Source organism: Canis lupus, chromosome 8 (genome assembly GCF_011100685.1).
Source record: "Canis lupus familiaris isolate Mischka breed German Shepherd chromosome 8, alternate assembly UU_Cfam_GSD_1.0, whole genome shotgun sequence".
NCBI lineage: Eukaryota > Metazoa > Chordata > Mammalia > Carnivora > Canidae > Canis > Canis lupus.
The window spans coordinates 26,170,267-26,314,445 of NC_049229.1; the positions used below are offsets into that span (position 1 = coordinate 26,170,267).

The 144,179-nt window shown below is 38.4% G+C and overlaps 1 long non-coding RNA gene across 1 annotated transcript; it reads right to left on the reverse strand.

Annotated features, from left to right (window-relative positions):
- Positions 1 to 23,995: 23,995 nt before the first annotated feature.
- Positions 23,996 to 109,749, reverse strand: LOC111097022. Its single transcript, XR_005363222.1, has 3 exons — positions 109,538 to 109,749; positions 25,643 to 25,779; positions 23,996 to 24,681 (listed from the first exon to the last, which is right to left on the reverse strand). It is a non-coding gene; the product is annotated as an uncharacterized LOC111097022 (long non-coding RNA).
- Between the last annotated feature and the right edge of the window lie 34,430 nt (positions 109,750 to 144,179).

Sequence of the window (144,179 nt, forward strand, 5' to 3'; positions counted from 1 at the left end):
TGAGCATTCAACAGCACTCTAGGGAAATCAAAAGGGAGGCTGTCAGCACCTAGCCTGGCTGGGTGTAGAATCAAGAGAAGATATATAAACTGAAGAATTTTGCCACAAGAAATAATAGGAAGTATGGAGCACAAATAGCCATAGAATAAGTCTGAGAAAGCCTCAAATTCCCTAGCAAGGCTAATGGAAGGTAATTATCTTGTGAAGCCAATCAGTGAAGACTAGAGGAAGTGATTGTTCAAACATAAAGACAGCAACACGAAAAATGAAACCTGAAAAATCAAGGAAACATTGCACCACCAAAGGAACATCATAATTTTTAGTAACTGAGTGCAAAGAAATGAAGATCTGCAATTTGCCCAATAAATAATTCAAAACAGTTGTTTCAGGGAAGCTCAGAGAGCTAGAAAAAAACACAGAAAGACAATTCAATGAAATCAGGAAAATAGTATACAAACAAGATGAGAAATTTAACAGGGAGATAGATCTCATTTTAAAAAAAAAATAGAAATTCCGAAGCTGAAGAATACAATGAATTAAGTGAATAATGCAATAGACAGCATTAATGTGGCTGGATCAAACAGAAGAAAGAATCCAAGAAGTGGAAGACAGATCCTCTGAAATACTCAGAGGAGAAGAAAAAAGAATGGAAAAGAGAAGAAAAGCCTCTGCAAACTATAGCGTTCCATTAAAACAGTCTACACATTACTGGAGTACCAGTAGGGAAGGGGAAGTAGAAGGGCAGAAAGCTTAGCTAAAAGTTTAACGTCTGATAACATTCCCCTGATCCCAAAATCATATAAAAACACCACCAGAAGAGAGAGAAAGAGAGAGAGAACTACAGGCCAATATCTCTGAAGAACACAGGTGCAAAAATCCTCAACAAAATACTAGCAAACAGAACCCAACAACACATTTAAAAAATCATTCACCATGATCAAGTGGGATTTATTCTCAGGATGCAAAAAGTGGTTCAATATTGCAAATCAATCAACATAATACAGCACATCAATAAGAGAAAGGATAAAAACCGTATTACCATTTCAATACATGCAGAAAAGCACTTCACTAAGTACAACATCCGTTCATGGAAAAAAAAATTCAACAAAGTGGGTTAGAGAAAACATACTGCAACATAACAAAGGCCTAGTAAGAAAATCCCACAGCTAACATCATACTCAATGGGGGAATACTGAGAGATTTTTCCCTAAGGTCAGGAAGACAAGGATGTCCACTCTCATCCCCTTTACTCAACACAGTACTGGAAGTCCTAGCCACAGAAATTAGACCAAAAAGAAATAAAAGGCATCCAAATTGGTAAAGAAGTATTTCATTATATGCAGATGACATGATACTATATATATAGAAAACCCCAAAGACTCCATCAAAATACTAGACCTGATAAATGAATTCAGTAAAGTCACAGGATACAAAATCAACATACAGAGATCTGTTGCATTTCTATGTACTGATAATGAAGCAACAGAAAGAAAAATTAAGAAAATAATGCCATTTACAATTACACCAAAAATAATAAAATACCTAAGAATAAACTTAACCAAAGAGGTGAAAGATCTATATTCTGAAAAAAAAATTGATGAAATAAATGGAAGATGACACAAAGAAATGGAAAGACATTCCATGTTCATGGATTGGAAAAACAAAAACTGTTAAAATGCCTACATTACCCAAAGCAATCTAGAGGTTTAATCCAATCCCTATCAAAATGCCAACAGCATTTTTCACAGAGCTAAAACAATCTTTTTCAAGTTTTTAAAAATTTATTTATTTGAGAGATTGAGAGAGAGAGAGAGAGACAGAGAGAGAGAGAAGCAGACTCCCCACTGAGCAGGGAGCCTGACAAGAGGGTTAATCCCAGGACTCTGAAATCTTAACCTGAGCTGAAGGCACATGCTTACCCGCTTAATTAACTGAGTCACTCAGGTACCCTAGAACAGTCTTAAAATTAGTATGGAACCACAAAAGGCCCCGAATAGCCAATGTAATTCTGAAAAAGAAAAATAAAACTGGATGCATCACAACTCCAGACTTCAAGTTATATTATTCAGAGGTAGTGATCAAAACAGTACAGTACTGGCACAAAAATAGGTATATAGATCAATAGAAGATAATAGAGGGCCCAGAAATAAACCCACAGTTATATGGTCAATTAACCTTTGGAAAAGGAGAAGAAAGTATGCAATGGAAAAAAAGACAGTCTCTTCAACAAATGGTATTGGGAAAGCTGGACAGCTATATGCAAAAAAAAAAAAAAGACACTGGACCACTTTCTTACATAATACATAAAAATAACCTCAAAATAGATGAAAGATCTAAGTATGAAACCTGAAACCATAAAAATCCTAGAAGAGAACACAGGCAGTAATTTCTCTGACATTGGCCATAGCAACATTTTTCTAGATATGTCTCCCGAGGCAAGGGAAATAAAAGCAAAAATAGGCTATTGGGACAACCTCAAAATAAAAGCTTCTGTACAGCAAGGGAAACAATTAACAAAACCAAAAGGCAACCTACTGAATAGGAGAAGATCTTTACAAATTACATATCTGACAAAGGGTTAGTATCCAAAATATTTGAACTTATACAACTCAACACCCAAAAAACAAATAATCCAATTTAAAAATGGGCAGAAGACACAAACAGCTATTTCTTCAAAGAAGATATACAGACACATGAAAAGATGTTCAATATCATTCATCATCAGGAAAATGCAAATGAAAACTACATATCACCTTATACCTGTCAGAATGGCCAAAATCATAAACACAACAAACAAGTACTGGCAAAAATGTGGAGAAAAAGGAACCCTTGTGCATTGTTGGTGGGAATGCAAACTAGTCCAGCCACTGTGGAAAACAGAATGGAGGTTCCTCAAGAAGTTAAAAATAGAACTATCCTACAATTCAGTAATTGCACTACTGGGTATTCACCCAAAAAAGACAAAAACACTAATTCAAAGGAATATATGCACCCCATGTTTATTGTAGCATCATTTACAATAACCATTTTATAAAAGCAGCTCAAGCGTCTATCAATAGATGAATGGATAAAGAAGTGGTAGTCTATATGTATGTGTATACATATATGCACACACACATACATACACATATATAATGGAATGCTATTCAGCCTAACAGAGAATGAAATCTTATTATTTGCAACAACATGGATGGAGCTAGAGAATATAATGCTAAGCAAAATAAGTCAGTCAGAGGAAGACAAATATCCTATGATTTCACTCATATGTGTAATTTAAGAAACAAAAGTGAGTAAAGGGGAAGAGAGAGCAAATCAAGAAACAGACTCTCAACTATAGAGAACAAACTAATGGTTACCAGAGTGGAGAAAGGTGGATGGGAGGAAGGGTGAAATAGGTGATGGTGATTAAAGACTACACTTAACCATGATGAGCATTGACCAATGTATAGAATTTTTGAATCTCTCAATTGCATACTTGAAACTAATATAACACTGTATGTTAACTGTACTGGAGTTAAAAACTTAATACAGAAAACAAAAACAAAAGAATATATATAAAAAAAGAATTTTGAGATCTGGACATCTAAGTTCAGAAGCTAATAGACCACCTCAAAATTCCAACCCCAAATGATCTTCTCCAAGACATATTATAATAAAACTGTTTAAAACCAAAGGCAAAGAGAATTTTAAAAGCAGCAAGAGAAACAAGGTCACAGACAAGGGAATCCATAAGGCTATCTGTGGCTTGCTCTGCAGGACCTTACAAATTAGAAGAGAATGCGATTACAAATTCAAAGGACTGAAAGACAAAAACTGCCTGCCAGAAATATTTTACCCAGAAAAGTTGTCCCTCAGAAACAAAGGAGATATAAGGATTTTCCCAAGCAAACAAAAGCTGAAAGAGTTCGTCACCCATAGATCTTCCTTACAAGAAATGCTGAAAGGAGTTCTTCAGGTTGAAATGAAAGGACATTAATTAGTGACATAATAGTATAAAACATAATGGAAAGATAAGTATATAGTCATTCAGATATGCTGTTGAATCTAAAGATGTTTCATGAAAGCATCATGGTAACTACAAAGCAAATGCTTACAGTACATATACAAAGAATAAAGAAAAAAGAAATCATACCACTACAGAAAATCATCAATTCACAAAGGAAACTACATACAGTCAGAAAACAACTAATAAAATGGCATTGGTAAGTCCTTGTCAGTGAATAATTATTTTAAATATGTAAATGGATTAAGTTATCAAATCAAAAGTCAGAGAGTGGCTGAATTTTTAAAAAGACCCACCTATATGCTCCCTACAAGTGAAAAACACTATAGATCACATGGAATTAACAGACATTATAGGTCACATGGGATTAACAGACAATAGAACATTCTACATCCAATGGCAGCAGAATACATATACTTCTCAAATGAATATAGACCATTCTTCAGAATAGATCATATATTAGGTCATAAATTAATCTTGGCAAACTTAAGATTAGAATCATAGCAAGCAGGGCACCTGGGTGGCTCAGTGGTTGAGCATCTGCCTTTGGCTCAGGTCCCCAATCCCAGGATCCTGGAATCAAATCTTGCATCAGACTTCCCAGAGGGAAATTGCTTCTCCCTCTGCCTATGTCTCTGCCTCTATGTGTCTCTCACGAATAAATAAATAAAATATTTACCAAAAAATCATAGCAAGTATTTTTCAGACCACTTTGGCATGATACTAGAAATCAGGAACAAGAGGAAAACTAATGTAGGAATTAAACAGCACACTTCTGAACAACCCCATTGGGTCAAAGAAGAAATTAAAAGAGAAATTGGAAAGTTGAGACAAATGAAAACAAAGCATACTAAAACGTATAGGACACTCCAAAGCAGTGCCAGAGGGAAAGTTTATAATGATAAACACCTAAATTAAGAAAAAAAGAAAAACATTGAATAAACAATTTAATTTTGTACCTCAAATATTAGAAAAAGATGAATAAATTAATCCCAAAGTTATCAGAAAAAAAAGAAATAACAAAGATCAGAGAGAAATAAATAACATAGAGACCAGAAAAACAATGGAAAATATCAATGAAACTAAGCTCGCTTTTCAAAAAAGATAAACAGAACTTTAGCTAGAGAAACAAAGAAAGAAGGCTCCAATAAATGAAATCACTAATGAAAGATGAGACATTATAATTGATACCACAAAAATACAATTATTAAGACATAGTATGACCAATTATATACCAATAAATTAGATAACCTAGAAAAACATGGACAAATTTCTAGAAACATACAATCTACCAAGACTGAATCATAAAAATACAGAAAATTTGTTAAGACCATTACAAAATAAGGGAATTGATTTAGTAATCAAAACTCTCCCAACAAATGGTTTCAGTAGTAAATTCTATCAAATGTTTGAAGAAAATTAATGTCAATCCCTCTCAAACTCCAAAAAATAGAGACAGAATTTGTTTTATAAGGCCAACATTATCCTAAAGCCAGATAAGGACACTACAAGAAGAGAAAACTATAGGCCAATATCCCTGATGAATATAGATGTAAAAATCCTAAAAAAAAAAAAAAAAAAAAAAAAAAAAAAAAAAAACCACTAGCAAACTGAATAGCACAATAAAAAGTTTACATACCATGGTCAAGTAGAATTGATCCCAGAGATGCAAGATTAGTTCAACATACATAAATAAATAAATGGATATGAATGTATGAATAAAATCCACACATAAAAAGCCCACAGCTAATATACTCAATGGTGAAAACTTGAAAGTTTTAACTCTAAGATCAGGAACAAGGCAAAGGTACTCACACTTTCACCACATCACTGATGAATGGATAAAGAAAATGTGAGATAGATATAGATATATGTGAGATATATAAATGAGACATATATATGATATATATATATATTTAGATAGACATATGTGAATATTATTCAGGACATTATTCAGGACATTAAGTGAAATAATTCAGAAAAAGAAAGATAATTACCGTATGATCATTTACATGTGGAATCTAAAAATGTCAGAATCATATTAACAGAGTGGTTGGCGGGGTGGTTCTGTGGGGAAGATAGGGAAATGTTAGTCAAGTACAGACTTCCAGTTATCAGATGAATAAGTCTGGGAACCTAATGAGCAGCATGGTGACTGTAGTTAACAATACTACATCATATATTTAAAAGTTGCTAAGAGAGTAGATCTTTAATGTTTGTTCTCACCACTCACCACAAAAACAAAAACAAAAAGGCAATTATCTGAGGTGATGATGTGCTAACTTACCTTATTGTGGTAAATATTTTGCACTATATACATATATCATCACATTGCACACCTTAAATTTACACAATCTTAAATATCAATTATATCTCAATGAAGCTGGGGAGAAATTTAATTAAAGACAAGTAATAATGACACCATTAATTTAGTTATACCTAAATTTTCCACATTTCCAGATTATTGCTAATGTGATCCTCATTTATAGGACCTTACCTCTTTATAAGGTAAGTAAATTTACTTAATAAGTAAATTTATCATTATCCCAACTGAATGGATTAGAAAACTAAAACACAAATAAATTAGGTAATTTTCTTTAATCAAGGCAACTAATATGTAATAGAATCAGGACCAGAATCAATGACTTATGACTCCCAGAATCACATTATATAATTTATAGTTAATTCTTTGGTTAAAAAAAGTACCTAGTTTGTGAATTCATACTTTTAAATCATAATTTCTTGATCAAAATCATAATCATAAATCAGGACATATTTTCCAAACTTCAAACAATAGTACAAAAAGAACAGATATGTATCAAGAGAGAAAGGTACATGCCCTTTCACACACCCTGAATGCTGTGGAAATACATAAGTTTCCTTGTATAATATTAAATATTCTTCATAGTACATGAATCTTTAAAATGTTCTGTGATTTCAAATATGTTTCAATAAAATAAAAAACTATTAATCTTGATATGACAAACTAGGGATGGTAGAAAGGGAGGAGGGCGGGGGGTGGGAGTGAATGGGTGACGGGCACTGGGGGTTATTCTGTATGTTGGTAAATTGAACACCAATAAAAAATAAATTTTAAAAAAAATCTTGATATGTTTCAGGTGTATGACATTTAAAATGATTTTGCTGATGTAGTCATGATCTGTAGAGAGTACCTTTACTGGGAAATCAATGAAATACCATTAACATTATAATGAAAAGTGTTTGATATAGACAGGTAAAGTAAATTTTAAGCCTTTGTAGAGGGAACACTGGTTCTGTATATACTTTCAGGTAAATGTGATTTATTAACCATTAAAGCACATTAAATGCTTTAGGAATAAGTACCCAATAAAGATCTTTCAAAATGTCTCCGAAACAGCTCAAATTGTGTATTACAAGATTCTTTATTTCCCTGATGGGAAACGAACTAGGGGTGGTAGAAGGGGAGGAGGGCGGGGGGTGGGAGTGAATGGGTGACGGGCACTGGGGGTTATTCTGTATGTTAGTAAATTGAACACCAATAAAAAATAAATTTAAAAAAAATAAAATAAATAAATAAATAAATAAAAACAAGATTCTTTAGCTGTATTTAGCAATTACTCTTTAGAATGAAGGGAAAGCAAATACTTCCAACAATCTACTAGGCTGGAGAGAAAAATAAAGAAAATTAGTCATTAACATCAGAGCTTTCTACAAACAAAACACATGCATTGAAAGTCATCTCATAGGATGTCATCTGGGTAGCCATCTCTTATTCACATCCCCTTGCATTTTTGTGAGAACAGAAATAGTATCTTTACAATTTTGTTTCACTCATTTATGTGCAAATTAGCTGGCAGCATTTTTACTCACAATTTAATTCCATGTCTCCAAATTTAAAAGTTACCAAAACAATAATTATGCCATGTTATTTGTAATTGGCTTGTGTATTTCATGTAAAATGCTATTCATAATTGTGATGGGCCATAAAGATTACCTAAATTAACTGGACTATGTCTAGGGAAGAAAAGAAATCTAAACTACCCATATTACAAATTATTTATATTCTTGAATATTTCCAGGGGAATGTTCTCTAGAACTAGTGATAATAGTTATCGTTTTCTGACCAGTATAAGGTGACATGCATAATGCTAGGCACTAAACTGGGTGTTTTATTTTTATCATCTCAACCTTATAATAATCCTGCAGGATAGATATTCCTCCGTGTTACAGATGAGAAAGCTGAGAAACAAAAATCCAAGACTGTAGAGAAAGCAAATAGCAGATCAGAATTCCAACCAACATTATTCCAACCAACAAAGGCTTGCTACTCAACCAGTCCTTCCCTACATTTACTTCATTCAGTATATCCTCAGTCTCTGAGTATCAGTTTTAAAGTTCCCATATGACTTGGAAGTTTTTAATCCACCCTTTCTAAGATTACAAGTTAATTACTCACCAGTTACATTATCTTTCTTCACTTGTTATGTCAAACATTGTGTCTGGACAAGCAATTTATCTATTCATTCAACAAATGTTTATTTTTTGTCCACTGGGACCTTCTCTGATCAATCAGCAATACACCAAGTCATTAATTCCATCCACATTCAGATAATTTTACTATAAACAAAATTAAACGGGGTTTCACAACTACAATTTTAGAAAGGAAAAGAATTAGCTAAGTGCACATCAAGTTTAGCCCAGAGTCTATTTGTTGCAACCAGCCCCCCAAATTATATAGATCTCCCCTCTCACCTGTTACTTAAGGAGTTAAATATATGTATCCTCCAAAACCTCCCTTTCCCATTCTTATTAAGATAGATTCTGGAGAAGAATATGAATATGAAGGTGAAGTTGTAACTTACATTACTCCTCATAACTATGGAGTTAATAATAATCAGTTAGCCTTTGGACTACATTTGTCAAAATCCCTTTCCTGGGAATGACAACTGTTTACCATCAAGGGTAGCTACAAGTTTCATAACTGGTCCATGCATGAAGCTCTTGATCCACAGAAGTGTGAGTGGAGACTAATGAGGACAGTGATAGAAAAAGTAAATTTGGGGCTAATGATCAGCTAAGGGGGATAGACTAATTTTCCACCCCATAGGACTGTCTTGGGATGCTTTCCTTAAAAAAAAGAAAGAAAAGAAAAAAAGAAAAGAAAGAAAAAAAAGAAAAGAAAAGGAAAAGAAAAGAAAAGGAAAAAAAAGAAAAGAAAAGAAAGGAAAAAAGAAAAGAAAAGAAAAGAAAAAAAAGAAAAGAAAAAGAAAAGAAAAGAAGAAAAGAAAAGAAAAGAAAAGAAAAGAAAAGAAAAGAAAAGAAAAGAAAAGAAAAGAAAAGAAAAGGAGGGGAGGGGCACCTGGGTGGCTCAGATGGTTAAGCATCTGGCTTTGGCTCAAGCTGTGATCTCAGGGTCCTGGGATTGAGCCCCAAGTCAGGCTCCCTACTAGGGCGGAAGTCTGTTGCTCCTTCTCCATCTGCCCCTTCCTTCTATTCATGCTCTCTCTCTCTCCTACTGTCCCTCACTCTCTCTCAAATAAATAAAAAAATTTTAAATAAACAAATAATTTTTTAAAAAATTTTTAAAAGGAGGGGAATTCTAGGAGTTATCCATAGCAGGGATAGTTCAGGAAGAGGTAAAGGAGCAGAGACAACTTAGGATGCTGTTGCAAAAATCTCAGCAATGAATAACAAGAACTGAACTAAATTTGTGGGGCTGGCAACTCAAGAGAATTGTGGAATTGGAGACATCCCAGGGAAATAATCAACAAGATTCATTCACAAATTCATTCATAGATATTCATTAAGAACTACTAAATGCCAGGCATTACACTAGAAGCTGGAGATGTTGAGTAAGGTAGATATTGTCCTTCAACACAAAATTCACATTCCAGCAAGGGAATACATAGGTGTATCAATAAGCAAATAAATAAGATATTTACAAATTGTGAAGAAAACAAACAAGATACTGCAAGAACATTGGGGAGGGGCAGTAAGACGGCCAGGGCAATGAATAGTTTGGGGAGAGAAACACAAAGAGGGGCAGCTGGGTGGCTCAGTGGTTGAGCATCTGTCTTTGGCCTAGGTCGTGATCCCAGGGTCCTGGAATGGAGTTCTCATCAGAATCCCTGCGGGGAGCCTGCTTCTCCCTCTGCCTATGTCTCTGCCTCTCTCTGTGTGTCTCTCGTGAACAAATAAATAAAATCTTAAAAAAATAAAAAAAAAGGAAAGAATCAAAAATTCCACTGAGGATTCAAAACCTGGATGACTGAAAAAAGGGCAGCATCATTAAGAGAAACTAGTGTGAGCTGATTTGATGGAGGACACAACCAAGGAGAATGCTTTAACATTAGATGTGTTAAGTTGAAGATACTTAATTGTACAAATGTTCAATTAGAAATGTTGGCCTGAGTTTAGAGAAGAGTCAGGGCTTTGGATACAAATTTGAAAGCTGTGGATGCAAATATGGGTGTCAAACAAGTATTTAAAAAAACATTAAGCAGGATCCCTGGGTGGCGCAGCAGTTTAGCGCCTGCCTTTGGCCCAGGGCGCGATCCTGGAGACCCGGGATCGAATCCCACGTCGGGCTCCCGGTGCATGGAGCCTGCTTCTCCCTCTGCCTGTGTCTCTGCCTCTCTCTCTCTCTCTCTGTGACTAACATAAATTAAAAAAAAAAAAAAACATTAAAGCTAGATTTTTTTCATCAAGCAGGAAAGTAGACAGGGAGAAAGAGTCCATGAATAGAACATTAAAGAATGTGCATTTTTGTGTCATAAGAGTAAAAGGAAGCCAGTGAAAGATGAAGAAGCCATAAGTAAGAGGAAGAGGGGGATAATTGAGATAGTTCTCTGCCACATACTGAGAGAAAGGGTATCAGAACATCAACAGTTGTATATTTCCGCAGAGTTCAAGGGCAATGAGATAGGAAAATTATTTTGGATTTGATGTTAGAAGCCTTTCAAGGACTATTAAGAAAGCATTTTCAGTGTAATTATCGGTGGTCTTAGTTCAAAGATGGGAATCATGCAGTAAACCCAAACTCTAGATTTTCTGGAACAGTCCCAATTTCAAGTTATTCTGTCTTGTTGTAAACCAGGCATTTTCATTTTCAATTTGAAATTATGGTAACATTGTGGTAAAGAAATGGCAACAATGCAGTTAAAGTTTTCAAGATGCTGGTCAATGAAAGGAAGGTGAATAGTAAGTACTGACAATCAGAAAGAATCAGGAGAAGGTGTTTTAGGAGTAGGGAAGCCCCCGACACATTTGTAAGCAGGAGGAAAGTGAGTAGCTAGTGAAGCAGGAAACTAAGATTTGACAAACAAAATGACGATTATTGACAGCACTAAATTTCAGAAGAAGCCAGAAGTTGGAATCAATAGCACAGATGCATGGAAAAAGGTGATTTAATTCTTTTAAGTAGTAGCAGGTAAAAGAATAAAGTATTAGGTGATAGATGTGTTAATTAACTTGGAGTAACATTTTCACAATGCATATGTATATCATATCATCACATTGTACACTTTTAACATCTTACCATTTTATTAATCCATTATACCTCAATAAATCAGGGTGGAGGGGAAGAATAGATAAAGATGAAGTAATTTTCAAGAAAAAAGGAGTGAGGAAGAGTTAATGATGCTGGAATATAAGGCCACTAAAATATAAGCTCCAGGAGATCAGGATTATTTGATCATTCTGTTTAACTGGCTTTCAATAAATATCAGCAGAATAAATTCTGAGCTCTCATACCTACATGGTAAAGAAGGAGGCATCTTGAACTCCTAAAGGTAAGGACTTGGCAGAAGCTTAGAGGGATTTGGAAAAATTCTGTAGTATGACACACTAAGTCAGAATGAGATGGATAAAATAATGGCCACTAATGGCACCCAACTGAAGTCATAGCAACAATAATCTGCTCTTCACCTCTTCTACAATTTATTCAAGAGTCAGTAAGGTCTTCTCTGGACAGAAACCAAGTGGGGAAAAATTAGAGAGGAAGATAAACCATGAGAGACTCCTAACTCTGGGAAACAAAGAGTTGCAGAAGGGGAAGGTAGGAGGATGGGGTAACTGGGTGAGAGGCACTAAGGAGGGCACTTGATGGGATGAGCACTGGGTATTATACTATATGTTGGCAAATTGAATTTAAATAAAGTATTTTTATTTATTTTTTTAATAATAAATTTTGTATTGGTGTTCAATTTGCCAACATACAGAATAACACCCAGTGCTCATCCCATCAAGTGCCCCCCTCAGTGCCCATCACCCAGTCACTCCCACTCCCCGCCCTCCTCCCCTTCCACCACCCCTAGTTCATTTCCCAGAGTTAGGAGTCTTTATGTTCTGTCTCCCTTTCTGATATTTCTTACCCATTTCTTCTCCCTTCCCTTCTATTCCCTTTCACTATTATTTATATTACCCAAATGAATGAGAACATATAATGTTTGAACAATCTATCTAAAGCAGCAGGTCCTTCTTTTTTTTAAATTTTGTTTATTTATTCATGAGACACAGAGAGAGAGAGAGAGGTAGAGACATAGGCAGAGGGAGGAGCCATGCAGGAGCCCGAAGTGGGACTCGATCCCAGGACCCTGGGATTATGCCCTGCGTCAAAGGCAGACACTCAACCACTGAGCCACCCAGGCGTCCTTCTTCACCCATCTCTACCTGTTATACTAGTTCCCTGCTTTATTCTTCTCCTTAGTATTTATACTCCCTGTTGTGTTATATTTTACTTTACAGTCTTATTTATCATATATCTCCTTCCACCAAAATGTAAGCGAGGGCAGGGATTTTTGTCTGTTTACTCATACTCTCTCTCTCTAGCACCTAGAACAAAACATATTGAATGAATGACTGCCCATGTATGAGATAGAGCCATTGGAATTGAATGACTTTCTTCACTGACAGTGAGTTGTTGGGGGCGTGAGAGGAAGCAGAAAAAGAAATAAATGATGGAAATATTCCAGAATGAATTGTGATGGAAATTCAAAGGGAAGAGGGGTTCTAGAATGCTAACAATTAGTGAAAAGTGAGGTAATTGGGATCAGGGAGGTAAAATGATGAACCACAAGGTAATCACCATCATGCTGATGGTAGCTCCAGATACCCTCCCTTTTAAGATGACCTCAAAGACAGCTTAGAGAGAAGTAGGGCATCAAGCTACATGATCCATGTTAAAAAACAAACAAACAAAAACGATGCTGCTTGGCACAGAGTTAAGTAACAAGTAATGGTTAGTGCTATTTTTTATATTTTCACAATGCTTTGGTCCAGAGCCACCAAAGGCTAATACAAATTCATCATTCCAGAGTCCACATCACACAACCATCTAGTTAGAGGGATGAGCCTTCAGATGATAGGAAAATTCTCATCTCCTCACTACTTAGGACATCTCAAGCAAAAAATACACTTCCACTTGAAAAATCCGGATTTCCCAGGCTTGTCAAGATATAACTGTCACCCACCTAACTTCTCCAGAGCTACATCATCCTAGTCCACACATACATACAGGTATCCCTTTACAGGATCATTCACATTTATCCACAGCTTCAAAATTATTTAATAAACCTAGACTGGGTTCACACCTTACATCAGGCCTGAGACATGCAGAGTCCTGTAAGGAACACTGCTGTGCCCTTCTATACCACACCACTGTCGACACGTTCAGATAACAGCCAACTCCAACCCAAAGACACAGTTGGCCCATTTAGCCTTTCTCCATATTATGTTTGTATTATTGAATTATTAGCCTATAATGAAACCATGCTCTTTTGCCTCTATAGATTACCTCACAGCAGGGAGGGGGAGTTAGGAATAGATCATTTTTCCAGTTTGAAGGTCATTTTAAGTACCAAGCTAACAACCTATCTCTGTGTGAATGGATTTCAGACACATTTCAGTGCATATATCGTCACTATCATCCTAGTCCTCTGGAATGTTAGAGTGGATGTATGGGAGAGTTTCTGCAGCTGGGAATGCCAAGCATCAGGAAAGCTAAATCATTTGCCCAAGGTCATATAACTTATAAATGCTGAGACTCTACTCTGACCCCAAAGCCAATATCACTACCCAGGTTTAAAACAGATGAATTCATCAGTGTTTTCCATTTCTGAATGTGAGGAAAGTGATGACAGCAAAACAAGCTCTCAAAAAGAAATTATATACTTTTCCTTTAAAACTCCAAGAGAAACCTGGATTAAATATTTGATATTCCTCATTCAAATTTAGAAATGCCTTATTTGTTAGTTAAAAGAAAAGATATTTCTGTACCAAATACTTTTGGCCAGGAGTTCATTAAATCTCCTTAATGGAAGGACCATGTTTTCAACAAATTTTTAAGAAAAAATATTAATTGATCATGCAGAAGTTTAAATCTGCTCTTGTACATGTTTTCAAGCTCTGCTGTGTGTTAGAAAGGAAGCTACAAAATGGTTATTAAAGGTTGTTTTCTGTCACACAGACACATGGCCATGTTTCTTCATTCCCCAGATATGACAAATCTGGATCTATACAAATGGAAATGACAATAGAGAAAGGGAAGGACATCTTGATGTAGAAACTGCCCTCTATTCTATCTGAGAACTTTGTCATAAAAATGTAAAACTTGTCATCATCATTTATTAGCCGTTGATAATGCGCAGGATAGTAGGTATTGCAAAGATGTTGTAAAAATGTGAAAATACGTTCTTCTCAAAAAAAAAAAAAAGAGAGACCAAAAGGAAACAGAAATAAAAATATATAGGAATAGATGTATACAATTCCATTCATGCAGGATTTCTCTAATCTCATAGGTAACAATTTTATGAACTATTGTTGAGTGGCAGATTTCTCCCTGTGTACCTATCCGTTGCTGCATAACAGATTACCCCCAAACGTAGTGACTTAAAGCAACAAACATTTATTTTCTCAGGTTTGTGGATCAGGAATTCAGATGCACCTTAGTTGGATGGCTCTGACTTGGGGTCTTTCACAAAGATGCAAAAAAAGACACCAGCAAGGGCTGCAGTCAGCAGAAGGCTTGAGTGGAGCCAGAGGACTTGCCCCTAAGCTCATCCACGTGCTAGCTGGCAGGAGCCTGAGTTCACAAGGGCTGTGAACTCCACAGAGCTGCCTGCCTATTCAAGACTTGGCAGCTGCCTTTTTCCAGGATGAGCAAACAGGGCCAGTGAGCCAGAGAAAGAGAAAGGAAAAAGCCACAATGTCTTTAATGGTATCGCCTCACAAGTTACACCCAACAGTTCTGTAGGGTTGATTTATTAGAAGTGAGTCACTGAGTGCAGCCCACACTCCGGGGGAGAGAATTTGGCTCCACATTCTGAAGAGAAGAATATCAAATAATCTGTGGGCATCTTTTGAAACCACACCCCTAACGCTCACGTTTTTCCTGCCCCTCCCCCCGTCCTTCCCAGACTCTTGCGAATGTTGCACTTCTAGGACCAGTATTAACCACAATTATATATAAATGCATTTATTTCAGGGGCGCCCAGGTGGCTCAGATGGTTAAGCATCTACCTTCGGCTCAGATCATGATCCCAGGGTCCTGTGATTGAGCCCCGCCTTGGGCTCCCTGCTCAGCAGGAAGCCTGCTTTTCCCTCTCCTTCTGCCCCCCACTCTGGCTTGTGCTCACTCTCTCTTGCTCTCTCTCTCTCAAATAATTAAATAAAATCTTAATAGGTAAATAAATGCATTTATTTCAGTATTCACTTGTGCCAGGTGCCATCCTACATACATAAATAAATGAAACCAAAAACGTCCCCACCCCTTAAGAACCTAGTAGAAGGAGTCCAACAGTAAACTGATAGATGCATGATATGGTGGTGATATAAATGCCACATTTAAAAGATATAATAAAGCAGGCCAGGAATTAGAGAGTTATGAGTACTTAAATAGTGAAAATGCTCTATATCAACATATCGTACATTTAGTGCATATACTGTTTCTCAACCTTGAGAATCGAGTGACCTCAATCTGCAAAAACCATTTTCTTTGTCCTTGACCACAGCTTTTGTTTCCCCCTAACATTTATGCAAGATTTGCTTCTGTGTTCTTTCTCCCAGCTTTGCCAAGACTCTACGGTATATGCCAAGTCAAAAAATAGCCAGAAATTCTCTCTCAGCTCCTCCTCAAAGAGTCATTTCTTCTTTCCTTTGTTGCTGGCTCTCCTCCATGAAAACTTGGCCTGTAATGCCTCCCCTTCTGGAAAACCATAGGCCGTACAGGAACTAGTGTCTGCTCTCCACCTGAGCTTCATCAATAACCAAACCCTCTCGACTACCAGGAATGGGGAAACCGTTCTTTCTGTTGGGAGAAGCCATCCTGGCTGTCATTGTCTCACTATCAGTTTATCCATCTTGGCCCAGGATCCACCTTCTCGTTGCTAGATCTTCAAAGTTTCTCCTTTGGAGGCAGGATTCCAACACCTCTCTAAACAATGTACAATAACAGGTTTCTCTACACAGAAATCTCCCTAGACACCAAATAACACAGAAGAATTTTAAATCACATAACTTTGAGGTATTATGTTATTACCGATTTCTTGTACTTACCACCATTTGGACTTCTAACAACTCTTGTATTTGGTAAACTATAAGCTTAGAAAAGATTCAAATTGGGAGGAGACTAGTTATTTGCAATTAGAAATTTTAAACATTATGCTACAACTGAAAATTTAGTTAAAAAAATAAAGACCTAAAAGACCAAACCCTCTTGCCTATGTTTTATTTATTCATTTATTTATTTTCCCCCATCCCATCTGTGCCCTTGGCATTTATTTCTATTTAATATATCCAAGTGGTGGGATACCGATATGATATATTTAGAAAACCAACAAGGTCTCTTTTTTATCTGCCATATTACTCCAGATGGAAATACCCATTGGCATATCACATAAGCCTTCTTGGTTACCTTCTGTTCATAGTTGCTGTGCCAGTGAGGAATATGAAAATTGGAACTTTTCACCAAGGGCAGACAATATAATTGAATTAGAGTGTTCCAAATTTTCTGAGTGGCACTGGGTTGTGTTTTGCTTCTTTCTTTCTATCTTGCTTGCTTGCTTGCTTTCCCTCTTCCTTCCTTCTTTTTCTTCCTTCTCTCTCTCTCTCTCTCTCTCTCATTCTTCCTTTCTTTTTCTTTCTTGTTACTCTGGCCTGAATCTGCCATACTAATGTCTCCACAATTAAAAAGTACTTGATATAGGGATCCCTGGGTGGCGCAGCGGTTTGGCGCCTGCCTTTGGCCCAGGGCGCGATCCTGGAGACCCGGGATCGAATCCCACGTCGGGCTCCCGGTGCATGGAAGCCTGCTTCTCCCTCTGCCTGTGTCTCTGCCTCTCTCTCTCTCTCTCTCTCTGTGTGACTATCATAAATTAAAAAAAAAAAAAGTACTTGATATACATCTTGTGGTATAAAAAAAAAAAGAGGTTCATTTTCTAGAATCTTCATCAGTTTCTTCTTTTGCCATCTCTTTTCTCATTAAGTATATCCTAATCTTATAACCTGTTGTACTAGACTAGTTATAAAGGCTATTACTTTGCTTAAAATAACACAGTATCCAGTAGATGCTAGGAATAAAACCATAAATTTATAGGGACACCATGTCCTAGTTTAACCCCTGACCAAGGAAATAGAGTAATGGAACCATCACAGGGATTCCCAAACACCCCTACCCACAGCTCTCTCACAAGCCTGTCCAATGGCACCTAACCACACAATACACAAAAAGGAAAATTCAAGAATGGCTCAGTCAAGCTCTCATTTTGAAGAGTATGCCTTAGTCAGTTCAGACTGCTACAATAAGTTACCACAGATTGGGAACTTAAACAACAAAAAAAACTTGTTTCTCCTAGTTCTAGAGACAGGGAAGTCTGAGATCAGACACCAGCCTGGTCAGGTTCTGATGAGAGCTCTCTGCCTGGCTTGCAGCTGGCTGCCATCCTGCTATGTCCTCTTTTGGCAGACAGAGTGTCAGAAAACAAGCTCTCTAATGTCTCTTCTTATGAGGATACTAATCCCATGAGGGGGTGCTCCACCCTCATAACCTTTCACCTCCTAAAAGCTTATCTATAAATACTATCACATTTGTAATTAGGGTTTCAACATATGAATGTGGGGAGCACACAAAATTTCAGTCCATAAAAACATCCCTGAAATGAATTAAAAATATTGTACCAACTATCTTCATTTCCACATATAATTCCTTGTGTTAACAATGAAATGGAAATTGGCCTTACTTCCATCAAAATAATGACCTTACATGAAATTTTTTCATAAAATTAATTTTTAAAAAAGACACTTGTCAGCAGTACCAGCTGACCTCTATTGAGTATTTTTGCAGCATACGTATACATCCCCAGTACAACTACATGCTATACCAGCAACTATCAACTGAGAGTTACTTAGGATCATTGCTCTCAATCAGCTGAAACTTTGAGCAAACACTCAATGGCATAGCACAGTTTCCTGGAAACACATCACTCGTTTTATTTTCGAAGTTCTAAACATTTTAATATGTCTCCCAAAACATTGTCTTGTTCGAAAAATTACCAAAAATATCTGCAAAGTAAAAAAAAAAAAAAAAAAAAGAATTACAGAAAAAAAAACACTTTTTAACACCAAATCCAGAAAAAGTATTCATTTTTAAACATTTTCAATTATCGTAATATTTTTAAAATTATTAATGTGGTTTTTCTTCTGCCTTTTTGAGTACGTGACCATCACTTTAATGGACATTTGACTAAGGACAGAGAAGGGTTTTATTTTTCATTGAAAAAATGCAAAGAGAAAGAATAAAATAATATCTAGCTTCTCATGCAAAATAAGACTATACAGCTGATTAAATCAGGCCTACCCAGGATAATCTTTTGATTTACTCAAAATCAACTGATTTGAGACTTTGATTCTATCTATAAAATCCTATCACCTTTGCCATATAATGTAACGTTAGCCATGGATGTGACATCCCATCACCTTTGCTATATTCTGTTGATTTTAGGCAATTTATAGGTCTCACCCCAACAAAAGGGGATCGCATAAAGATGTGAACACTGGATTTAATGGGGTCACCCTAGGGTGTGTTCTTCACACCAGGAAAACTAATGTGGAACTCCCTCTACCCAGCAGAGGGAAAAAGCAAACTGTGAGTCATGTGAGGCAGACAGCAAGCAGGGTAATGATGGTGGCCATCACCCCAGAGACCATGGGAGCCACTGAAACCCCCACCAGACTTTGTCACTCCTTCCTCTCCCCTGATACCCAGAAACAATCAAAAAAAGAGATAAAGAATGGAAAAGGGACTCAAAATCTGAGATATTGACCATTTCACCTCTAATAATTGAGCTTGAACTAAATAAATTATGTAAATCATGAGGGCAAAGACAGCTGAAAATCAGTTAGTTAATTTCTTCATTGTTAAGGACTAGATGACTAAGAGACAAAATAAAGGCACACACTTTAGTCAGAGAGATGTGTAATGAAACTGGTTGCACACATTTTTATAAAAATTTTGCTAAGCCCATGTAAGTCATCTCTGTCCTGGTGAATATGGATAATGCTATCCACTTATAAATGTTGGAACACTGCAAAATAAGACCATTTTAAATAAATTTAAATGTCGTGTAATGCTCAGTACAAACAACCCTTTTATTTTGAACTGAAAGAGCAAGGTATAAAATTTTTGCTAAGAGGAAGTCAGCTTCTGCTAAAAGTCAGTTTTTCCCATCACCACTAAAAACATGTTGAATAATAAAAATGTCCATTTAAATTGTTGTCAAAGGATAAGCCAGGCCAGCACCTACACGTGTCTCAAGCTGGCCTTTCACCACTGCACATGGGTGCATCTTACAACAGAAGTACTTATCAGTCGTTTATTGGAATTTAGAATACATTTTACATTAACTACCATTTTAACTGTTTGTTATATGCTAGACACAATGCATAGTGTTTTGTATATATAATCTCAGCAAATCATTAAAACACTATGAGGAACATATAATTATACCCATTTTAGATGTAAGAAAATGGAGTCATTGAAAGGTTAAGTAATTTGTCCAAGGTCACACAAAGAGCAAGTGGTCCTACAGGAATTGAAACTCAGAACCACAAGATTCCAAAGGCCATTCTTTAAATCTTCGTACTCTAGCTGTCAGACTGGTCTACAAAAGCCTAGTCAACTCAGAATGTGGCTGAATACAATCTTGTCATTGTACCTATTGCTTTCTTTCAGAAATGGTACGATAGGAAAATGTATTCCAAGTTTCATCTTGGGGCAGGAACCCTCCACGCCCTTCTGCAGCCCTGGAGAGGGTAAGGGCAGAGTCTCTCCCAGCCCATCATGGTTTCCTACCTCCAGGACAGGAAGAGGACTCCATCAGCTCCAAGTCTGTGCTGGCTGCTTTCATGAGCTGAGGCAGAGTTAGTGATGGACACTTTCAGGGCTCTGAGTGGGCAAGCCTGGGAGCCCACAGACTCCTGCCACATTCAAGCCCCGGGTTACTCCTCAGTCTGGGACAGTCCCCTGTCGCCCTCTTACTTTCCTTCTCAGACCCCAGGCCTCTCTCCTCCCTTCCCGCTGCCACTACTTGTCGCTTCCAATCAAGACTTTCCTTTCCTCTAACCTTCTGGAAAACAGAAGCTGTTCTCACACCCTCCCAATTTTAGCCCTCTTATCAGAGAAGAAGCAAATCAGAAGCCCCCCATTCATCCTGCCCTTCCCATAAGATGTGGGAGCTCACATTTGCATGCAATTTTCAGTGACCAGACTGAGAGATTCAGGTGAAAAGGAGGTGACTATAATCAGTTGCTATGACAACAGAAAGATATAGAATGGCACAGCAATTCATAGGACAAGCTTTTAAAATTACATAAATTTGAAGTATTACAAGAAACCATTGAAAACTACATGTATAAAAATGACTGGCCAATTGAAAGAATTAAGTATGTCACACAAATAAACCACCTTGAATTAATCAGGCAATTAAAGGTACACATACAATTTTCATCCTCAAGAGACTATAAGAAAGAGGGAGAATTACAATTCTGGTGCCTCTGTAAAGTTACCTGTCAATCAGACTGATCCAGCTGCTTTCATGTTAAAATTTTCCACGTCTATCACAACTCTAAGAATTAAGTCACAGCGAAATTACAAGGCTAACATCACGAAACAGAAGTGCTTGCCTTCAGCGTTTAACACTTGACGATTCTCCCCCTTAAAACTTTCTCTCCCTTGATTTCCTAACACTGCACTCATTTACAACCTTCTCTGCTCTCAGATTGACCCTCTCCTTCTCCTGGTTTCTCCTAGGTTTTGTAGCCAGGTCTTATCCCTCTGAATCTATCATGTATCCTCAATTATTATCTTTTATCTGATGACTCCCAAATCCACACTTCCACTCCCAAAATCTGTCCAGAGATACAGACCCAAATGCATGAAGAAGTCTCCTAATGGCATCTCAAAATCAGCACTTTTATTATTCAGCCTTAAAGATTGTTTCCCTAGTGAGACTAATGGCACCAGTATCTTCCAGAAATTCAGGCAAAACATCTTTTTAGTCACTGTCTCCTCCTTCTCTCTTCTATCCAGGCACTAAGCCGTACTAACTCTACCTCTGTAGTAGCTACTAAGCCTCTCTGTTCCAGTAGAATCAATCTGAACACCACCCAGTCTGTACACTACTTCTCATCCAAACTGTAGGCTTTCCTTATTTCAGTGTTTCCCAAATACTCCTGATTGTGAGAATCATGAGGGCTTGGGGTTGTTTTGCTTTGCAGGGATTTGTTTGTTTGTTTGTTTGTTTGTTTGTTTTGTAAATAACAGTTTCTAGGCCTTGCCCATGACCTACTAAGTCAGAATCTACCACAGAGGGGCTTGAGAACTTATACTTTCCTAAGTATTCCAAGATGATTCCTCTAATCACACAAATCCAGTTTACTCATTACTACTGACTGAATTCACTGAATTCACAGCCCCTGACCAAAACTTCCTATGGCTCCCATCGCTGGTAAAAGTAAGTCCAAATTCCTGCCTTAACACTTACGGCTTTCCTCGATCTAGTCCACACACATCCTTCCACTCATCTTTCCCATTATGGCTTCTCACGTACTTCATGCCCAATCCACACTCTGTCATGGCAGAACTTTTTCTGCATTTTTCCATCATAGTGTGTTTTGTCACATAGTTCACTCACTTTGAACTACCCTATACCCATCTGTCTTGGTGTTCAAATCCCAGCCATTCTTCAAAGCTCATCTTGGTTTTGTTTCTGCCCTTTTTCTGTAGCCTCCCCATAGCAAGCAGATACATTCACCACTGTGCTGTTGTACGGCCTGTGTGTGTGTGTGTGCGCGTGCGTGTGTGTGTGTGTGTGTGTGTGTGTGTGTGTGCTGGCCCCTCTATAAGATGAACTTCCTGAGAAAGAGGACTATGCTATTATTCATCCTTGTATTCCCAGAGTGCTAGCAGTAAGCAGCACTCAATTCGTGCTCAAATGTTTGGAAAAGTAAATAAATGAAACAACAACCATCAGAACTGACTACTTGGGGCAAATTGGTCTGGCCATTATTGTCCCTATTCACCTACATGGATCACATTATTATCACATCACTGCCTGAATGCCCTACTTTTTCTTCCTTTTTACTCACTAAGTCCCACAATCTTTAAGACACCAGCTCTCAAGCACTTGGGTGGCTCAGTGGTTGAGTGTCTGCCTTTGGCCCAGGTTGTGATCCTGGAGTCCTGGGATCGAGTCCTATATCAGGTTCCCCATGGGGATCCTGCTTCTCCCTCTGCCTATGCCTCTGCCTCTCTCTCTCTGCATGTATCTCTCATGAATAAAGAAATAAAATCTTAAAAAAAAAAAAAAAAAAAAAAAAACCACTGGCTCGCAAATTATGGGCTAGTGGCCAGTGGCCCATAATTTGCATCAGAATGAACTGGGTTGTTTTTAAAAGGCAAATTCCCAAGTTACTACCCCCAGACCTGAATTACAATCTTTGGGAGAAGGAGCCAAAAGATCCGCATTTCTGACTAATACCACCAAGTAATTCTTTTGCACAGAAATATTGAGAACATGTTTTTAAACCTGACTCAAGCCCCACTCCTCCCAGAAAACCCAACAATTTGATATTTTATTATGGGCTCGATGCTATGCTGCTCCTTATGACTTTGTTTACTATGGCTTATGATTTTATTTCATTTTGTTGGCAATCAAGTGATTACAATCTGTGTGAGTTGTGGATACTAAACAACAGTATAGAGAAAATGTCATATAAAACATATACTGATTAATAGTAAAGAATGGGTCCTTGGAACCTGTGCAACCTCCTCCGTTCATATCCTAAGTGTATACTTACTAGTTACATGACCTTGGGCGAGTTTAGGGATCTACTTCCCATCTCTGAAATGGAATCATGATGCTACCTATATCATAGGGCTATTGTAAGGATTACATGGGACACTTCATGGAAGCTATGAATACCCCAAGAAGTGTTAGTCATTATTACTACTGCATGATCAACACTGTCTAAAAAGCCCTTTAATTCTACCTGGGCAAATAGGGCACAAAACTAAAAAAGACTAACCATCAATTCTTTTAGGACTCTTTGTCTTTTCTGTCTTCCTCTCAGTCTACAGCTATCTTATACATGGAATAATGGACAAAACAACTGTTAGACACAGAAGAAAGAGCCCCAAATTTAGAAGGATCCACGACTGAAACATCATACACAACTCTGATATTCAAAGCCTTATTCCATCCAGGAAGCACAATCCATCCGATGATTCTAGATCAAAACAATACAGAGTAATTCCTATCTAACCCATGACAAATGTCAAGAACTAACACCCTTCTTCCATATAGAGATTTCACCAGCCAATCTCATAGTGGGCCTAATCATTCTCCCAGTGGAGGAATGGAAACTTCTCAGCTTGTGATTTCTGTACTGTTACCGAGGAGTAGCTTTTTTTCCTACTCAACGCCATTTGTCAAACAACTAACCAGTATTTTATGGCAAGTAGGTAATTTATTGAGTGGCCAAAGAACGGACAAGGTCAGCTTATGCTGTAAAGGCACATTTCTCCCCATTAGGTCTCATGGTCATGGTTTTATGACATTAGGGTAATTAAGGGCGCTGGTAAGCAAGCTGACCTCCGGGTTTTTCCTGGAAAGGGCAGGAGGCTCCTCAGAATCAAAGCGTCATCACCTCTTTTCTTCTCTCGAATGGGCACAGTCCAATCTGTCCATGGGTTGGCTGGTGTGTTTTTGGTTATTACAATTGGATAGTAATGATCCCAAGGTCATCTGGAGCTTTAGCACAGTATCAGAACTGCATCAAACCGGTGAAAACTGAATCGGGAAAGCTTTCTTGGAGCTTGCAGCTTCTGGCACCCAGCCTTTATTTCTGGTGTAAGCAGAACTAGAAACTGGGTTATTGCAGCTGGTTTGGAAGTTGGTAGTGAGTCCCTGGTAATGAAACAAAGGCATTTTGACTGATGCTTCTTTTCAGGGGTCTAGACAACCTCACCTCCCACCCAACTTCATTGTTTCTTTCTTCTCTCATCCTCTCAGCTATTCTTCTGTAGAAAATGTTCAAGAAGATATATTCTCTGAAAGATTTAACAGGTCCTTTCATGAGCTTTCATGAAACAGTCCAATGGGAGTTACCTTTCCCAGTACACTTTTTTATCTTCTTGTGGAAAGCTGAAAGAGGTAAAATAAATTCCATTACTCTCTTACGTAGGCCATAAGTCTCTAAGATTTTCTATAATCATTTGTCAAGTGTTTTTTGTCCAAAACACGATTTCTAGATTCAATTTCTTTGTCTAGTCCATACTCTAGGTCACAGCTTACACAATGGCAAACATTCTCTGGGGACCTGTGTTTGCTGTGTGTAACTCCCACAATGCTCTGTATTAAAGTCAACCAAAAACCAAGGTAGTATATTGCCTTGTAATTCATTCTCAGAAGTGAAATATTTGTTTTTCTGTACATTTTTAAAGCAAGCTTTCTTAGACTATGGATAAAGACAATGGGCAAGCTTTCTTTTCTGTGAGGTATTTTAAAAATTGTTCCAATTCTAACAGTCTTCTTGATAACAGCTTTACTGAGATTTAATTCACATATAATAAAACTCACTTTAGAAAGGTGAGTCTAGAGAAAAAAGAAGAGTGAAGTCCAATTTATCTGTTTTTTTCTTTTGTCATTTGTCATATCTAGGTAATCATTGCCAAACTCATGGTCACAAAGATTTGCTCCAGGCTTTCTTCTAAGAGATTTATATTTTTATCTCTTACATTTAGCTTTATGATTGATTTTGAGTTAATTTTTGTCTCTGGCTGTTAGTTAGGGGTCTAACCTCATTATTGTGCTAGGGAATACACAGTTGTTCAGCATCATATCTTCAAATGACTATTCTTTACTCCTTAAATTGTTTTGACATACTTGTCAAAAATCAACTCACCATGGGATCCCTGAGTGGCTCAGTGGGTTTAGCGTCTGCCTTTAGCCCGGGGTGTGATCCTGGAGTCTCAGGATTGAGTCCCATGTTGGGCTCCCTGCATAGAGCCTGTTTCTCCCTCTGCCTGTGTCTCTGCCTCTCTTGCTCTCTCTCTGTGTCTCTCATGAATAAATAAATAAAATCTTAAAAAAAAAATCAACTCACCATAAAAGTAAAGGTTATTTCTGGCCTATGAGTCCTCCAAATTTGTTCTTCTTTTTCAAGATTAGTTTGGCTATTCCAAGTCGCTTGCATTTCAATGGCTTTTCAGATCAGCCTATCAATCTCTGCTGTAAAAGCATCTGGGTTTAAAAATAAATAAATAAATAAATAAATAAATAAATAAATAAATAAATAGGCAGTGGGTTTGTTAAGAATTGTATTGAATCTGTAGGTAACGTTGAAGAGTATTTCTATTTTTATAATACTCTTCTAATCAATGAACACAGGATATCATCCCATTTATTGAGGTTTTCTTTAATTTCTTTTAATGACATTTTATGATTTTATGTGTACAATTTTCACACTTATTTTAATTTATTACTAATCATATTTATTCTTTTTGATGCTACTGCAAATGGAATTGCTTTCTCAATTTCATTTTTGAGTTGTTTGTTGCTAGTGAATATATGGAAAAACAACTCATTTGTGTATATTGGTCTTATATTCTGCAGTCTTGCTGAACTCACTATTAGTGCTGAATTATATGTGTGTATGTGTGGCATAATGTTTTCTGGGTCCATTCTGTTATTGCAAATGGTAATATTTCATTTTTAAGGCTGAATAACATTCCATTATGTATTTTACATATCTTTACTTTTTTAGAGACCTCCCTGCCATTTTCTGTAGAGGCCCCATGATTTTACATTTCCATCAACAGTGTATGAGGGCTTCAATTTCACCACAATCTTGCCAAGACTTGTTCTCTTCAGGTGTTTTTGTTTTGTTTTGTTTTGTTTTAATAATAGCCATCTTAACAGGTGTGAGGTGGTATCTCATAGTTTTGATTTCCATTTCCTTGATGATCAGTGATGTTGAGCACCTTTTCATACCTGTTGGCCATTCATATATCTTCTCTGGAGAAGTATCTATTCAAGTCCTTTGCCTTTGAGCTTTTGATTTTGTTTTTGTTTTTTTGCTATTGACGTATAAGAATTCCTTACTTATTTTAGAAATTAACACCTCATGAGATATATGGTTTGTAAATGTCTTTCTCATTTCATAGGTTGCTTCTTCACTCTATTGTTTCCTTTGATTCATTCTCATATGTTAAACAACTTTGCAATCCCGGGATAAGTCCCAGTTGGTCATGGTATAGTATCCTGTTTTATGTTATTGGATTTGGTTTGCTAGTATTTTATTGATTTTTTATGTTTTATTCATAAGGAATATTGATCTGTTTTCTTTTCTTTTGATGCCTTTGTCTGATTTTGGTAACAAGGTAATACTGACCTCATAGCATGAGTTGGGAGGCAATCCTCTTCCATTTCTTTTTTTCTTTTCTTTTTCTTTTTTTTTTTTTTTTTGGAAGATATTGTGAAGAATTTGTATTAATTCTTCTTTAACATTCATAGACTTCACCAGTGAAAACTTCTGGATCTTATTAAGACATGTTTTATGGCCTAACATATGGTCGATCTAAAAATGTTCCCATGCACTTGAGAAGAATTTGTATTCTGCTATTTTGGGGTGGAGACATTCCTTAGATGTCTATTAGGTCTAGTTGGTTTATATATAGTATTGCTGAAATCTTCCTCAGCAACAGTTTCCAATGGCTCCTTTTTTCCTATGAATGGGCCAGAGTATCCTGTTTCTTGTATGTCTCATAGTGTTTTGTTGAAAATTGGCCATTTTAAATAATATAATGTGGCAACTCTGAAAATAAGGTCCTCCTCCCCACAACACACATACACACACACACACACACACACACACACAGAGTTTTGGTTTTGCTGCTTGTTGTTGTTATTGCTGCTACTTGTTTGTTTAGTGACTTCCCTTAACTATAAATTCTGTAAAGCCTGTATTCTTTGTGATGTGAAGCTACTGAAGTCTCTGTTCATTTAGCTAAGGATTGAACAGAAATTTCATTGAATGCTTTGAACCAGTAAGTCTCCCAGGCTTTGAAGAGGGTCTTGAGTGGGTGTTGAGGCATGACTTCAATACCCTGGCAGTCTGAAATCTACTTCATTCTTTACTTCCTGCTTGTGCAGAGGGTAAAGGTCAGCCAGAGATGAGAAATTAGGATGTTCCCACATCTTTTCTGGGCACTGCACAGCCCTACACATATGCATAGGCTTCTATAATCCCAGAAATATGTCAGAGCTATCCCAAGCCCCTCTATACATCTCATTCCCCATATTTTACTATTTTTTGTCCAGCCCCTTGTTTGCCCCAACTGGTATTATTATCTCATGCAGCTGAGCGTTAAACAATTGAAGCTGATTATTCTGTTTTTGACAAGCATCCTAGAGAAAGGCTTTTTTTCCACTAAGTGAGCTCAAAGCTAAATCAAATAGAGACAACCTCTGTGAAGGGGTCTTTTATAAGAAGCTGCCAGACAGGTCAAATACTGACAGTTCTCTGGGGATGGGCTTTTATTTTTCCTGTTCAGTGCACTAGGCTGCATTTCCCTAACTGCCATGCTTGTGAGGCTGCTGGTTTTCAAGGCTACAGCAGAACTTGGAAAGAGGATAGGAATAGAGTAAGTCGAAATGCCATAGAGCTTGCTGTTCTTACAGAGATCCAGCCATTTTTCTTGAATAAATGGCCCTCATAATGTGGCAAGCCTTTGGTTCATTTTCAGAGTTCTAAGAAGGTTAATTTTCACAATTGTTGCTAGTGTTTTTGCTGCTTCTGTGGAAGAGAAGACTTTTAGAGGTCTTAACTACACCATTCCCAGAGTGCTTCTCTCTAACAGCCTTTTCAAAGAGTGGTGTTTGAGATGACATATCTTGAATAACTCTCAAAACTCAATAATTTAAAAAATCTCATTTTTAAAAATGGGAAAAAATTGAACACTCCATCAGGAAAGATATATATATAAATATATATATTTATATATTTATATATTTATTTATATATATGGAGGGGGGAAAGGATAAAAAGATGCTCAACATCTTTAGTCACTAGGAAGATGCAGATTCAAACCATAGTGATATATGACTACCTACCTGTTACAATACATAAAATTTTAAAAGAAAGGAAGAAAAGACTGACAATGCTAAGTGCTGGTGAGGATGCAGAGCACCTGGAAAACTTATACATTGCTGGTGGTCGTGCAGAATGGTAAAGTCACTGTTGAAAAGTTTGGCAGTTTCTTATAAAGCTAAAAATACTCTTAGCATACAATCCAGCAATCCTGCTCCTAAGTTTTATCCAAAGAAAATAAAACATATATCCATATGAAAACTTGTATGTACATGTTTTTAACAGCTTTATTCATGACCACCAAAAAAACTAGAAACAGCCCAATGTCTATCAACTGGTAAGTAAAAAGGAACAAGCTATACTAATACATAGCATGATATAGATGAATGTCAAATGCATTGTGCTATGAGAAGAAGCCAGACTGAGAAACTTACATGCTGTACAATCTCCTTTATATGACATTTCAGAAAAGACAAAAACCATACGACAAGAAAATTAGTGGTTGCCAGGGGCTAGGGTTGCAAGAGAGGAGTGGCTACAAAAAGGCATGAGGAAATATTTTGGGGTAAGGAAAAGGTTCAATAAGGAAGTTACCTGACTATGCATACTTACTGATATTCATAGAACTACACATCTAAAAGAGGTAAATATTTCTGTACTTGATCTGTACTTAATATGTACTTGACCTTGAAGACAAAAAGAATCCTCCCTGCTCTAAACATCATTTTTCTTGGTTAAATTAGCTTTAATTTAGACTACCCTCTACCTGTAGCCAGTATCTAAACATTAGTTGTACAACAGACTATCTAGAGTTACAATTTATCCTTCATGAAGCATTTAACAATGTCATTACATCTTGAGTTGTTTGTTCACACCAAATGTGAGAGAATTTGATAGAAGAAAAGAAAGAAATTAAAATGACAAAAGCTAAAGGTGTAACTATACACCTTTACACTAAAGGTGTAGCTAAAAGGTGTAACTATAAGGAGATTCAACGTAGCATATTTATAATAGCAAAAAGATAAAAACAACATAAATGCTAATCAACAGCTGATTGGCAAAATGGTAATAAAAACTAAATGGTATATAAAAAATATTACATAGTGATTAAAATAATTATATAATTACAGCTCAATATTTATTAATATGAAAAGGTATCTATAATATTTTGTTAGGGTAAAAACAAATTACTAAATAGTATCCTAGTATGATTTGTTAGGAAATGCCTGGAAAAAATACCTCCCAAAATGTTAATGCTGCGTATCTCTTAGTGGAGTGACTATAGGTAGTTTGAATTTTCATTTTCGTTTATGATGGACAGGTGCATGATAATCCTACTACTTGTCTCAAGAGCTATTAGCCTAAGTCTGCAATTGTCTGGGTAACTGACCCCATCCTTGTTTTGCAGCTCTCAGTTCAGGAAAACCAGAAGTTCAAACTGTATGGGCCTAGGGAGCCCAAGAATGATAAATGAGATTGTATTTCAAGCCTAAGTGTGCTTTACTGAACCACACACAGGAGACCTTCTGTATATATATTTTTCTTCCTTCTGTATATTTTTTAATACCAGCACAGGTGAGACATATTTGGCTCAGATGAGTGGTCTCAATTCACACCCAAAATATGCAAGCAGAATTTCTCCATCTTCAAGTATAAAAGGCTAGGCATGGAAGGAATTACTAAGCTTCCAGAAGTTTTTGTGTATCCAAGAGTTATTTGGATTTCTCATCCACAATAGTGTGCCTGCTGGGGAGGTCCTTTTTAGGTGACCTGGAAAATGTTGCTATGCCCTCTTTCTATAACCTCTAGATAAATAAACCTTATTGTATTTATCCAAATATGATCTGTGCCTGGTCAATCTGAACCTACTACAATTGACATTTATTAATTCAGTTAGTTTCTATTTGTAAAAAATAAAAGGAAATCTATTTAGTGAATCCATAACATCATTCAAAACAAATAAAATGAAAAAGACAGCCTGCTGGTTATGTCAGAAAGTCTTCAATGAAATTATAATTGACAACTTCTCTTTGAATGATGGATTCTGAGTTCTTTCAAAGATATGCCTCAGGCTTATTACCTGTCTGGTATAATTCATTATATTTTTCTACTATAGAGCTGCTTAAGTTATACAAAACTTGTTTAGCAAAGAAACTTCCACTATATAAAACAATCTCTGGAGAAAATATTTTTTAAAGTAATATTCTTCTAAGACATCCTAAAAGCTAAATATGATCTAAAAAGCAGATGTGAAAGACTGGTCATAAAATAAATGACCAAAAACCCTCAAAAGGACTACAATAAATCAGCTGGGAAGGGCAGGAATCTGAGTCAGAGAAACTACTTATATCCACACCCAGAGCCATCATGGTAGGGTGGAAGTCATCTTCCTTTTTAGCATCTGCTTACACAGTGAGTATTGGGAAGAAAACTGAAAACACACAAACATCCACATAAAAACACATGCACCAAAACAAACACACAAAACCAAATTACAGATGCCTACCCAATTACATTTCCTAGTGGAACTGAAGAGTAATCAACTCTAATCAAATAATTAAGAACATAGGATGTAAAACATGCCAAATTTGTCTCGATCTCAGATCCAGCACCTTTTAAAGTGCAGACACGATTACTGCCTCATTTACATATTGTGAGTCATATTCCAACTGAACACAAGCCTGGAAAACTGGGTGGTTACCGCACAGAAGTTTGGTTTTTTTGTTTGTTTGTTTGTTTGTTTGTTTTCCGTACAGAAGTTTAAGTGCATGCAGTGTTTAAAGAGGCAACACAGAGAGCCCATCCTTCCACATAACCTAGTACTTGAGAAGAGTCTTGTCTCAAACAGTCAACAGAATAACCTGGAGCTTCTCATTGTCTGGTATTCATTTATACCAAACACTTTTAGCCATGGCAATCATACATCCCAGATTTTCAAGACATGTCTGTTTTTCCATGTTCCACTCTTACAGGTTTGTCCTGCTTTTTAGATGGAAAAAGGCAGTCTTCCTAATGATAGCAGTAAAGAAAGGGCTGTTGCTGGCAAGGAAGCCTCTTGGGATGACCAAAACTGTATAAGCTGCCAGAAAAGTAAAATGGGAGTGATTCAAGTGCCTAGGAGCTCATAGGAGCAAAATCACATTGCCTCATCGTAGTCAAGGCTTCAGAATATATGTGGAACTTTCTCTAACAGAACTGAACGTTGTAGATCTAAGTATCTTAGTGACTTTAGATAAGGTATTAGAAGATTGAAAAGCATGCTTGCAGTATTCATACTGCAGAAATCATCAAGAGCATCAGTGTCTAAATTCTTTGATCACATATTCATCCCCTTGGGGAAAAATTTTGAGTACTCACTTCCAATACATGTATATTTATTTACTTATAAATATATACATGAACTACTGTTCTCTGCTACTATTATTTGACTTAATATGTACTTTGGATGAGATTGATCATTAACAGTGGTTTGTTTTTTAAACTATTCTTGATAGTCTCAAATTGTGATTGTTTTGTGATGTGATAAAGAGTTAAAATTAAGAGTATCCACTGCAATTTCTTGGTGGTTCTCTAGTATCACTAGTTTATCTTCAATCCAAATTCTTTGCTTAGAATCTTTTTTAAGCCACTTGTTCATTTTGTGAGGTTCTTATTTACATCTAATTAATCCATTTAATCCAGAGATCTACTTAACGAGGTACATCTGAACTGCAAAATACCACAAAAGGTCATGGGAGTGAGGGCACCAAACTGTAGAACCCCGACACCTTCCATCTCATCCATTTGTGACATATGATGTGTGATACATACACTAAGGAAAGGAGCCAGGGTCAATCTGCATATTAAATATTAGTAAAGCTTATCATCTCTCTCACATATGTAATACATAACAAATTTAAATTGAAGTTCTAGTATTTTCAATATGAATCCTAACAGATTGTCTTGTTTAACTACCGCTTTCTCTCACAATGCACACAAGAGTAATTCTCAACATAAGACTCAAAATAACCAAAATACTAATAATCAATATTAATTGTTTAATATTGAGTTCCATGTAAGAGAACCCATATAAGTATTATAAGGAAAGGGCAGGTCACTAGGTTACCTCATAGTAAATAAGACAAAAACACTCAAGTGCTGAAGAACCAGCCTCTATAGGGGGTCCGTCCAATGGACCCATCATCCTGGTATCTAATCTTTACACTTTCCAGAACCATTCTATAGGAAACATAGTAATGACCCTCCATGGCATTATCCTCAATTACATCTCAATGTTTCTTATTAGCTTCATTACTTTCTATCCTCCCCATTGGTCCCATGTTCTTCCTCAACAATGAATATTTAAAAAATCCATTTCTCAACTAACAGAATCCCAATGTAGTACACTTTGGGACACTCTTCAAGATCACTCTAACAGACTATCCATCTGAACTCCTCATCAACTTACCCACAAAGTTCTTGGTCATCTGCTCTCATACAAGGACACTGTCCAAAGTGGTCACCTATTACCATCTAATTTAGGTCCATCACACTGCTCTGAATTTTCCCATTTCCCTCAGTCCTCCATCTGTCATACTCTTCAGTCTACAAGACATCTCCAACAGGCAATTGTATTGCTTAACCAAATTCAAAGACACAGAAAGCCACTCAGGCTTACTTTTACATCCCTTTCCAGTGCCCTAAGGGCATCACCACATGTCACTGGCCTCAGAAGGATCATTTATCCCACATCACTATCTGTACACATCAAGTAGTTAAGAGTGCTGCCAGTGCCTGCTGTTGCTAACTTTGGAACACCTGAACCTGCAGTGTAATCACTATGTTTGGGGTTTTCTTTTTTCTAGCCTTATCCAAGTATGATGGACAAATAAAAATTATATATGTTTAAGGTATACAATGTGATTATTTGATTTATGTATATATTATGAAATGATTACCACAATCAAGTTGATGAACACATCCATCACCTCACATAATTACCATTTTTTCTATGTGGTAAGAACACTTAAGATCCACTACTCTGTTAGTAGATTTCAAGTATAGGATACATTATTGTTAACTATAGTCACCATGCTGTATATTAGATCACCTGAATTTATTTATCTTATAACTGCAAATTTATCACATATGACCAACCCCAACGTGCCCAACTCTGGGCAACCACCATTCTACACTCTGCTTTCATGAGCTCAATATTTTTAGATTCTACATATAAGTGAGATCATATATCAAGAATTTGTCTTGCTGTTTCTGGCTTTTTTCATTTAGCATAATGCCTTCTGGGTTCATCCATCTTGTCACAAACTATCAGATTTCCTTCTATTTTTAATAACTGAATAATAGTCATATATATATGACTATTATATATATTTATATATATATAAATTGTGGTAGGGGCACCTTGTTGGCTCATTTGGTTAAGTGTCTGACTTTGGCTCAGATCATGATCTCAGGATCCTGGGATACAGTCCTGCATTGGGCTCTGCACTCAGTGGGGTGCCTGCTTCTCCCTCTCCCTCTCTCCCTCTCTCTCTGCCCCTCTCCCTGGCTCATGCTCGCTCTCTCTCTCTCTCTCAAATAAATAAATAAATAAATAATAAAATATTTTTTAAAAATGTCTTTATTCACTCATCTATCATTGGACATTCAGGTTGTTTTCATATCCTAGCTGTTATGAATAATGCTGCAATGAACATAAGAGTACAGATATCTCTTCAAAGTATTGATTTAATTTCCTTTGGATATATCCTCAGAGTGGAATTTCTGGATCATATGGTTGTGGCATTTTTAACTTTCTGACAAAACTCCATACTGTTTTCCATAATGGCTGCATCAATTAATGCACAGTCTTTCCATAATGGCTGCACAGTCTTGCATGTGCTATGAAACCTCCTTGACTACTGTCATGACTGCTACAATTCAGTCAAGCCTTCTGAAAGCTTCCTGAGGTACTCCCCCCACCCCAAAAAAAATTATGGATAAATAAAGCAAAACTCTATCAAAAGGCATATTAAAAAAAATTTTTTAAAGGCATATTTGGCTCCTAATGAGTAAGAAATAAACTTTAATTTTCCTTAAATACCTGAAAATCACCATTGTAAACCAAATGTCATTGTATACTATATAGGAAAAATGCTGGGTACTGCTTTTTTCCATAGGGAGGGAAAAAAATTGATCTTTAAAAGCCCACATGATATAGAGCATGAAGTAATTAAGCAATGATTTTGAGGTATTGTTGTTTGAAGAAGGCGTTCTGGGCTTTATAAAAAAATATCAGAGTGCAAAATGGGACAAATCTGTTTCTGGCCAGGACTCAAGAAAGAAAATGACTCTTCTCACCAATGAAGATTTTTAATTGTCTGCCTCGGTCCCTCAGCACAGGAAATTCTTATTACCCACAAAGAGAACAAAGATCTCAGAAAGAATACAGTCACAACATTCTGAGTCTCACTGAGGCATTGTCAATAACAAGTAAAGCAGTCGTTTTTTCCATAGCCTGTTTAAGGGAAATAAAGTCTTCTACAGGGATCACTTGATAAATAAGTGATTCACTAGTATTTAAGGAAAGCCCAGGATATAGTAATAAGGGCCCTGAAGCAAGACATAGATTGTGAGGCAGACAGCCCAGGTCACAGCACTGGGGCACATAAAAAGGAACAACATAGGAGAAACTGTATTTTTAACTCTATGGTTCAGAATTATCACCTCCTCTTTATGAAGAAACTGGAAATTTGTTTCAAAAATACTATCTAACCTTTGCCACATAGAAATGTCTGTGATAAAAAAAAAAAAGAAATGTCTGTGGTAAACTGTTTATAGATCACATTAATTCAGTCAATCTCGACAAATGTTATATTATCTGATGTAAAGAACCCTCACAGATAGGATGATCCACAAAACCATATAGTGGATGAGCCTGTACATTATTATATCTCAAGGCTGGGCAAACCCAGTCAGGGAGAACCTTAATGAGCACATTTTAGACAGGCTGAATTTCATCTAAGTGTGCTATCTTATACTTAGTATACTAAGTACTTATACTTAGAATATAACTCTCAGCAAATAAACTGTAGGTGTAAATTAAAAACCAATACAGAAGTATTTAACACTGAGAAAAGTTTTTTGACACTCGTTTAATGTGTTGGTGACATATGACAAAGCTCTGCTTATAATTCATGTTCAGGTAAAAAAAATGTTCATGAAAAATGTATCTTTAAATAGCAATTGTCCTCCACCCTCAAGAAGGGGCAGAAAAAAATTTGCTTCAGATGTTATAAACTATATAGTGCTCATCTTTATCTCAGTCAAACTGATCATGTTTGCTTCAATTGAAATAAAGACATCTTTTTAAATTTAGAATCAAAGCCATTTACTTTCAGAAGAAATAAAATCAAGAAACAAACCAGACATTGACTCTCCACTAGCTACAGTAGGTCATTATTCATCCAACCTGGGACAACCCCATCAGGACAGTGGGACCAGTGTTACCTGTTAGGCTACCAAGATGGTGAGGCCAAGGCTTTGGGAACCAGAAGCACAACCTCCTCTGAGACTCTCTTCTCTGATGCTTTACTTGGACATCATTCTTCACCAGTTACCCTCAGCTACAGTAATGCTAGAGCATTCTTCACCCTACTGCACCAGCTACAACAGAAAGCTTCAGGAAATAAAAACTCTCATTTTCAAAGAAAAGATGGAATCAATGTGATTTAATGATTTAGCAATTTAATGGCTTAATGACTTAATGTTTAAATTTAATTTAATGTCTAAGGTCAGTCATAAAATTGGACTTTATAGGAAAGAGATTTTCAATCTATACTAGTTGGCACTGTATACTAAACACTATCAAAACATGCACAAGAGCATATTTGCTGTAACAGGTTATGTTAAAGTGAGACACAAAAGTACCTATAACTGGAAATTATTCCCCAAAAAAGCTAAATTAATAAGCCCTTCATATTGATTATTAAGCAATTTGAAAAAATGTTGTCAAATCCCTACTGTCTTTTGAAAAATAGTCCTAAAGATTGTTTATGATTCAGATGTGTATTGGTTGCAAAAGAAAAAAAAATCAAGCCAGGTTAAGTAGAACTGCTCATGAAATCCAAAGAGATCATCTGACCAAACAGCAGGATCTGCAGGTCAATAGCCAACCAGAACAACTTGGCCACAAACTGGAATAAATTCCACCCCCTCTCTCCCTCTCTCTTCTGAAACAAGTTAAATAAATATATAAGAAAAATCTCTTTAAAAAAATAAAGGAAAGAAAAGAAAAATTTCTGCAACTAGAAATTCTAGATACATTCTCTATTAAATAATACTGAGAGAATACATTGGGATAGATAAAATCTCTCCTCATTCATTTGTTAAATATAGCTATATGGATTCTCTATGCCTTTCACTTTTAATCATTCATTACATGCACCTCCATATATTTTTTGATAAATTCTCCATCACTAATGATATCTAGATGGTAATACATTCTCCCCAAACTCACTTAACACTATATAGATCTTTGAAGAAGAAATATACTACACTTGAAAGCTTTAAAATATATATGTGTGTCTGTGTGCGTGCTCACATATATGACTTAGAATATTGTGTCTTTGAAGTACTTGAGAAATTCGTAGCAAGACAAAAATTTTTACTTTTACTAAAAGAAATTATTTTATCTAAGGTGATTCTCATTCTCTCAAGAGCTGGGTGCTACTTACCTAGCAATACCTCAACCCACAAAAAGTTGCTATAGGGTTCCTTCTCAACCCTGACATATGGAACACGATGGCCTAGTGAATACGTGCCACTAGCCCCTGAAGCATCTTACATCCTATCATTTATTTTCTTGATAGCCCAGTAACAAATGGGATGTGTTGAGTGAAGCTTGTAAGAGCTCTCTTCAGTTGAATCTTCACACTGTGACAACTCAGGTGGGCCAGCAAGTCTGGGACAGAACAAGAAAAGCCAGTAAGCTAGAAGCACTGGTCTGTGCCTCACCTGTGCTCTGCTCAGAGGAATCCTTGGAAACAGCCCACCCAGCCAAAACAACACCCACAGAGTTAAAAAAAAAAAAAAACTCAAATATTTCTAGACATACGATGACACAGAGACCAAGGGAACCTATAAAGGAGGCTTTTCTACAACATTTGGAGCTCAGAAGCCACACTAACCATAGTCCATTCTGATGGCTTCAGGCTGACAATAGTCATGGAAAGGGACAGCTGGTTTATGCCCTGGATATTGGTCTCTAGAAGACTGAAAAAATAGGCCAATTAGTAGAGAGTAAAGATGACTTTTTCTGAACATGATTGGAGTTAAAATGCAAGCATTAACGGTGAGCTTAATCAGAAATTGATGGACACAAACAAAAAGCCAAATGAAACCCAGATAATTGTAGTCAGGTTTATTTCTCTCATGTAATGCTTCCCATCCCAGGCAGAGCCAGTGCAGGTCCGCATGCAACATCCCAGACTGAGAGGGTAATGAAGACGAGTATAAATTCTTTGAAGACAGAAGCCAAAGAATTTCTCTTCTATTTTTTAAATGGTATATAGCATCTATAGTGCAGTAATTCATTAAACATGTCAACTTGACTTGGCTAAGGGATGCCCAGAGAGCTGGTAAAACATCCTTTCTGGGTGTATCTGTGAGGGAGTTTCTGGAAGAAATTAGTATTTGAATAGGTAAATATCATCCTCATAGACGTGAGTGGGCATCATCCAATATGTTGAGGGCCTAAATAGAACAAAATGCAGAGGAAAGGTAAATCTACTGTCTTTGCTTGACACATAATATCCATGGTTCTCGGGTCTTCAGATTCAGAATAGGATTTACACCATCAGCTCCCTTGGTTCTTAGGCCTCTGAACTCAGATTGAATTATAACACCAGTTTTCCTGGGTCCTCAGTTTACAAACAGAATATTCTCAGCCTCCAGAATCACATGGGGCAATTCCTATAATAAATATACTCATATATATCTATATATGTATGTATGTTTCTCTGGAGAATCCTGGCTAATATACATAGTGTTCAAATATATTAAATAATGCTGAGTTAATAACTGGAAAACTGTGCTTTTTCCCTGCAATGCTCAAATTAAGTCAATTCACTGGACTCCTTCATTATGAAAAAATATGACAAATAATCAATAGATTGCTAGCATAAATGCAGCAAAGGCAAAAACAATATGATGGGTTTAATACATTTCAGAGCACCCCAACAAAGATTTTTCTCACATTTTTAAGGGAAAGTAGTGAAAATGAAACATATTTCTAAATAACTCCCTTTAAAATCTAAGCAATGGGGAGGAAGGGTAGGAGGGGGAGCATTCATTATCAGATGATAAAACCATTCCTACATGACTAAGTCAAACTCAGAGGAAGAAGTGTTTTCAAGGACAAATACCACTCTTTTTTCTCACTCCCATGCCAATTACGTAGTTTTTAGACTTGTGAGTAGAGAGATCCCTTGACAAGTGGGCACTATCACTGCAGCAAGGGCACATTTTCCCCACGGTCACTGTTAAGGGGACTGCCAATTACAGATCTTTCTCAGGCACCCTTGTGACCGCAAAGAAATTAGCAACTGAATAGGGAGGTGCAAGGCAGAGAGACTGATGACCCTATGAGCCTAGTAACCAAGCACACTGGAAAGGGAAAGAATGAAGCTGAAGTAAGAACAATGCAAAAAGTTTTAAAATGGAGGCTTTTAACATTTTAATATAAGGGAGTTTAAAAGCTTTGACGTTCAATTTCAGTTCAAAGTTATACTCTATAACAGCACTGTCTGACAGAAATAGAATGCAAGCCACACAAGCAATTTAAATTTTCTAGAAGCCACATTTAAAGAGGTAAAAAGAAACAGATTAAGTTAATTTTAATAAGACATTTTATTTAACTCAATATGTCCAACATATTATCATTTAAATATGCAGCAAATAGAGAAAAATATTAATGAGGTATTTTATATTATTTCCATATGAAGTCTTTGAAATCTAGTTTGTAGAAATCTAAATGTGAAACTAGATTTCACATTTACAGTATATCTCAATTGGGGCTAGTCACACATCAAGTGCTTAATAGCCACATGTGGCTGGTGGCTACTACATTAGACAATATAGCTCTGTAGGCACCCTAGGAATACTCATTCACCCATTCATTCATCTACCTTACAGTGAGTGCCAACTCTTTGCCAAACACTGTGCAAAGCATTAAAGTTACAGCAGTGAAAAGAAATAACACATCTCTGCTCTAATAGAGCTTGGAGATTGTCATCTTGGCAGGAACATAGATATTAAGCAAATAATTACCCAAATGTTTATAAAGTGTGATAAGGGAAATGTATAAAGTACTGCAAAAGTATATAATCATGTGGGCCTAACGTGAGGAAGGAGCAATCAAAGGAATAGTCGTGAAGAAAGGGACATCTAACCTGAGATTGGAAGGAAAAATAGAAGTTGATCAAGCTGGGAGGCTAGAAGGGAAAGATGGGGAAAAGAGTGGTCCCAGAACACTTGAGAATCTCAGAAGAACAAAAAGAAATGAAAGAAAGCCCATGAGCTGAAAGCATAATGCATAAGGGCAAGAGTAGCAAAAAATGAGATAGAAGAGGTAAACAGAAATCAAGCCCAATCAAGAATGTGAGCTTTTATAATAACAGCAAATGGCAGTTTAGAGATAATGTTAGAGAGAGGTGTGACATGATCAGATTGCATGTTGAGAAGATAAATCTGGCTGCCAAAAGGAAAACATATTTAAGGTTATATAGAGTGAATGTTTGAAGACCATGTAGGAGGCTTCAGCAGCAGCCCAGAAAAAAGATGGTGCTGGTTCAAAATAGAATGGTAGAAAGAGAGGTAAGAAATATCTAGGATGTAGATTCAGTGGGATCTGATTATCAGCGACTCAGTTGGATGTGAGTAATGAGGGAGAGGGATGCCAACTAGGTTTCTTTCATGAGCAATCAGGTAAACGGTAAAGCCACTTGATGAGCTGGAGATACCATGAAGGAACAAGTCGGGGGTATAAGAACATGAGTTCCATTTTGAACATGTTCATCTTGAAGTGCCTATAGTATATCTAAGAAGGACTATCGTTTAGGCAGAAACGTGAACCTGGATTTGGAGAGAGGTCACAGCCCAAATTTTAACTTTAAGATTCATTGGCAGAAAAATCTGAAGCCACAGGAACAGATGAAATCAGCCAGTGCCCAAATGTCAAGTGGAAAGAACAGATGGCTGAGTCTTGAGAGCCTTTATCGTATAAAAATTAAGTAGAGAAAAAAGATCCCAAGATGGCTAATAAGTGGCCAGGGAAGTCAGGGGACAGAAATACCCAAGAATGACAGGACAGGGAAACCAAGAAGAGAGTGTTTTCTAGGAAGAACGAGTGAGTGGTAAATATGTGGAAAATTCTTAAAGTCAAGTAAGAAGTAAGAGTTGTTCATTGGACTTTTAACAAGATGACCTTGTAAGAACAGTTTAAATGGAGTGGTGGGGACAACTGAATCTGGAAAAAGAAAGAGTACATATGAACAACTCCAACAATCTGGTTATTACATGAAGGTGAGAGACAGGCTGTAACATCACTTCCATCCTCCATTCTCATGCTTCTATCATTGTCTGACCCACCATAGAATCAGCTCTGATACATACATACTCACAGCTACAAATGAAAGGTTTATAGCTAAAGCCAAGTAAACATAATACCTGCAGTTGGGAAGGAGACTAGATATTACATTTGTTTATCATCAAAAGATGCTTCCTCTTGAGAAACTCTCATGTGAAAAACAATTGGCACTGTGGTCAGAAGATCTTCCTAAAACCTCCTTCAACTGCTAACGAACTTCTGGTCTACACAATTCCACCCATGTAAGTATACTTCCTGGCCTGTGGTGACATTCATTACTCCCTATTCCTACATTCAGAACCACAGGAGAGAAAAATGTCCATGGGCAGCCCACAGGAGGCACAGATGACAGAGAAAGAGAGACAGAATAAAATAATTACCACATTTGAGAACCAAAGAGCAACCTGTCAACTCATTTCTAAGATTCTTAGCAGATTGTGGTCAGAAAAGCTGCAGTTTTCATGGATTTCAAAACCTCAAAAGACAGCACGGTAGAAAAAAGAAGCTGGATCTCAGATCTGCCCAGATTTAAACCTTGCTGGTCTTACTTAATTTGCTTGGGCAAATCGCTTCGACCGGCTGAGCCTCAGTTTCTTTATCCAAAAAAAAGGGGAGGGACGGCATCTAATAACATTTAGCTTAGTTTTGTGGGAAAATTAAATGGGACAATGCTTAGGATGGAAAGTACTCAATGGACTATCTGGCAACTAATAGTTAAGATAATTAATAAGTGTTCATTTCTCCCCATAAAAGGCTTTTGATCTTTCTGACTCTTTGATCAAAATGCCCTTAAAAGTGCATTAAATGAGGGCACCTGGGTGGCTCAGTTAGTTAAGCATCTGGCTCTTGATTACAGCTAAAGTTACGATCTCAGGGTCTTGAGATCAAGCCCTGTGTCCCTCTCCCTTTGCACTTCCTCTCTGTCTCTCTCTCAAATAAATAAATAAAATCTTTAAATGTGCATTAAGTGGCATGAATAGGACATGTGTGCTAGTGCTTAATATCTCAGCAAAAGAATCTATGTGAAAATTAGAAGACATACAATAATGAAACAAGTTAATATGTCAACATGTTCTGAAGAACTTAGGGAAATCCTGAAATCACACCAGTGGTATTATCTGATGGATGGGTAAATAAAACAGACAGCCCATGACACTACCATTTCAATCTCTCCAGAAGAGAATTAGGTACCGTGCCTCTGTTATAGGTCCCTTCCCACACAAGGAGATTTCATCATTAATATCCTTACCACAAAAAGAACCAATGTGACTTTCCCACTCCAGCATGCCCCACTGCAGAACCACAGTTAAATGACTGATTAAATAAAAAATTACTTAACAGTATAGGAAACACTTTTTTAATTTTATTTCATTCAGTGGTTTAGAGATTAGTGAGTCTGTATTCCAGTTCCTTATCCATCATCCATATACTCCTTCTTTATCCATTATCCTAGATTTTAAACTTCAGATCATTCTAAACCTCAGGGTCAGCTGGAATGATCTGAAAGAAATCTCTCAGATCTTTAGAGGAGGTGTTTCCTAAGTCAAGGCTCATATTCCTTGTTCTCTATGTACACATGTCAGTGAGAGTCCCTGGGCTTACCCAGGATCTAGAAACCCTTTCACCCTCCCCCTGAGAGTGAGAAAGACATTGTTTCAGAGTTCAATGCTCATCGCATCTAATGTAATTTTTTTGAAAATAAATTGGTTAGTAGCTCAACATACTTTACAAATGACCTTTGAGTCTCCTCAGAATCAGTCATCCCCAGAAAAAAGAGCAAGTAGCAATGTGCCCTTCTGAAGGGCTACTTTTGTCATGATCCATACCAGCTGGAAACCCCAATGATGATGACTGAATTAAGAACAAATTCTCACAGGTTAAAGTCAAGGTCTATCGCCATCTGGCCCACCTACTCTTCCACATCTCCCTATAGAAACTTTACAATCTCATCGACATTCACTACTAGCCATTTCCCAAAACACCTATCACTCTCTCTCACCTTGTACTTTATAAATGCTTCCACCTCCACCTATTCAAGGCCCAGTTCAAATGCCCCCTCCTCCATGAAGTTTCCAGATCTACACAGCCAGAAATGAGTTCTCTCTCCACTGAACAGCCACAGCTTCTCAGACTATACCCACGCCATAGTTGCTTTGCACATTTTGAATTTAGCCATCCTTATGTGGAGATATAATCCATCTGTCCTACTGATCTATAAGTTTCTTGATAACAAAATCATGCTTAACTGTTAAAATAATTCTTAACAAATAATAGTGCCATACAAGTAAGTGTTCAAATACATAATAATCTTTCTTTAAAGTCTTAGCAAAAAATTCTACACCACTGATCACATATTTCCCCATTTCCAATTTGCACTATGCAAATGATGGGCAAAGCCAAGGTCCTTCTAATTAGTTTCCAAACTTTGCACTACTTACCACTTACTTCCAGTCATCAGAACATATTCATTATACTGTATAATTAGGATTTGAGATTGGAATGGAAATTCACTTCTCAGCCTATAGGCTGGTCCTTTAAGTCTTGACATTTCTATTGTGACAATAAAATAAACATTTTCAGGGACGCCTGGCTGGCTCAGCGGCGAGCGTCTGCCTTCGGCTCAGGGCGTGATCCTGGAGTCGTGGGATCGAGTCCCACATCAGGCTCCCTGCATGGAGCCTGCTTCTCCCTCTTCCTGTGTCTCTGCTTCTCTCTCTCTCTCTCTCACTCTCTCTCTCTCTCATAAATAAATAAAATCTTAAAACAAAAGAATAAACATTTTCATCATCTGATAAAACATCCTTCCTCCTATGTACCAGATGCAGAAATCACAGAGCCTGTTGCCTGCTACCTACCATCTCATCAGAAAGAGTTCATCATTAGGATGGTGGGTGCTTTCTGTGACCCTATTTAAAGAAAAGCTCCTGAAAACCCACTTACTGAGGAGGGTAGGATTTTAGTAACTTGAAGACTGGCACAATTTATAATCCTTCCTCAGTTTGAATCCATGTCACATTCACCATGTAAGAGATTTTTCTTCCTAAGACACTTTCCTCCATCACTTTTGAAGATTACTAAACAAAATGCTCTCCTTCTGTATCATTCTTTGAGGGGTTTGATACTTTTACAAGAGAAGAGGACTCTGTACTTCTCTCTAGAAGAACTGAAGCTAATCAGATCGTTTTCCAGGATTTTTCTGACAGCTCACCCTTCACATCAGAGGCAGAGCTCCAACTGGCTTGTGTAAAAGCAAATGATATGTAGAGGGAGACAGCTTGGACCTCTACTAAGGAGCTTTGCTGTGGAAAAAACACAGCTGCTGCTGCTGGACAGGTTCTAGGGAAAGGAGGCCAGCCCTGGGGAAGTCAAAGTTCAGGAGCAACAGGTTGATTTTCAGTCGAATCCTACAATCTGAAAAATCTGTATTTCCAATTTAAAAAAAATAGATGGTAGACTGAAAAGTCTATGTCCTTTAAAGGACATAAAATATTGACAAAGCATAAGTAGCTTTCGGGTTCAGATTTTAATAATATTTTGAAGCCAAGATGATTGTGTTTATAGTAAAGCAGCATCTACATGACTGTGTTTTAACAGCCTCATTTACCTATGCCAAAGCTGCAAAACCACACTGGGTAGAAGTCTAACCACTGGAAAGAAAGCACAGACATGATCGTGTCCCTTCTTCCCTGCCACTTTTCATGAAGAGACCCTCAAAGCAGGACAATTTAAAGTATCGCAAAGCACTGCTACCCCCTTTGACTCTTTCGCTATTCCATTATTCTTCAATAAATTGAAAGAGGGCAGAGTTTGTACAGGCTTTTGTGCCCCACACCTCTAGAAAAATTCACTGAGCTTGACCAGAATGCAATGTTGCTGCCTAAATGATAAAAGGATAATTCTAATTTAATTTAAAAGGGTTAGCCGTTAGGGGACTGAGCACCTCAGGGCTTATCCGCAAGAGCTAAGGCCTTTTATTACTAGATTTATATATCCCCATACCACCCAGATCAAAAGTGAATGAAAGTCATTTCCACATAATGACTCTCTGGTAGCCTATGGATAATGAGTTTGTTATCTCCATCCATCTCTCATTAGGAAGGGATTGGCGCCTTTATAAACATAGTGCAGAGTGGCTAAACTTTATATCAAGCTTTTATGAAGAAAGAGCTGGGTAGAATTTCCCAGAGCCTCAGGGAAAGCAGATTCCTACCTCATCTTCATTGGCTGGGTTTGGTAAATTTAACTTTGAAACACTTCCATTTCTGAAGATGTAAAACAAGAACACCCTCACTAAGATCTCTGAAAGAGTCTTTGTCAGAGTTAATGATGCTGGTATGTACTGTAAGAAAATTATACAAATGGAATCCACAGGTGTATTTTTCTATTATTCTATGACCCTTGCCAAGCCTGGTAAAGACAATGATTTAATAAGAAAAAAAGAATGTAGTACTTTGTTACTGAGAGTGAGCAGTAATTTCCTAATATGGTAGGTGGACTTGTAGTGCTAAGGTGGCTGTTCATCCATCCTCAACACTACAAGGCACCCAAGCTCTTAATCCATAGCTCTGAATTCTGATTAGGAGAATTTCCCAGACACCAGGGCCACAGGGACCACGTTAAGATGTCTTCCAAGAGGGGCATGTGAGGAGTTGGTAAATTATACCCACTCTCCAGCTTCCATATCTGGAGTCTAGCTTTTGATTGCTTGTATGTTACTTAAGCAGCAGCAAAAAACAAAGCAAGCTTTAACATAGTCCAAGTTGCCATTCTCACCAAGCTCCAAACCCAAACCAAACTGTTTCGTTCAGTCTAGGTCACCAAGTCAAGACAATTTGTACATTGCCAAAACCATGAGAACAACTTTGTCCTACAACAAGCATTGCTAGACATGAGTGATTCTCCAACCTGGCTATACATTAGGATGACCTGGGGAGCTCTTAAAATCCAGATGCTCAAGCAGCATGTTGACTGAGTCAGAATTCTGGGACTATGTTGCTGCTTTTCAAGTCTCCCTAGGTGATTCCAAAGTGTACTCAAGGTTGAGAACCACAACTATAGAGTATCTTTCCATCCTACTATAAGAGTTCAGTTCTAGGATGAGCAACTCATCCAGGTTTGCCCATGACTTTCGCAACTTAAGCACTGAAAATCCCATATCCCAGAACCTTTTCAGTCCCAAACAAACCAGGACAGCTGATCAGTCTAGTGCTAAATGCAGTTATTTCAATAATTAGTTTTCAATCATTCTTCTTACACCAGCCATTGATGAACCGTCTTAAATAAAAATCCACTATTTCTCACCTACTCCATATACGCTCTTTATTTTGCATCTTATTCCCTATTCAAAGGACTCAGGGAAATGTCTAAGACCTAGGGGAAATTGACTCATAAACAGGGAATTACATGAGAAGGTTTTAAAAAGGATTTCAGTGAACATTTATTTAAAACCTACTATATGCCAAGCATAGTTTCAAATGCTGTGGATCAAAGATGAAGAAAAAGAGAAGCTTACATTCAGAATGCTCAGTCCGCTAGCACTATAATGACCAAGGTATAAAGAGGAGAGGACCAAGGGAAACAACAAGAAAATGAAGGAGTAGGTTAAAAAGTAGTGCAGGAGAATAAATTTACAGATTTTATACTATATATTATACTTTAGCTTTGAACTTTAACCTTTATAGGAAAATATGATGATACCTGTCCCAAATAAATATGTGCTAGGAGAGCAAAGACAGAAACTTCCACACATGATTTTAAAAAGCATATCTCTTCATGTATCACTTCAGAAAATGTTTTATTTCTGAATCTTAAAAATTGGGGCAGATGAGCTGATTTAGAACCACTTAAAGCTCCTTAATAATCCAAGGTCAATGATCAGTATAAAGCCTAGAGTACATGTAAGTAAAGGAAGTTATTTGACTATTAATTTCCTTTCATTTTAGAATTTATGCTCATTATACTATGAATAACTCTGTCTCTCATGTAAATCACTTAAAAAATAAAAATAGTACAAATGGTGGACTGATAAGTCAAGGTGTACTGAATAAAAGATAGAAACAAACAGTGAAGAGTAAAAGTAATCTCAGAACTTTACAAGAAAATAAAATACAGTCCTCTTTCAATAAAACCAAACATCAAAAAAGAACTGGAAGAAATTTTCAGCACTCATTCTGGAACATTCTCAGCCAACAGGCAGACCTGACATGGTCAATATTGGATAGATTTAAATCTATTATGTTTACAATTCTTCAGAAAAAGTGATCATAGGTTCATTCAGCTTTCATTTTATTTTAATCTAATCAGAAAGACTACACAATTCTCCTTTTATCCCTATTTTCATTTCATCCAAGGGCCAAAAAAAGGCAGAATAATACCACATTAGGCTTAAAGACATCTAAAAATAGTTAAGTTCTAGTTTTCCTTTTACTTCTTTATTTTTTTAAAAAAATAGCCAGAGTTGTTACCACTTAATATTACAACTCCAAATGACCAGTCACATAGGTTTTAGTTCCTACATGATTGGGTCTTTTCTGAAATTAGCTCAGTTTAAAAAGGAACCATTTCTGGATTAGGGTTTCAGGAGTGTGCTGGAGCTGGTTTATACTAGCTTGCAATGACTGATTGTTGAATTTTGTGAGCTGGTTGTCTCAAATTGGTAGCTTAAAATTAGGCCTGATGGGAATAATTATACCACAGTGATGGGCAAGAGCTAGAAATAAGGGGGGTTTTCCTCTTTTTTTTGAAAGCTGGTTGTTAAACACTTATCAGCACACCACTTATTCCAGCTCACTTATCTTGAACGTGGTAAGAGTCAGATACATTTTTTAAGTGAATTCTGAATCAGAAGAATAAAAGTCTCAAGGACAGCCATTAGTGAAATGGCCAAAAAGTACAGAGAATGCAAAACTTTTTCAAACACAGTGAAAGAATATGAAGAAAAAAAATTTGCAATCTCTTTGTATCTTAGCTCAAAATAGATGCCCCTTTAAAGAGCAGGGGTACAAATAAAGCAATAGTATGGAAAGAGATTGGCACTCCAGAGGCACACAGGCCTCTTGCCCTCTCTAACTGTACCATCTCCACATCATGGCATATATAAATCAGATTGGGAAGACCATACATGGTGTTCCTAAGAAAGACCAGATGCTCTCTATATCAGATCTACTCACTCTCACAAGCCAGGATGTCTTCTTTTTCCACAGCCTCATGATGATGCCCTTCATGAAATATAAACACAAAATTTGATTCCAGAGACTTTCTTCTCTGTCATATCAAAGTCATGCTGAGGAGGGGGGAAAAGCAGCTTCTTTTTTCCCACTCTGAAGGTGATATTCAAGGTAAGAGTTTTTTGTTGTTGTTGTTGTTCATGCTTTATAAGCATGAACACAAAATTACTGGAATCATGACTGTACAAATGTTTTTATCCAAACTTGTCGAAACACTAGTTTCCTATTTCTTTTTTTTTTAACTTTCCTTTTTTTTTAATTTATTTTTTATTGGTGTTCAATTTACTAACATACAGAATAACCCCCAGTGCCCGTCACCCATTCATTCCCACCCCCGGCCTCCTCCCCTTCTACCACCCTAGTTTCCTATTTCTTTCCCAGGAATATGCTTTATGTGTCCAGTGCTTCCCTCCTAATCTTTCACATCCCTTTTTGTGGCAGTCTGAAGTGAAGGTACAACAGGTCAACCTTTTATTGATTTAGCAATGCTTCCCTTGGCTTACAGAAGTGGAGAAATGTTTCCTGTCCCTTACGAGGCATAAAGGTAGAAAATCGAGTTTTGCAAAAAACTGTCACACTCTGCCCATACCTTCCTTAGCCTGCTTGGGCACTGATCTCCTATGCTGACTGCTTACATGCAGCAGTCCCCAATCAGGCCCTGACACCCCATGTCAGGCCATCAGTCCCCCACCTGTATGGATGCCCCAGCTAAACCTTGTCTGGTCCCAGGACCCCCCACACTGAGCTGCTCTCTCATGAGATCACTCTTCTTACTTCACTCAGGCTCTGAAATCTCTTAGGTTCTTGGCTTTCTTTAAACTCTATATCTGGAATAAGTAGTTTATCTTTTTTCCCCAACAGAATTTACTGTAAATGTTCCTATGTTCTATAGAAAGCAAACAGGAAAGAAAGGGGAGAGAAGAGAGGAAGAGAAAGAAAGGAAGGAAGGATGGAGGGTAGGGAGGTAAGAAGGGAGGGAGGTAGGAAGCAAATGTCCAGGGACAATATTTTGCCCACACACCTCTCTCTGCATGCTCCTAAAACCAAGCCCTTTTCCTTCTACTGTCTTTTCATGTTCCTGGATTGCCAACATTATTGAGCTGTGGCAACACCCCTCAACACCACAGCCACACACCTTTTGCAATTCCTCTGAACAGTTTACTCTTTTTCAAGGTATTTTGCAGGAAAGGGAAAAAAGACAAGTTTAAGAAAAATTTTGCTAGGCAGCAGCCCTGGGAATTTTAAACTCTGAGAGTGCATTCACACCATTAAGCTAGCAAACAAACAAGAAAAGCTTTGTTTTCCCAGAGCCCATTTTAGAAAATAACTTAAAAAAAAAAAAAGGAAAAACTAAGGCATCACAATATAGATGTCACTAAAAATATTTCATTAACTTCATTAACTCAAGAGGGGTAGTACATTGGGCTCCAACCATTTTCCTTCCTGAGATCACACTGATAACTTGCTATCAAATGCAAGGAAGGAATAAATGAACCCCCAGCAATGGCATACTCAATCTGGGAAAAGCAAAAGGAGAGGCGAGACAGAAGCTAGCTGGAAAATGAAATTTATAAAAGGAAGAAGCTGTACTAAAAGCCATCCAGATCACAGCTAGCTTTTAGAAAGCCTCAGTAACAGAGTACTTTGGGGACAGCTGTAGACACTCATTTGCATTTGAACATAAGCAATGACCAGCCTAAAGGAAGTTTAATTAACTTTGCTTTCAATTACTACTGTGATGTAATTAATTATCTCTGTCCTCCAAACCATTATTTTTTTTTTTTTTTTGGTTGATCTTTTGTTGATGGGATCTTACAAATGATGGAGCAGCAAGACCTTTTAACACCTTACGGCTCATCAGGATCTTCAAGACCCTCAACCAAAAGTGCTAGCATCTAATACAGTAGTTGCTAAAGTGGGGTGTACAAACCCCCAGGACATGGGCAACACAATCCTCAGGAATGCTAAAAAAAAAAAAACTGAGGCTTCTATTTTTTAATATATTTTAATCCTTAAAAAGAGAAAGAAATCAATGTCTACTAATATCTAATCTGTGGACCCGTTCTGGTATCCTCACTCAGCACAGATGTCCCATTGCCAGGTAGTCAGATGTCACCTACCTAGGAGATGTGTCTGTCTGAAGGGGGAGTGGGAGAAGCTGACAGCCCCACCATTCCTTCTTTGGTTGTTGACATCTTGCTCTATGTTGCACTTTACATGTGCCTAATTAAGTGGATTCACGGATCATACTACCTAGTTTTCATCAATCTAATCCTCACTAAATGTTCTGGTGGCTTTAAGATATTTCTACACACACACACACAAAAAAAAACAATATGCTAATAATGCTGTCAGTCAAAATATAAGAAGATAGCAATGGCAACAGTTCTCCTACTTCCAGTATGAGCTCTTTTTCAGCTACATCCTAAATCTGTTCCTTCAAGGTGAGTTAGATGTTTCAACACTAAGCAGAAAGCAACTGCTTTACAAAAGGAATTCGTGTATGGAAAGTGCATTCTGAAAATGAACGTTTGGAAATCTTCCCATCATTATATGATTCTGTTGAAGAAAACACTGTAAGTATATCTCTATAAACACTCTCTTATATGACAACTGTTTTTAGAGCTTCCAAATGGAGAATTTCAGTGGGTTCTCAACACCTTTGTTCAAAACATTAAAATGCATTACCTTCAAATTAGTTTTGCAAAAACATCTGAGTAAGATCACAGAAGATGGAAATTTGTTAACCATATTTCAACAGAAACCATTGCAAGATGAATTTGAGGCTGAAAATTAACTTACATGATTAAGTAAGTGATATCCATAATGGATTTCTTCCACTTGGATATTTTTGAGGAATATTTTTCAATTAAGACAATAACTGAAAACCAAGTCTCGAAATAAATTGATTTGAAATATATATGCTAATTTGCTTCATTGCAAAGTTTTAGACTAATAGTCTACAAAGTAATAAAGCACATGCAAGTATATTGCTCTCATTTAAAAATTGTGACAATATTTTAATGAGAGCAAAAGTCTTTGTAACTATCAACAAACAAAATATCATTCTAAGGTGTTTATGTCACCCTTTTTAATCTCTTTAAGTATATGCTTTATAATAAACAAACATGCCCATTAAAGTGTACGCATATAAATAATTAATGTAGATTGTGAGTGAATGTTCAAAAGTATTTTACTCATAGAGATACAAGATCTGAAAAGTTTGTGACCACTGGTCTACAGTGACTTCTGGCATAAAGAGAATTCACTTCCAACTATTATGGTGTCTACTGCATACATCAAGTAGCAAAAGCTCCTTGGTAGACAAGTAAGGGAGCAATAAAAACATATTCAGAATAGTGCATCAATAAAGCTTTAACTAAGAAAAATAAAATGCACTAAAATGTAGCCCACAAAATATAGGTTTTAAGTATTCATATTCACCACAGACTCATAACCAGATGCCCAAGGTGGTTCCAGTACTCTGTTTTAAATGTATTTAGAATGCTGGGCATAATTAAAACATGCATTTGTTAACCTTAAATATAAAACTGCCACTTGGGATCCCTGGGTGGCGCAGCGGTTTGGCGCCTGCCTTTGGCCCAGGGCGCGATCCTGGAGACCCGGGATCGAATCCCACGTCGGGCTCCCGGTTCATGGAGCCTGCTTCTCCCTCTGCCTGTGTCTCTGCCTCTTTCTCTCTCTCTCTCTCTCTCTCTCTCTCTCTCTCTCTGTGACTATCATAAATAAATAAAAAAAATTAAAAAAAATTTAAAAAAAAAATAAAAAATAAAACTGCCACTTATTTCACCTGCAAAAGATGGATTTGTTCCAGAATAACACAGAATTGCAAGAAGGCAGTGCAAAGTCGTGAAGGATGTAATAAACAAAAAGTCCATTGGAGTAAACTGGCAGTTTCAAGTATAATGACTTTTCATTGGCTGAATTATGACTGTCTCTCATTGGCTGGGCTGTTGCCAGGAGGAGGAGGAAGACTTCGTTCAGCCCGCTTGGATAGTAAAGTGGCATCCACAATATCCATGTGCAAGGTACATCTCTTCCTATTGTATTTGCAATTCACCACAAGTGGTAGGGCATGAGAACTCCCCCTGCCAAACCCACTGACTCCATTTTGATGAGGTTTCCCTTAATTAATTTTCACACTTTCACTCTGAAGTTTGCTCAATTTAACTGCCTTCCATCTTAGAATAACATTTTCAATAATCAAAACACAACTTTCATCATGGACAAATTTTCCTTAATTTTATATGTCAAATCATACCACTCAGTGTTCAACAGTGTCCAGGAGGCTTTCCATCTCTGAGCAAAAGCTCAAATTCTTAGAAGTGCCTACAAGGCACAGATGTCATCCCTTGTTACTTGTCTTCCCTCAGCACCTAATCCTTCTGCCCTCAGTCCCCAGGCTATAACTACACACTGGTCCACTATTCTTTCTTGAACAATCTAGGCCCACTCCCATGTCAGGCTATATTTGCTATTCCCTCAGCTAAGGGGACTTTTCTCCCCTTTGGCATCTCCATCACCAACCTCCTTCATTGTCACCTTACCAGGAAGGCTTTCCCTAAAAGCCCTCCTGCAAACCCTATTTACCTCCCCTAATCTATTTTTCTCCTTAACTCTTGTCATCCATCTTAAATAAGATACATATTTACTTGTTCTTCCTTATTGAGTCATAAGGGAAAATCTGTGTTTTATTTGCTGCTGCTTCTCCAGCAACTTGGACACCACCAGGCACGTAGTACAGTATATACTTTTGAATAAGTATTCATCTTAAGAAGAAAATTGAAGAATTGTTTCAAAATTCTCAAAAGGACAAGGGGAAACCATTACTTGATTTGACTTTTTTTTTGTGCATTTACTATGTATAAGTCACTGTTTTTGATTTGTTGGAGCAAATACAGAAATGAACAAGACAAAACTCCCTCAGTAAGTTTATGATTCAATATGAAGTACAAACACAAAGAATTGTAATACCTGATAGGCTATGGATGTTAGCACCACTGGAAAATTGCTGACCTGAAGAGACGGGGAAAGAGAGAACCCACTTCTGACTGATTGGAAAGAGAAAGGGATGGGAATTATTGGTAAGGATTTCAGAAAGAAAATATTCTAATGACCTCGCAAAGGTAAAATTTTATGACTTTAAACCAGTCATACATTAAATAATAGGATTCATTTTTTCTCCCTCTTTCCACTATACAGAGAAGCAAACAAAATGAATTTATAAACATACTTGTCCTCGAGAAGCCTAGAGCTTCTTATAAACCTGGAAATTATTGGAATTTTAACAAAGGTTTTTAAATTCAGAGATAGAGAAATTTGACTCACCAAAGCAAGGGACATTGTCACATCAGAGGAGAATAAGTGAGCTAAAATGACTAGGATGGACACTGATCTGAATGGGGGAAGATGTTATGTTTGCTTGATTTTTAACACCAATAGTTTCTTCCAGCCAATGCCACATTGATGGGAGGTTTATGTTTCTTATTATGTCATTTTGCCACTTAAGAGTATAACAAGAACAAGTCAAAGTCCCATGAATCTCTCTCTATTCATGTTTAATTCAAACTCATCTCAAAAGATCAAGACATCAGATCAAGATGTCCCTCCCCACCACACCAAGTACTCAAATACTTTTATGCCAAGTGGGAAGAAGAGATATGAACCCAGGATTACCAGATTTATAGTTGCTACTATTTTTATCTCCTTCCACTATTTTGTATCTGTGATCATAGCACCTGCTGGGTCAGAAACACCAAAAGACCAGGTTCAAGAGCTCTTGCAACTATTTAGTTGCTGAACTAAAATAGGTGTCTGGACAGAAGAGGCTTCTGTTTAAAAGAAAAGAGCAAAAATATCTTCCATGCTGTAAAAAATGCATAACCTTCCAGCCACAGGGTGATGGTGAGCAAGTGGAAGAGAGAATGGCAAGCCAAAGACTCTTTGAGGCTATAATCGGAGTGTGTTCCTCATTGCTGATGGTTTATATCAAACACAGCATCAAAAAAGGACTCTCAGTAAGCCTACTGGGGTCATTTTCTTTGTAATAGCACAAGTAGCTGTCTGAAGATGAGTAGGTTCTAAGAATAGAGAATTCCAGCATTATTTCCATATTAACTAAAGAGATTAGGATGAATATTAGACCCCATACAAATATTTTATTTATAAATAAAAGTTTAAAATGGATATAAACACAAAACTGTTAAAGGGGGGAAACTTTCCCCATTATAAATAAACATCCATAGCTTTTAATCAAGTATAAAATCATATCTCCTGCTTGAATCATTTTCTTAGGTAATTAGAATATGCAAATCAATGAAGGAAAGTATCTTAGGGATAATGCTTTGATTATACTACAAGGATCTTTATCAGCAGTCATGAATGAATGTCACTTATACATAAATGTCCTTCAGAAGAAGGGAGAGATAGATGCTATATGGACCACTACAGAGCTCAAAAACAATTCATTTGTTTGCAAACTGCTTTTGTAACTAGGCTCCTGTTTGTATTTTCTTGTTGATTCAGAATCAATGAACAGTTTATTGCTCAGTTCAGGATGTCCTTTGAGTCAACTTTGATTTCCAGAATGAAGGAGTTAATTCTCATATTTTGCATGACACTCAAGAGGTTAATTATTAAGCAGGTAGTAGTGTACATTTCATTGCCAAGAGGAGATAGACATCTCCCCAGCAGCCTGCGGGGATAATGGAAGGCAAAAGAAAGATCTGATATTATTTCACTGTTGATGAAGTGAATATCCTGAATGGATATTCTGTGGCAGTCTAATGAGACAACACAGCTTACAGCGGAAATTTGAAATATTCCGAGTTGCTATAGAAGAGATTCAAACCTGCTTTTGTTTATTTTCTCATCTCCAAAAGCTTTTATGGCATTTCTCCAAATATGAAAATGCTCCTTGTGCCTCCCCTGCCACTAGTTTTCAAGTGTGCGGGTTACCCAGTGACAATAGCAGTTCCAGATGGGAATGGATTTCTAACCCCAAACAAGCCTCTAAATTTGGCTTCTGTCCACAAAAAGTGTCCATGAAAACTTGTTCCCACCCTCACACTCTTGACCGTCTTGCCACCTCATACAAATGGGCTTGACACACGCCAGGGCACAGGCCGCCCGAAACTGCAGCACATAGACCCAAGCGAGTTATTCAGTAGTGCTTCTGTAATTCATTCCATCCTGAAAAGCAGACCTCAACCACAGTTTAGAATCAAATATAGGACATAGGTCGAATAAAAGCAAAGTCTGTAGCCCAAGGAAATACCACCATCAATTTTTATCGAAGTCCTTTATTGACTAAAGTCTAGCTTCTTTTAGTTTAGGTGAATGTCTTTCAAGTCCTACGGCCTATAAAGCTGTGCCACTATTAAGGCTGATCTACTCCACAGGAAAACAAAAATTTCTGACCTTCAAAATTACCCATCCAAAAATTTTCGTCAAAAGCTTTTAGGAACTCTGAAAGGATATTAAGAAACAATGCAATGCTTATATCTTGGGTTTCTCCACAAACTTCCCTTGCAGAAAATTCTCTCTTCTCACCCTCTCATATCCCCTGTCCTTTCCAAAAACCAAAAGGCTAGCTCATATTAAATTTCAAGATCTCTAAGGGAGGAAAACACATTAAATTTCTACTGGCTAAAGCCAAACAGCACAAAAATCTTCTTCCATAAATGAAGTTACAGGAAAAGAAATAAATTTTGACCCCCACAAAATAGCCCTCCCCTCACTCAATCAAGGTTTTTGTTGGCAGTCCATAATTTATAAGCAGCAATGGTTCTTTATATGGTTCTACCTGCCGCCAGAAAAGCAAAAGGTATTTTAAGCTTCAATCCTATGCATTTTCCTTAAGAAATGATACCTACTGACCAGCGAGAGGAATTAGCTGTAAATAGCCAATAAATATCATTTTATGAACCTCCGGGCCCCAGAAGGACCGTCATTTTACCAATAAGCTCGCTTTTTAAAAAGGATAGATGAGTGTGTGGGCACATTGGAGATGTCATCCTATGGCTGCTAACTGTCTGCACCTCCCTCTGAGACAACAGGTAGCAAAATAAACTGCAGCACTGCAGGATGAGGTGTACATGATGAAAATTAGTTTCGGGTATCATAATGAACTATGCCCTGTTCTCTGCCACTCCTGAAGACCTGCAGCCTCTTCTTTTTTTTTTTTTTTTTTTAATTTCCTTTCTTTCAGGGTAACCTCTCTGTGCCTCTGCTTCCTGCTCTGTCTCCATCCGTGGAGGAAAAGGCCTGGGGCAACACAGAAGACTCCTAGTTCTCTCCCACTGCCTCTCTTCCCCTATTTCCATCCCCCAAGTCTCTTTTCCTCTCTCCCCATCTCACTTTGGTGTTTCAATTTGGTTTTCTTGTTTTGCAGGGAACAGTACTGATTTTACACTCCAGGAAATGAGAGAATACAGCTGGTCAAGGAGTTCTCAGGGAGTGAATCACTATTGTTCCCAGTGGTTTTATTTGTCTTCTTTACAAGTCTCCTTGCTGCCCACAAAAGTGCCAAGCTCCTGATAAATGGGACAGCGAGGTGTCACATTTTTCCCCTCTAAATGCAGAGTACACTTTCACAGCCTTGCTCCACTGCACTGAAAAATGAAACTATAACTAAATGCTGGAAGGCCCTTAAAGAATTCCTTTCTATGCATAGCCCTGGAGTGGCTTCCACATGGCTAAATAAGTGCTTCTAGAGGAAAAATATTTAGCCCTGTAAGATGATTTCCCACCAGAAAACTTTGTCCGACAACTACCTTCCCAGGAATCCTAGTTACATGACCACCATTAGAACCCACACCTGGGATAAGAAGCATATCAAGGGTAAGTGAGAAGCTCTTCCCAATGAACCATGGGTCCTCTAGACCTTTCTATCCTCAACTGGCTGGCACAGTATAAGCAATACATGTGTATTGGTAATGATGAGGCCTCTATTTTACTGCCTAAAGTTCTGCCAAAACTAGAGCCCTGACCTATCCTCTCTCTTCCCAGAATTTTATTAGTTCTCAAAAATAATAGAAGTTCTCTTACAGGTTTCGATAAGCCTCCACTATCAAGAATAAAAGCCTTCCTCCATACAATATTATTTCACATGTGTAGCTCCTGTTGCTTCAAACTAGGGGCTGGAAAACTCTGACTCACCATCTGGTTTTGTAGAAATGTTTTTAGGACTCAGCCATACCCACTTGCTTACGCATTGTCTGGCTGCTTTTGCACTGCAATGGCAGAGTTGACTAGTTGCCACAGAAAATGTATGACCCTTTACAGAAACAATAGATATACCTACTTCAAGCAACAAAACACAAGATCAAAACACTTGATCTTGGCATGATCATCATGCCAAGAACTGCTATCACTCACTAAGTGTTGATTGTGAGAAAATGCTACATGTTTGGCATGGATTTTCTCATTTAGTTGTCACAACCACCATTGAACTCAGCATTTTTATTTTCGCCATTTTAAGAAAGAAACTAAGCACAATGTATATGGATATCAAATCACCACAATGTATACTTTAAATATCTTACAATTTTACATATGAATTATATCACAATAAAGCTGGTACAGAAAAAAGGAAGAAAGAAGGAACTAGTTATGTTATGAGAAGAACCAAAGGCAAACCCAGATATACTGGCTTGAGAACCCATGCTACTGATCCCTTTTCCAAACTGTCTCTGGATTTGGCAGACAAGGAACTGAATAGTAGGACATGGTGAAAACAAAACAAGGAATGTCTTTTTTAAAAAACTGAAGAAAGTAGGATCAAAGAATGAAAAAGGATTTGACTTAACACAAGAGCAGGTATACCAGGCTGTAAAAGTTTACCCAAGCTAAACTTTTAAAGCACTTTCATAGATTCCTTACATGAAATCCAGGAAAGAGGGAACAACTAGATAGGTGCTGAATAAACATTTGGTGAGGGGATGAGTGGATGGATAGATGGATGGATGGGTCAATGGATGAAAACTACAGCACCTCACAGACTCAAAGGAAGAATTGAATGACCACAAGCTAGGAAGTATAGGAACCAGGGTAAATAGAGACCTCAGCAGAATAATTTAGAGGTCCTCTCTACAGGCCACTATCATCAAGAGGACTCAGACCCAGTTTCAAGTTCAGTTTCTGGGCATTTCCATTCCAGATTTAAAATTCCATGGAGGGAAAATTCTCATTAGGCCACTTTGGCTCAGGTATATACCTCTCCCAGCACAGCAGTCCTCAGCCCTGGCAGCACATTAGAATCTCTTGGGGAATTTTTAAAGTACACCAACTCCTGAGCCTCATTTAAGATCAATAGAAACTGAATCTCTGAAGGTAAAGACTTAGGTGAACTCAGGACTCTATTTAGATTATGGGAAGCAGGGCTTTCTCCTTCTGTAGTCCCCACAGAGGCTCCCAGCCATCTTACAAAACCAACTGGAAACAAAGCTAAGAGAATTTCAGAGCTCGAGTCCTGCACTGACTCTGGCCTTTTCAGGTTCACAAGCTAATAAAAGCCCTATTCTTCTTTAAGCTAATTTGTGTTAGGTCTTTTCTTTCTTACAAAATGCAGCACCCTAACCAGCAGAATCCTGATCTCCAAGAATGAGGCACTCTCAGTAATCTGTATCATCACACAGAAATCATATCCAATTAGTTCATCAACATATTTCAAGCATACACTCTATTTCCAGATCTGTCCTGAGTGCTACAGGCAATATCAATAATTGTTAGACTCCCTTTGTCCTCAAGAACATATAAAATATTTTTTTAACTGACCTATAGAATCTAGAACAGATTTGAGAGATTGGAACTGAGTATGCTAATAATATGTTTCCTTTTTTGTCTAGTTTCTTTCTTTTAAAAGGTGGATTTTCAAACAAATATATAGAAATTGTGTTCTGGGAGAAATTTTTAAGAATGGTTATCTTGGGCATTGGCTGAGATTTTGGCCTTCTGATATGAGAAAACTAATGATGTTTCTGGAACTATTTGCAGGGTTGACTAAAGGGCAATCAAAGGAACTCTTATAAGATTATCTACAGCTGCAAAGTCATAATTTCTGAAGCAAATCACACTTCCCATGCAAAATCTCATCTCCTCAAGGAAAGCAGTGCAACCTTGTGGGGAGGCAGGAAGAGCAAAGCACTGATTTCAAAGGAGAGCTTCTTACCAAACTCATCCAAATCTCCAGTGGCCACTTGCTTCTCAGCAAACCACCTGATCTTTGTGAAAAGAAATAAATCTTCTCCTTGGTGGTTCAACTTAGTCCCATGGAGAGTGCTTCCAAGATGTGAAGGGAAAGAAATTTAAATAATTAGGAGGATAAGCAACTGCAGCCTCTTCTCCTTCAGCACGACGGAATTAGGTTATTAGATTTTCAACCTCTCTGACTCTGAAGCAGCCAAATGGTGCACACCAAAACTGCACAATTCAGGGCCAGCTTTCACCGCTTAGGACTTACACAGACTCCCTAATAAGATCCAGCATTATAGTTCACAGTATCATTAAACAAGGAGCTATAGGAATTGGAACAAGGGTTTATCACTGTGAAGATATTTGAAGAGACTTCTCAATCTTATTGAGTGAGCCTGCAAAAAGGCAAATTACGATAAAAATTTATAAATAGGCAAACAGATTTCAATGATGATGGTGATGATGAGTTAAAATTAAAATGCAATGCTGACTCATCTTCCTCTAAATTCAGAGGTGCTTTTCTTTTTAGCTTTTGTATCTCTAACTATTTCAGAAACTCACAATGAGTATCACTTAGTAGTGCTGTTTGATAGAATTTTTGCTTTGGTTGTAAAACAGTTTCTTTCAGTCTCAAAGAACAAAACTGCTCAGGTTATCCCAAAAAAATGTTTTAAGCCCACAGTTTTCTAGATAGGAATGGTATCTTTTTAAAATATGGTTCTCATAAGACATGAATATTCACAATGTTATTGTGACATGCTTACCAGAAAGAGAAATATCTGGTCAATTCCTACCATTCCAAATGGTAAGAGCCTATAAAGGATGAGCAAGGACCTATTCAACAGAAGGTAGAGCCATTTTTTTAAGACCTTTTTGTATTTAGAGCTGTATGGGCCACACCTTAACACAATTCTTGTATAACTAGCAAGAGGATTTCTGCAGCTTGGAAACCAGAGATAAAATTAATATATTGGTTGATATCCACAACAGCCTCTCAGGTGTCATCATTGAGAATTATTATTTTCAGCAGTTCATGGCTCATTTCTTTAAAATTAAAATTAGTGTTGTGGCACCCAAGGATAATTTTCCAGCTGTCTCTACAGAGAATAATATAAGCTTGGTGAGTTTAATGAATGGTAGTTTACTGCCAGTCAGTGTCAATGCAGTGGATGAGTTTGTATTTAACAGGAATTGGAATCACAGCCTTACCACTGCGTCTTCATTAATATGAAGTCCTTATATAGCCATGTTAGCTGATAAATTATGCTCAGCATCTTAATTACCTTATCAAAGAAAATGATTCCTAATGACCAAGGAGGGGATACAGGAGTACAGAGAGAAATCAGGGCCAAATTAGTTGGGATGAAATTGAACCCTCTGCAGATTGGCAGAGCAGATCCGAGCTAGTTAGTAGGAAATTTGTGGCCAAAATTATCAGGAAGGTGTGGAAGTGGCATTGGAAAATAGATTAAATAGGAACTAGAACATGAAGGTGATAAAAGGTGACAGGGGTGGGAGGGATGGAAGGGGGGTGCTGGGGTGACAGACTCTGAAACTTCTCAAAAGAAAAAACCAGGAATATCTCTCACAGACTTTTATGTTGGGTTCCCAAACACATACAACCAAGCATGCACATAATCCAGAGGGCTAGAACTGCTTGGGGAATTTGGAGAGACCCTACGATAAGACACATGTTGGTATTTACCATAGGAGGTGCCAGCCTTGGGGCCCTTTACTCCTAAATCCTTCCCAGATTTCCTCTGCTCTACTCTCATGCAGAGGGGCCAGCCCCTGCAGCCTATGTCCCATGCTTTCTCATCAATAAGATTCCAACTATATTTGACCAACAAGAACACTAATAAGAGACTGGAAGGCAGGAGGAATGGAGAAGCCAGAGTTATTTCTCCCACTATCTATCTTAGGCAGCATCTCCAGCACAGGCTATGTTTCCTTCTTGGCCCAGCTCACACTGTACATGTAGCTACACACATCTGTGGGTAAGCCATGGACTCCAATAACACTACCTTCTCCCTCTGTCCTTCTAGGTAGGGATAGTACAGCTTCTTTCTGTTTCTCATTTCTAGAATATCTACTATCTTCTATTTGACTACCCACTTCCTCCCTAATCCATAATAATCATTTCCTACTATTAAATTCACTCTATTTTAAACATTTAGAATGGTTTCTATTTTCCTGGTTGGACTTTGAGTGATACAGGAAGGAAGAGATGGAGAGGCCACAGTTGAAAGGCCTCAGGAATTTGATAGGTCCACTCAATCTTACCAACAAATGGGAATGGGAGAGAGGACGGTGAGGGGCATCATTCATTACAAGAAAATGCCCACAAAGTCAAGCACCCAAGCATATATGAATTCACACCATTATTCTCCATCAAGCAGCGTGGGAATTGAAGAAAACTAGGAGTAATACCCTTCTCAGGCAAATCCTTGGAAAAGAAAATAACTGTAAAATCAAAGCTGTTACTCTTCCCCTCCCCTCCAGGAAACAGGATGAAATGATTGAGACAGAACTGTCCAACTGATAGTAAGACAAGTGGGCAATAGAAGAAACTCCGCTCCCCATTCAAAGAGGGGAGTTAGAAGCATCATGGGGATTTTCATGGAATCTAAAGGAGATTTCACATACACAGTGCAGCACCATGAATAAAGAAAGCAGAGATTTCCAGCAACAGCATGGACCCTTCAGCCAAGCAGCAAAAACCTAATGGAAAGAAAATACTTTCTTAAATAAACAATTAAAGTTAATTTGCTCTCAAAGGAAGAGAGAAAGAGAGAGACAGAAACTAAGAAACAGACCTTTAACTATCGAGAACACAACAATGGTTACCAGAGGGGAGTTGGGTGGGAGGATGGGTGAAATGGGTGATGGGGATTAAGAGTACACTTATCATGATGAAAAAAAGTAAAAACAATAATAATTATAATAATAATAAAGGAAATAGCCGATCACAATATCAAGCTGTTTGACAATGTAAGGAGTTTGAGGTGTAGGCATGACCATCAAGATGCATCTTTGAATTCTGAAATATCTAACTATTTTGCTGTGTGGAGAACATCATGACGCATCAGTACCATGATGTATTGGTGATGACTTCACCTCTAGAACAGTACTGAAGGTGGATGTGTGCTTTAGGAGTCTGTTAGGATCCTTGGGTAAGGAAGAATGGCCCAATGATGGAATCTCTTATGTGTAAAATAAGGTATTTGTTAGTCTCCTGTCCACTTTCCCAGTGTTTGTTAGTAAAGAAACCTCTGGGCCAGGTTGGTATGTTCCTTGGGGAAAAAAAAGTTTGCTCTCTTTCTTCAAACAGACCTGCAAACCTGAGTTGGGAGGGCCCCAAGACCAATAGCCATATCCCACCATCTTTGCAAGGGCTCAGAAAATGTGTATGAAGGAACACTCTCCAGTTTCTTCCCTAGATGAACTCCTGTGAATCACCAGATCACCAAGAAATGAAAGCATTCCAGTATCCTCACGGAAGAACTGGTGGCAATGGACTGAGATTGCACAACCCATCAATGGAAGAACAGAGACAAATAATAAGATTTAAATATAAGCAAAAGTCTCTGACATTAACAATAAGTCTGCTGGTTCCTGCTGCCTCTCAGGAATCATTACCATACTGCTTTCCATAATCTTCTAAAAAGTGAAATTAAAAGTCACCAATGCTCTTTATCTCCCTGCCTGTTTGCTCAATGGAATAAAATCATGCTTCTTTATGCTGCAAATGAACTGCCTACTTCAAAAATCCCTTAGACACTCATGGCATGTTTTTGAAGAAAGTCCTCCTCCAGCTACCCTTAATTAAACCACAGTGACAGGAGAGGCTCCCTTCACTGCAGGGCCTCACTCCCCTTGCCTTTACTTCCCATGTTAGGCTCACAGCCATACGGGACAGCTGTAGGAGAGTTTGGCCCGTGTGGAAATAACTCATGCCAACACACTCCAGGCCCCATTCCCACGGTGTTTTGAAGAACATCTGCACAGCATGCTCTGCCTCTGAGGAACAAGGTGGGGAAGCTGTATCTGAGTTCCGAAAGGAGGGGGGAGGAGGAGGGGGGAGGAGGAGGGGGGCCACCTCCCTGTAAGCACTTGCACATCTCCACTGACAGCTGCCCCTGAGAGCCTCCAATACTTGGAGCTAGGTCATTTGTGCCTACATCAGCCACTGCAAGCAACTGACCAGATGAAACATGCACCCGACCTCCAGGTCTAGCACAATGAGTCTGCAGCAGCAACTACATTAGTGTCGCCTTAGCCTCAAATGATTTGGCCTCTGGGAAACTTTGAGAATATTTAAAGGCACAGCAATACCTCCTAAAATTAAGCCATTTGAAGGGAATATATAGTAAAATTCAAGATTGACTTTGTGCATAGGTAGTCAAGGTTACTAGTGTAAATGACTTTAAAGGATTCAAGGAGAAGTCTCTGTCAGCCCCCACTCTTCTCCAAGAGGCGGTATGGAAGAGTGGCCAAGAACCAGACTTTAGGGCTCAGAAGACCTAAATTTGATTCCAAGTCCTACCCCATGCTAGGTAACAAGAGCAAGTTACTTCTTGGTATTTTTATTTTCTTATCTGTAAAATGGAATTAGTCATTTTAAAAGTACCCACCTCAAGGTTTTTGTAAAGATTGAATGGTTTTACCTTTGTAGAGTTCACAGTCTTCACATAAGTTGCTATATTGGCACTGTTTCAGACCCAAATGCTGATTTCCTGGTGACTGCAGTTCAAGGATATGAATTTTGTTGTTATTGTTGTTTGTTTACTTGTTTGCTTATTTGTCTGTTTCGTTTTAAGCCATCAACCCCTTTTCTACAACTAGTAGCCCTGGTAGGAAGCCATGTTGAACACATTTTCTCCCCTTAGGAAGAAAGTGGTAGGGAGTTTGTCCAAATTTAGAGAATTGCTGTCTTGCCCTGTAACAGACAATGTCAGAGGTCCACCCAATCTCTCAGACCCCTTTCTCACAGGACTTCTCAAATTTCAATGTGCTTAAAAACTGCCTGGGGGAACTTGTTCTGTTGTATCGTATAATTTTTATCTCCAGGGTGGGGCTTGAAGCTCTGCATTTTGAACACACTCCTGGGTGGGACTGGTGATAGTGCTTGCTAATCCATGAGCCACAATTCAAGTATGGAGGTTTTCTCGCACACCAAACCCTAGTGTACTCACTCCCAGCAACTAGCACCTGTGTCTCTATCAGCAGACTGCCCTCAGGCTGAGGGAATAGTACTACCATCACACACCCATACCATGAGAGCATGAGAGCAAGGGGATTTATGCCCTGGAGGTGGCTTTCAATCCATGCTGGATGATACAGGGTATAAATACCCCAGTGACCCCTCTCCCGGGATCTGAGCAGCTCCATGCTACCTGGAGAGCTCTTCTGGGAGACTGAATCAAAATCAGCCTCTGTGGGACTTTGCTTACTTTTGTAAACTTGGAGTCCTTCTTTCCTTTCCTTGTCCAACTTCCCTACCATGCTCTTACCAGATTTTTTTTCAAGAAATCTTCCTAATAAATCCCAATGAATAGTGTTTGCCATTAACTACTGATTCAAATGAATATTCAAATATTCAGCAAATATTTACTGTTCTCTCTGACTCCTGCATGTGCCTGACCATGACCCAGACACTATGGATACAGAAAGGGTCAGTCTCTGAGCCCTCTGTCCCCCGGAGAGTCCTACAATCACAAAGACCAAAGTCCATCGAGTCAGCACTTAGAGCAGCTGCCCACGATAACATGGTAGCAGCTGCAGCATTGTAACCTTTCCACTTGAAAGCACATATGCAGCTCTAAACATGTCCATCCCCTGGTGACCTTTTCCAAATGGTCTCCCAAGCAGAGAAACTACAATACCCAGCTTGGTTAAGACATCAGTTGCTCTCTCCCTATCCTTCCCTCTCTGGGGACCTCTGGCAACAGGACACCGGCAGTAGTAAAGAGCCCACAGCTATCTGCAGCCTGCTGGATCTGAACAGATTGGCAGACCCCACCCTGGCTGCCCCCACCTCACAGAGAGCCTCACCCTGTCAAGGGCTGCAGGTGCAAGCTGGAGTTCCATGGCTCCCACCCCAAGCAGGAAGCAGCAGCTGCAGGAGAAATGACAGCTGGCCACGTGATGGCTCATTCTGGACCTTCTCATTCTACCTTCCCTGCACCCCTGGAAAATGGCAACGGTGGGTGCTGAGACCTCTTCTATCTGGAAGCCACCCAGAGGGTCTGCCAAGCTGGGGCTGCCAATAGTCTGGTGACTCCTCTCCCTCAAATCTAAATGAGGAGCAACATGAGTTGAGAGGGCCAGAACCTGCATTATAATGAAAAGAAATCAGGAAAGAGCCCCATGAACAGCCTATAGATAAGGAGACCTGGCCACTATGTGTGAACATCCCAAGGAATAAGTTGCTAAGGGAGAAATGCATCCTTCAAAGAAGTGATCAAATCAAAGAAAACAAACCTCTCCTGTCCTCTCCTCTATGAATCAGCAGATCATGGATTTAAAGTCATGGGCTACAGAGTAGAGCCTTTAAAATCTGGGTCAGAATTCTAGTTCTGAAACATCCTTGCTGTTGACCTTGAGGAGCTTATATCTTATATTGAGCTTCTGATATCCCAGTTTCCCCACGTGTAAACTGGAGCAATAACACCTGCCTCATTGGGATGCTATGAGGTTAAGTGGAGGCCTGATGTGGAATGCTGAGCATAGTGCCGAGAAATAGGGTCCTCCCTGTGCCTCAAAGCCTCAACCTCCTCCTTGACTCCAAGCACACTGCTCTTCCCCTCTTTCAAGCAAACGTGCACCACACTTCCCCTTGGATGTTAAAATCCCTTCCTTTTAACATCCATTCTTGTCCTTGGTTTTCTCCACAGCTTCACCTGAACTTGAATGCACTCACCTTTGCTTCCTCAAAGAACAGCCAGAAGCCTACCTCTCCCACATAAAGCCAGGGGACCTCCTGGTATCACACCCTCAAAACATCTGAACTTCTGGGTCTCCCCACCCTCCCAGAGCAGCTTTTCAAACATCAAATAAACATACTATAACTAATCAGAACTGATACATCCCTGAAATTATTTCCCATTAATGGAATGTCTTTTAACTTGAATAATACAGACATTTCACTTCACTTTAACTGTGTAGCCACTGCTTGTGCCCAGGCGAGCTCATTTCGAGGACCATTAAATATAGTTTCTGCATGTAGCTCAAAATGAGATATATCATCATCAGGGACACAGCACCCTTCCTAATTCACAATGAGACCCAGGCAGTTTACTTTGCCTCAAATCATTTAAAAATTTCTTTAACACTAAAATGAGAAAATCTTGATGTACATAAATAGCTTCCTGAGATTTAACAGGAAATCACTGAAAAAACTCTGTGTGTGTGTGTGTGTGAGAGAGAGAGAGAGAGAGAGAGAGAGAGAGGAAGAGAGAGAGTACTTCATGATTGTCCAGTAACAGTTAAAAAACACAAGAATATTTTTCAGGAAGAGTTGCTTTAATATAAACATCTTTGGGGAGTTGTATATTTTAATCACAATCACATGATAAATATTTGATTTGCATTTATCAGATAATCGGGAATAAAAGTTATTATCCCAGGAAAGACATTTAGTGCTTCTAAATGCTGAACATTTGAATAATAGTGTTGAGGGACTGAAACAGGAATGAAATGTACCCAAGAGAAAAATTCAGAGACTTCAAAACAGCTTTTTGGAAAAATAAATAAATAATAGAATAACAAAAAGCATTGCAGTTTAAAAGATGGGGGAGGGGGCAAAGATTTTAAAAATTAATGAACTGAGATCTTTTCTCCAGAAACATAATTTCTGTATCATTTAACCAGACTTGAGCTTTCTTAAATTGCCTTTGAGCCAAGTTAATAAACAATGCATGCCTGCCCTATTATGCATTTCTTACAAGTAAAATGTACTCTGAGATTTGTCCTTCAGTAAACATAGGAGAAATACCAGTTGTCCTTGCAGGCTTTATTTGAGGTCAGTGGAAAAGGATAAAAGTATTCTCAAAAGCCTTGGAAGGCACAGAAAAAGACTATGGACTCAAAAATATCCTGCTGTCTAAGTACTCTGAGACATAATACGAGAGTCAGTCACTCCTGTGCATTAACCCCTTATCTCCAAAGGGCTATAGAAATAAACATGTGACAAACAACAGGATTTCCTTTTCCTTTTTCATGGCTGAATAATATTATATATATATATATATATATCACATTCTCTTTATGCATTCATCTGTCAATGGACATTGAGGTTGTTTCCATATCTTAGCTATTGTGAAAAATGCTACAGTGAATGTGGGAGTACAGGTATTTCAATATCTCTTTGGGATATTGATTTCATTTCCTTTGGATACCTACTCAGAAGTAGGGTTGTTGGGTAATATTAATTTTTTGAGGAATCTTCATATTGTTTCTCATAATGGCTATATCAACGTGGAAGAAGCTGGAGGGCATCATGCTTAGTGAAATAAACCAGACACAGAAAGACAAATACTGCATGATCTCACTGATACGTGAAATCAAAAAAGTTGAACTCAAACCTAAACGTAGAATAGTAGTTACCAGGGGCTGGGGGCGGGGGGCACAGAAGGAGGGTGAATGAGATGTTAGGCAAAGGGTACAAACTTTCAGTTATGAGATCAATAACTTCTAGGGATTTTATGTACAGTGTGGTATCTATGGTTAATAATACTGTATTGTATACTTGAAATTTGCTAGAACAGGAGATCTTAAATACTTTCAAAGATAACTATGTGAGGTGATGAATGTATTAATTACCTTGATTGAGCTAATTACTTCATAATGTATAGATATATTAAATATCCCACTGAACACCTTTTAAAAATATTTTTAATATTTTTTAAAAAGTGAAATAAGCACATGGCCTGGAACAGGCTATTGATGAACCCATTAGTACCATCAATGCATTAACAGGAATCAAAATCCCCAGAAGGTGAGCATTAAACCAAATATTTTGACAGAGATGAAAGAAGATTACCTTTAAAAAGAAAGACTGAGATAACATTTCAAAGAACAGAGAAGATGGAAAATGTGTCATTTGGAGAACAAAGATGCTACGTTGACATACTGGGAACTCTTTCAAAGAGATCATCAAAATTGGAGATGAAGAAAAAGAAGAGAGGATGGAGACATCTTCAAAGTATCCTTACCTATTTTACCATTTTACCAAAGATAATAATACCTCCACTGGGTATTTACATATATCTTAACATATCAGAAAGAGATAAGCCGCCAACAGGGTAACTTTATTTTGAAGTCAATGTTTATTTCTCAAAGGCTACTGAAAAACAAGCCCTGTAGTTTTCAAGTCTATAGGAATCTACCTTTCAAACAGCTTAAAGCTAATTGGAAATCTTCAACTCAATGAGATAACATAAACTGAGATCAAAATGTTTAGTAATTTGTAAGCTGAAGAAAAGCTCCCTTACTTGCCCACACTTGGATCCCCAGGTATCATGTAAACAATCTCATGCTATTGATCCTTGACATACTACCAAAAGAAGGCTTACATTTTCAGAGAAATAAATAATTATCTGGTAGTTTGGGAAATGGAGTTCGTTTTCATCAACTGTTGTAGGCTGTGACCTTTCCTGTTTCTCAAAGAACTGAAAATACAGAGGGAATTGAGGTATGAAATTGGGAGACTAGAGCATGGCGGAGTTTTTTGCATGTCTAAGCCTAGTTAAATGTTAGCTGGAAATGTGCAAAAAACACCCAAACAAGGTGAAGGGGAAGGCCAGAGATTTCCCAAAGGGAAAGACTGGTGAAACTCATTGGCTATCTGTTGGAGAGCTTCCCTCAAATCCAGAGCCCCTGATTGAAATTTCATTGCCCAGCAATTTCAGATCTTCTATATTAAGCAAGCACCAAACCATTCCAAACTAAGTGCTAAGATATGTGAAATGTTCTAACAATTTTAAATTGCTCTTCTCTACTCATAAAATGACTCCCAATCAACTTCTTATTCCAGATCATATTAGGATGGCAGGAATTTTGTGCATATTAAATCACTGTGAATCATGCATGGTAATTTAAAACTATTGCAGACTAATGTTTGGATGAGAACAGTATTCTAATTGGAAAAATGATAGAAAAGTTAGTCTAGTCCAATGCTCCAGGACATATTGAAAGACACTATGGCTAAAAAGCATACCCAATTACACATTCTTATCCTCTGTGTCCACTTCCTTGTTGAGAGAGCAGGACCCACCCTTGGCCCTCTTCATGGGGCATTAGCCAATCTGGAGGAGACATTACCAGGAGTGGGGTATGTTTTGATCTAGTATCCTGGGGGCAGGAATGGACTGCTTAGGTGGCCATGGAATGGTTTGTGAAGGAAGGACTGATACAGGTCAAAGAGAGAAGTAGAAAGGCTAATCTTGGGAAGCCATCCTAACCCCAAGAGGTTTGGAGAAAGGCAAAGACCTATCCAGGAAGACAAAAAAATTAAACAAAAGGTAGCAGCAATGAGAGCAAGTCAACGAGTAAGGTTTGAGAAGGGCCAGAGTAGATGATTCATAACTAAGCTCACGAACCACAGAAGTGCTGTTTTCATATAGTCCAACTGTGGGTAAGGTGAGCTGGGCGAGTCCTAGAAATCATGAAGAATACTAATCCAGAGGCTTAGACCAAAAGGTGCAGCTCAGGACTGGCCCAGAGTTACATTCTCAAATTGTGTTTGTGGGCCTGGTGTGCCAAGGAATGCGCAAAACCCCAAGATAAACATCAACACATGGAGCATAGATTATCATAGACGGAAACTTAAGTGCTTATTTCATTTTTTAAAGATTTTATTTATTTATTCATAGAGATACACAGAGAGAGAAGGGGAGAGAGAGGCAGAGACACAGGCAGAGGGAGAAGCAGGCTCCATGCAGGGAGCCTGACATGGGACTCAATCCCAGGTCTCCAGGATCACACTCCGGGCTGCAGGTGGCACTAAACCACTGTGCCACAGGCGCTGCCCTTAAATGCTTATTTTAAAACAGTGCAATATATATTGTGCAAGAAACCTCAAAATTCCCATTAATTTTTCTTATTTTCACTGACTTTTAGCAATGATGGAATATTTATTTTATTAAAGACTTTAGATGCCCATTAATGATTTAATTGTGGAAATGGACATAACGCATTTTAAAATTTTCCTACTCTTATGCTCAATCTTCCTCTTTGACTTGCACCAGATAACAGAATGATTTTTATCACAATTGGGGAACATGAGCCCGTAGACACTTGGTCACTTGCTCATAAGTAAAGACAGAATGCATGAGAAGCACTCATTTTTTATAAAACCTATTCAGTGTGAGGTATGATCTGTGTCTCAGCAGTCAACAGAAAATATTAATTCATTGAGTCTCTGATATTGGCTCTAGGAAAGGTACCAAGTAGAAACTAATCCTGAAATCCACTACTCTGGGATCTGGTAAGCAAAGCTAACTACATTTGTGGCTGTGTTGTGTCATGTATGGGGCTCATGCTACCTGCAAATTATATGAGTGAATACAGCAAGACAACTGCAAAGAAAGCGATAAATGCCACCTAGCTCTGCCTTTCTGCTCAGCCCTGTCCATATTTTTTAATAGAGGTAGAATTGACATATAACATTATATTAGTTTCAGATACACAATGTAATGATTCAATATTGGTACATATTGTGAAATGATCCCCAAATAAGTCTAGTTAACATCCATTACCACACATAGTTATGAAAAATTTTTTCTTGTGATGAGAACTTTTGAGATCTACTCTCCTAGCAACTTTCAAATATACAATACAGTATTATCAACTATAGTCACCATGCTATACTTTACATCCCATCCCCATGATTTATATTTTAACTGGAAGATTGTACCTTTTGACCCCTTGCATCTATTTTGTCCACCCCTCACCCACCTTCCTCTGGCAACCACCAATCTGTTCTCTGTATCTATGAGCTCAGATCTTTTTCTTTATTTCACATATAATTGAGATCATACAGTATTTGTTTCTGTCTGCTTTATTTCACTAACATAATGCCCTCAAGGTCATAACATAGACCTCAAGGATAAATGTAACACATGAAGTATCAATTGTCCTAAGTGGGTAACTTGAACACTATTTTTATTTTAAAACAATCCAAGATATATCATGCAGCAGAATGCTAAAGTCCCATTAATTTTTAATAAAATATGAGGCTTTAAAACCTGACACCAACTTAAGGAGGGCACATAAGAGGATGAGTACTGGGTGTTATACTATATGTTGGTAAATTGAATTTGAATAAAAATTTTAAAAAACACACACCAACAGGGGAAGATCTGCATTGGGTTCTTCGCAACACTCCCTGAGGGTACTAATTTTCTCTACCTAACCAACAAAGGAACTTAAATGTAAGCTTGACCAAATGTGTGAATACAGTTGAACCCACTGGAGTCACCTTTTCTCAAACAGAATTCAGATAAACAACCTTCATCTCCTATGGTCTATCGCCTGTCTCATTACAGGTGCATATACTTCTTCAATTTGAATATTAATTTAAAACTAAATTTGGATAGCAGTTTCTGCAACCACAGAGCCTTAGGCTCAGGAGGCTCATTGAAAGATTGTGTGTGTGAGGACTCTCTCTGCCTCATAAATAGTCTCAGGCTTTAATGGCCTGGAGAAGTTGAGCAGTAGTATTACCTCAGGGAAAATGCTATTCTTTTGCAACACCACACACAACTACTAGTTCATTTGGGATATACAAAGGCTAATTATGTAGGGATTACAGCTAACACTGTGTGAAACTGCCAATTTTCACTTTGTGGGGCTTCCAAACATGAAATAGTTATATAGTTAAATAGTTCTCTCTGTTTTTTAAGATTTATTTACTCCTTTGAGAGAGAGAGAGAGGCAGGGAGGCAGGGTGGAGCAGAGGCAGAGGGAGAGAGAAACCTAAGCAGACTCATACTGACCATAGAATCAAACACGGGGCTCAGTCTCAGGACCCTGAATCAGGACCTGAGCCAAAACCAAGAGTCAGATGCTCAACTGACTGACTGTGCCACCCAGGCAGCCCTATAGTTCAATAGTTCTCAATATGAAATGGTTAAATAGGGCATCCCAGGTGGCCCAGCGGTTTAGCGCTGCCTTCAGCCCAGGGCATGATCCTGGAGTCCCGGGATCAAGTCCCACCTCAGGCTCCCTGCATGGAACCTGATTCTCCCTCTGCCTATGTCTCTGCCTCTCTCTCTCTCTCTATGTGTGTCTCTCATAAATAAATAAAATATATTTTTTTAAAAAAAGAAATGGTTAAATAGTTACTATCCACTCAGTGGGTTCTAACCATACTACGTAAGAAAATGGTGACATGACAATGAACTTCCTTAGCTGAACAGAGACAGAAAAGGAAGACCCTCCCCAGGAATGAAGAGGAGGAGGACTGAGCAAAGGCAATACAAGTAAATCCCTAAGAAGAAGCCAATGAGCTCAGAGATGAGGGAGAGAAGAGACAGGAGAAAATAACAGAGTTATGCCAGAAGAAAGCTAGTTTCCATACTTGTTTCCTAAGTCAGTGAGAGGAGAGCCCTCAGAAGTCACACACCAGGAATCAGAAAGTGACCCCTTCCATCTACCCTGCCCAGCCAATCTGCAGAAGCTTAGTTCTATGGACTCAGTTTGGAGAAAGGAGATTTTTCTAGAGCTGCTTCCAGGTTTTATGACCTGCTGAGGAGGCATATGTAGAGAAATTGAATTCAGATGTTGCCTGGAGGAAATCATAGGTGCTTCATAGCAGTCCACAAGGAGCATATGAGCTTGCTCTGAACCAAAGAGTCTATGCCTTCCCTCAGAGGTTCAAAACCGCTGGAAGGAAACCTCAGGGTAGATCTGTTAGCCAGGCTTATCTCCCTGGTGAGCCCATCTTTCTTCACAAATCTTCCCCAAGGATCTCAACATTGAAGATACTCTGAGCTGTCCTCCATGGGTGAAATATGCCCTCCACTAAAATACAAAGTCTGCCTGACAAGACACCAATGCAATGTCAAAAGAGATGGGGAATAATGAGGAGTAGCTACTGTTACCATCCACAGAGGTTTCCAAGGGAGCCATGATCAAGGAGTCCTTCCATCACTCACCACTGAACTGCTGGCACTGAGAACAAGTACCATGAATCATCGGGCAGGACTCTCAGCTGGGACACCCACCAACAGCGCTGTCCCTGGATGCAGTAGTTTCAGATTAAGTAGAAAAGGAGGAGAAACTTTTTCCTGAGGGATTTTTGCAGTCCTCCCTGCCACCCCAAGACAATGGCAGCCTTGCAATACCCACAAGGAAGTGGGAGATCACTGGTCTTCTGATAATTTATCAAAGACCTTCTGATAAATTTACTAAAAGAAAAGGCTAATTTTACATTAGCCTTTGGGGATTAGAGACCCAAAATTTGGGGCAGTTCCTGCTACATCTTGAATATATTAACCCAAGCCTTTGGTCTCTGACTCTCTAAGTCCCAATATGGGACACTGGAAAAGGAAATTCCAGGTAATAAAATGTGGTCAACAGGACATTGCTTTTCTAACCATTCCAAACCTCATCTGTAAACTATGGATAACAATATGTTCCTCATCATTTATTGTGGAGCAAATATTATTATTTAAAATAATAATTTTAAATTATTTTAAAAACATGTGAAAAGTCTATGATGAATTTGTTGGCATATAGCAGATGCTTGTTAAGTGGGTGAAAACATGAGCAAACCAAGAGTTAGGAAAGTGATTTCCACTATACATATACATATACATATACATATATACACATATATGTATATAGAGAGATAAATTTCTTATATCACATGTCACAATTATAATTATTCATTTGTCTGTATCCTTCATGAAAGCAAAATCCAGATACCTGTGTCCTGCTACTGAAAGCTTAGTAACCATCCCTTTAATTAAGTTTCTTCATATTTCCTACTATTAGTCATGAAGCATGAAGAGTGGACAGTAGCAATGAAATTACTGGGGTGGTCTCCAGTCTTCTTGCCTAATACCTAGAACTTTAGTGGACTATAACAAAAGATACTCACCTTTATCTCCAATCTCCTTAAACATTTCTTTGACATCTTAAAAGACAACCTGATGTACCAGGTCTGCTACACCCCACAATCACATTGCTACTATTTACTCCTCGTGTTTCAAGTCCAATAGGAGGAAAATACCACATACTTTAAATGTGTTTTCTGTATTGTCCAAAAGGCAAACAACAGAAAAGGGGAAGAAAGAGCACAGCTGCTGAACACTTCAGATACATTTTTATTTTATTCTTGCACAAAACCTCTGAAGCCCGACTGAAGGAACAATATCATAGATTTTCTACAGATTTCTATATGTAGGGGTTTTTTTTTAAGATTTTATTTATTTATTCATGAGAGACACAGAGAGAGGGAGAGAGGCAGAGACACAGGCAGAGGGAGAAGCAGGCTCCATGCAGGAAGCCTGACGCAGGACTCGATCCCAGTCCTCCAGGATCACGCCCTGGGCTGAAGGTGGCACTAAACTGCTGAGCCACCCGGGGCTGCCTCCTATATGTAGGTTTTGAATTTTTTTTTTGTTTACTAATGTATTAGTCCAAACTATCTATATGCCATAGTATAGATATTGGAGATATTTCCTAAAGTAAATACATTACTAGCTTTTTCAAAAACTTAAAATCCTGCTAAGCTCTGGAATTGGCTCATTATTTCATGGATGTCCATTTTACAATTCAGCCTATTGCCTCTAAAGTGATGATCTCTAGACACTTCTTTTTAATTCTGTTTCCCATGCATAATTCCGAGTTGATAGAGAGACCTGTAAACATGGCACTAAATGGATTAGAAAGAGCTCTCTTGCTATCTGCATATTTATGATTAAATACGTCTGTAGCTTTTAAGGCCCACATTCAAAATTGTTAATATACAGAAGATGTGCAGCAACAAAGACCATATAATACAAAAGCCAGGTCATTTATATGCATGACTAGAATTCAGATCAAAAGATATAGTATTTGATCTCAGATCCTGACACAGCTTTACAGTAAAAAGGTGGGTATTTGAGGTCTTTGATGAAGATAATCAAAGGTGAGGGGGACTATAGTGTTTATTCAAATCTCAGAAAGAAATTAACCATGCCTATTCCAGTAAACATCTTAGGACAAAGCTCATTTTACAGAAACACATAACCTACATTTCATGCTGATTTCAGACGATGTTGTAAGCACCTATACTAAGTTAGGACTAAGCCATTGCAGAAGAGAAAGGTGAAAAGCACATCCCCACCTTGGTGGAAACAGAACAAACATTGAGAAAGAGCTCCATCTACTGGAATTGGTTTCCCTAACTCTAGCTGCAAATGGGAAAACACTCATAAATCACACTGGAAAACCACAACGGTGCCCTCAAACTTTCCAAAACTAAAACTTCAACAAGGTCAAAGAACAGATAACATTCTCCAGCACTAGTTGACCCTGATGTCAGGATCACTTTGAGAGGCAGAGAATTTTTCAGGAAAGTCAATGGGCATTTTTTTAATTACCTGATTTCTTTCAACCACTGGTTCATAGACATGTAGCAATCCAAATGTATATTATATAGAAAAATAAGGATTTTTATTGTATTTCTAAGGGGCCAAGTTGAAGTATTAACAGTATTGCCTAGCATTTGTGTAAATCTTTAGCTCACAAAGCCCCTTTATACATGTTATCGTCTAATAATTTTACCAATTACTGTTTCCATGGTTAATATCTGTTAATATCCAGCCAGAAAATATCAGTATGACATATTAAAAGCATTCATTCTGATTGGTCAGTGTCTGGGCAGTACTGTTAGATACTTTTAAAATCACCCTCAACTCTATCGCATCCTGATTCAAATAAAACTAAATTGAAAAGACAAAATTTGAGTAAATTGCAATCAATATATCAGTGCTTTCTTAAATCTATCCTCCTATTTCTCTCCACCCTCCCACACACAGACCATAGGTCAACATTTGATCTACAGGAGGAGAGATCCTGCCCGTTAGTTCTCATGATGCTTTTCCTCAGCAGAAGGGAAATATCCTTCACAGGATTTATACACCCACACACTTCTGCTCACACACACGCATGTGCATGCACACATACTTCACACAACACACATTCACACCTCACAACACACACTCCTTTTCCCTGAGAAAAACTCCATTCCTTCATTTAGCACTTTGCTGAACATTACTGTGTACCAATTAAGTTCTAGAAATACAAAGATAATAAGAAGGAAAATAAAACTGGATCCCTGCCCGGTACTGTATACAAAGCCTGACATGAAATCTACCTTGATGAATTGTTGTCTTAGTTCAAGCTGCTATAACAGAATGCCATAGACTTGGTGACTTAACACTTATTTCTCACATTTCTGGAGGCTGGGAAGTCCAAGATCAGGATGGTCGTGGATCCAGTGTCTGGTAAGGATCTGCCTCCTAGTTTGCAGATAGCCATTTTTTTTCATTGTATCCTTGAGGGGTAAAGAACAGAGCAAGCTCTCTCGGATCTCTTCTTATAAAAGCATCCATCCCATTCATTAGGACTCCAGCCTCTTAGCCTTAACCTCCCAAAGGTCCAACCTCCAAATATCATCACATTAGGGGTTAGGATTTTAATTTATAAATGCAAGAGAAGAGAGCACATTAATTCCATAACAATTACCTGAACACTATAAAGGCTAGTCAAAGGGTCACTTGGGTAGCCCAGTTAAGGGTCTGCCTTCAGCTCAGGTCATGATCCCATTGGGGTCTTGGGATCTCAAGGTCCTGGGATCAAGCCCTGAGTTGGGCTCCTTGCTCAGTGGGGAGTCTACTTCTCCCTCTCCCTCTACCCCTCCCACTGCTTGTGCTTGCTCTCTCATTCTCTCTCTCTCAAATAAATAATTTTTTTAAAAAAGGCTTGTAGAAGAAAATACAGAATAACTTCATGACCTAGGATGGGAAAGGACTTCTTCAACAAACTACAAAAGCACAAACCAACAGGCAAATATTGACCAGACTTCATCAAAGTCAAGCTTTTCAGTTCAACAACAGATACCATTGACAAGATTAACAGAGCACTGGCAAAGTGGGAGAAGATATTTATAAAGCCTTATCAGTTCTGGATTAATAACTCCTAAATCCAAAATAAGAAGACAGCAATCTCAAGGGGAAAACAGGCAAACGATTTCAAAATGCAATTTACATTAAAGGAAACCCCAGATGACTAGCAACCACATGAATAGGCACTCAAATCCATGAATAAAATCAGAGAAATGAAAACTCAAACAGTGAAATGTAGCTTTACAACAGTTAGACTGCCAAAATGTAGAAAGTTGGATAATGCTAAGTGTTGGCTGGGTTATGAGGCTATGAGACCCAAAGGAGGAGAAAGATAAATAAGACCATTGTTCCACAGTAATATTATAAAAATTAGAGGTATCTTTAAAAAAAAAAAAAAACGCTATGTTTTTGAGCACCTACTCTGAGCCAGTCTCTGTCCTGTCACCTTAACATGCATTATCTTCTTTAGTCCTTGTAACAACAGTTATTAATACCCTTATTTTACAACCACCATAAGGAAACTAGAACTTAGAACAATTCAGGGGCATGCCTCAGGTCCCAGGTCCAAACATCTTTACATGAGCATTTTTAAACCCATGTCTGACTCAGAGACCAAGTTTCTTTCTCCAGAGTCGTCTTCCATTTCTCTCCACACCTAGTGGACCCAGGAAAGAAAGTTTGTTTTCAGAAATAAATTATTATAGTTGCTTCTGAAGTGGCAGCATAGACTAAAAGGAAAACAAACTCCTTCCTTTGGGAAAGCCTTTTAATGATCTTTTCTGGCAATACAAAGATAGGACTCTAGTCTGAAATAGTTTGAGAGGCATTTTGAGCCTTTTTTTTTTTTTAGTTTTTTTTTATTTTTTTAATTCCAGTATAATTAACATACTTGTGTTATATTAGTGACAGTTGTACAATGGAGTGATTTAACAATTCTATACATTATTCAGTGCTCAGCACTGTTGGTGGGAATGCAAACTGGTGAGGCCACTATGGAAAGCAGTAGGAGATGCTCACAAAATTAAAAAAAAAAAATTACCATATGATCCAGTAACTCCACTATAGGGTATTTGCTCAAAAAAAAAAAAAAAAAAAGAATAAAGGGTGAGAAAAGTGTGACACTATGAATATCCAGACATAGAGAATAAAAGGAGAGAAAATCAGCATGGGGTCCAGCAAATTGGAAGAGTCCAGGAAAGGAGTCCTAAGAAAGAATGCCTGTATGGACAGTGGTCGTGACATATATAGGAACAGAGTCATTTGGAATCCATGTGAGGTGGTTTCCATTCTGTTCTAAGCTGGCCCTCCAGGATCCCCAATTCTCTAGGAGGGTCTGCTATACCTCACTGGCAGCCTCGGTGTTGTGGACCCACTGCCTCTCTCCCTCCTGTTTCCCCACCAGGCACAGATGTGGGCATCAGATAGGGCACGCAAGGAAACATAGACAGACACATTCAGTTTATTGGCTACACTGACCACAGCTAAATTTGGCAGGGTCGTTTTACCATTTTTATACATCAGACCAAACTCCCTAGTCTCAGGATTTCATTTGTCTACCTACCACTCTAGCCCCTCCAAAATTCCTTCTCAGACCTTACCTCTAGATGGAGCTAGCAAAACCATGGGTTGCTCTTCTTCCAATTCATATTCACTTTATCAACTTGTGGCTTTTCTCACCATGGTTTTATTATGATGATGGAGAGAGGGAGATCACACAGCCAAGGCAAACTGAAGGAGTGTGTGCCCATTTCCATCTCACCAAATGCCCTGGAGGAGGTGATGCTTAATCCCAATCTTGAAGGTCAAGTAATAGTTCACAGGTAGAGAAAGAAGAGCAGAGCAACTATACAGAGGAACAGAAGAGAGATGCAGAGGGAAAAATGACATGGTGCATATCCGAGATAAAGAGGGTATGGACTGACGGGGCATAAGGAACAAGGCAGGGTTTGCTAGGATGTGGGACTGAAGAGGGCACCAACCAGTGTGCACTTTGCCCTGAGAGTGATGGGATGCTACTGTGAAGTGTCAAACCTAAGAAAGACAAACTCTGACTGTGATTTACTTAGCCTGACAAAGGATTGCCTGTTGGAAAAATTTGATAAAGTTTTTTTTCAACTGATTGATACAAAAATACTTACAAAAACATTTTTGTAAGTCATATTTAATTATTTGTTTCTCAAATCTTAGGGATATCCCAGGAAATCTATGATACAGGCACCATGTTAATTTCTGGAAAATGACAATAGATAGTCCTTGTTCCCAGAAACATAAATCTAATTTTAAAAAGGACATGGGAGTAAAATTTCACATCAAGAAGGTGTGGTTATCTGCAGAACTCCAGGAGGCTAAAACTTGAAGAAGGGAATTAGGCTTCAACAGGAAGTCCAGCTAGGCAGGCCAGTAAATGGGCTCACAAGGATTGGCCAGTGGATCTCCAGTAGTGGAAAGCCAGAGCCAAGGGAACAATACAAGTAACTGAACAGAGATGTCAGCATCAGAAGTGCTCTTTTGCCCTGTGGTGTAAAACTAAACAAGGACTCCAGTTACATGAACCAAATCATGCAGTACTCTTGCCTGCATCTAAAAGAATACCCTCAGAGTTATTTCTATCCATTTTGCTCACATGGCATCACCAATGCTGTCCTCTTTCTCCCATCCTCCCCTAAATCCTGATACATAAACTTCTTTCTGTTGCGCACACTTAGTTGGCCATTTTCCTATTTCTATGTGTATGGAAATCTGCCAGAAACACACACACACACACACACACACACAGTTGGATTTTCATTTAAAGCGGGATAAGGAGGAAAAGACAGAAAAAGAGAAGAAGGAAAAGAACCTTCTAGCAATTCAAATTTTTTGAAAACTGAATAGGCCAAAGTGATGAGTCAATTCATTGTTGAAAATAGGCAAGGGGATCCCTGAGTGGCTAAGCGGTTTAGCACCTGCCTTTGGCTTTGGGCATGATCCTGGAGTCCCAGGATGGAGTCCTGCATCGGGCTCCCTTCATGGAGCCTGCTTCTCCCTCTGCCTGTGTCTCTGCCTCTCCCCCGCCCTCTAATAAAAAAATCTTTTTAAAAAATGGGCAAAATGCAACTCAGGTTCACGCGTCGGGAATAGTATAGTGGGGCTTCTTGTATTGGAGACAATCCCTAATGTTCTTTCCAACTCTGGGGTGTTATGAAAATCCACTTACCAGGCACCAGGGTGGCTGAACGGTTGAGCATCTGCCTTCAGCCCAAGGCATAATCCCGGTCCAGGTATCGAATCCCACATTGGACTCCCTGTGAGGAACTTGCTTCTCCCTCTGTCTGTGTCTCTGCCTCTCTCTGTGTATTTATTTATAAATAAATAAATAAACTCTAAAAAAAAAAGAGTCTAAAAAAATTCACTTACCCCTTATTCACTCCAATATACAGTCTACAAAACAGATGACAGGATATAAATCAAATGCTTGGGTTCAGTAGCCTACAAAAATAAGATAACTTGATTTTCTTGAGTACAACATGATTCATTCAGAGTATTCGCATTTCAGCAATTTTTTTTTCTGTGGACTTAGGAGAAATTGTTATGTAAATGTTAAGCATGTGAGAAGTCAATGACACTTAAAGTTAGAATTCTCTCCTGTTTCCACACTATCATAGTAACAGTTTCTTGTCCATGTTCCAAATCTAGTTCATCAAAAAGAAAATTGGCTTGAGGATTTGAGTAACTGTATGGTCCTTCAATTGAGGAGACTCACAATTGTGATCCTTACATAAGAATTTTTCTCACACAAAAAATTACCTCACTACTCTGAATGCATTTCATCTTTTGAAGGTGAGTGGAATATTGACCTATCTTTCACAAATATAAGGATGAATAATAAATAATATTATTTATAGAATGTGTAAACTATAATGAAGTGCATTTCATTAGTGTGACCAAAAACATTAAAGAATGGAAATAACATTTAAAATAAGCCATATGTGTCCATAGGAATCATACATCAACTTTGTGATTGCTTCTTGTGTATGTGATTTTTATGTAACAGTGCCTCAGGAAAATGAATACCATATGCACATTTCAACATTCCCCCATTTCAACAGTGGTCCCTTGTCAAGAGGAGTTCCCCATCCACCTGCCCTGAGATCTCCTTATTTCACCCACTGGTGAAATAGATCAGGGAGGGAAAGAGGAAAAAATAATATACCATGATATATTATCCTGTCCTCAAGATTTCTTCAATCTGGTTGGAGACACAAATCAACAAAAGTGAAACATTATGAACTTGGGAATGAAAATTTTGGCTTCAAAGGGATCTCTCTCTCTCTCTCACACACACACACACACACACACACATTCACACACAAAGTTTGAACTTTAGTCTCCATGTCAGCAATGTGTCAGCAGTTTTCCCTGTCAGCAAGGGAATTAGTCTGAAAAAGTCCTAATTAATGAATCTAACTCTGAAACTTGAGTTGAGATGCTTAAAGAACTCTCCATGCTGGCACAAGGCAATTTGTACACGTTTGAGAAGTGATTCTGTAAAGAAAGCTTCAAGAACATTATTACCTTTGGAGAGCACCTGCTGGGGAGCTGATTGTTAGACATTATTAGATGATACGTCAGCAACTGGTGAGACTTGAATGTATAATTATTGTATTTATGTTGTGCCAAAGTTCTACGTTATAAAATATTGCCATTTTCTATATGACTTTGACCTGCTCTTTACGCCCTGGTTCATTTGCTTTTCCAGTGCGATAATGACTTTAAGTAGGTGATTGTGAAACATAGGATCAAGATGTCACCGTGAAGATGAATAGAAAATGCACCTCTCCCCCATGCAAACTTCTTAAAAATGCAAAAGCCAAAAACATAAGCCATTATGATATATGTATATGTAAAGCACAGAAAACTGACATGGAAATAGGTTACTGCTTGACATCACAGTTTGGACTGAAGTAGTGTGTTTTCACAAAGCAAATTTATGATGCTAACACCACAATTCAAGTGTGAAAGAATATAGCAGCAATTCTTTCCTGCCTTCAAAAGGATGTATTTAAACTTGGAGTTCTACAAAGACATTCATATAATCTTCATAGGCAAACTCATCTCAGTGTATACAGATGGCGGCTCACACATTTAATAACCCTAGGTGACCACACCTAAAACAGTAGTTGGCACTCTCGGGCAGGACTTAGTAAATATTTACTAAATAAATGAGTGAATAAGTGAATGAATGATTGACAAGCCCCTCTGATTGAAGGAGCTTGGGAGGTTTCTTTATGCCAAACAGAGTTAGCAAGGGCAAAAGTACTGAGAGACACAGATGCAGATGAAAACAAGGGCCAAGTGCTCCAGCACATGTATGCCACAGTAAGGAATTTGGCTGTATTCTTTGTAACACTGAGAAGCTTCTGATGGATTACTGGCAGCACAATGACTTAATTCATGCTTTAACTCTGACCACTACAGTTAGAAGAAAATAGAGTCAGAGTGGAATATAAAGAACCAAAAGAGTGTGATAGCAATAGTCCAGGTGAGAGATGATGGTGGCTGGCACCAAAGTGGGGTTGGCACAGGAAGAGAGAACTAGAGGGATCCAAGACATTTTTTGAGGGAGGAGTCAAAACTGACCACAAGGTTTCTGCTCTAGTGACTAGGTGAATAGAGAAACCAATTGCCAGGATGAAGAAGATTGAATAGGGCCAAGTTTGGAGAGGAAACTCAAGAGCTCAGTTCTGATGCTAAGTTTAAAATGCATGTGTAACATCCAATGGGAGATGTCAAGAAGGCAGTTAGATAGAAGTTCTGAATCCAGAAGAAATGCCCAACTACAGATAAAAACTTAGAATCATCAGCATGGAGACGGTACTTAAAATCATAGGAAGGATCAGATCACTGATGAAGAGAATTTAGACATGAGAAGGGTCGAGCATTCAGCCCTGAGGAACTCCAATAGAGGTTGGCCAGAGCAGAGAGGCTAGTAGGAAAGAAGAGAATCAGGAGAAGATGATGGTGTCACAGAAACCAAGAGAGGAGAATGTTACAAGAAGGAAGGCTCAAGCAGCCTAGGTGGAGGGCAAGTAAGAAGATAGAAAAATTTTTCATTGCCTTTGCCAACAGTCATTGCTGACTTGGCAGGCAATTCCAGCAAAAACCCAGAATGGAACACAAAGGATGGTAAGAAATGGATATTGCTTAAAAACTACTCTTTCAAGAAGTATGGATTTACCTTCATTATTTACATAAACTCTTTCATCTATTTTATCCTAACGCACACACACAATCATTCTCACACGTGTTGCAAAAATTTGCAGACCACCTAACAATGAAATAGCTTCACCATTAAAAAGAATGATGAAATGGGAACAAGTTAAAGGTCGAAAAGAATACAAAACAAAGTAAATAAACATATATGTTGAAAAACAGAATGTTAAAGGAATATGTAATAATAAGTTGTGAAGCAAATATACAGCAGAATGATAATAGTGATTATCTCTGAGGGTACGATTGTAAAGATTTTTCTTTCTTCTGCTTTGTATTTAGGTCACAAATTTAATACAGGCATGAGTTATTTTGATAATTAGAAAAAAATACATTCTGTTTTGCATTGTTTTGCTTTTTAGTGAACACAAGGACCAAACAAAATACCATGTCAAAAAAAAAAAAAAATGGTAGCCACAACTTAGAGGGCTGTTTTTGGGTGGGCCTTGAAACATTATTTTTCTGAGTAGCCATTATTTTTGCTTTTTTCTGTTGTTGTTGTTTTATTCCACTGGCTTTGCATTTTCTTTCTTTAAACAAAAAATAATAATAATAACTTTTTCAAGACAGTTTGGAAACATACGGCAGTTGTGACACATTGAGAGACCTTCTGCATGGGTACTTCAAATGTTGACATTTTGTTCATTTCTCATCACACCCAATGACTTAAATTAATTTCTGTCTTAATGTTTCCAATCCAGTTGAGTGCTCAAACTTGCCCTTAACCCAATCATAGCAGAAGCTCAAATATAACTGGTCCATAAAATGTGACCTGAAAGGGCTTAAACATTCTAACAGCTCTGTAGAGGGAAAGAGCCTCCAATTTGCCAGAGACCATCAGCAGCGTTGTAGTTAGGGACTCATCATAAAATGTTCTCTATGAACTATCTTCCCAAAGTCAGTCATCAACTTCCAAACTTTCCACGGAATAAATATACTTTAATGCAGAGTAGTATCTGACTTGAGAAGTGCTACAGATAGGAGACTATCTTTCAATGTAAGTTTAAATTATCTTCCTTCTGTGTCTACTTTTATGTTGAGCATCTGATTCGGTTTTTTTTTCTAATAAACTACCAATAAGTAATTAGAGGAATGCCATGTTTTCAAAGCAAGGTTGGGCAATTTGTGGTAGTCCTGCAACAATGAATGCTTCAAAAGATCTGAAACTATGGCATGTCAAAATCAATATTAGCTCTGTTTAGACATCTAAAGTGTAGATCTAGCCAATTGAACATAGTGCACAGGGAGAGGTCTCGATCTTAACCTCCAGGGTAACAGCTGGTTTCCAAAGAGGAAATTTCATTATTCTAGAGTACGTGTTCAACTGCAGCTCCTGCTTTGCTTGTAAACTTGTCATCTTCAGTCTGGGTTCTATATTTGTTGCTGAAATACAGGGGCAATAAATCTATGTACTGAGAACACAGAGTGAAAAGAGGTTTCCTTTTATTTGTTCTGACTCACCATCCAATCAGTGCCAGTGACCTGCTAAACTGATGGCCAAGAACAAACACAACACAAAGAAGATGATCAATTAGCTCTGTGCCTTTCAGAGGCCTGAAGTTGTCTGTCAGGACACTCTTCAATTCATATCTATTCCTGGATACAGAATTTTTCTGTCCTGTAATTTTTCTCTTTTATTTTTACAATCCAAAGTAGAATTGGCTTATTTTTGTTTTATCACTTTGCAAAGTATAACTAATTCACTGCTATTCATTCCCACCTTTCTCCTGCCTACCAAACATCAAAGCACTTCATGTTTATTCTCTCATTGTATTGTTTTACATTCATATAATTGACACTCTGAAAAAACAAACAAACAAACAAAAAAAGCAAAAACCCTCTACGGACCTGTTTGTTCAATTGTTCACATGCCAGGTTATTATTGCTCAATCTGGGAGAGAGAGAAAATATAATTTTATTAATAATTAGAAGAGATTTAGAGTCCACATAGTCTGACCTCTTTGTTGTGGTAACCAGATCAGATCATGGAGAGGTGGCTCAAACCTAGAAATGTTAACTGGCAAAGCATTGGAGATTTTATTTATATGCACAGGTAAACAATTACAGCACTTGAGGAAGCATCACACTGACACACTGATTTTCTTTATTTACTCATGAGAGACACAGAGAAAGGCAGAGACATAGGCAGAGGGAGAAGTAGGCTCCCCACAGGGAGCCTGATGTGGGACTCAATCTCTGGACCTGGGATCATACCCTGAGCTAAAAGCAGATGCTCAACCACTGAGCCACCCAGACATCCCCACACTGGCTTATATTAAATTACTTGGGACTCTTTGTCTTCCCCAGTTAATCATAACATTCTGGAAAGCAGGGACTTTTGGATGCTCATTTTAGTCACAACACCGGATCTTGGCACATAGCGGTACTTAATAATATCTGCTATCCTCAGTGTGTTTGCCAGTTTTGTAGTTGGGCTCATGGTAACAACACTTTCAAATACAACAGTGTCCAGCAGAAGGATTTGTTCTTCTCTGCATCTCTCCTTCCCCAGAAACACATCCAGAGGATCCTTCTCACACCACATTGGCCACAGCTGGGTCACCTGAGCACCTCCAGGCCAATCATGGGCAAGACATACAGAGTCACCATATCTTATTTTTGAACTCAACCTCTTTGTGATATTATATTTAATTAATATACATTAATTAAAATATCTTTGTGGGGCACCTGGGTGGCTCAGTCAGCCAGCATCTGCCTTCAGTTCAGGCCATGATTTCAAGGTCCTGGGATGGAGCCCTACATCATCAGGCTCCCTGCTCAGCAGCGAGTCTGCTTCTCCCTCTGCCTCTTCCCACTCTTCATGTATGCACTGTCTCTCTCTCTCTCTCTCTCAATAAATAAAATCTTTAAAAATAATAACAAAAAATAGCTTTGTTTGGTGGAATAAAAGCTCTTTTTCCTCAAAATCTTTCAAAATCTTTCTTAATATCATAAGATTATTTTATAATTTTTTAAAAAAACAAATGTACTTTGCTAAGTGAAATAAGTAGATGGAGAAAGACAAAAACCATAAATCTCACTTATATGTAGAATCCTAAAAGAAACAAAAACAAAAATAAGGACACGTGGGTGGCTCAGCAGTTGTGCGACTGCCTTCAGCTTAAGGTGTGATCCCGGTTCGGGGATCGAGTCTCACCTCAGGCTCCCTGAGTGAAGCCTGCTTCTCCCTCTGCCTGTGTCTCTGCCTCTCTCTCTGTGTCTCTCATGAACAAATAAATAACATCATTTAAAAAAATAAATAAAACCATGACAACAACAAAAAAACAAGCTCACAGATACAGAGAACAGATTGATGGTTGCCCCAAGGTGAGGCATGGCAGGGTGGGGCCGGGTGGCCAAAATGCATGAAGGGGTGAAGGGGTCCAAAGGTCCAAACTTCCAGTTATAAAATAAATAAGTCATGTGGCGATAATATATACCATGGCAACTATAGATAATAATACTACATTACATATTTGAAAGCTGCTAAGAGAGTAGATCTAAACATTTCTCATCACAAGAAAAAATTTCATAGCCATGTATAGTAACTAGATGTATTGTGGTGATCATTTCACAATACACACAAATATCAAATCATTATATTGTACACCTAAAAGTAATATAACGTTATTGTCAGTTACACTTCAATAAAATAAAAAAAAATCAGATGAGCTTTCATATTCATATGTGTAACTCAGCTTGACTAGGCAAAAACTTTGACCTCTGACCTCAGCCTTCAGAGCAGACGACCTGAAGAAATGGATGCTCCTCCCCAAGGCAGGTCTACCCCGGGAGCAGCTGGAGGCAGGCTCTGCAGAGGGCCAGCACTGACAGCAATTTTACTTTTCTCCAAAACGTCCAATGAGAGTGAGCTAAGGATCACTGAGATAAGTGGGGACGGGTCACGTTACACTATTTGTGGAAAGTTGAGAAGGATGGTGGGGTTAGGGGGAAGTCTCAGTCATCCTGCTGACCCTTCTGTAGTCTCCTCAGATGCTGACTTCCAAAGCAGGGCGGTGAGAGTCTGGAAGATGGCAGCGCAGCCTCCCGCGCAGTGCCTGCGGCCTGATGAGAGGAGCAGGAGCCACCCACAGTGCAGGTCAGATCAGCAGCCCGGCCTGCTGGGATACATTCACCGAGGGCGAACGAGCAAAGGAAAAGACATCAAAGCCATGAAACTTTACAATATTGGCTGTTGGATGATTTTCAAGAGTGGGAGGCTATACTGTTTGTTTTATGAAACTTCTGTCATATAGGTCGTGGCCAGAGACTTGTAAATGAGAATGGGGTGCCAGCACAGGATAGAAATGTTCTAAAGCCTGTGGGTGGGGCTCACCACCAAGGGAGCACTCCTAACACAGCTGTGCTAAGAGCTGCAGAACAGCTCCATCCATTTGCCATTCTTAATATGCTCCGATGGGCATGAAGTACTGAGTGGGAATCTACTAAACAAGTATTGGGAATTACTACCAAGTAAACAAATTTTTTTGTTTTGGCTTTTCAAAGGTAAGACATTTTTGATATGGTATGTAAGAAAATAAATCATAACCATTAAATGATCATTATAGATGAATATGATTTTTCTAAAAAAAAAAAAAATACTCCAGTAGCCTAATAACCAAAGTAAACAATACAAATGCTTTTCGCTTATGGTAGTAGAAAAAAATATTTAACAATATTAAATGTCAGAGTAAAATTGTAACTGATATTCTGGTGCTGGTGGCCATGTAAATCAGAATTGCTATTTGGGGGGCACCTGGGTGGCTCAGTCCATTACGCTTCCAACTCTTGACTTCGGCTCAGGTCATGATCTCAGGATTATGTACTTGAGCCCCGCATCCAGCTGTGCACTGGGTGAGGAGCCTACCTGGGATTCTCTCTTCCTCTTCCTCTGCCCCTCCCCCAACCCACTCCCCATCCCCACCCCCCACCTTGCACATGTATGCACTCTCTCCCCCCCCTTCTCTCTCTTAAAAAAAACTAAAAAAGAATTGCTTTTTTGGAGAATAATTTGACATTAAAATAAAATGATCGTTTTGTTGGAATTAGCAAACCCAATGCAGAAATCTAATTCAAGAAATAATCCAAAATACAAAGAATTCTGTATGCTCAAAGATGTTTGTCAGAGTATTATTTATATTAAGCTAAATGTACAATGCTTGGGAGTCATTAAACTATATCATAAACTATAAATCAATGAATAATTGTCTGCTGTCATAAACTGTAATTATAAAGACCATGCTGAAACACGTATCTTAGTTTTGAAACACAAAGAAAATGCAACATCCTTATTGAGTGTAATGAATTTGGTCATCTTACTGAGCCCCTTCATTGGTTAAATGGGAGTGAAAGAGAACTTTTTTCAGTTCCACCCAGTTTGAGATTTTGTCCAAACTAATAATTTAATAATAGTAATGATACTCCCTTCAGATTTTGTCCAGGTTTCCTTGGATAAAATTGCTCTTTCACTCACAAGACTGTTTCTCTTTATACGAGAATGAACAGGGGTATATGGTGTATTGAGGGGAGAAAATGGGGTCCCTAGCCTTGGCTAGATCTTAACATTTTCTGGCTGACATCCTCTGATCTACAGAGTGCCCCATTTGCATTCACAGATGAGATCCACAGCTGCTATAACATATGGTCTGGTCTCTTGTTCAGGTATGTTAGGACTCCCTGGATAACTCAGCCCCATTTTGGAGTTCACTCAAGAACTCTGAGCCTCAGCCAGGTCCCCACCCAGACCACTGGCCCTGCATCCAGCCCTGCCTCTGCCCTGATTAGGCCTGGAGCAAGCCCACTGGCTCCTGTTTTAGTGTCTGTGCAGCACAGGAAATTCTCATCAAAAAAAAAAAAAAAAATTAATCTCACCTCCCTGCCCTTTGCTGGAATATCTTGAATTACTTTTCTCTCTGGATGTGGTCTAGGAAAAATGAGGCAATAATCTCCTTCTTTCTATTCAGAATTACCCTGAAGAATGTACCTCCACTACTGAGTTTAGACTAGAAAAAGGGGTTCAGGAAGCTCCTATCTGAATACTCTATTCTCAATCTCTCTCTCTCTCTCCTTTCCTCCCTCCCTCCTTTCGCCTCCCTTGCTCTCTCTCAGTTGGGATTTTCCTTTACTGTCCCTAAGATACATCTTCTCATTCTAATTCCCAGTTAAGTCTAGGGATTGGCAGGGGTATCTCCACTACACAACCGGAGAACACTGTGAGTCACATCTTCTAGATTCAGTGGTAAATATGCTGGGGGCCGGGGGAGAGGGGGCAAGGGAAGGTGGGAGGACAGTGCAGACAGAGAGAGGAAGGGGCACTGGAGAAGTATTAAATCTCTCAAGTCTGACTTGTAACATTCTTGACCTCACTGTATTATCCTATTTTGAATGTCAAAACAAAATATGACCTTGGTCTTTCAGTTAGCATCCTTCATCCTTGAATATAGAAAACCCAACTCAAATGTGCTCAAGCAGTAAAGATACCCAGAAGTTTCAGAGTTAGCTGATTTAGTGGCTCATCAATATTATCCTAGGTTCCTTTCATAACTTGGTTCTCCCATCAACAGATGCAACCTTGGACGTGGGGTAAAAGAACTTCTCTTCTGGTGTCTTCTTAAGAGCAGGGAAATTTTCTCCATCCTCAGCCAGACCAATGATTGACCCTTAAGCCATAGAGTGGGTCATTCTCCTGAATCACGTCGGGGATGAATTTACAGGGATAAAATCAGGATTCTGTTAGCAAAGGAGATGGGTTAAACTGATCTGGCCTCTGGCTTGGAGCTTGGCAACTTCAGACTTTTGTGTGTCTGGGGAGGTTAGGCACAAAGGTTAGGTACTCATAAAAAAAAAAAGAAAGAAAAAAGAAAAAAAAAGGATGCTAAACATTTTTAAATGACAGTTTTTGGTGCATGTTTATAATAGAATGTTGAATGACAAGAGCCAGTTGAAAAATGTGCATTGGCTACAACTAAAACAATGTTTAAAATACTAGGGGTGGTAGAAGGGGAGGAGGGCGGGGGGTGGGAGTGAATGGGTGACGGGCACTGGGGGTTATTCTGTATGTTAGTAAATTGAACACCAATAAAAAAAAAATAAATAAAAAAAAATAAATAAAATACATTTTAATACAAGAAAGAATATATACCAAAAAAATAATAGTGATGGTAGTTGAGGCTTTGGGACTATCAGTAATTTTTTTCCCCTATTTGCCAAGTCTTCTATAATATTTACAAATACCTTATATAATTTTTAATTATAAAAATTCCAAACTCCATTCTGCTTTATAAATTCTTTTAAAATTATCATTGTCCTCCAGCTTTATTTGGATATCTTATAAAAGGAAGTAATCCATATAGCCCACCTGTATTCATCTTATATATGAGGCACAAATACTCTCCATGAACAGGATAATTAAGCAAAATATCCCTGTCATAAATGCATGCTCACTGTATCAAAACTTGCCTTTAAATGGACTCCCTCATTAAATCTAGAAAGGTTATTTCTACTATTTTTCCTACAACCACTGTAAAACTCTAATGGGCTTTGTAATTATTTCCTATTTTTCAAGGCACTTTCTAATTTGAACATTAGTGACACTGAAACATTTAAGCTACTATTTTTGAGCTGATATCCACCCCTAAAGCACCTTTAAAAGAGAACTCCTAATTCTACTCTTGCCTTATCTACTAATTTCTTCAAGCCCAAGAGTTAGCCTGATTCCAGAGTAGTGAGTATTGTTTTTGAAATATTTAGGGGTTTCTACCATTCTTCCAACTCCCATTTATGCAGAAGCTGATCCTGAATATAATATATTCTCTTATATTCTCTGCTCTGCAGCCACCTCCTACCATCATCCTTCTGGGCTCCATCTTGCCTTGCCTGCCTTCCCCTGTTGGCCTGGGTGCTGTCAAACCTCTTCCAATCAATCTATTGTGTGTTCTTCTACTGTAGCCACCTGTATAATTGATTGGCATAGAAAACAGTGAACCCAATAGTGGCTATTACACTTTTATTCCTGTCTTCCTTTCAATAATTCTGGAGTAGAAGAGCTTACTTAGGAAGAGGTGGTATAGACTCTTTTTCTCTACCATGTGCCAATTTCTCCATTAAAATACATTAAAAAACTGAAATCTCTTTCTGATTCTATTTTGTGTTTTCTTTGCAGTTAACCTTCTAGCCTGCATCAGGGTCCTCCAGAGAAACAGAACCAAGAGGGAGTGTGTATGTGTGTGTGTTTGTCTGTGTGTATATGTGTTAAGGAAACTTGTTATAAGAAATTGACTCACTTGATTATAGAGGCTGACAAGTCCCAATCAGCACCCAGCAAGCTGTAGACCCAGTAGATCCAATGATATATTCCAGTCTGAATGCTGGTGAGTTAGGGACAAACAGGGCTAGGCAGGGATAGGGTAGGAGGCCAGGGAAGCAGGCTCACAAAAAAAAAAAAAAAAAAAATGCTGAGGTATAAGGAAACCAGACATAAAGAAACAAGCCAGACCACCCTGCCCTAAGATGTGGGTGGGGAAGGGATCTTGTTATAACAGCAACTTGTGACCACAAAGAATAACCAGACCCAAAAGAAGAAGTAAGCCATTAAAGATATTATCAATAGTCCTTACTCAATGGTGAATGTCAATAGAAAATGTTAAAAGGATTTAGGTTCCCTGATTAGATTCTCAATAAAAGACCAACCCTACAAGCCCTCAGTGGCAATCCTGTCAGGACCCCTCTCGCTCCTGAGAGCTTTCTCTGTATCTTTACTTAATAAACTTCTATCCCTTTACTCACTGTCCTGTGTCCGCGAGATTCATTCTCTGACTCTGTGAGACAAGAACCAAGCTCTCCTGAATCACTGACACGCTTGAGACACAGAAACAGCCAATGTTTCAATTAGCGACCAAAGGCAGAAAAGAAGGAGTGCCCCAGCTCAAACAGGCTGGAAAAGTTGCATCTTACCCTTGGGATGGTCAGCCTTTTTGTTCTACTCAGGCCTTTGATTGATTGGATGAGGCCCACCCACATAAGGAGGGCACTAGGTTTCACTGATTGAAATGTTAATCGCTATTTTTAACTCTGAGGAACCTACACCCAGCAATTGCACTGCTGGGGATTTACCCCAAAGATAAAGATGCAGTGAAACGCCGGGACACCTGCACCCCAATGTTTATAGCAGCAATGTCCACAATAGCCAAACTGTGGAAGGAGCCTTGGTGTCCATCGAAAGATGAATGGATAAAGAAGATGTGGCCTATATATATAATGGAATATTACTCAGCCATTAGAAACAATGAATACCCACCATTTGTTTCAATGTGGATAGAACTGGAGGGTATTATGCCGAGTGAAGTAAGTCAATCGGAGAAGGACAAACATATGTTTCATTCATACGGGGAATATAAAAAATACTGAATGATTAAAGGGGAAAGGAGAGAAAATGAGTGGGAAATATCAGTGAGGGAGACAGAACATGAGAGACTCCTAACTCTGGGAAATGAACAAGGGGTAGTGGAAGGGGAGGTGGGCGGGGAGATGGGGTAACCAGGTGACAGGCACTGAGGGGGGCACTGGACGGGATGAGCACTGGGTATTATACCATATGTTGGCAAATCGAATTCCAATAAAAAATATATACAAAGAAAAAGAAGAAATGTTAATCTCATCCAGAAACTCTTTCAGACACACCCAAAAATCGTGCTTGACCAACTTCTGACTACCTATGGCCCAATCAAACTGACACATAAAATTATCTACCACAGTGCCCAAGGCTGATTTCTTTAAGTAACTCTTTTGATTTACTTTCTCCTTACCAAACGGTATTTTTTTGCATAATTATTTTCTTATTGCTTTCCATTTCTCTTCAAACACCTTGAGTTGTTGCTTTTTTTTTCAATTAGATATTACCAGAATGAGTCTCTCCTTTGCAGATTCTTTTTTTTTTTTTTCCTTTGCAGATTCTTAATGGGCACTGTCAATATAAAACTTGGAAGACCTCAAGTTCTTTTGGTTTTTAAGTAGTCAGAGCTATAATTTTTTTATGAATTTATTTTTTATTGGTGTTCAATTTGCCAGCATATAGAATAACACCCAGTGCTCATCCCATCAAGTGCCCCCCTCAGTGCCCATCACCCAGTCACCCCCACCCCCCACCCACCTCCCCTTCTACCACCCCTAGTTCGTTTCCCAGAGTTAGGAGTCTCTCATGTTCACAAAGCAGTAAATGTGAAAGCATCTTTTGAATTTCTTTTGTATTAAACAAACAAAAAAAAAATCTTGTTACCTAGGTATCACTAGCAACACTTTCAAAGAATTGTGTGCAAGTCCAATGAAGGAAACCAACAACAAAACAAAAAGACAATCCACTGAATGGGAGAAGATATTTGTAAGTGATATATCAGATACAGGGTTAATATCCAAAATATATAAAGAATTTATACATAAAGAACTTATACAACTCAACACCAAAAAATAATAATAATAATAATCCCATTAAAAATGAGCAGAAGACATGAATAGACATTTTTCCAAAGAAGACACATATAGCCAACAGACAATGAAAAGATGCTCAACATCACTAATCATTAGAGAAATGCAAATCAAAACTACAATGAGATATCACCTCATACCTGTCAAAATGGTAAAAACCAAAAACATAAGAAACAAGTGTTAGCGAGGACGTGGGAAAAAAGCAACCCTGGGCACTGTTGGTGGGAATGCAAGCTAGTATAGCCACTGTGTAAAACAGTAGGAAGTTTCCTCAAAAAATTAAAAATAGAATTTCCATAAGATCCAGTAAATACACTACTGGGTATTTTACACAAAGAAAATGAAAGCACTAATTCAAAAAAATATACACACCTCTAAAATTATTGCAGCATTATTTACAAAAGCCAAGATATGGAAGTAGCCTAAGTGTCCATTAATAGATGAATGGATTAATAAAATGTGAGATAGATGATAGAAAGATAGATAGATACACACACACAATGGAATATTACTCAGCCATAAAAGAGAATGAAACTTTGCCATTTATAACAATATGGATGGATCTAGAGAGCATCATGCTAACTGAAATAAGTTAGAGAAAGACAAATACTCTGTGATTTCACTCATGTAGAATTCAAGAAATAAACAAACAAAGAGAAAAGAGACAAAAAAACAGACTTAAATACAGAGAACCAGTTGGTAGTTACAAAAAGAGAGGTGGGAGGATGGGTGAAAGAAGGGCATTAAGAGTATACTTACCATGATGAACACAGAGTAATGCTTACAATTGGTGAGTCACTATATTGTACACCCGAAACTAATAACTATAGATTAACTATAGCTGAATTTTAAATATAAGTATATTTTTAAATATGTGCATTCCCTCACAAATAAGACCTTTATGAAAATTGGGGCAAGGAATATTTGTTTAATCTCATGTTTATCTCATCACCTGTGCAGATAAGAAGTTTCCCTATATTGTTCATGAATATTATATATGCACATTGATTTGGGGAGTACTGAAAAATATAGATATAAAACATCATATGCTGCTTCTTGGGAACTTCCTTCTGTGGAATGAAACAAACATGAACAAAAATTAAAATCCTAAAAGGGATACTGGCCATACCAAATACAGTAGATTGTTTGCAAAAATGACTACAATAGTTCCCTTCCCCATCTAATGCCCTGGAGTGTCCCCATTCCACACTGACATGGCTTGGTCATTTGACTTGCTTTGGCCAATAGGATAATAGTAAACATGATTCAAGCAGAGAATCATAAAGAGCTTCCTTTCTTGGCTACTTTTAGAAAACTCCAACCGCCACAATATAAGAAGCTTGGGCCAGTCTGTGGTTGATGAAAGACACTTAGCCAAGTCAGCTCCTTTACCCCATAGACATCTAGGCAACTGCTAGACATGTGTGCAAGGTCATCCTAGACCTCCCAGCCTCACCCAGCCAGCCCAAATCAGAAGAACAACCCAACTTACACACAGATTGTGAGAAACGATCAATGTTTCTGTTTTAAGCCACTAAGTTTGGGGATAATTTGTTACAAAACAAAACCTAACTGAGAGAGAAATTGGTTCCAGAATTAGTATGCTAATATACCAAAATCTAAAATAGGTAGCATTTACTTTTCTACCAGGTAGCAGGCAGAGCCTGGAAAAGCAACAACAACAACAACAACAAAAAAAAAAGTTTAGGCAACTCTTAAAAAATGGCAAGAAAACTGCTAGCAGAGGCTAACAAAGCAATGAAGAATGTGCTGTCACAGGCTGGAAAAATGGCACCCTGTGTTATTTAATAAAGAAACATTGGCAAAACTATCACATATGGTAACTTAGAAGATAGAAAATAAACATAATGAAAGCGTACACCTTAGCAAGATGATTTTCAGGCAGGATGTTAAAAGTGCCAATTGGGGAGCCACTTGGGTGGCTCAATCAGTTGAACCTCTAACTCATGGTTTCAGCTCAGGCCATGATCTCAGAATCCTGCGATCGAGCCCTTAGTCAGGCTCCACACTCAGCACAGCCTGCTTGAGATTCTCTTCTTCTCCCTCTGCCCCTCCGTTCTCTCTCTCTCTCTTTCTCTCAAATAAATAAATAATTTTTAAAGTGCCAATTGACTTATTTTATCTGATTATGACAAGATATGGGAAGAAAGAGAAGAGCTAAAGGAAGAGCAAGCAGAATTTAGAAAGCAACCAAAACTTGCTAGATCAGACAATAAAATTGCTTCTCATTTCCAGTCTCTCAAAGATTCTCAAAGTAAGAAACAACCTCAGGACAAAGATCAAATTAAGGAGACCTTGCAAGCCCATGTGTTAATATCTCTGAAAGATTTTAGGCAGTGACTGGTGGGTTCTCTCAGCTATACCAAGTGCTTTCATTAAAGCTATTGTCCCACTGCAGCCTGGTAAGTCTCCCTTAGAAGAAAGAGGCCTAGCTCAGAATTGTAAGTGAGACGTCTATTGAATGCAGTAGATCTGAAGCAGAGTCTTCAAAATGCCCACAGATATTTTATAACTGATAAAAGTAATGCTAGCTTGAACTAAAATAGACTGAGACACTTTAAAGTGAAGAGAAGTCTCTGGGCCTCCAGCTTTCTAGAAGAAAGAAGCAGGGTAAAAAAGTTACTCACCTACATATGCCAGCCATTCCTTATAGAATAGACGATATAATGGAGTAGGGAGCCACTCTCAGGGAGCAGAACTCAGCCCTAACCAGGGACCATCCCCTGATCTCAAAGAGTATCATGCATGGTACATGTGTTCGGCTGGATTTCAGAACTACTGTGTACTCCAATTTTTTGCCTTTTTTGAACTGACATTTTTAATGTGGTTATCCCAGCCCTATCTTACAAGGGACTATATAACCTTGTCTTTTCAGTTCATAGGTCCTTAGATCAAGAAGCTCCCCACACAAGAAGCCTCATCTGATCACAAGATCATAGACTTCAAGCTCAGTGCCATAATTAGGATGAGACTTTCAGGATCCTGAGTTGGGAATATTTTGCATATAAAAGAAATGTGAATAATTGTTGGCCAAAAGGCAGACTATGGGTTGATTGTAAAAGTGGCCACAGATTCTATCCATTTCAGTATGTTGCTGTGCAATGTGACTATACAGGTACTCCCACTAAGAGGTAGACTCTTTTTCTCCACTCCTCAAATCTGAGTGTGGCCATGTGACTTGCCATGGCAAAAAGGATGTTGACAGATGTAACACAGCAGAGACAAAAACAAAAGCATTGCTCATTGGGGCTTTCCTTCTTTCTTCATGCACTTTGAATCCTGAGTCTGGCATGTGAATAAACCCAAGCAAGCCTTCTGGAGGATTAGGGGCCAGAGAACTGCAGTCAGTTTCACCAGTCAATAATGTGGCAACCAACAGACGTATGAGCAGAGCTACCTTAGAACACCCAGCCACCAGCTCCTCCAACATCTGATTGCAAAAGAACTGCCCAGCTGAGCTCAGTCCATATGTCAATCCACTGTATTGTGGGTTTACAGACCAATAATTTTGAAGAGTTATTATGCAACAAAAGCTAATTTATACACCAAACAAGAAATGTTTATCAAGCCTTTGCTATATGGAGGTCATGGTTTTAAGGAAAGGACAGAGGAAAATATAAGATACAATCTCTATACTCAAAAGGCTAGTAATTACATTTAGAAAAAAAATACTTGAAAGAAAATTAATCATACATGGCAGAAAGAGAAGTGTATTATCAGTTGAGTAGACATTGGATGTTTAAAATAAAAAATAAATGAGGGTGCAATCATTGTGGGAAGAAGTGAGGTCAAGGGACATTTTATAGAGGAGGTGGGATTTTAACTGTCTGAGCCAGAACTGTGGAGGCAAGGACTGCAGGGTTGTACAAAGCATGTGAGTAGAAGAGCTTCAGGGGCTCTTTCAGGGACCTAGCTTGTGCTGCAATAGTCAGCAGAACCCTGCTGCATGCTGGGGAATTGTAAATATAACCAGGGTTTTAACTGCCCACCTCTCTTCAAGCCACAGCTGAAGAGCCTTGGGATCCACAGTCCTGAGTTCCACAGGCACACCAGATGGTGTGAAACCATCTGAGTGAAACCACCCCTCAATTTATCCCAGATCCAGACACCCCTTCTCAAGTTTCTTCACTGAACTCCATCCCTACCCATTCTCTGGTACCTAGCTTCAGCTCTAACCCTTACTCCTTACTCCAGCCTGATACTCCCTGCACCCCATGGACATCCAGAGGCAGTTGCCTCAACAGATGTCCCAGTAGGGTTTAGGCTTCTAGCCTTTGAACCTACCCCAAGTACTCTGACTGGGCCTTATGTCCAGACACTAAGATTTTGGCTTCCCTCTACATGTGAATTCAGTTCAACCAATGATTATCAAACACCGGAATTGTGAAAGGCCTTAGTCCTTGTAGTGCCAAATGATCAAGAATTCCTGCTTTCTGGAAACTTAGAGACAAAGTCTGTATGCCCTAGAAGCTGTGATAGATTCTTTGCAAAGATGGCCATAATATTTCCCACCCCACCCCCCTTTAGGCAAGCCTCCTTTCCAATGAGATTGTGTAGAACCTCTCATCAAGAGGTGGGGTCTATTCCACTCCTTGGATTTTGGCTGACCTGTGACTTCCTTTGACCAAGAGAATGCAACAGAAATAACATGGTATGATACCTGAGCCATTGTGTCAAGAAGCCTTGAAAATTCAGCTTTAGCTCTCTTAAAAGGCAGTGTTACTTTGTAAGGAAGCTCAGGCTAGCCTGCTGGAAAGTACGTCCACATCCAGCAGAGATGAGCCATTCCAACTGAAACCCCTAGATAACCACAGACACCCAGGTGACTACAAGACAGACCAACAGGAGAACCAACCATCTGGCACCCGCCCAAATTGATGGCACACAGAATCTTGAGCAAATAAAATTACTGTTGCTCTTAAGTCACTAAATTCAGGGTGCTTTGTTACATAGTAAGAAGTAACTAATACAGAAGTACAGAGGAGAAAGAGATTGATTCCACCTGTGAGAAAATTACGTATGCTTTCCACAGCTATTGCATGCTTTTAAATGAGTTCTGACTGGTAGGATTTCAGGCTGAATTACCAGGTAAAATAATGGGGCTGGAGGATTAATGAACATTAACTAGAACGTTTCTGCCAGGAGCTAGCCTGGGTTGGGAAACAATTGGTCACTTCCCCTCGGCCATTCCAGTTTCTTCCCCATCTCACCCCCAGTTATCCATCTACAGATTATTTTTAAGCACTAGTGTATTGACAATGACTCTTATGTCAGTGACAGTCAGATAAGAAAGGACAGGACTAGAGTGGAGACTTCCTATATAGAATATGCACTCTGTATAGAATAGATGTCCATAAAAGAAATAAGCATTGTTTTTGCCAGGTAATAAGACTTGGGATCAAAAACATGCTCCTACCCATTCCTGTACTTCCCAAATAAAGTTTTTTTCAGTCCTCTCCTGAAACTTTGTTTTCTATCTTAAGCAACCAAAAGTGAGAGTACCTGCTCTCTCCATCAAACAAATACAAAATGAATATCTAAAAAAGTTCATGAAGCAAGAAAAAGTCATTATTCTAATCTTCTCCTACCTGGGTCTTGAAAAATAAGTCCATTCTCCACAAAAGTGACAGAAGACCCACCACTGAAGATAATGAACTCCAGAAATCATCTGTGAGGAATTTGCAGGGTGAGATAAAATTCCAAGATAGGAGTCATGCTACAACATCTAGGAAAGGACCACACCAGTCTTTATAACCAAAATGAATTGTAAGTGTGCCCCCCAGAAAGTGATAACCAGGATCTGGAGACCATAAATCTGGGATAGCCACCTATAATTTTCCTAAAGCAAGAAAGGAGGTAACACCCACAGAGTAATTTCTGGGCAAAGGGAAAACAAATTACTAGCTATGGGCAATTCCCTTCTGCCATCCGAGGAGGGAGCTTTCTTTGCATTTTCTGAGAAAAGTGTGCAAGCAAGGAGGAGGAGTTGAAGGCAATGGTTGAGCATCTGCCTCTGGCTCAGGTCATGATCCTGGGCCCCTGGGATCAAGTCCCACATCAGGCTCCCCACAGGGAGCCTGCTTCTCCCTGTATGTATGTCTCTGCCTCTCTCTGTGTGTCTCTCGTGAATAAATACAGGACTGGAAAGATTCTGGATCTGGAGTAGGAATCAGAAGAGAGTAGGAATCAGAAGAGAGGTGAAACAAGGCAAAACTGAGGACAGAGATGTTAATGAGGAATTTCAAGGCCAGGAAAATCTTCTTCCCTGGCTCCCACTAAAGCCTTCAGTAAGCCCATCTTACTACCTGATGTTTTGAATACTGGATACGAATTTTTTTGTTTTTGTGGAAGATGCCTCAAAAAGGATATGGAGCAGGGTATGGGCTCCCCCAAAGAGGCTCAGTTACATTTGGGTTATTTTAATTAGGATTTTACCCATAAATCCTTCTCTAGTCTCCTGTAATTCTGGATTCGATCAGAAATAGGTCTCAGTCATCTGAATCCCATCTCCTTTGCTTCATTTCCACTGGCCTCCTAAGGTAGGAAAGTGGGGTGATGCTTCTCTTCCAGAGCAGAGGTTCACCTTTCTTACTGCATCAGAGGGAGGAATGAAAAGAGAGAAGTAAATTGACTCACGTAGAAAGTGGACAGAAGGAAGATAGGAAGGAAGATCTGTAACTTACTCTTCACATCTTCCCTCTCCTGCTTAATTGTGGTGGCATCCTCACCAAAAACCTAGCCTCCATATGCACCTAGATCTTCTGGAAATTCTCTATCCTGCTCCATCAGTTCCAATTCCCTGTTCATGCACCACAATCTTACTGTTTATATTATTCTGACATTGCAATATGCTTTGGTTTCTAATGGGGTGAATCCCTCTCCAATTGTCTTCCTCTTTTCAAAGTAGACCTAGCTTTTCTTGGACTTTTATTCATTCTTCCATATAAATTTAATCTCAAATTGAAGTCCTATTATGCTCTATTCCTCTGTCTATTGAGCATGTGGTCTCCTCAGTAAACCTTCTCTCCAGAAGGGAATACCCTGGGCAGAACATTCAGATGGATAAATCAGAACCATGAAAGCTTGGCTACCTCCAACAAAAGAGCAATAGAATTACTTTTCTAAACCTGAAAATCCAATTCTAGAGCTTGGTGAGTCCACTAGCATGCAGCTGCTCCAAGAGATTTTTCATGAACAGCTTCTCCCGTACCTTATTTTACTATAGTTCCTAGTATTTTGAACTATAAACTCCTCTGGGACCATGAAGTCTGAAAGGGAGCTTAATACCAAGACCCTATCAGGCCAGCTCCATAGTGGCAGCACACATTTTGGACTCGATTACCCAGTCACAGAAGGCAGTATAAGTGGGCTTAATCGCAAACATTTGGATGTGTTAGATGCAACATGCATAAGATGAATTTTAATTGTTTTTATGGCAATTTTTTTCCTCCTAATTCTGCATTTCTATGGGTAGTTTGAAGTATGTGTCCTTTTCCAAACATGTACCAGAAAATCTATGAGGAAAAATAAGCTGGGTTCAAATTTAAGAGTAAAATGGCCCTTCAGACCTTCAAATTCCAGATAGTAACTTGAGCTCACAAAAGGAACCCTCATCCCCTAAATTCCATTGAAGAGGCTAAGAAAATCTGAAAACTAAAATCTCTGTAGCAGAGCTGGAGTACAGGACTCTGTTGCCATGTGCCAACAAAGAGTTAAAATGGAATTTCTGAAACATGCCACAGAACAAGATCAGACTGAAATATAAGTCCACCAGTACAGAAGAGCCAACCCCTTTCACAGTCAAAGAAGGGCCCCCTGAGGAGAAAATAGGCCAATTTCTTCAACAAACCCTGGTAGGGATTTAGAAATCAAGTAGAACTCACAACAACCATTGGATCCTCCCTCCACCAGAACATTTTCTGCCTCTCATCTTTGGGTCCCCCCGCTTCTACTGCCACTTGTTTATTTGTTTATTTAACAAACAACAAACATTTGTTAAGTACCTCTCCTGAGGGAGGCCCTGTCCTAAGCAGTGAGAATACAGTGATAAACAAGGCAGATGAGGTTCAGGCTCTCATGTAACAAAGATTCTAATAGAAAGACAAACAATAAAAATAACCAGAAAGCACCATATAATGATAAATGCTCTGAATGAAATAAAAGAATGATTGGGTAGAAATTATCTGTAAGACTCCTTTAAACTGGTTGATCAAGGAAGACTTCTCTGAAGAAGTGAACTTTTAACTGAGTATCAAGGAGCCAAGTACACAGAGATCCGGGGACAGCACTCCAGGCAGAGGAAACAGGTGGTACTAAGGTCCTGTGCATGAGCCAACGTGGAACTTACGCTGCCCCAACTTAGACATCACTTCCTCCAATACATTCTATGTGTTTTTGCAGCACCCTGTCCTCCCTTACTACAGCATTATCACACTGTTATAATTATTTGCCAACTTGGCAAACAACTGGCAAACAACACCTCCTCTGGAGTTATTCACTATCGTAGTGACCATGTTGTACTCTTGGCACCCAGCAACATCTACATGTAGAAGATAACTCATCAACGTTATGTAGTGACTGAACCAATCATTACTCAAATGCAGTTCTGATTCCTTCCACTATAACATGTCACCTCTCCAATAACTGAGGACTGTTAATCAGAACTTTTTTTTTGTTTCCTTCTCCCATCTTAGAATTTCCATCAGTTCATCTCCAGCTGATAATTAAATTTTTGCCCTCCTTATTAAGCTTTTATATCTTGCTGCAAACAATGGTGTGAGAGATGTCGCCTGGTCTACTCTCATTTTTAAACCATCAACAAATAATCTCCCTCATTTTCTTAATTTTCCCCTATCGTGACCTCTGTAAGCAGCAGCCAAAAATACTTCCCTATATTTGTTTCTACCAAGGCAATGACATCTTTCCCTGGTGCCTCCTTCTGTTTTTTTCCTTTCTTTTGATAAAGCCCAACTTATGACTTTATTATCATGATTAGTCTGATTTTTAAATCCCCAGTTACTCTCCTCAGATAATCACACCTTTATCATTCCACTCTGCTAGCAACTGCCTGTATGTTGGCTTTACCCTTGGTACACTAAATTCAAATTCATTCACCGTGTAGTCCTCAGACCAAGTAATGCCACATTCAAACATAGCAGCCAGAGTGCTCCCAGGTGTCTCTGCAATAAACACTGCAATCAAGTCATTTGATTTTACTTTCCAGGTTCCTAAGCTCATAACTCTCTTCTGCATATACAAGAATCTAATAAAAGAGGGAAATTTACAATCCCTATGGCACACACACTCAGAAATGAGCAAGGGCAGGTATCACTCAACAATCTCACGGTGTGTACTGTCCAGTGCTTTCTATTCCCATGTACCTCTACAAACATTATTTCATTTGACTTTCACAGCACTGTGTGGTGCATCTAAATGGTACCATTTATGATCTCTACTTAAAATGAAAAAACTATGAAGCTCATAAAGGTTAAGGGAATAGTCAGATACAGCTCATATTTGGAGGCATTTATTCGACATCCATTAGCGCGCCTACTGTATACCACGCCCTAGTCTAAGTGCTGGAGGTAACAGCATGGAACAAGCCAAAAAACATCCCCACTTCCATGACACTTATATTCTAGTGGAGAAAGATTACTTAAAAGCAGTCTTCCCATAACACCAGGGCAGGAGTTGCAGGAATGGTACTACTTGAGGTTGGGGGATCAGAGAAGACCTCACTGAGGTGACTGAGCTGAGACTGGGGTGAAGATGAGCCAGCCATGTGAAGATATGGAAGAAAAAATTTTCAGGCATGGGGAAAACAAGGCCTGGCTGGGAGGTGGGAAAGAGCTTAGTGGTTAAGTGATAGCAATAAGAGACTGGTTCAGGACCAATAAATAAAAGTCAACACCTCTGTGATTCTCTAGGTCTTTTCCTCATGGCCGCAAGATGGCTGTGGTGGTTCCAGACATTACGTCTACATTCATGGCAGAAAAAATGGGGAAGGGCCAGTGCCCTTCATCTTCTTTCAACAAGAAATGGAAAAGAAAACAAAAGATTTTTAAAAAGAAAAAAAAAAAAAAAACCTTCTCGGAAACCTTCTAACAAAATTCAATTTTGGTATTATTGGTCTGAAGTAGTTCATAAACAACCCCTATTCACCCATCCAGCAGTGAAGCAGGCTGGGAAAGGAGGGATTTGTCATAATTGGCTTGGATTAGTCTTTTCCATCACCTGGAGATATTGACACCCCCAAAAATCAAAATTCTGTTGGTAAGAAGGGAAGGAAATGACAATTCAGTAGGCCATAATAATGACTGTCATTGGAAAGGGCCAAATAACACTGGGCCTTGTAAATCGTGGTAACAAGGTTAAATTGTTTCTAAATGAAATGTTAGGTCCTGAAATATATAAATAAAAGTGTGACATGATCTTACTTATATCTTTAAGAAATCACTGTGGTTGCCATATGAAAAATTAATTGGAGAAGGCAAGATTATAAACAAAGAGTTCACTTGCAGTTGAACAGAAAAGAGATGGTAGTGGCTTGACTAAGGTAGAAGCAGTAAAGATGTAAAGAAGTGAATGGACTCAAAATCTATTTTTGGAATTGGTCCTGGGAGGACTTGCTGGCATACAGATGGGGGTCAAGGCAGGAAAGAAATAAACCAAGAGCTATGGTCTGAACCTCACTGATCCATTATAAAAGCATTTATAAAGAAGAGATTCTGAAAAACAGGCTCAGAAAGAAAAAAACACAAGGGCTGTCCTTTAGGTATCTATGTTAAGCCTGTGATGTCTATTAGACATCCGAGTAGCAATCTCAGACCACAGCGAGGCAGATGCTGTGGTGTGCTGCCCTGTTTCCTTATCAAGATCAAGGTACAAATTCCCTCAGCCGCCAGGAGTGACGGCTGCTGATACCTCATTGCTGAATTCTTCCCTGGACATTGCCCATGGCCCAAGGAAATGACCCCTTCCAAGCTTACACTTTCTCTCGCATGCGCTCTTTCTCTCTATCTCAAATAAATAAATCTTAAATAAAATTTTAAATTAGAAAGAAAATCACCATATCCTGAAGAAACTATAGGAAGTCAACATTTACCAGCAGGAGCCAAATCCAGAGGGAGCTTGACTGGGAGATATTGGGGAATGAAACATAAGATTTGTAAATGGGATATAGGATTTAACACCCTTGCAAGGGCCCTAGGAGATGGGACAAATCTGCTGCTAATCTAGCTTTTGGATGGTGGAAAAATCGATGGCCCAAACTAAGTGACACAGAAATGCCAGAATTGCTATAGTAGATGATAGGAAAGGGATCAAAGGACTCAGAGGAGTGGATATACTATTTTTTTAAGATTTTATTTATTTATTCATGAGAGACAGAGAGAGAGAGAGGCAGAGACACAGGCAGAGGGAGAAGCAGGCTCCATGCAGGGAGCCTGAGGTGGGACTCAATCCTGGGACTCCAGGACCACGCCCTAGGCCAAAGGCAGGCGCCAAAACCGCTGAGCCACCCAGGGATCCCCAGATATACTATTTTTATGAACAGAGAATGATAGTTAATAGAACACAGCATCTACAGGCACAAGACAGATAACAGACAACAAGAGTATTTCTCATCTATGAATTTTTCTAATCAAGAACAGATACTCTAGAGGATGAGAGAAACCTCCCTATTCAAGAGTTATGATCTCCTGTCCAATTTCTGGACATGAGCTTATTTTTCGAACCCAAAACCCATTGACTGAAGGAGAGCTAGGTCCCCAGGAGGAAAGACCCTGAAACACTAAAGTAAATGTACATGGTGATAATTACCCCAGTCCTTTGCCAAATGGACCAATAATCATTTACTCAAGTAACCACACATTGGGTAAAAGGAAATACCAAGACATTTTGAGGACTGCTGGACACAGGCTCCAAGCTGACATTGACACTTAAGAGACCAGAAACATCGTAATGGCCCGACCATTTGAATAGCAATGGAACGGGGTCAGATTATAAGTATTTTTATTCCAGGTTCACCTCAAAATGAATTCATTGGATCCAGGGACCTACCCAGTAGTCACTTCTCTGCTCCCCCAAAAAAAGAAAAATAATAGTCGACAGAATCCCCAACTACAATGGTTTTTGTTTGGGGGAGGTTTTTGGTCCCTGTGGTAAGAGCTGTCAATGTGGGGGGCTGCTTGGGACCTTCTGAGCACCACTTCCCAAATTGATTAATAGAGTAAAATGAAAATAAGTAGCATATTGTGAAAGGAATGATGATGATCTAGTGCACCTTAAAGCCCTAAAGGAAGCAAGTATCCTCACTTTTATCATACGCCCATTTATTCATTAGTTGGCCTTTACAAGAACTGAATGGATCATCATGGAAGGTGACAATGAACTACTGTAAACTCAACCAAATAGTGGCCCCGGTAGTTGGTATCATTATTACAGTAGATCAACAAGACTTCAGTTACCTTGTATACAGGAATCAGACCGATGCAAAATTTTTTCCATCCCTCTAAGAAGGATCAGAAACATTTTGTATTTACGTGGAATGGACAATAATATACCTTAACCATCTTGCTTCAGACCTAACTCCCACTCTCAGTCATGATAGCTATAGATGCCACTCAGTTTCTTTAGGTTTCTCCTGCCAAAAGACCAACAGGCAAGAAAAGGAATCAGTCATCCCAATGGGGTGATTGACCCTGTCAATCACCAGATGAGCAGGATGAGGTATGTGTGCCATAAGACAACAGGGACAGGGAAGAATTCGTTCGGCACCTAGGCGGTCCACTGGGGTGTTTTGGTCCTCTCTTATTCATTTTTGACAGTAAATGAACAAGTCCAGCCACTGTGGCTGAGAAGGGCATGGCAACCATGGGCTCAGACCCCCTAGGGATGAAGGTCATCCTAGCAAAAGCACTGAGAATGAGAAGAACCTAGAGGAGATGATGGTATCAGCAGCAGCCCTGAGACCCAGGGCAGCAACAGAATTTGTAGTTTATGTCACTGATTTTTGCTTAGAAGTTTCTCCAGGAAAAAAGAACCACAGAGAATCTTAAAAGACCTGATCTCAGAAGGAGAAAATCTATTATATGAAACAAGCAGATCCAAGTGGCATGAGATGTGGAATTCAATGGGTACTCTGGTCTACCACCCAGATCTCCCCTCCCGGACCATTTTTGCCCAGGTAGCAGGCATTCTGGCCGCTCAGAGCTGAGTCTTCAGGAACCACCCTCTGCTAAAGAGAGTTGCCTGAATTCCAGCTTACCTCCTCCTAGGCTTTCATTGCAATTGCTAGTTTAATTTCTCCTTCTGCCCAAACCTGCTTTCTTTACTCCCTCACTGGAGCTAACCCCAAACCCACTCCTCAATAAACAGATCTGTTTGCAAATCTCCATATCAAGGCTGGTTTTCTAGGGAATCCTCCACTCTCTTCCTTAGGACTCTCCTCTTCCTCCCCCTCAAGAAACACCAACTCACTTCTTTAGGTTCCAAGTTGCAAAATGGGACTATTACACATGGGTAGCAACGAATAAGCTAGGGGAAGATCTACTTCATGGTGATCATCTTTGATGACTTTAAAGAAGACTAAAATGGGACACTTGAGTGGCTCAGTCAGTTAAGCAGCCCACTCCTGATTTGTGCTCAGATCATGATCTCAGGGTCCTGGGCTGGAGCCCCCAGACTCAGCTCTGCACTCAGTGGGGAGGCTACCCTGTTCCTCTCCCTCTGCTACTCCACCCCCATACTCATTCTCTCTCTCTCTGTCTCTCAAATAAATAAATAAAATCTTTAAAAAATAAAAGACTAAAACACGAAAGAGATGGTGTTATTGCATTTGTTTTCAGTGACTAGGTTAGCAGCCAGCCTGGTTAAAACCAGAGAGGCCCTAGTTAGCACCATGTATATGACATTCAAAAGCAAGAGTCCACCAGTCATCTTCCTCCTGACGTTGAAAAACTTTTAAGCTGAAAAGAAAAGAGTGAGAGTACAAAGGAATGTCTGATTATATAAATACATTAAATAAAAGTAAAAATTAAATAAGGTCTCATTAATAGTTTGTGGGGTTTTATGGAGTTGTCACACAAAGGAAACTTTATTTGCAGCAAATAAGGAAATCACAGGGAGTAATTGCCAAAGCCATGACTCCTGGACTCATTAATAGTTCAATGAGAAGTTAGCTCAAAAGTTCTGAAAAATTATACACAAAATGTTGAAAATAACTTACATGCTGAGACTAAAGGTGGTTTTTAAAATATTTTTACCCCCCAAAAATTAAAAAATTAATTAATTAATTAATTAATTAAAATATTTTTACTCATGGTTTTTTCCCATATTGGCTAAATTTTTAATTAAGGAAGTTGTTTTAGATTGGTGGTTGCCAGTGATAGGGGGTGGGAGTGGATAAAATAGGTGAAGGAGGTCAAAAGGTACAAATTTCCAGGTAAGTCCTAGGGATGTAATGTATAGGCTGGTAACTACAGTTATTGACACTGTATGGCATGTTTGAGAGTTGCTAAGAGAGTAGATCTTAAAAGTTCTCATTACAAGAAAAAAACTCTGTAGTTATGTATGGCAATAGACATTAACTAGATGTATTATAGTGATCATTTCACAACATATACATTGAATCACTATATTGTACACCTGAAACTAATATAATGTACTATGTCGATTATACCTCAATTCAAAAACTGAGGCTATTTTAACTTTGAAAAAATCTTAAGACCATTATATACATAAGAGCCTCTTAACCCTAAATTTGTTTACCTCAAATTGTTTGACTCTTTATATAAAATGTATTTGGATATGAAAAGTCCAGAAAGTTATACACAGACATAAACTCATATCTTGCTGATGACTGGGGTCCTTGAAAAGTCATCCTCAGTGCTCTCTCCTCCTGCTCCGATTTTACCACACATCCTTCTCCATCTCTACCACAACAGCTCAAGTTCAAGACCTCCCCACTCAGACTTACACTTTCACTGAAGCCACTCCAGCGACCTCTAAAGTCCTCTCTTCTTCAGGCTCAAGCCCCCTCCATCTCTTCTCCACAAGGCCATAGAGGCCACCCCTCTCGGGAGGCTTCTCAGATGACCTCCCGTCTTCCTCTCGAACCTCAACTTCAACACTCTCCAAACACTAAACTGCTTCAAGCTCCACACTGCAAAACATGCTGTTTTTCTCCAATTTTTACAGGGAGTCCACTTATTTATCAGTTTGTTTCAGTTAGTTCTAAAAAGAAACAAAGTGGCTACGTTTTTCTTCCCACATCAGCAGGAAAAGAGTCAAGAGTGATCAGGACAGCATGGTAATGAGAGAGGAAACAAGAAAGACAAAGGATGCTGGTATGGGTGAGAGTGGGTAAGAATGGTCCCTTCCCTACAAAGTAGGTAGGTTTTTCTGAAAGACTATTCTTTGGATAGGGATCCATAATTTCATAGAGTTAAGCATGAAGCCTAGTTGACAGCTAAACAGAACTGTGATGTAAACAGGCCTTGTGTTACAAAGCCCTTCATCTTTTAGCACTTCCTCACAACCACCAATTCAACTTGAATTTCTCAGGCTCTCCTCAACAGAATATTATTTTGTCGTGAGCTGTTAGTAGTTAACATGATAAAAGGGTCTGTGCTAAAGTGTGGGAAACACTGCCCACAGCCAAACCCCTGGAAACACATATTAATCTATTAGAGCTCTGAAGAGATCACTTCACTGCCAAGTATGTGAAAGTCTGGGTGAGTATATTTAGCAATGAGTCTCAAAAGTGTTTAAAATACTTATATTCTTTGACTCAGCAATTCCAAATGTAGGATTTTATCCTAAAGAAATGTGTTCATGATTATGAACACATGCACAGATTTTGCTACCAGGATGTTTATCCCCTGTGTTGTATATTTGATAGAATAAACTGGGAATTACACAAAAGCCCAGTAGAGCAGGGGATTGGTTATATAAAGTATGGCATATCTGGGGCACCTAAGTGGCTCATTTGGTTAAGCATCTGCCTCCTCTCAGGTCCTGGGATCCTGGGATCAATTGTTGCCTAGGGCTCCCTGCTCAGCAGGGAGTCTGCTTCTCCCTCTGCCTCTGCCCTTCCCACTGCTTTTGCTCTCACTCTCCTTTTCAAATAAATAAATAATTTGTATTTCCCTGATGGCAGTGATACAGAGCATTTTCTCATGTGCTTGTTGGCCATGTCTATGTCTTCCTCTGTGAGATTTCTGTTCATGTCTTTTGCCCATTTCATGATTGGATTGTTTGTTTCTTTGGTGTTGAGTTTAGTAAGTTCTTTATAGATCTTGGAAACTAGCCCTTTGTCTGATACGTCATTTGCAAATATCTTCTCCCATTCTGTAGGTTGTCTTTGAGTTTTCTTGACTGTATCCTTTGCTGTGCAAAAGCTTTTTATCTTGATGAAGTCCCAATAGTTCATTTTTGCTTTTGTTTCTTTTGCCTTGTGGATGTATCTTGCAAGAAGTTACTGTGGCAGAGTTCAAAAAGGGTGTTGCCTGTGTTCTCCTACAGGATTTTGATGGAATCCTGTCTCACATTTAGATCTTTCATCCATTTTGAGTTTATCTTTGTGTGTGGTGAAAGAGAGTGGTCTAGTCTCATTCTTCTGCATGTGGATGTCCAATTTTCCCAGCACCGTTTATTGAAGAGACTGTCTTTCTTCCAGTGGATAGTCTTTCCTCCTTTATCGAATATCAGTTAACCATAAAGTTGAGGGTCCACTTCTGGATTCTCTATTCTGTTCCATTGATCTATGTGTCTGTTTTTGTGCCAGTACCACACTGTTTTGATGACCACAGCTTTGTAGCACAACCTGAAATCTGGCATTGTGATGCCCCCAGCTATGTTTTTCTTTTTAAAATTCCCCTGGCTATTCAGGGTCTTTTCTGATTTCACACAAATCTTAAAATAATTTGTTCTAACTCTCTGAAGAAAGTCCATGAAACCACAATGAGATACCACCTCACACCAGTGAGAATGGGGAAAATTAACAAGGCAGGAAACCACAAATGTTGGAGAGGATGCGGAGAAAAGGGAACCCTCTTGCACTGTTGGTGGGAATGTGAAGTGGTGCAGTCACTCTGGAAAACTGTGTGGAGGTTCCTCAAAGAGTTTAAATAGAGCTACCCTATGACCCAGCAATTGCACTGCTGGGGATTTACCCCAAAGATACAGATGCAATGAAATGCCGGGACACCTGCACCCCGATTATAGCAGCAATGTCCACAATAGCCAAACTGTGGAAGGAGCCTCGGTGTCCATCGAAAGATGAATGGATAAAGAAGCTGTGGTCTATGTATACAATGGAATATTACTCAGCAATTAGAAACGACAAATACCCACCATTTGCTTCGACGTGGGTGGAACTGGAGGGTATTTTTTTTTATTTTATATTTATTTATGATAGTCACACACAGAAAGAGAGAGGCAGAGACATAGGCAGAGGGAGAAGCAGGCTCCATGCACCGGGAGCCCGACGTGGGATTCGATCCCGGGTCTCCAGAATCGCGCCCTGGGCCAAAGGCAGGCGCTAAACCGCTGCGCCACCCAGGGTTCCCAGAACTGGAGGATATTATGCTGAGTGAAGTAAGTCAATCGGAGAAGGACAAACATTATATGGTCTCATTCATTTGGGGAATATAAATAATACTGAAAGGGAATAGAAGGGAAGGGAGAAGCAATGGGTAGAAAATATCAGAAAGAGAGACAGAACATGAAGACTCCTAACTCTGGGAAACGAACTAGGGGTGGTGGAAGGGGAGGAGGGCGGGGGAGGGGGTGAATGGGTGATGGGCACTGAGGGGGGCACTTGACGGGATGAGCACTGGGTGTTATTCTGTATGTTGGCAAATTGAACACCAATAAAAAATAAATTTATTATTAAAAAAACAAAACAAAACAAAAAAACAAACAAATAAATAAAATCTTAAAAGTATGGCATATCCATGTAATAGAATATCATGCAGACAAAAGCAATGATATGGAACATTTAATTGTATAGGAAAATGTTAATAAAATTTTAAGATGAAAAAGCTTACACTTGAAAACAAAAGGATAACTCCCTTTCTAAAATTAAACATTACCCAAGAGGGAAAAGATGAGAAGATCTTATAATTAGGGTTTCAAACCCAAATATCTCAGGGTACAGGTGGATAAAACAAGAAGGGGGTTTCTTTCCTAAAGAGAGCAGCTGCTGCTCAGCCCTGAACTCTGACACACCAGAATGCAAGTCACATGATGCCAATGTTCCAGATTTCAGAAGAAGCTAGAAATGTGTCTTTGTGAGAAATCATCCAATTTTTTAATGTAGAAACTCTAATTCAAAAAAATTGAAATAAAAACTACTGTTAGCAGCTCTGACTTCTACAGAATGTCAACCATGGTTATATCAGATAAGTTTTATTTCTTTTATTTTATTTTTTACGCTTTTCCCATATTTTCTGCAATGAAAAGTAAATCATTTTTAATGAAAAAATACATCTTGGTTGAATTTTTAACACTTCAATTGTTATCATTGCGACTGAGAGTAAGAGGAAAGCTAGAATTTAAGAACTTAGGATAGAAATGATAAAGTATAAACTCACCTATATAGTGGAAATATGAAGCATAGCATTTACACAAAGTGTTAGAAAAGTAGTGTGCTTCCTTCCTGTCGTTGGAGTTATCTGAAAAAAAATATCTCTAACATTTTTATAGATTCTTTCCTTCTGTTCAAAACATTGGCAATATTATAAGTACAAACATCCTAAGGTTATGGGAAGTTGTATTAGAGTAATTTTTCTGTAAAAATCATAAGAAAAACAGATCCATCTACCCAAAATACAATTTTCCAAATGGGGTTCCTTGGCAGTTCCATGGTCAAATCAAATTGGAAAGTACTGCATGCCTATATTCTTCAAGAGTCCAATGCATAGTCCTGCAGTTTAAGTTCACATGCATGTGTGCGCACACACAGGCACATACACACACAAACACAGACACAACCAGGTGGCTTTGTTTAGCCAGAGAGTCTCAAACTGATTTGTCTATGGAACTCTCTTTTAGAGAGCATCTATTCCTATCCCATACATGCTCATATTCCTTAAGACACAAATTAGAAAATATAGAATGAGTCAAGAACAGAGAGAAAAAAAAAACCTCCCTTAGAAATCTATCTGTATAATTGATCATTTGCAGTGAATTTCCTAATTACATAGTCAGCCCTTCTTAAAGAGGTAGACAGATTTCTGATATTTAGAAACCCAAGGAACAAAGAACTGACTCAGGAGATTGATCCAGCCACTTATGGGAAGGTATATCTGGAAAATCCACACATTAATGGGTCCCTTAAGGTCAGATTTTGGAGTCTAATAACAAAATGATACTGAACTCAAAATCAATGGGGGTCAGCAGTGGGGCAAAGTGAAAAACTGCCTGGAGACGGTTTTCCTTTTTTCTTTCTTTTTTTTTCTCACGGCTTTCCTTTTATGAACTATTTTACTTAGACCTCAGTTAACAGGACTTCTACTCAGTGTGATGGTAAAAATAAACTGCATCATTTTCTTTTAAAAGAAAACAGCTATTGAAGCTCCAAGTCAGGCTCAGGCACTCTATCTCAAGATCAAAGCCATTGCCCTTGAGTCAGTTGTTTTAAAATAGACTCTTCCTTCCAGAAAGGCCTGATATTTGACTATTGGTTTCTTCACCTACCACAGCTGCCTGGAGAGCACCTAGTGTTATCAGGCAGCAACCCATCTCTTGGTTGCCCCCTCTCCCCTCCCCTACCCCTGCTCCCAGCCCCCTTTTCCTCCCCCTGTCTGCATGCTGCTGGTTCTCATCATCACCTGAGAAAGGGAGCATGGCCAACTGAAATACGTGTGAGGTTTGTGCTTGCATGTGTCAACTTACATTATGGAATCTTCACACTGATTTCTATTTATTTAAAGTATTTTGTCTGCAAAGGATAATACACCATGTTGAAATCTGAGGGCTTCCTTCCAACATACCGCCCAGCAGAGATCCAGCTCCACCTGCTATCTCCCTCAGCTAAGTGCCAGCTGTTATTCCTCTTCTACTGAAAATGGGCAGCATCTTCACAAGGCAAACTTTTTTTCTTTTCAGGGGATTTTATTTTTGGTTTTTCCTGTTCTTGACTCTTCCAGGAGACACATGATCCCTGGCTGATAACCCATTGGCTTACAAAGTTCAGAAAATGGCCCCAGGAGAACTCTGCTTCTTTGCTTTTCTTTGTTTATTCACTGATTGTAAAGAAAACAAACTTCTGGTCAATAACCACTTGTTTCAGAAAGGGCACAGCCACTAGAATACACTGAAAATCCAAAAGACATTAAGAATTTTTCAGGGCCAGGAAAAAAAACATCTTTTCAAGGACCCTAGTACATACAGGAAAGATAAGAACCCTACAGTCTTTGTCCCATAATAAGCTTAAGTGAAAGCAATTTTCTAACCTAGAGCTCTCTCCATGGTTTACCTCAGAAAAAGCCTACAGCAGGATTTTTTTTCTCCTTTGAATCATGTTCCCCTTTCTCATTCAGTTGATAAAAAGCCTTTTTTTTGTGAGAGCCATTTGATGCTGAAAGAGCTCTTCAAAATGCATGTGAACAGCCTTTGGAGAATTCTTGGAACACCAATCCAAATGTGAGTCTTCAAAACAAGAAAGTTTCATTAGCCGTAAACAAACTCTAATGCCAAATTCCAAGTTGTAAGAACTCATGCTCTCTTTGTCATGGGCCCCTGAAGTAGATCAAGGGCAGAGTAGAGTTTGACCGCTCACATGCTTCCATCCCTTACCATTTAAATGTCAAAAACAACTGCTACTGGACAAAGGATACTGGTGGACTGTCACAGCTAAAATCAGCTCTCTACTACCTTGTCCAATCATAACACAAGAAGTGCAAAAATACCCATTGTCCCCATCTTTCAAAAGAAAATTCCTACCATAAAGTCACAGCTCCAGATTCCCCGCATATATGTGTACCTCTGGGGACACACAGGAGAGGACGTCATCAAAGCTTGCATCCTTTCTCCCATTTGCATCATTAATTTTTTTTTCCTTCAAAGAAATAGACCTTGAGGCGCCTGGCTTCCTCAGTCAGTAGAGCATGCAATTCTTGATCTCAGGTTCGATTTAGGCATGGAGCCTACTTTAAAAAAAAGAAATAAAGAAAAAAGAACAGACCTTAAAACTCTGGGAGAAGTAGGTAGAAACTAGGTCAAAAAAGAACAGACTGACTGGTGTGATTTTCTATTTCTCACTGTTTAGTCCAAAAACAAACTGCTTTTGGTTTGGATTTTATTTGGGGTTTTTCTTTTCCCTGGCCTTTTCCAGGAGATTCTGAATCCTCTACTGACTGCAACATTGTATTGTAAAAATCCAGAAAGTGAACTCTAAAAAACACTTAAGTCTTTGCTTTTTATTTATTTGTTTTTGTTTGTTTGTTAACTGAATTTCTGGTAAATAACCTCTTGTCCCTGAGAGATCACAGCTACTAAAATACAACAATTAAAGTTTTATTAGTAACTTTCATCAGTTGACCATTTGATTCTTCTGTTCTGACATATATTAGCTTCTTGCTAACCATGATAATTGAACTAACCAAGTGTACTGGGCACTTACTAGGTGCATCTTACTGCCTCACAAAAATTCCATTTAAGCCACATAGATTCTCCCTCAACTGGGGGGTGGAAGTACAGTACAAGTTTTGAGCTAAGACAAAAGCTGCCTCTAGTCCTATATGTCCACCACTCTCAAACCTACTTTCCAATCCACACCTTTCCAGGTCAAAGACCCAAACTTCCAATTCAACTTGAATATCCCACAAGCAGCACAAACTCAGTTTCTCCAAAACTTGATTTATCTTCTTTACCAACTTCTATTCTTCCTCTGTTCTCTATGATGCAAATGGGATCCACATTCACCCAGGGCCAATACCAGAAACCAAAGAACCATCCTAAACTCTTCCCTTCCTCTCTACTGCCAGAACTGTCTTAACAGTCCATTCTGTTGGGCTAACCCTTGGGCAAGTTTCTTCCTGACTCTGATCCACCTTTCTTAGAACATTGCCCTTAGAAAACATACCATTGTTCCCCATTGACAATGTATACAAATCTTTCTAAAAACTTCTTGCCAGTTTTACAATCCAGGACTATCTCTAGGACTTTGGAACCCTCTCTTTGAAATGTAATCATCAAAGAAGAGAGTACCTCTGTCTCCCAGTCCCTGTGGGAGGAGAGGAGCCTAATTTCAGCTAGCTCTTAGCTCCAAGTTATAGAACTATCTCCTGGCATGAAGATACAGGGGGTCTTGCTTTTTCTTTGGGTAAAGACAGTCAGTACATGCAGATGACCTGAGTGCTCTCTCCTACCCCAGCTCTTAGGAATCATCTGACACTTTGTTTAGGGGAAGTCCAGTTCAGAGTGAGTTCTGTTCTCTCTATCCCTATTACAATAGCTTTGAATAAAATCTTCCTTGCCTATGTAACGTCCTCCCCATGCTTTAGCTCAATCTTTCATTAGGTCTTCCAGCTCACTCATCCGGATGGTTACACAACTTTCCCAACCAGTCTCCCCAGTTGCAGTCTTCCTCTTTCCAAACCTTTCCCTACACTGTTGCACCCAAAACAGTTCAAAAAATAACATTTAATCATACATCATTCCTACTTCAACATCCATACATCCACATTTCCCTGAGACAGTCCCAGATTAATTATTATTAAACAGCTTCCTTTACTCTGAAAAGAGTCCTAGTTTAGAAAACAATGACACCTTAGTATGGAATCTAAGAGCCAACCTCTGACTTCATCTTCCTCCACTCTCCTACAAACACTACACTTCAACTACAACAAATTGCTTATGCCAATGGATTGCAATACTGGCTGAACATTAAAATCACCATATATGATTAGGCTTAATAATAAATTAAATAAATCTGACTCTCTGGGGGGTGACCCTTAAGCATTCATAGATTTTTTTAAGATTTTATTTATTTATTCATGAGAAACATTGAGAGAGAGGCAGAGACATAGGCAGAGGGAGAAGCAGGCTCCCTGCAGGAGGCTAACATGGGACTTGATCCCAGGACCCCAAGACCTGAGCCAAAGGCAGATGCTCAACCACTGAGCCACCCAGGTGTACCAAGAATTCATAGATTTTTTAAAAGCCTTTCAAGTAACTTTAATGTGGACCCTATTGAAAATCCATGACATATGGTTGCCAGACCAACCATATCCCATTATTCTGTTTCTTCTGCTTATAAGGTCTTAATGCCTGATGAACCTCTACTTTTCTCTTTTTAAGCTTTTCTTTGTTTCTTTATGTATTTATTGAGATAGAGCAAGTAGGGGAGGGTGGCAAAGAGAGAGGGGAAGAGAGAATCTTAAGCAGACCCCCAAGTAAGCACCAAGCCCACACAGGGCTCCATTCCATAACACTGAGATCATGACCTTTGCTGAAATCAAGCATTGAACACCCAACCGAATGACTCACCCAGGTGCTCCAAACCTCTAGTTTTCTCAAAAGTCTTCTCATCCATGAAGCTTTCTCTGACCTTTTGTAGTACCCCGTATGTGCCTTTATTATAAGACTACACCAAACTACAATTATCTCTTTACATGTCCATCAATAACTAAGTCCTATTGATCTGTATTCAATCTCTCTCTCATGTTTGTCTCTCCTTCTCATTTCCCCACACTAGCTCATGATTATCTCTCACTCAGAAAACTGCAGAAGCTCTTTGGTATTTTTTCTCCTTCCAATTCCACTACCCTCCAAATTGCTCCCAGATACTATTTTTTAAATAGTATCATTCCACCATTCAAATTCCTGATGGCTTATCAACTTCTACAAAATAATATCCAAACTCTCAGTGTGGAATTCACTCCAACACATACCAGATTCCTCTTCCCCTCACTCCTAACATCACCCACATCCAACCCCACACGGTGACTCATCCATCTCAGATCAAGCCACCATGCTTTTGCTTGATCAGCTACTTCTATGTAAAATTATTTACTCTCATTTTCCATTAGGCAAACTCTTTATTTTTAAAAGTTCCACTAAAGCATTACTTCTCTAAAGCCATCCCCTCACCGAAAATTAATCACTCCCTCCTCTTTCCCACATTTCCCATTCTAAATAGTTACAGATAACTCACCATAATTTGATTTGCATTATATAAATGCCTGCCTCCCTCATGGCAATGAACACCTCTAGGGCAAAGTCCAGGTGATATTAACAAGTATCACCCCTTATAAGTGATTGTTGAATTCATTTGAAAAAGCATTTTTAAATCCCTAACTGGTAAATATAAGACAGGCATCTTTAATCATTTCTGCCTCCTCATCCATTGGAAGAATTGGCAATGGAAACAGCTTACCTCTCCAAATCCTAACATTATAAGAATTATAGACCTCAAAGAAATCTTTGGAGACTGGTTCCAATATATATTTTGCTGGTAAAAAAAAATTAGTAAAAAAAGAATTGAGACTGTTTTCAGACAAAAATACTTTCAAACATGAAATCTATTAAACCAGTTGCCTTCTAGCTTTTAGATTTGATTCTGTATTTTAAACATGCTCACTGGAAAGTCATTTATTGATAGAAATGACAAAGCCAAGTGATTTCTTATAAGATCTTAAAAGAGATCAGAAATGGTTTCTCATTTCTAACCTTTAGAGTTTCAAAACCCCTGTTTTTATACAAAGAGCTACGATAAGCTGCAAACTGGAGAGGTTTGGAACCTTTTTTTGTGCCCTCATAAGACTGATAATACCCTAGGAAATCTGTTAGGTTCTTAATTTTAGGTTAGCAATGGTTAATTTGTATAAAAGTTAATATCCAATGGCAGTCTCCCAGATACTTCAAGGAATTACTTCCACTGCCTTATCAAATATCAATGTGATACCTGATTCTGCATTTAGGATAAATGAGATTTAGAAGAAATTTCTCACACAAAAATGGAAGTAAAGACCTCGGGGCAAATGAAAAAATTGTTAACAGTTCCTTAATTCAACTCTCTTCTACAAACAGATTGTTACCTAAGTCAAATGTATACGGCCCTCTTCCCTCATGGGCAATATAATTAGGTGAGCTGTTGCATTATGAATTACAGCAGAAAATATTTTTTATAATTGTGCATTTATGATAGTGCACTTTACAAAGAAAAATATATAACTAGTACAACACATCCAAGGATCTTGTTGCTTAGAAAGGGACAATGGTCGTTATGATTACAATAACCCATCTTCTGTAGAATGAACAGGGCATTATGCCCTGGCATGGGCATGAATGTTTCAAATCTTTAGTAACTGACTTTTGTTACTGTTCAGATGCATTACTGATGATGATGGTTTAGATCTCTAACATGAATCCTCACAGAACCATATTTCCATACATTTTTACACATGAGCTCTTGTACATATTAGCATACATAATTTTATCAGAAAAAGCAACTAATTACCCTTAGCTCTTTCTCACCATATATACCTATGAGTGACAATCTCAGTGGTGAGTGAGACCAAAATCAAAAATAATAAACTAAAGTAAATTTCAACTTTGTTTTAAACTAGGTGACGTTAAACCTACTATTCCCTTACTATTGACTGCTTGGTTGCTCAAAAAATTCTATTCTTCTCCTCTAGGAACTTACTTTTCAACACACATTTTGTAAATCAATTGCATTTTTAACTTGATGTTATTGTTTGTTTTTGTTTCTTACTTAATGACAGTGCAGGGTGAGGAGGGGTTTTTTTATTTTATTTATTATTATAATTATCACCTGTTTGTGACACTTGAAACTGGCTTTAACTTGTAGTAATAATATAATGTTTCTTTTTTAAATGTATTTAAGGGAGTGTATTTAAAGAAAAATGGTTAGTAAATAATACTACAGGTCACAGGAAAATCATCAAGATGATAGGAAAGGTATGTTTTAGAAGCCCTGTCCTAAGGAAAGCTCTTTATACAAGTGAGCCCTTCCTCAGACAGGACAAAACTTACACTGTTACCACTGTCAATTCCAAAAGCTAATGATATATAAATAGGCAATCACAAAGAATATCACTCTAGAAGGCATAGGTAAGACTAAAACTCAAAAAAAAAAAAAAAAAGCAAAAAGCATTTGGTTTTTGAAAGTACAGAAAAACTCTAACAGGGATGAGTAATCTTTTCATCAACACCAAGACTAGTTTAGTCCCTTTTAAAACTCTTAGGCCTTACAAATATGAAAATCCCATGTTTCCCAGTGAGAATCCCTAATAGGAAGAAATATACTACCTCCCAAGTATCCTTACCAACCAAAGAAATATTTTGCTGCACTTTATTTTTCATTGTTTGTATTTTTAAAATAGGGTACCCCACACAGATATTTGGAAACTCTATCCTGGTAAATACACTTTTTTTTTTTTTTTACTTATTTATTTGAGAGAAAGAGAGAGAGAGTAGGATGATGAGGGGCAGAAGGAGAGGGAGAGAGAAACCTAAGCAGACTCCACACTGAGCACTGAGCCCGAGGTACAGTTTGGTCTCGTGACACTGAGATCATGACCCTGGGATCACAATCTGAACTGAAACCAAGAGTTGGGGCTTAACCTACTATACCACCCAGGTGCCCCGTAATTATGCTTTTACCAACTCTACTCCTCATTTTGGAGAATCCCTAGGCCACAGCCCTTTGGGAGTCATGTACCATGAGTTGGGAATTATTGGTTATCTTTGATTACTGTTATAAAAAGTATGCTCTCAGTAACCAAGACATCATTCATTACTCCTTACAAAGACACACTGTAATTACTTCAAACTGTTTAAATTTTTCCAATGATAGTGAAGCGCACTGTTAGAAGCCATAGTTAACTTGCTACAATAAAGCAATTTGTAGAGAAATACAATTAAACTAAATTATTTCTATTCTTATTTTAATAGCACAAGAAGAGCGACTTTGAGGTAACATAGCAACTGTAGTTTCCTATAGAAAGTGAAGTAGTAATATGATTTTTATAATAAAAACAAAATAATTGTTGAGGAGAAAATGTAAGCCTTACCTGATTAGAATTCTGAACCTTGCAAATACACATAAAAACAACCTCTTTTTCTTTTTGGTGTTCAATTTGCCAACATATAGCATAACACCCAGTGCTCATCCCATCAAGTGCCCCCCTCAGTGCCCGTCACCCTCACCCCACCCCACCCCCGCCCACCTCCCTTTCTACCACGCCTTGTTCATTTCCCAGAGTTAGGAGTCTCTCATATTCTGTCTCCCTTTCTGGTATTTCCCACTCATTTTTTCTCCTTTCCCCTTTATTCCCTTTCACTATTTTTTATATTCCCCAAATGAATGAGACCATATAATTTTTGTCCTTCTCCAATTGACTTATTTCACTCAGCATAATACCCTCCAGTTCCATCCACATCGAAGCAAATGGTGGGTATTTGTCATTTCTAATGGCTGAGTAATATTCCATTGTGTACATAAACCAACCACATCTTCTTTATCCATTCATCTTTCAATGGACACCAAGGCTCCTTCCACAGTTTGGCTATTGTGGACATTGCTGCTATAAACATCAGGGTGCAGGTGTCCCAGCGTTTCACTGCATCTATATCTTTGGGGTAAATCCCCAGCAGTGCAATTGCTGGGTCGTAGGGCAGATCTATTTTTAACTCTTTGAGGAACCTCCACACAGTTTTCCAGAGTGGCTGCACCGGTTCACATTCCCACCAACAGTGCAAGAGGGTACCCTTATCTCCACATCCTCTCCAACATTTGTTGTTTCCTGCCTTGTAAAAGCAACCTTTTACACAATGTTAAATGCCAAGGCTAAAAATGGTTCACCCATATTTTGATGGATATTTCATCACAGTGTATATTGTCAAATACAATGTAAAACAAGCCTGTAAAATAAGATCACAAAAGTAAGATCACAAAAGTAAAATAAGTTCACAATAAATGTAGGAAAGTAACACTACAAGATACATTTGGAAATTTTAGTGTTCTTACAGATTTTACTTTGTACATAGCAGAGTAGCCATAAAGAATTTCCAATATACCTAAAACTTGTTGAATAAAAAGCAAGGACACTGCTAAAAAGTTAACTGTAGGCATACATATGGCACATACAGCTAGCTGCCCCTCAAAAACCATTCTACACTTCTTTTATAGTACTCATGACCCTCATTTTTAATTGAGTACCTGGCAGCCCAGAATAAGGACTTCATTTCCCAGCCACCATTGAAGATAGGGGTACCAATACCGCTTAAATGCTCAACGATAAAATGTAAGAGAAAATGTGAGATGCAACTGCCAGGAAGTGACCTTAAAGGAAAGAAGCATGACTTTCCACTTTCCCTTCCTCCTTCCTGATGGCCAGAGGACAAACGTGATGGCTGGAACAGGAGCTCTGACTTAGAGCATGAGATGGCCTTCTGAAGAGCGGCCAAATACATAGCAAAGAAACAAGACATAAGAAGCCTGGATATCTGAAACTATGTACCAAAGGCCCTGAAGCACTTACCTTTAGACTTGCACATGAAAATTAAATAAATTTCCATCTTGTTTAAGCTGCTGTTATAAAAAAAAAAAAAAAAAAAAAAAAAAGCTGCTGTTATTTGGGGTTTATTGTCACTCTCAGCTAGACCTAATCCTAATATGTACATGTATACGGTTCTAACCACGTGCGAAATTTGTTCCTTCTACCAACTCTTTAAATTGCTTGAGTTTCACTATTTCAAATCTCTTTGTAGCACATTTATTGTGGATTGTCTAAAGCATTAGCTATCATGAATGAATTCTATCAAATATATATACAAGTAACGCAAAAAGAGTTCAGCAGTTAATCATTAAATGTGAATGTTTCCAATGCTTTTAAATTCTTGCACTTCACTGATGAGTACAGGAAGGACAAAAAAAAAGTCATTTGTTCAAGCTCATGTTCAACATTCAACAAATGCTCAGTAAATGAAAAATGAGAAGTGAAGCTTAGATTCTACTGGGGGATGTGGAAAAAAGTAAGAAATAAAAAGAATGAATAGAGATGAAGTGAAAGTGGTAGACAGCTGAGAGGGTCTGGCCAGCGGAAGAAAGGGAAATGGTAAGCCAACTTTTGCTTAGTGTCATGGAAGGCTGGGGCCTAAAAGACAAGAGGGAGCCAGCCTAGAAAGGCTGCAGGAAAAGGCATCCCAGGCAGAAGCAGGTTCAAATACCTTCATATGGACAATACTTTACATTTGAATAACTGAAGGTGCCTCTTCCACATTCCTGCAGTATCCTATACTGTGCAACACTCTGCATTCCCTAGGTACCAGCAAAGCATTCATAAATGCACGACCACCTTTTCTCCCAACAGATCAAATCAATGGAAGCATTTGCACTAAGGTGTCAATCTGCTACCATCCATGCCACTGTGTGGGGACTGGATTGGGAAGGAGACAGGAGGGGCCACCGTGGATCCTAACTGCCATGACGGGACATTGGAAGAAATCTGAAATCAAGAGTCAAGCCCAATAAGTCCAGCATGAGCATCAGAAAAGCCCAACAGGAAAAGAGGGAAAATTAGTGGGAAAAATTAGAGAGGGTGACAAAACATGAGAGACTCCTAATTCTGGGAAACAAACAAGGGGTAGTGGAAGGGGAGGCAGGTGGAGGGGTGGGGTGACTGGGTGACAGGCACTGAGGAGGGCACTTGACGGGATGAGCACTGGGTGTTATACTATGTTGGCAAATCAAACTTCAATTTAAAATATATATATGAATATATAAAATATATATATAAAATATAAATATATATAATTATATATAATAAATATATATTATATATATGAATGAGAAGTCCAACAGGCTTCTGACCTGGAACATTCTCCAAAATGATCTCATCTTCTGCTGCTCTCTCCCTCAGTCCCTGTTACACTTTCTTCTTGCTTCATGCCTACAGTAAAAAGAAAAAGGGGGTGGGGACCTAAAACCAAAACAGTACAGAAAGTTACAAAATGAAAAGTAGCAGTTCCTGGCCCTTTTCTGACTTATGAATCCCTCTTCTCAGATAAATGCACTTTTATCAGTTTCTGCTTTTAGTTCCTTTGGTCGTTATCACCACATATCTAAATTGTAAATTATGCCTATTTCCCCCATTTATTCATTTTAAACAGTTTCTGGTTTATTCCTTGCTTACAAGCAATTACTTAACTGTCTTGTGTATCTTTCCAGTATCAGTATAAAGAGTCTTTTCATTGCTTTTTTACAGCATAATTATATCTCCTAGATATCCACTCCATCAATCCCTTTGAATCTTTATTCAATTTAACAAAGGTCCAGTGGGCACAGCAACAATTCATAACAAACGGAAGTGGTACTTTTAAGATCAGGCTCAAGCTCACCCCTAGATCACAAGTAAGCTGCACAAACAAGTGTCCCAGAAGCCCATGTCGCCTGGTACTGGTTGCTTTGATGTCTTCCTCTCACCTCATGGGGGGTTCCCTAATGACCAGCTGATGGAGGATGAAAATTCCCACGCTTGAGTCACAAGTAGGTCAGCTTGGTAGGTGAGTGCAAGCAGACATGGACTAGGCTTACACCGCAGCCCCACTCAGGTCAACCTAAAAGACGGGGGAGGGGAAATTCTCCAGTGGATACAATCCCAGTCACCTACTTTGTATGGAGAGCAAAAGGGCCTGAGGTAAGAATATACACAGACACAGAGATGATTGGTCAGGAGCGTGGACTAAGCAAGAGTGGAAGAGGGGACAAAAGGGTCTGGGGAAGAGATAAGTCAGTGGACCCATGGGAGTGGGCACAAACGTGAGGATCTCGGAATCACACAGTAATGCCCATGGAAGAACACACTTCAGAAAATGTACCAAACAATGAAGTAGACAGGATGACTCAGCCAATGGATGTCAACCAGATTCTGTCTTCATCTACCTTAGCATGTACACAAGGTTCTCATGCACCCAGCAATTACTGTGGCAGTGCTGGGGGCTACTCATAGGCCCACAGGTCAGGATCCCTCTCACCAAAGCTGATGTAACTACTGTTGCTGAGAAATATCTGACTTACCAGCCATAGGAACCAACACTGAGCCCCTAAGATGCCACTATCCTTCTCACTGAGTGAGCCTGCCTTCAATGATCAGAACTGTGTCTGAGCACTTAGTTCCCTAGTGAGGTTATCTTAACTATAAGTTTAAATGCCTATGTTATACTGGCCATATAATATGATTATAGAAAGGGCAGATCACCCTAATGTTTTATTCAGAGGGTCATTCTTTGAATAAACGCTTAGAAAAAATAACTCAAATGGATATAGCCTCTTCAACTCAGCTTAGAAGGTGTGCTGTTTTTTATTTAAATATTTAATGTCTTCTATTTTTATTAGTTAGGAAAAAATACAATGTAAACTGTGAGATAGTAGTGAGTGAATTTTATTTTTTACAGAATCAATTCAATATGGTGGTTTCTAGATTGGGTTCTCTAGAAGCAGAATTTGAGATGGAGCCTTAAGTAAATCAAATGATTTATTGGTGGGGGGGGGAGGTGTTCTCCACAGAAAGGGAGGGGGGAAAAGTAAGATAAGGCAGGGGGGAAAAGATGAGTAAGAATGTGATCTCAGGTATCTACCATCTCACTTTGAATTCTCAGGGAAGCCCTGGAGTATAAATTGTACTATAGTGTTGATCCCATCTAAGTGGCTTGCTTGATGAATTAACCCAGACCCCATTCCTTGAGAGTCTAAGCCCTTGACTCCATGTCCTTATTAGTCCATGCTTGCTGCGATCTGTCCATTTACACTTCTGATTGGGCATGGGACGCTATTAAGTTAACTTTTTTTATTTATGACAGTCACAGAGAGAGAGAGAGAGAGAGAGACAGAGGCAGAGACATAGGCAGAGGGAGAAGCAGGCTCCATGCACCGGGAGCCCGATGTGGGATTCGATCCCGGGTCTCCAGGATCGCGCCCTGGGCCAAAGGCAGGCGCCAAACTGCTGTGCCACCCAGGGATCCCCCACGCTATTAAGTTCTAAGATGGGTAGATGAAACTATCTGGCTGACTGCTTATTTTACAGGTAGAGTGAGAAGGGTTTTGACCTGTAATCTTCCCATGACTGTGGAGGACACTAGTTTTATTTTGCTGACAGAGTAAGTGAACCTTATCTAATCTACTCTTAAATATTAACCAAGTGTGTTAAAACTATCAGAAGTTTCTTCCTATGACTACCCTAAATTTCTTTTATGGCAATTTTCTTATAGACTTAGAAAATAGGTAACATACTATTTCTCACCTTAAATAATTAAGATGTCTACACATTTTATTATAGGCCCTAGCTTTCCAAACAACCGATATATATCTGTCTACTAACTTTTAGAGCATCTCATCAACATGTCTATCTATTGTCTCCTCAAAATTAAAGGTCCAAATACATGCAAGATTGCTCATCGATGGTCACACCAATAGTAGAGATCTGTCTTAAAAAGTAAAATCACTATTATAAGTCACTTAGCATCACTATTATAGCTCTTTTGCTCTTATGGCTTGTCTTTTATTCACATTGCATTTTGGTCCTCTGCTCTTACTTCTTCTCCACTTTCTCCATTGAAATTCAGCATTTTTGTCTAATTGTTTATCAACTTACCTTAATTGTCATTAAAGTCACATCTATTATTCCAAAAGCATTAATAGTGACTCTTAGTTATATACTCAAATTTAAATTTAAATAAGTACAGTAATTTTTTTTCCTCCTTCAACATGACCTTAGAACAACTGCCAAATGACCTCATTCACTTGGAATCTCAGAGTCACATATCATAATTGTCCATGGATGGATGTCCCACACTGCCCTGTGGATTCTGAATCTAGACAAGGTGTGACCTGGACATTTAACTTCAGAAGCTCCCCAGGCAATACTAATAATTAGAAACATTGAGTATTTATCAAGTGCTACACATAGAGAGGAATATTTGATCACGATTCTGATGATTACTTCTACTTAAGATCTACTTCCTTAACAAACCAAAGACTCTAAATTACTTTTGTAGTAAAGATTATTAGCCTTGGAGTCCATGGTCAAGCTTAGGAGTCCATCAATCTCTTCCTGTCATAGGAACAGAATTGTGGTAGGTGGGTGGGTGTGTCTGTGTGTGTGAGTGTGTGTGGGTGAGAGAGAGAGAGAAAGAGAGAGACAGACAGAGAAAAACAGAGAGAGAGGATTTTCCTGGGAAGAGGATCCATCGTACCTTTCATCATTTCCTGATAAAGATTTCTGACAGGGCAGCTGGGTGGATCAGTTGGTTAAGACTCCAACTCATGATTTTGGACCAGGCCATGATGTCATGGGTTGTGGGATTGAGCCCTGCCTCAGGCCCATGCTCAGCAGGGAGTCTGCTTGAGATTCTCTCTCTCCCTCTCTCTCTCCCTCTCCACTCTTCCCACTTGCATGCTCCAGCTCTCTCTCTCCCCCTCTTAAATAAATAAATAATTTTTTAAAAACAATTTCTGACATGGGAGCCTGGGTGGCTCAGTTGGTTAAGCCTCTGACTCTTGGTTTAAGCTCAGGTGGTTATTTCACGGTCATGAGACCAAGCCCCAGGTAGAGCTCCCCACTCAGTATGGAGTCTGCTGGAGAGTCTCTATCTCCTTCTCCCTCTTCCCCTCCCCTGCTCATGCTCTCTCTCTCTCTCTCTCTCAGTCTCTTTATCTCTCTCCCTCTCTCTCTAAAAATAAAAAAATAAATCTTAAAAAGATTTCTAACACAAAAGTAGTATAAGTGCTCCTTAGAATAAAATTCTCCTGTCATTATATATTCACTCACATTTATTCATTTACTCACCAAATATTTGAGCCTGTATTACATGCGAAATACACTTTCAAAGTTTGAGAATATCAATGAAAAAGACCACGCCCCCAGTTACCCTCAAAGAAACCCCTATTTTAGAGAAATAAATATATAATTATATAATATGTCAAACAACTCTTTGGCTCAGAACATAACTTCTTAAACTATTGACAAAAACTGCACAATCAATGGTGGCATTTGAGACCCCCATTCCAAAGCTAATTCCATTGCTATTTCCATTTCTTGCTGTTTTCAAATACAACATATTTCATGACGACAAAATTCTTACCTGTTATCTGTTACTGCTTACAGAAAGTCATTTCATAAATAAATGGCATTTTTCAGTTTCATAAAATATTGTAGAGTGCTCAGTTATTCAAAAGTATTTCCAAAAAAGTCAAAATAGTCATGTTGTATTTCTCTAAATTCCACGTGCAAATGCATAAACCTATAGGTAAATAAGGATTTATTATTGATAATAATAAATAAGGATTTGTTATTGATATCATACTTTTACATAATTCCCAGAACACATTATTATGTTTTGCTTTATACAATTATCTTTTATTTTTTTTATAAATTTAGTTTTTATTGGTGTTCAATTTGCCAACATATAGCATAACACCCAGTGCTCATCCCGTCAAGTGCCCACCTCAGTGCTGTCACCCAATCACCCCCACCCCCCTGCCCACCTCCCCTTCCACCACTCCTAGTTCGTTTCCCAGAGTTAGGAGTCTTTCATGTTCTGTCTCCCTTTCTGATATTTCCCACTCATTTTTTCTCCTTTCCCCTTTATTCCCTTTCACTATTTTTTATATTCCCCAAATGAATGAGACCATATAATGTTTGTCCTTCTCTGATTGACTTATTTCACTCAGCATAATACCCTCCAGTTCCATCCACGTCGAAGCAAATGGTGGGTATTTGTCGTTTCTAATGGCTGAGTAATATTCCATTGTATACATAAACCACATCTTCTTTATCTATTCATCTTTCGATGGACGCCAAGGCTCCTTCCACAGTTTGGCTATTGTGGCCATTGCTGCTATAAACATTAGGGTGCAGGTTTCCCCGCGTTTCACTGCATCTGTATCTTTGGGGTAAATCCCCAGCAGTGCAATTGTTGGGTCGTAGGGCAGATCTATTTTTAACTCTTTGAGGAACCTCCACACAGTGAAATATTTGTAAATGTCTTTTATTTTTAATCACATAGTTACAATTTCTGATGTTCTTCATATCTTTATGTAGATCCTGGTTTCCATCTGGAATCATTTTCCTTCTGTCTGAAGAACTTCCTTTAACATCTCGTATAGCATGCGTCCACTGGAAAATAATTCCTTCTTTCATCTTTTGTATGTCTGAACAATCCTTATTTCATCTTCATTTTTAAAAGATATTTTGTTATTATGGAATTCTAATTTGAATGATTTTGTTTAACTTTGTTTTCTCTTGTTATTATCCCTTGCTTTTCCACAGTTTAAAGATGTTGTTCTTCTGTCCTCTGGCTTGTGATGTTTCATATAGCTGCCACTCTTATCTTTATTTATTTTTAGGAAATATAGTTTTTCCCCTCTGGCTGCTTTTATGATTTTCTCTTTATTATGGGTTTTAAGACATCTGTTTTGATATGCTGAAGTAGTTTTCTTTGTATTCAGGGTTTATTGAACTTCTTAGACCTGTGGGTTTATGGCCTTCATAAATTTGACATTTTTTCATTAGTTCTTCAAATATTTTTCTATTTGCTTTGCAAGACCTTCAGTTACACATATGTTTGGCCAATTGAAATTTTCCCACTAGTTCACTAACACTGTTTAATTTGTTTAGACATTTTTATCTATCTATTTCATTTTAAAGAGTTTTTATTACTTTCTTCAAATTCACTAATCTTTTCTTCTACAGTGTTTATTCTGCTCTAAGTCTTATCGAGTTTTCATCTCTTTGAGGCCAATTCAGGTATTTTTTCTAAACATCTTCCATGTCTCTACTTAACATGCTCAATCTTACCTCTAATTTCTTGAACATATGAAGTACAGTTATAATAACTGTTATGATATCCTTTTCTTCTACTTAATCTGTTTGCAGTTTGATTTTAGTTGTTTTGGTAACTGGGTACATCTAGCTCCCATGGTCAGAAGCAGAATTTAATTTAACTTTGATTTAACTATAATCCAATTTTTTTAATTAAATTGTATGATAAAAATTATTCAGTAGAGAAATTTTGAAGAACACAGATTCAGTACAGAAGAACAAAACATGAAGATTTTAGGTAACTTTGGGATATAAAACATGATTAATTTAAGTAAATGAATTTAAATAAAGAAATAAAATTTAAATAAAGGAATCTAAATTAAAATTTAATGATTTGAAGAAATATATTGATTTAAATTATCTGTAAAAAGCCACCTGATTATATTATCAATCACATTCATCTATTTCTTGACCTGTGTAAGAGTTACACAGGCATTAATTTTACAACCATTTGTTAAGCCACACATTTATAGTGTATACACCTTTCTGTAAATATCTTATATTTTTTTTTTACTTTTTTTTAAAGACATGAAGTCACATCTCCAGGGAATTATAATAACAGAGTAATACTATGTACACAAATAGCAATGCCTCTAAAATAACTGTCAAATAAATGATGCTAACAAAGTACTCAGTGCTTCTAAGCAGGGAGGAAGTATTCCAGCTGAGTGTAACAAAAGATGGTTTAATAAAGAAAACTGTCTATGGACTGAATTATCTGCAATAATAGTTAAGATTTGTAGAACCCTTTACTGCTTACAAAGGTATTTAGCAAATGATACATCATTTGAAGAACAGGTTGGATTTTAGTAAGGATGAGAAGAAAAAAAGCATTCTAAGCTGAGTAAAGGGTATAAATAAGGACTCTGAAGTATGCTGAAAACATGTTCAACAAATAGGAAAAAAAAAACCTGTTTGTCTGGGGCTAGGCATGCAAACTGGAAAACCAAGTTGAGAATATATCATGGAAGTACTTGAATATCTAGATACAACACTGATCAGGCAAGAATAAGGACATTCCTCTCCTTCTAGTATGTCCTGTCTCTGTTGCCCAAGTCAAAAACCAACAGTCATCCTTGATTTCTCTTTCCCTCTACCTTCACATCTAATCTATTGACAAGTTCCACTTATTCTGCCTCGAAATTATATCCTCAAACTATTTTTCTCTCCTCCCCTGCTGCTACCACCCCAGACAAGCCAACCACTATCTCTCACTTTGGGACTTTAAAGTCCCAGGAAAGCTGCCCAGAATAGATGGCATCTGCTCTACTCAGTGTGCCCATGAAGCTTCCATGAATTTTATGAACCCTTGGCTAAATAAATCAGCAATTTCAGTAGGCATCTGTGTGTGTGGTCTGTTCCACCAAGCAGCCCATCTAATATAATATAGACCTAACATGTTTTTTTTCATGATGTTCTGTATTCCTTTTTCAGAAAGCAGACAAACTAAATACCAAAGCTCAGTGTGAAAAAGAGAAGATAATCAGCTAAAATTAATGTTTCAGTTAAAATTCTGCAGAACTTCTGGTAGCAAATAGCCTGTCGAACTATAAAGTTCAAGTTTCTTTTTAAAAGTTTCTTTTCTTGGGAAATACAATTTCGTGCAAATTCAGATTTCCTTTAATAAGATTTTTATAGCATCTGATTTGATACTCAAATTTCTTGCTATGTTCTATATAAAAGTTTCCACTCTTTCCATTCTTGCTGCATACCTATGATCTTTCCAAGATAGCCATGGAAGACTGCTTCCTTCAGCTAATGTCTTTTCTCTGCTGTCAAATGAGGTTACACTGCTTTTAAGATCAGGATCTAATTAGCTGCAGAAGCAGGTAAAATTCTTGGTCTCATGAACATCACCAACTATACTCTGCAGAAAACAATGTTCATCCAAGCTGTGTTATCTGCAATGTGTTTTCTCAGAGGAAGGAGTCAGATGTTAATAAAATAACCCCTCTTTCTATCTAAAGTTGTCCTGCGTTTGTCATATGTACTAACCAAAATGAACTCAAGATAGATTACAAGATCCTATCCCTGATAAACATGGATGCAAAAATTCTCAACAAGATACTAGCACATCAAATCCAACAGTACCTTAAAAGAATTATTCAGCACAATCAAGTGAGATTTATTCCTGGGCTGCAGGGATGGTTCAATATTTACAAATCAATCAATGTGATACACCATATAATATAAGAAAGGGTAAGAACCATATGATCCTCTCAATAGATGCAGAAAAAGCATTTGACAGAATACCACATCCATTCTTGATAAAAAAAAAAAAAACTGTTGACAAAGTAGGGATAGAGGGAACATACCTCAACATTACAAAGGTCATATATGAAATACCCAGAGCTAATATTATTCTCAATGGGGAAAAACTGAGACATTTTCTTTTACAGTCAGGAACAAGACAGGAATGTCAACCCTCATCATTGTTATTTAACACAGTACTGGAAGTCCTAGCCTCAGCAATCAGACAAGAAAAAGAAACAAAAGGCACCCAAATTGACAAAGAAGAGGTCAAACTTTCACTATTCACAGACGACATGATATTCTATGTAGAAAACCAAGACTCCACCAAAAAATTACTAGAACCGATATACTAATTCAGCAAAGTTACAGGATATAAAGTCAATGTACAAATATTTTTGGACTTCTCTACACCAATAATGAAGCAGCAGGAAGAGAAACCAAGGAATTGATCCCATGTACAATTGCATCGAAAACCTTAAGAATCCTAGGAGTGAACCTAACCAGAGAAGTAAAAGATCTGTACTCTGAAAACTATTGAAGACTTATTAAAGAAATTGAAGAGGACACAAAGAAATGGAAAAATATGCCATGCTCATGGATTGGAAGAAAATATTTTTTAAATGTCTATACTACCCAAAGTAATCTACACAATGTAACTTCTATCAAAATACCACCAGCATTTTTCACAGAGCTAGAATAATCCTAAAGTTTGTATGGAACTACAAAAGACCCCAAATAGCCAAAGCAATGTTGAAAAAGAAAAGCAAAGTTGGTGTCATCACAATGCCAGACTTCAAGCCATATTACAAAGCTGTAATCATTAAGACAGTATGGCACTGGCACAAAAACAGGCACATAGATCAATGGGACGGAATATAAAACCCAGAAATTGACCCACAACTCTATGATCAGCTAATCTTTGAAAAGAATATCTGATGGAAAAAAGACAGTCTCTTCAACAAATGGCATTGGGGAAACTTGTAACATGCAAGAGAATGAAACTGGACCGCTTTCTTATACCATACACAAAGATAAACTCAAAATGGATGAAAGACATAAATGTGATAAAGGAATGCATCAAAATCCTAAAGCAAAACACAGGCAAAAAAACCTCTTTAATATCAGCTGGAGCAACTTCTTACTAGACATGTCTCCAGAGGCAAGGGAAAAATGAATTATTGGAACTTCATCAAGATTCTGCACAGTGAAGGAAATAATCAACAAAACTAAAAGACGACCTATAGAATGGGAGAAGATACTTGCAAATGACATGTCAGATGAAGGGCTAGTATCAAAAATATATAAAGAACTTAACAAACTCAACACCCAAAAAATGAATAAATCTGTTAAGAAATGGGTAGAAGACATGAACAGACATTTCTCAAAAGAAAGCATACCGATGGGTAACAGGCACATGAAAAGATGCTCAACATCACTCATCATCAGGGAAATACAAGTCAAAGCCATGATGAGATATCACCTCACAGCTGTCAGAATGGCTAAAATTAACAACACAGGAAACAAAAGATGTTGGCAAGGATGCAGAGAAAGGGGAACCCTCTTACACTATTGGTGGGAATGCAAACTGGTGTGGCCACTCTGGAAAACAGTACAGAGATTCCTCAAAAAGTTAAAAATAGAACTACCCTACCACCCAGAAATTGCACTACTAGGTATTTACCCTAAGGATACAAAAAAAGATTATTCAAAGGAGCACATGCACCCCAATGTACAGCATTATGAACAATAGCCAAACTATAGAAAGAACCTAAATGTCCATCAACTGATGAATGGATAAAAAAGATATGGTATATATATGAGAATATTACTTAGCCACCAAAAAGAATGAAATCTTGCCATTTGTAATGACATGGATGGAGCTAGAGTATATTATGCTAAGCAAAATAAGTCAGTCAAAGAAAGATAGATTTACTCATATGTGGAATTTAAGAAACAAAACAAATGAACATACAGAAAGGGGGGGAAAAGAGAGAGAAGGAAACAAACCATAGAAGACTCTTAACTATAGAGAACAAACTGAGGGTTGATAGAGGGAGGTGGGTATGGATGGGTTAAATGGGTGATGGGTATTAAGGAGGGCACTTGTGATAAGCACTGGGTGTTATATGTAAGTGATGACTCACCAAATTCGACACCTGAAATTAATTTTATCATATATGTTAACTAACTAGAATTTAAACAAAAACTTGAAATTAAAAAAAAATTACAAGCTCAACCTAGAAGTTTGTGTTCTGACTGAAATCCCATTTCACTTCAACCATCATCTTTTACCCAGAAATAACATAGTAAAAGTTATTGAAGGAGGAGGAAGTGGAAAGAAAAAGATGGCATAGACAATAGTGCAAGCATCCATAAGGAGGTAAAAGATTAAAAACTGAGAAAATGCCTCTGACACTAATAATCAGGAAGTCATTGTTGTTCTTTGAAACCATTTAAGTAGAAGAGATAAAGAGCACTGCTCAGAAAATATATCTTCTTTTCCATCAATAACCCAAACACAAAGGATTGGCCTACTCAAATCAGTTTCAAAATGGCTATACCAGGATACCAAGGTGAATCCAGGCAGCCTGTTCCCCTAATTAAAATACAACTATTACTTACTATTACTATCACAACTACTTAACTATTCAATATGATACCTTGGGCAGATATCCATAGCATGTTCCTTAAAGCAAATTATGGTGTGATGAATATTGTTAATGCCTAATCCCAAATCCCCTGTCCTCCTTAAGCTAATGAAGTTAGTGGTTCACAACAAGCTGACAACTTCCCAATTCATTCACCTGTATGTCTCTACCTCTCCACTTGCAGGATTTCTCCAGAGGGGAACTTACTTGATACCAAGCAGGCTCAACCTGGAAATACGTGGAATAGACCCTCAAATCCCCAACCAAAGGGGGACAAGAATTGGCAGATAACCATCTCAGCCTTCCTGTCCCCTTCTGGGACACTTCTGAGGTGTACCTGGGCAATTTCTCAGAATGCCCTCACTAGGAATAAACCCCAGTTGCCCAGAGTAGTAACCGTATTGACTTCTCTCTCTTCCTTTTTTCACTTTTCCCATTTCCTCACTGTCCTGGGTGCAGACAATAAAATGATGTGTTGTATGCAGAGTATTTTAAAACAATAACAAAACGAAATTAAAGTCAGTCTGCTTTCTATTAGTACCATCGAAAATTCTAAGCTATGTCAGTGATAAAATGCTCCTCCTCATTAAGGCAAATCACTCCCATCGGCACGCCCACCTTGGTAGGCCACTTCTAAAAAGTTTGGACGTGTGCATGATGGCCTTAATTAATATTGGATAGACTTTAGTTCAACCCACACTGTCACTTACTTGCAAGTGGCATGTAAGCTTGAGTAAATAATTTAACCTCTATAAGCCCCATTTTGTTGTGTGTAAAATAGAAGTACTAGTTGGACATAGTATTAATAATATTAATATAATAGTATTAAATAGTATTAAATGAGAAATGCATATCAACTACTCACCAAAATATCTGCTGTGTATGGGCTCATAAATAGTAGTTTCTGTTACTATGATCTGACCTGAATATTTGCCACATATTTAATCTACTGAATTTAATACAATCATTATGGTATACATTAGTCCCTTTTATCATTAAGAAGATATATGTAGTTAAATTAAGATTAGCAGAAACTATTCACATCCCTCAAAGTATTTAGTTTAATTATACTCTGTTCCCTGAAATAAAATGTCACCAGATAGCTCCAACTCATAATCTTTTCAACATTTATTCAACTCATCTCTAGTTTTCTATCTCCTTCCTTCCCCTTTATCTTCACTTTTTATTTTTTTCCAGTCCCTATTGAATTCCTGATGAGGCCTACTGAGTCCTATTTACAATCCATAATGGGAGCTTCACAGCAAAAGAGAAGTGAATTTTAAGTTCACTCAGGCTGCTACATTACCTGTTTGAATTTAGAATTTCTTTGACTCTTAAGATTTTAAATATCTTTTCATCTAGCTCTAATAATTTTGAATGTGACAGAACCCTGCATTTTTTTCATATTCTTCACATCTGATAGGACCTTATAACTCATAAATATATTAAAATGATATTCAATTAAATTCTGATGATTTCTCATGGCCTTATCTGGCTTTGCCATCCCAGCTTTTAAGGTCATTCTACTGACAAGCACTTTATCAATACCTGCCTTAAAGGAGCCTAATGGTGTATAGGATATTCACTCTGGAGTTGAAATGTGGCTATGCCAATCACTGCTCGCATTACCTTGGACAAGTCACTTACACTTTCCTTACTGTGATGTGAAGATAAGAATAGCAGCTCCCTTATGGATTTGTTACAGGGATTAAATAAAGAAAGTGCCTATAATGCTGTCTGGCTCATAAGATATGTGCAATCATTTTAAGCTGTTTTTATTATTATTATTATTATTATTATTATTATTATTTCCAACTTATATAGTTTTCTTTATATACATTTGTCCTCTTTGACAGTAAATTCCCATATGCCCTCATCTAAGACAGGTTCATCTCTTTGAGGTGCTTTCCACAAACATCCCATAAATACAAGTCAAATTGAGCATAGCTTGATTCATTGGCTCCTGGTATAGTTAAGCATATGGGATTTAGATAGTTTCAGTGCTCTCCTTTTGCACTTGCTCCAATAGTGAATTTTACTAACAAAACATATAATGGTCAAGAGGCATTCGCCAGGTTGTTTTTCTCAGGCTGACAGGATCTCTCCCACTGCAACTCTCCAGCCGGGTGCTGTCAACCCTCCTTCTCTCAGATGCAGTCCCTCAGCTCTGACACTCCCTCTCTAAGGTGGCTGATAGAGCCTCATTCTCCAGGACCAAGCACCCTGATCACTGACACCTATGCTGACTTTCCGGGCTGCCTGAATTCGGCATGGGATCTGCTGTGTCCATCTGGACTTAAACCCGATCCTTATGTGAATCTCTCTAGATCCATTGCCCATTTCTACAATTATAGGAATCATTACAATAGTAATATGGCTTTCTAGTTTCTAAAGTTCTTTCAAGGACATTTTCTTATTTGGTCCTTTAGTGAGAAAGGAGGGTTCATATTACTATTCCTAATGGGGACTAGGAGAAATTAGAACAGGTCAGAGAGGTGATATCTACCAGAACTTAGACTAAAACAAGGATTTACAATGTAAGTGTGCTGTATTCACACCAAGAGGAAGGCGTGAACCCAAGAGAAATAAACTGAAGGCAAGCTGCCAACCTTACCTGGTTCATGTGATGAATGGACATCTTAACACATTAGGAATCACCTTCGGTATGAACTTCGGAAGCTTTATCTCAAATACAGGCCTTTGAGTACCTCACAAAGAGTTAATTCCATAAAACCTTGACTCTAAAGTAGACATTAGATGCCCTAGAATCTTTTTCAGTCAGGGTTCCACTGGAGAATTTAATCTTACAGATAATGATTGGCTTGATTTCTTTCTCAATTCTTCCAAGAATGGCACAATGCTAGTTCCATTCTAGATGCATAGGCAAGAAGTTAGTTCATTATACTCATTGGATGCCTTAAAGACTTAATTCCTTTGTGGAATCTGGGTTAAAAAGAGCTAAATGAGTATAAGAGAGTTTTCAGTAGACCTACTATGTAGAACAGACTCCACCTAAATTAAGTGTTTCCTCTTATTTGTTAAAACAAATATCAGACTGGAATAAAAGATTCCTCTTAGGAGTCATTCTTAATAGGGCAATGCCTTAAGGTTAAGTGCTGTATCTATCAATGTGGCAAAAGAAAAATCTACTACTAACCTCAGACTATATACCTGCGGAAGTCATATGTTTTATTATATGGGAACCAGATAACAGAATGTGAACATATTAGTGCCTTCCAGCCCTCCCAGATGAGAGAACAACTCTGGAGAATGTTCTCCAGGCAGTGGGCCAGCCAGAACAGCTCAGCCTATGAATAAGAGTAACTTCAGGTGTCAACACAGATGATAAACTTTGGAAGCAGACTGATTGAATCAGGCTGGAGAGTTTTTTTCCTGAAAAGTACTTTCAGAGATTTGTGGAGGATGTTTCTAGAGGCTGGGAAATTGATCCCCATTGACTCCAGCCAGGAAAAGATGACTTACAAGCCCTGTTTTGACTGTACATTGGTGAGCCAGGGTCATCTGGCAGTAAAATCAAACCAACTGGGCCTGTTCTGAACTGACAAGCCATCTCCAACCAAGGAAACAAGTCTGCCTTTGCCATTAATGCATCTCTTACTTAAAATAACAAGCAAAAGGAAATACAACCAGCTAGATTCAAGGGAATAAAGTCAGGGGAATTTTGCCTCCTGTTTAGTTTCATCCATAAGCTCTTTTTTATACTTTAATCATGTTTACTTTGAAGATGAAGTAAGGAAGGAAATGCCCTCTGAGAGGGGAAAAAATTGTGAATTTAGAACAGAAGCATAAAGCCTAAGGAAACAGACCACTAAGGAATCAGAATAGAATATTATTTGAATAAATTGGCTTAATCAAGATTAATTCTGTTTATTGAGAAGCAGAACTGTTATTAAAGCTAAGTAAGCAGTGGTCTGTGTCCAATTAGGGCAGAAGACTCTCTGGGGAAAGCCAACCAGGAACCAGAGTGAATGCTGCCCTGGAAGTACAGAGGAAGAGAAGGTCCTCTGGCAGAGCTGTTCAGCACAAGGACCTGAAAGCAAGATTAAAGGCAGCCTTGGGACAACCTCTCCATTTGCTCCCCCTTTTAAAAAATTAAAATGTATTTGAAAGAGGTAAATAAGTATGAAAGTTACATTTAAGCACTACCTGGTCCACTTATGAAAGTAACAACAGCTAACAGCTACCACCTACCACCTACCACCTACCACCAGGTGCCATATTAAGTGTGTTATAAATTCTCTCCTTTAGCCCAGTGCCCTGGTAGTCCCCACTACAGCCCTAGGAAAGTACTAGTATTATCTCCTTTGACTGAATTAATTGGCCCCTTCTCTGTTTTCTGGGTTGTTTTTTTTTTTTTTTTTTTCTTTTAAATACTCTTGGTTACCTCCTGCATACAAGGCATTGTGCTGGGCTCTAAGTATGGCTGCTGCCTTCAGGACTCTTACAGGCAGCACAGATTATGAAGGAAAAAAAGCAAAGGGCTATGGTAGAAATGAGGGAGGGAAAACCTATCTAAGTGGCCAGGTCAGCTGAGACCTGAAAGAAGAGAAGGAACCAGCCATGTGAAGAGCCTGGAGGAAGAGCACACTAAGCAGAAGACACAGCAAGTGCAAGGTCCAAAGGCTGGACGGAACTTGGTATATTTGCAGTTCAAAAGTTTGGTTGGTGAGAGAACAGTGAGAAATAGGGAGGGGAGCATGAGATAACTCTGCAGAGATGAGTAAGAGCCAGACCCTGTAGGAGGTTTCAGAACTTGGTACAGAGTTTGAGTATATTAAGTACAGTGGAAGCTCATAAAGGGTTTTAAGCAGGAGTGATAAGATCTTATTTGCATTTTCTAAAAAGTCACTCAATTTGATCTTTGGAGAGTAAGTAGATTATAGGGATTCATGAGGCGAAGTAGGGACAAATGAAACTATTGTCCGAGTTACAGAGACAGTGATGGCTTGAGCTACATATGGAATGGCCATAGAGAAGAAACAGAGTCAAGATATGCTTTGGAGGCAAAATTTATAGCAGTCAACCTTCTACACAATTCTGTGATGGCAGTTATCACATTTTCTTATAATTCTTCCTTTGTCTCTTTCTGCCAATGATCTAACCTTTTTGAATATTTCACTCATCTGTGCTTCCTCACAGCCAACCATATTTTCTGACAAATTCTCAATAAGGATTTGATAAATACATGTCAATGAGGTAGAAAGATGCAACTACCTCTGGAGAAATAAACTGTCTGTTCTGTGTAGTCTTACCCAGATTAGGATCGTGAAAGAATAAAGCCAGCAAGTATCCTTCTGAGAGAGACAGAGTCATCCTACGTACTCCTCTAGCTCAGAGGCCTCTGGACCACCATGGGGAGCATGGTAGATTCTACCTAAGGAGCATGCTGATACTGTTGAACTTGGATGCTCCAATCCCCTGCTGCTAGCATATCAGAAGAGGCAGTACAATAGAATGTTCAAAATAATGGATTTTAGTGTCAGAATCCTAGCCCTGATCCCCCCTGGCTAATGACTTTGTGCAACTTACTTAACATCTCTGTATTTTATTATCTGTAAAATGTGTAATAATACTGACAGTAAATTGGCAGAATAATGGACCCCCAAATATGTTCACATCCTAATCCCTGGAACCTGTAAATATGCTGTTTTCCATGGCTAAGGAGAATTAAGACTGCAAATGAAATTAGGGTTGCTAATCAGCTGACTTTAAAATAGGAAGATTAGGGCAGCCCAGGTGGCTCAGCGGTTTAGTACCGCCTTCAGCCCAGGGCATGATCCTGGAGTCCTGGGATCGAGTCCCACGTCAGGCTCCCTGCATGGAGCCTGCTTCTCCCTCTGCCTGTGTCTCTGCCTCTCTCTCTCTCTCTCATAAATAAATAAAATCTTTTTAAAAAGGGGGGAGATTATCCTGGATTATCTGTGTGGGCTCTTGCTAATCACAAGAGTCCTTAAATTTGGGAAAGAAAGGTAGAAAAGTCATTCTCCAAGCAACACAGCATGGAGAAAAGACTCCACCAATTGCCAACCTTAAAAACAGAAAAGGGAGACACCTGGGTGGCTCAGTCTGTTAAGCAACCACCTCTTGGTTTCAGCTCAGGTCATGATCTCAGGTTCATAAGATCGAGCCCTGCTTTAGGCTCCATGCTCTCTCTCTCCCTCCCACTCCCTTGACTGCCCCCCCCCCATACACACACACGTGCCCATGCATGTGCACTCTCTCTCTCTCTCAAGCAAATAAATAAAAATTTTTAAATAAATAAATAGAAACAGAAAGGGGCCATGAGCCAAGGAATGCAGGCAGACTCTAGAAGTTGGAAAAGGCAAGGAACTAGATTCTCCCTAGCACCTCCAGAAGACCACAGCCCTGCCAGCATCTTGATTTTTAACCCCAGGAGACCTGTTTTGGACTTAAAATTTCTGGAACTCTAAGAAAATAAAATATATAAAATAAATATTATTTTAAGTCACTAAATTTGTACCAATCTGTTATAGCAGAAATATGAAGATAATGCCTTATTATCCTATACAGGTACTATAAGGATTAAATGAGTCAATATGCCTAAGAATGTTCTTGACACAGGCTGAGATGATAAAAGTATTATCTATCATCCTGTCTGAGAAAGATGCCTGACTAATGCAATGTCCTTGTCTGCAGAGTCCACTCAGGATAGCACTACTTAATTATGTGATTACATAAATTACGAAGAATACATTCAAATATAATTATGTAAACAGAAGCTGTCAATATGGTTTTAGACATTATGGCTTAGGATATAGACAACATTCTTAAGCATTTTCTAAGTCCCAATATCATTTCTCTTTCACCAAGGTGCTTTATCTGGATAGGAAACAATTGAATTGACTCTGAAGATCAGAGTCCAATAATTCCAGATACCAGTTCTGAAATTCAATTGTCATGGGATTCTTTGCCTCTTCCTTCCCATCCCCTAGAAAGGAAGGATATTTATATTCATTGTTAAGCATTTCTGTCATTAATAAATAACCTGAGCAAATGCAAAGAGATTCATTAATATTTTCATCAATTAAGGAAGGGCATATTTCCATTATTAACTATCATCATTAGTTGGCTTAAACTGAAATCCTCTTAGTTAAATAAACTCATCACTGCCATTCATTAAAGTACAATACACTTTGCCAGAAGCAGCATTCTACCCTTCATTACCTGGCTAAGTCTCACCGGAGATGCCGACTGTAATGTCAAGTGAGAATTTAATGCCCGACTCCACCCCATTCATGATTATAACTGATCCTATAAAAGCTGGACCATTCCTGGAATGTTCATCACCTATAAAGCTAAAGATGCCATTGTCTTCATGAGGACCATTTCCCCAGCAATTTATTGAAAGGAAGGCCATGTGTATTCCAGTCAGGTTTCACCTATCCATTTAAAGCTTTCTAATTTCACTTCTTGGTGATTGTTCCCCCAGCATTTCCTGTAACTATGCCTTATCTGATTCTTTCACTCCAGAGTGTTATTTTTATTGCAGTGTAAAACAAAAAACATTTTTGAATTATAATTGGAAGTCCTGACTGGTTTCCCATGTGATGCTGAATAATTTAATCTTGGCTAATTAAGCATGGGGAACCTCCGACTCACCCTGCAGAAAGGCTTACCCTGACTTCTGGTGATCCTTCTGGAATATGGCTAATTTTCAGAAGCCATGTGTAGTGGTAATGAGCACATCTTTGCCTCTCTTGCCCTCATGAGGGAAACTGAAAATTTCTAAAGTGGTATTTAGATGAGCAATGATGCTTTTTCAGTGTTCTGAATTATCGACTGGAACATCCTGATAATGACCAGACCATCAATCTTCTCCAACTCTCAGTTCAAAGGGAATGTGCCTGCTTCAAGACTCCTACTGAGGTTTTCCCAGGAAACAGAATGTTAACCTTGAATCACTTTTTTTTTTCATTTAAGAAAAATAGGCAATTACCTTTGCTCTTCAGCCTTCACAAACTCGAGTTTATTCTTCTGAAGATTTTAGCAAAGTTACAAGGTGAAGATTTGTGCCTGTGCTAATTAGCAGTTCCTACTTCAGTTTGAGGGATTGCACTACAAAAAGACAAAGGAGGCCAACAAGACCCCAGTACTTCTAGAATCTTTATAGAAGTACTTCTTTGACGAATGTAAATTTGCAGGCTGAAAATCACATCTATTCTTAAATATATTTTTATCAGACTCCAACAGTATTGCAAGTGCCTGCTGCCTATTTTCGTTTTATTAAATGTTGACTTCATATCACCAACCATTTTCATCTTTTAGAAAGTTTCATCTGTTCCTAAAAGGAAAAAGTAAGCTGTCAACATAATTTTAATTCTTTCTCTGATATGTCTTTTTATGATCTTATATTTGCATTTTTTCGTTTTTGCATTATTTGGTCTATTATATGAAAAGGTCTTCTTTCAAGTACCGATAACAGAATATTCAAGAGGACATCACATTCAATTGGCTTTATTTTTTTAAAGGGTGAAATATAACCAATGAATAAGATTTATAGAACTGAAAAGGAACTTTAAGACTCTTTTACATCTGAGAACACACATTGGAAGTCCTGCTCAATATGCATCTTCCAGAGGAACTGTTGTTTGGTCACTCTGCAAAGCCAGCCCAGAGTTTTTAAAGGCTGTGTAATAGGGTAGATGTCATCCTTGACTGCCATCTGGCAATTTTGCACCTATTGTATTATATTCCTGCAATCTCATTCATTTACACTAACCACATGCTCCTTGCACACAGGTGGGCTAGTCCAACAGCCTCATTTCTTTTTTGGTTTTAATTCCAATATAGCTAACATACAGTGTTACATGAGTTCCAGATG